Source organism: Cygnus olor, chromosome 1 (assembly GCF_009769625.2).
Source record: "Cygnus olor isolate bCygOlo1 chromosome 1, bCygOlo1.pri.v2, whole genome shotgun sequence".
Taxonomy (NCBI): Eukaryota; Metazoa; Chordata; class Aves; order Anseriformes; family Anatidae; genus Cygnus; species Cygnus olor.
The window spans coordinates 178,508,223-178,652,401 of NC_049169.1; the positions used below are offsets into that span (position 1 = coordinate 178,508,223).

General features: G+C 43.5%; 1 protein-coding gene across 11 annotated transcripts; it reads right to left on the minus strand.

The window, feature by feature from the left end:
* Positions 1-15,048: 15,048 nt before the first annotated feature.
* On the minus strand, positions 15,049-101,915 carry TSC22D1 (TSC22 domain family member 1). 11 transcript variants are annotated; one of them, XR_005815388.1, is made up of 5 exons: positions 98,456-101,313; positions 68,932-69,061; positions 65,624-68,362; positions 64,946-65,097; positions 64,357-64,634 (listed from the first exon to the last, which is right to left on the minus strand). XR_005815388.1 is itself a non-coding variant. In XM_040541663.1 (4 exons), exons 2-4 carry the CDS (start codon positions 101,278-101,280, stop codon positions 16,236-16,238), a joined length of 3,138 nt encoding a protein of 1,045 aa, XP_040397597.1. In that variant the 5' UTR covers positions 101,281-101,313; positions 101,866-101,915; the 3' UTR covers positions 15,049-16,235. The 11 variants fall into 11 exon arrangements, 7 of the variants coding, with proteins under 7 accessions (XP_040397597.1, XP_040397624.1, XP_040397605.1 ...); XM_040541663.1 differs by lacking the exons at positions 64,357-64,634; positions 64,946-65,097; positions 65,624-68,362; positions 68,932-69,061 and adding exons at positions 15,049-16,496; positions 17,267-17,318; positions 101,866-101,915; XM_040541640.1 differs by lacking the exons at positions 64,357-64,634; positions 64,946-65,097 and having other exon boundaries at positions 65,628-65,883; positions 68,270-68,362.
* Positions 101,916-144,179: the final 42,264 nt, after the last annotated feature.

Genomic DNA, 144,179 nt, shown 5'->3' on the forward strand with positions numbered 1-144,179 from the left:
CCCTGTGTTTTGCAGGACAAGACACCACCTAGTTCTCGTAAACTTCTTGACTTCTGTGGGTGACTTCTCACAACCACCTGGCTTGCCAAAAACTTTAAGTCCGAGTCTAACCTGATTGATTTTTCCCCTGCAGTTTCAGGCCATTGCTCCTCATCTGCCCATGGAGCAATTCCCTCCCTTCGTTTCTGTCAGCACCTGTCACTACATCTCCCATCCTCTCCCCCCTCACTTATTCCCATGGAGAGCCCTTTGTGACCCCAGAAGTTACACGTGTCAGCCTTCTGTGTATTTGAGCTAGTTTCTGTATGTCTTTCCTAAATACCAAAGGTCAAAAACACAAGCTGTGTTGCTCTACCACCTCATTAACCTCACAGATTTCACTAGTAAACTGTCTTTGCACGTTTGCAAGCAATCATCTTGTTTCCCTCAGTTTTTCTCTGCAGGGCATCCTGATGTGCAGCATCCCTGCTTAAGCTCCCGGGCACTCTTTTTGGGTCCATGTAATCCAGATCTGGAGAGAGATGTCTCTTCTCTGCTGGACATCAAGGAGATTTCAGGGGGGTGACTGGCTCAGCTGTAGCTAATTGTTAAACATCTGCAGCTAAAGCCCATACACCCCACACAGGCTTAAACTAAGGCTTGCAAGGTGCCTGGGAGGGAAAGCCAGCCTGTGGAAGCACAAGGCCACCACCCTAAAGGCGTCCCCATCTGCCTGGGCTGTGGTGCGCCACTGAAACCCATCTCAATGAGCTGGGGTAGGTTAGGGAATCCAGTTACTTCCCTCCTTCCTTTTTTATTTATTTATTTTTTTTTAATTTGCTAATCCAGCTATCACACGAAGGGAGGGATTGACCGCTCTTACAGCATGTTCTGAGTCACAGGCTGGGGAACATCTTTCTCCCAGATGCTCACAGAGGGCACAGCACACGCGGGGACTGCAGGAGTCAGGCACGGTAGCCAGACCCTCTCCTCTCTCAGCTTGCCTCAGGTTTGTCTGACGCCTGGCTGGAGGCTGGGAGCACCCCTGGATGCATCCTCCTCCCCATGGCCCTTCTCGCCTCCTTCACAGCCCCTTTCTCTGTTTCCTATGATGAATTCTCCTTGCTCTGCCTGCGGAAAGTTGCTGGAACCGTTTCGTTCCTGTGGTGCTTTTCTCCTTCTTCATCCCTCTCAGCAGGCTCGGATCTATTCAAATCCCCTCTATTTTCTTCCTTTCTAGCACAGCTTCCTTCAGTCTCAGCTTTTTGGCTGATGCTGGGCTTGAAATCTGCCTTTCCTCCTCCCAATGCTTCCTCCTGCGGTAACCCTCTGTGAGCCATGGGCTCGCTTTCTGCAAAACCCTTCTTACCCTTCTGGCAAAGCCACGTGTAACAAGTGCCATGACAAAGAGATTTCAGGGCACCCTGCAGACTGTGAGGGCAGGCTCCCAGCATCTTGGCACGCAGCAGGATGGCAGGATCAGGCCCTGAGGGAGCGCAGCAACCCCCTGTGGCACCTACCTCTCCTGATGGAGTGACTGTGGGCTTTGGCACCCTCAATTTTGATGGCATAAATGCCATCTCCTCCTCCTGTCCCAGCCTGACCTGGGAATGGCAGCAGCTCAGGGTTACACATTCATAATTAAAATAAAGGGGGAAAAATTATCAAACAGGGATGGGAACTGTCACCAGGCTTTTACCAACCTGCCCAGCTGCAACAGGAAAGTTCATTTTCCCTCTAGCATCGACTTTAACCACACCAGTTGTCTGGCCTGGCACCGCTGGGCTGATTTCCCTGCACCCTCACGGGGGTGTCTTTGCGATGACAACGTGAGCGTTTGTTTCTGGGCACTGCACGCCGCGTGTGTACTACAACACCGTTCTGTTTGACGCCGGAGCTCTCAAAAATATTATTGTTGTTACAAATGAATGCTCACGCACAACCCTGTGACGTCTGCGCCCTCTTCCCCAGGAGCTGCTGCCTGATGGTTTGAGTCAGTCGCTGGTTCAGGACTTACTGGAACAGATCCCAAGGTACCACGGTTAATGATCTCAAGTTCATGCTCGCAAACATCAGACTGGGCAGCTCTTTTGGTTTTCGTTTTTGCTCAAGAAATGTATTCACCAAATATACATTCTTGCTCGTGTAGATGACTTTTTTTTTTTTTTTGAATGTTGAACAAGCCAGCTGCAAGTGTCACCCTTGTTGGACCTCTCATCTCTCTTTCTAAACAAACCCCAAAGCAAGTGGCTCCCAGCCCCGCTCCAGGAGCAGCCCCATGGAGACCCCATCCACTGCACACCTTCAGAAAAACACCCCGTCCTGCTTCAAAGGTGAGAAGCAACATTTCACAACGCCTACCATTAAGTTCTACCAAATCCCCTTCCAGATGCCCTGTGTGAGGACCTGCTCACTGGGCTTCAACCTAGTCACATCCGGGAAAAGGGCCCTCCAGAAATGCTCTTTCCTACCTTCACTTCACTTTTTACCTGTCTTATACTCATTTTGTGGCATTTCATTAGTACTGTACATTATATAAGAATATTGTGCCATTTTGTTTTTTTATTCTGTTTCATTTTAAAACTATTAAAACCATCTGCCACTTAGTAAACACTAACATATTTTCTTTTCTAGATCAAAGTGTCTCCTGTCTGTGTTGTAGTGGAAGTTTGTCTTTTTTTTTTTTTACAAGATGGGCAGGAGACACTTTGATCGGGTGCCAAACTGTTTCCCTTACACAAACAGGCAACACTCTGAGCTCGAAATGATAAGATGTTATTGTGCACTGTGATGATTTCATGACATGTCAGCAGTAATGTTTTAAAAAAAAAAAACTAAATAATATATAACATTCAGAATATCATTGTGAGATTCCAGATTTTTTTAAATTAACAATTTATGAATTGAAAGCGTGCTTTTTATATTTTCCCTCTACGTGACTGTGACTTTTCATTAGCATTTTGACCATTTTTTTGTAATCCTTTTCAACAAATCGGTATCTTCTGTCAAAAATGCTGCATTGAAAAAATTCTGATGGAGTCGACTTAAAAAGCTTTTCCTGAAAGCCTTTTTACACACAAAAGATTAGCGTCCCTGTCAGAGAACAAAAGGATCACCTGCTGGCTTTTTTGTCATTCCTAAATAAATTAATTGCTCCAGGATTACTTCATCAGTGTTTCCCAAACACGGCGCTTCCCACCGGCCCTCGTACACATGTTTTCCTTTTATGCCACGACGCTTTCCCTCCGCAGAGAGCCCACAGCTTCGCAATAACACAAACACTGAAGCTGCACGCTGAGAAAAGAAACATGCACGTTGTCATTTCTTTCTTAATTTGCGTGCTGACAAGGAAAAGGGCTCTTCCGTAGCCTGGTACATCTCTTCTGGCCCTCTGCAAAGCACCACGCACCTGGGCACAGGACAGAGACTGCGCATGAACGTGGACATGTGGCCCTGAACATGGGAGCTGCACTGGGAGCTGGTGAAGGTAACCATCTCCTCTTCCTCCCCCTGAAAGCAGGTCTTCTCTGTGCCTGCCATTCTAGCTTTCTCTGGGGACAGGCACAGCTGAAGAGTCTGGTTGTCCTCTGTGGGCACAGACTGGTAGCAGAAAACATGGGCAAGGAGAGCCCGTCTTCAAACCTGCAAGCTATCTCACCCTAAAAGAGGTGGTGAGGTACAGATACCCAAAGTTTAGTTCTCAGTTATACAACAATCGTGAGGAAACATGGGTGACTCTGTCAGAGAAATCAGACAAAGGTTGCATCCCACTGCAGCAGTGATGTTTGCTGCAGCAGCGGCCATGCAAACCACCGCATCCCACACCCCAGATGCGTCATTCGAGGAACAGCACTCATCCCTTCCAAGAGAAAGTCCTTGGTTTCCCGGATAACAACATCTCCAAACATGTATTGGAGCCGGGCTCGGGTTGAAGGACCTGTATCCCACAGCCCAAGGTCGCAAAGAGACCACAGGGAGTACTGGTCTTTGGGTGTTTTGTCAGTGGAAGCCTTTGTAGCAATAAAGCCACGTGCTGGTGCAGCATCAGCACATGGGGCACAGCCAGCACGCAGCCCCGGCCACCACACACCGGGGTTTTGTGTCAGGATGTGCAGCACTAACAGCAGCCAAATGCAGGACACTTCACATTCAGGTCTACTTTCCTCCCATGACGGGAGGTCGCTGTCCCCAGAATGACTCTCCAGCATCTGCACAGCACGGGCTGCTCAAGAAACACTGAGCCCGAGCTCATTTTCTCCCTTTTTAAGCAGGCTATTTGGAAACAAAAGCCACAGTATTGTACACTTCGCCGTTTCAACTCAATGGCAGTATTTTAATACGCAATAAATCATTATTGAGAGGAAAAGGACAGAAATCCAGACCGGGAGGCTAGACGTGTGGGTTGGGTGTTGCAAACCAACCGAAATGAATTCACGTCAGATGCCTCATTCCCTGCTCCCCCCCGCCGCCCCGGATTCACCATTTCCATGCTTTTCTTCCCCGAAGACTGCGTTCAGAAGTGCAGCAGCACTAGGCAAAGTTCACTTATCTTGGAAAGCTGAGAATTCAGCATTTTCTTCCCTCTGAAAAGAGGACCTGCTTTCCACAGGTTGTTTATTGTTACTGCTTGTCTTTTAGCACCTCTTCCCCTTCCTCTCCCTCTCCAGGCAAAAATCAGAGCACTTCCTACTGCCCGTGATGCCTCGGTACCCCACAGGGCTACTAATTAGCTCCTGCCTTTCCCCCACACCCCTGCGTGCAGGATGACCCAGGAGACCACACAGCCCGACGTGCCTAAGGGCTTCCCTCTTCACCAAGAGAGGGAAATGACTGGGAAGAGACAACCACAAGTCCCAAAGAGCCCATCTCTTCCCCAATGAAAATATTTTGAAGCTGTGGCCGAAAGAGAACAGCTGCTTGCCAGCAAGTCAGAAGTGCCTACCAACAGGCCTTGCTCTGGTACAGTGAGTGGATCAGATCAGAACAAGACATGGAGCAGTTAGAGCTGATCCAGAAGAAGGCCACGAAGATGATCGAGGGGCTGGAGCTCCTCTCCTGTGGAGAGAGGCTGAGGGAGTTGGGGTTGTTCAGCCTTGAGAAGAGAAGGCTCTGGGGAGACCTTATAGAGGCCTTCCAATATATAAAAGGGGCTTTTGAGAAAGATGGAGAAAGACCTGTTACCAGGACCTTTAATGACAGGGCGAGGGGCAATGGTTTTAAATTGAAAGAGAGTAAATTTAGATCGTATATAAGGGAGAAATTCTTCACTCAGAGGGTGGTGAGGCACCGCCACAGGCTGCCCAGAGAAGCTGTGGATGCCCCATCCCTGGAGGTGTTCAAGGCCAGGCTGGAGGGGGCTTTGGGCAACCTGGTCTGGTGGGAGGTGTCCCTGCCCATGGCAGGGGGTTGGAACTGGGTGGGCTTTAAGGTCCCTTCCAACCCAGGCCATTCTAAGAACAGAGTTCATGTGCCATTTGGAGAAGTACAATTTAGCCTTCAGTAACACCCAGGCCACCCCATGTTCCTCAGCTCCCATCTAGGAGCATCTAATCCTGCCTGGCTTCCAAAACCAGGGAGGATCAGTCATGGTCAAGGTGTTATAGCCATTGCAGAAATAATACCAACAAAATACAGCGCCAGGAGGCCAGCAGATCTCTGCCCTGCACTCGCCTGAGGTGGCCAATTGTGGCTGCTCTGAGACACAGCAGAGATCACCTGAATCCAGCCCCATCCAGGCATCTCACAGGCTTCATAAACCCCCCTGTTGGCTAGATAGCTGTGGTCCTTAATAGCAGCATTTAACAGCATTCCTGTTACCATGCCGAAGTACACCGTGCAGTAATAGCCCAGGTCCCGAATGTGTCATTTGCCATATCTATTCTTAGAACAGCTTTTCATACGATGTTCGTGCCTTTCCAAGAACCAAAGGCATCTCTATGAGGACTGGGCTGTTATTCCACTGCTTCTCTTTGAAGTGCCTTGCCCCCATTAAGCAAACAGTGGAGGAAGCGCTTCGTATTTACCTGCTCCAGCAGAGCCCTTTGTTTTAGCCTGGCCGGGGTGCATCTGTCAGAGCAGCAACGTGCGGTATGTTCTGTCTCTCTATTTGCATGGTTTGAAGAAACAGGCTGCCTACACAGCCATTTTCCAGATGGAGCAGTCCCATGTGAATACAGACCTTTACTAGCAGTTGCCAGACTTACCACGGTACATGAGAAATGCCTACGTGTAATTATAGGGTTGGGTTGTTTTGCTTAATCATCCTGCTGATGGTAGAATACAGCTGTCCGAGGGATTGTCCTCTTGGAAACCTCCCTGAGCACACATTTTGGGACACTCAGGATGAACCAAATCTCCCGGCATGCTCGTGACAGGTAGCAGCTTTATGGGGGAGGAAAAGGTCTATTTCTTCAAATAATAGCTCTTGTCTCATTCGATACACTCCTGCTGCAGTTCTGCAAAGGCCACAGCACACGGAAGGGACTCGGGATGGGATTGTTCCTGCGGCTGGTTATTGCTGTTGGAAACGGCTGCTGCTTTTTTTTTCCATCTCGTTGATTTAGCCGGTGGGTTTCCAGAGAACAAAAAAAAATCGGTGCTTTCTCTTGACCCTTCGCTGCAAAACTCAGCCTGAGATATAAGAAACCTGTGGTCAGAAGGTTCTCCCTCCTCAGATCTGCCCTCACCATTGGTGGCACGGTGGGAAGCCACCAAGGACTGTACGGCCACCAGGCACAGAGGGACACCAGCCTGAGCACGGCCTGCGAGAGCCCCCTCTCTAACGAAGCCATCTAATATAGAGCAGTTGATGCTGTTCAATGCCCACACTGCAGACGCTAGAATAAAAGCACTCCTGAAAGCCTTTGGGGGTGAATGAACAAATGCCATCGCTTCAGAGGCAAAAGCAGAGTCTAACCTTGTGAGGTTGGGTACAGTTGCACTACTGTGACACACCAGGTTGAAGCTGTTCTTCCTCGCCTGTCTACACAGCTAAAAGCAAGAGGACATTTTTCTTTTCCAATTTTCTGGGGGGAAAAAAATAAAAAATAAATAATAATTTTTAAAAAAAAAAAAAGGTAAAAGGTTGCAGCCTTTATTCCTTCCTTAAGGAAGAGATTGAATTTCTCTTTATGATCCTGAGCAATGTGTTAATTTAGTCTACAAAAGCAATTCCTGTTTCAGCTCGATTATTTGCATATAATGAGTCACGGGACAAAACACCGGGGGTACAAAAATGTTCCTTAATAGAGAAATTGATAAAACATACTGAAGATTAAGGACCTGACATAACCTTCTATATCGCAAAACTGTCGCACATCAAGAAAAAAACCTTCAGCCCCATTTTGTGAAGAGGGAAGGCCAATCCTGCATTTCTGTTTAATCTTAATTAATTCACTGCAGGATCAGAGGACACAACAGCAATGGCAGCTTGTGCTACTGTCAGAGCACGGGGGCAGAAACTTTGTTCCAAGTTTCAGTGCTTTCAAAGCATCCAGAAACTGCATAAATCAAGGCCCTGATGTGCCATTTAATCTGAAGAAATAATTTGGGATTTTTTTCTTTTATTTCTTTTTGGGTTTCTGGCTCTGTGCGTTGCAGCTCATTGATATTTTCAGCTCTTTTCCTCGGAAACCAAAGGCTGGAAGCTGACTCATTGTTAATAGAAGGTAAAAGCCTCTTGGAGGCAACACAATTTCAGGAGCTCAGACTTTAACAGGAACATCAAATGCATCTGGCATTATGATAAGGTCATCAAAAATTAGCAACACTGAAGGTGCGTCCTGGGTGTCCTAACATAGATCAAAGCTGATATATATATGTGTGTTGCCACGTTGCCTGTAGCCTCATTGGCAAACTAAGGAATTAATCATAGCTATAAACTGCATTTTGTGAAGGTTCAGACCAAAAGTAAGGGTTATTTTCCTATTCAATCCTTTTAGGAAGAAAACAGAAATCAATGTCTGTGAGGGTCACACACAACATCTCTGAAGGGTGGGCAGCTTTCATTTGAGCCTTGCCTTGGCTGGCTTTGCCTCCCAGCCCTGCCAGGACTGCACTCTCATCAGAGAGAGAGAAAGTAAAACTGCGCACGGAAATGAAAGTGACCCATTTAATGATGTCTCCTCTAATGACTTGCCCACAAAAGCAAATCAAATCAATGCTAATAAGGGATGCCAGTGCCTAAAGCCCTCTCCAGATCAGGAAGAGGGAGATTACTTCTTTTATGTAATGGAATGAGCTGGAGACAGTGGTGCAGCAGGGGAGAGGAGACCTGTGGAGGACACCACGTTAGCCACGAGAGTCTACCCAGAATGTCAAGGGTGGGGAGCAAGGGACAGACAATGCACACCAGAGAGGAAAAGCAACATCTGAAGCAACACACGTGGGCTGTCAGCACTGATCACCACCAGTGCTGGGCTCCAGGGGTACCACTATGCTGGGGAGCAAGTGTGAACGCTGGGGAGCAAGTGTGAACGCTCGGGAGCAAGTGTGAACGCTGGGGAGCAAGTGTGAACGCTGGGGAGCCTGTAGAGGTTCCAAAATGAGGTACCACGAATTCATTAATGAACTGGACTCTCTCTTCCCCCCAAGCTGGACTGGGGTAAGATTTTTGTGACCAGAGCCACCAAAAATCACCATCTACAGAGCTGCCCTCCCCTTCTGCAGGGTGTTCTTTGTTTATTTCGGTTTGGTGGTTTGGGGTTTTTTTTTGTGTGTGTGTTTGTTTTGCATTGCTCGTTCTCCCCAGTTAATTCAAATGCTTGCCTTAAATTTATTTTGAGAAAAAGAGAATGATGCAACCGTCCTGCAGACAACTTCATTTAGCACCCTGATAATTTTCACCTCCATCGTGGAAGTGTCAGTGCTGTTGCCACTGCCCCCGAGGCAGGGCATAGTACCTCAAGTAAGAGGATGGACGAGAGCAGCACCAAGGCCAAGCAAAAATGTGGACAAAGCCACTTTCCCTGGGCTACCCAAAAACTCTCTCAGCTTTTGTGGGGCTTTCCAGCCAGCAGGAGAGGGAAAGGCTTGGTGTAGGTAGGCAGACTGCAGCAGTAAGCTGGGAAATGTGCCCCGTGAATATCCCCAAACTTCCACTGGCAACCCTGTGTAATAAATAGGGCCCCAGGCCAGGCTTCCCTTCCCTGGTGAGATTCCTCTTCACTTATTAAAACTCACAGAACCGCAGCATGGCTGAGGCTGGAAGGGACCTCTGGAGGCCATCTGGTCCAACCTTCTCAAGCAGGGACCCCCCAGAGCAGGTAGCCCAGGACCTTGTACAGATGGCAAAAATGTGTTAAGAACATGAAGATCTCTTCATCCCCCGTGGATTTGGGAACCATCCCAGGGGCAAATGAAGTGGTGTCTGCATCCTCACTTGACCCATGCATTATGAACACCAGGAGCTCCAAGCAGCTCCAGAAACCTGATCTCCCCAAGCCAGGCTGCATTTACAGACCCTGTCCCACCAACCATCCCTCCCCTAGGAAGTCATGGCATTTGGTCGCAGACCTCACAGGCCACCAAGGCCACCAACAGCCAGTAGAAGTCCAGAGCTGGAGTAAACACACCACTCATCTACGGCTTTTCCAACGTGGGTATTGGCATCCAACAGGTCACATGAGAATGTGATCAGTTCCACAGTCTTCCTGAATCCTAAATCTACCTGAGCACCCCCAGCCCTGACTTACGTGTAACCTGTCGTAGGGTGGAGCTGCCGCGGTTCCCTGCATGCCATGGCAATACAGCTACTGCTCTTCCTCAGAAATCCGGAGTGCCTTCGTTTATGGCCCTTAAGGAGTAAATAGGAGTAATTGCCTCCCGAGAAAAGAGGCTGTCCTGGCTCAGATCCTTTACACAAGCCCATTAAAAGGGGAGCTGGTGTTCATTAAGAACATGACTGAACCTGATTCACCACCGTTCCTAACTGGATTTGAAACCTATGGAGATGGGGAGAAGGGCTAGGGGATGTTTTCCTACACCACCTATGAGTATCTACATTTCCATCCTCTCCTCATCTCAGCCTGATAGCCCTGAGGCACTTTTGTTGTCCCAGTGGGGGTGGATCCCTTATAAAGGGCGGATGGAGAAGGGTTTTGGCCATGACTGTGGTGCACTTACCAAGGCATTGCTGAGTATTTTCACCCCCACATGCTCCCCCAGTCCTGTTCCCGAGCGGGACCGTGCATTTTGTGGGAAATCCTGGGTGGAGCAGCGCCTGCTGTAGCTAAGAGGATTAATGCCATGATCCTATTTGAAGGAAATGGTAAATGCACCCCCAAATTCAAAGCAGACACATCTGATCTCCAGGTATACCGTTGTGGTGGGGTACAGCAACCCCCACGCTGCCCCAGACCTGGTGGTACAACAACCCCAACCCATCAGCATTGCGGGCAGATGCAGTGCCCTGATCCCCATTTTGTTTTATTCCCCGGTAAGCATTCAACCCCCTTCCCCATCAACCAAAGCTGCTCCCCAAGGCAGCAAAGCTTGCAGCGAGCTGCAAGCCACACGCGCTCCTGCTGCCCACCTTTGCTTTTCGCTTCTCTTCTGGTTTGGGGTTTTTGTCAACAGCACCTTTTCTAAAAAGGAGCCCACACAAACCTCCCTCCTGACTGCTTTCACTTGTGATGTTGCAAGCCTTAGAAACAGCCCTTAGAAACACTTTGAACGAGACCATTAAAGCGCTCCATAGCCTCCTTTAGAGCATTTTTCAAGGCTGTGATACGTGCCTGGGGACCAGCCTGACACCGCTTGGAGGGCACCTGTATCTCTAGGGCATGACTCCTAACAGCCCCCCATGAGATGCAGGACCTCGTGGCAAGCCTCTGTAGGCCATCACCACAGGGTCAGTGCCCCAGGAGCAGGGACAAGGCCACAGATGAGGGGGACAAGGGGACAAGGCCATGGACGAGGCCTGCGGACGAGGCAGGGAGCAGAGCCCCTGCAGGCCGCGGCGGTGTTCTGGCCACGGCCGGTTTCACGGAGATCACGAGTTTAAGCCCATATCTAATTGAATTGCAGATGTCTTTTCTGATGGCTATCTGGGAGCAAAGCTTTGATTAAAGCGGCAGCAAAGAGGCAGAACAGGCTTGTTGTTCTCAGTAATAAAACTAATGGAAGGAGGAATGACCATTTACTGCAGGCTCCACGGGGAGCATAAAGCAGGCAGATACTTTAAACAAGATTTTATTTTTATTATGACTTTTTTTTTTTTTTTTGAGATTCAACAGCTCAGCACAAACCCCCAGCTTCCAGCTCCTAGAGATGCAGAATACACGTAGGGCTGGAAAGCAGCTGACTGTCATTTAAATGCTCCACAAATAAACTCATCCCCTTCCCTTCCCATACTCCTTGATGAACAACAGATCCGCTTTCTGTTCCGAAGGCCAGATAAGTTTGTTGTTCTTTGTTTTGTTTTTAAAGGCTGGCAGTTTTTCTGCTCCATCCTTTTGTCGCTTCCAAGAATCAGGTGGATTCGCCCTGAGGTTGCACATGCTACATCTCAGCCTCTTGAGATCTTATGGTGCCTTCAGAGCTCCTAAGAGGGAGAATTTCAGAAGAGCTCCCAGCCCACCCAAACTAGAAAACTAAATCGGAGCGTTATGGGTTGTTTTTTTTTTCCCCTCATGACGACTTGAACCACATCCAATGCATATTACCACATACGCATCACTGAAAAACCACCCCCACCCAATGCAGCTGAAGAATCAAAGCTGAACTTCAAGATGACCTAAAAACCTGGCTCAGCTCAGGAACACGGTTTCAGAGGACTGCGCTCCCCTTCCACAGCTGGCTGTACACAAACCGAAGTTATACTACGTTCTGGGGGCCTCTCGGCCACGTCCTACTTGAACTTTCTCTCTCGCCTCTTGGCCTTGCACAACTCTCCCAGGGGCATCTCAATGAACAACAACAACAACAACCTGGGACTGAGTTTCAAGGAAAGTCCTTGGAGGTTTTCTCATTTTCCCTTTTGAACTGCTGCCCTTTTCCAATGTATTTACAATGTAAGGAAGTTAGTTTATTCATGGTTTGGCTTTTAACTTCATTGTTGAGCTTGGCCTTGCTCCTGTTGGAAATTGGACCCTGATTCAGGAGGGCAGTTGCCAGTGTCTGCTGGAAACTCCTTGCCACGGGATTTTCAAACATGTTGTTTGTTGGCCTAGCTCAGCACAAAGTAAATGCAGTAGGAAGAGCCCTGCTTACTCATCGCAGGAAAAGCAGCAAGCGTGTCTCAGAGTATCCTCAAACATGCATTTAAAACTCCTGAGCTTGTTCCAGACTTCCCAGGAGTTCCCTCCAGCAGCCGGCCTCGGCTCAGTTTCGCACATCTGAAGTTACACTGACCAGCTGGGACTGAGTTGGGTGAACTTCCAGCTTCCAGCCTTGGACTTAACAATTTGTTTCAGGTCCACCCCAGCAGAAAACTCTCCAGAAAGTTAAAATGTGTCAACCCAAAGAGAAAGGAGAAAAGCAAGAAATATTTCAACATCTCAGATGCCAACTGCTACTACTCAAGAGGCTACGTTAAGCTAAGCTAAGCGAGCTTGACTCGAGTCAGCAAGCTCGAGTACTGCTATTCTACCCCCACAAAGAATATATATTTTTTTGTATTAAACTCAATACACGCACCGTGGAGCTACAGAATTCAAGGGAGGTAATTCCCAAATAGCTTCGCTGGGTTCCTTCTCCAGTTGAAAGTCGGGAAAGCCGCCTTCCAGGCATTGATTTATTCCATAAGAATTAGGGAGAGGCATCTCTAAGACCCTGTGCTTACTGCGCTGCTGCTAGGAGGTTTCGTCTGGATGCTCTCCGGACAGTTTTCAGACGCATAATAGAAGCCTATTTCTCTTTCCCAGCTATTTAAAAAACCCTCATTTTGGACAAGCTGGACTTGCCTTAGAATTATTTGCCAGTCTCTCTTTTTTTTTTTTTTTAAAGCAATTAGGGAAAAATAGCAAGTTGTGCTCTGCGATAATTCGCTTACATCAGTTCATCATGTTGCTGTTAAAAATAAAGCAAGTGTGCGGCTAAATGTCAAGAAGGTAAATGACAAACAGTTTGAATATAGCCTGAAGAGTTACTGAACGGCAGATAGGCAGAGATTAGAAAGCCTGACAGATTACATTTAATTTGATTCTCACTGTGGATGAAAGCCCGGGCATTTCAGAATTCTTACAAAAAAAAAAAATCTAGTGGGAAAAGAAAAAAAGGGTACTCTTGGCTACTGAAACCATTGGATTTAAAGTGCTCTGAAAAATGATTTGTTATAGAACAAAAGCAAAAATCAAAACAATTCATTCCAGAAGTATTACAGCACAAGAAGCTGAAAAGTCTACCCTTTGTTTTGGTCTCAAGTGAAATTTCGGTCAATTTCAGTCTGTTTCACAGAGGGAGCCTTCGGTTTTGACAGAGCGATTGCTAAAATAACCTCAGCAACAAAGTTTCTCTGCCTAACTTTAGCAATTTAATAAACAGCTCCAAAAGCTGGCTCCATGGTTTTAAAGCGATTAAAACAATACTTCACCAAGGAATAAACGACAGGATTTGCCAACACTGAAGCACAGCGTACTAAAATTATCAACGTATTACCTAACCTAAAGCCTTCAAACTTCCAGACGCTGTCTTAAAGAACAGTTCGAAAAACAACCCTGGATTTAAGAACATGCTCAGGCTGTTCTCTAAACAAAGAAAAAGAAATCAATCCAGAGGTCAATCTCGTTTTTAAACATAAAACAATTCTTTGCAAATTTGGGTGAGCGAAGTGGGTGAAAAAGCTTATCTGCATGTTAACGTTGGCTTTTTATACACTCAACATCACGGCCTGGAAGTGCTAAAGAGACATTCAGAATATAAAGGCAACTGGAGACAATTAAGCCACTTACAAAGCACCAAAATTAGCATTCCTTTTGTCAGGCCCAGATAATTCAAGTGCTGTTCTGCCACAAAGGCTATCATCAATTTCTAATTTTAGCCTAATCCATTAAAAAAAAAAAAAAAAAGCATCTAGCTTTTCTCTCTGTTGTTTCCTCATTAAGGATACTTTTAAATTATATACTGAAACCTTGAGAATGCAAACTACAAATTAAAGTTCACATTCCCACAGGGACACAGGCACTTGCTTTGATATACTAATCCCAGCAAGGGGAACTAACGCAGCTACTTGTGCCTTAACGCAGCCCAGCGGTGCCTGAACTGCTGCATGATCTGAACCCAAAAGCAAGATTCAGTTCTTTCAGTTCTAAATCACAGAAAGACAGTCTCTCCCGCCTTTGAGCCCACAGCCTTCTTGTTTCCTCTGCTACACATTTATTCACAGTAACGTTGTTACCCAGGAACTGTACCTCCTGACACTCACTACGTGCTATCCTGGAAAAGACTCCGTAACAACTTCGTAATTAACCTCTACATTTTAAGTCAAATTCCTGCACTCAGTTTTTAGGATGGTGCTTTCAATGGCAAAGTACTGTCCTACCAGTCTGTAAAAGACTAACCATCTCATACTTCATTTCATCAGTTGGGAATACTGTAGTACCCAGGATCCACAATAAAACTGCAAACCTCTTTGCTACCCCAGTTGCAGGCTACAGTCTTGCTGTTACCTATAAGCCTTTCGCCAGTAGCCTTGTAGGTTTTGGTTCAGTTATATTGTAATCATGATTACTGAAGAGGAAATAAACATTTTTTCCAAACTGAAAGTGCTTTTATCTTCGTGAAGAACTTGGAAATTCTCCTCCACAATCCCACAAGGCACAATTAATACCGAGTTTGCACAATTTCAACTTGCAGAAAAACAATCGAGGTAAGAGCTGTGGGTGTGAAAGCGAGGTATTCTTGGCCATCCAACATTTCAGCCCGGTCTAAGCACCAAAAGCACCAGAGAGCATGTCGCTGCGGCTCACTGCTGGGTCCGTGCTCCTGCTCTTCTGCTCACAAGGTACAGAAAGCACCCGGTGGTGCTCCCGGCAATTCCACCCCACTTCCTCATCTCTCCGCTCACGCAGAGCCCAATTGCAACATGTTGAAGTGACCGCAGCTGACATTATTACAATATGCAAACAGTGATTTATCAACATTGTATGCTTTATTGAAAGTTGACAAGTGCAACAGTTAAATACATTGACGTGTTACAACTGTTTAGAGAACATGCACAAAAACATATGCATACTACTATACAGATCATATGCAAAAATCCATACTGGGAAATCCTTTTTTTTTTTTTTTTTTTTAAATTCTTTGCTAGCAGGGTTTGATAATAATTTTGGAGTGGTTTTTCCTGTCTTAAACCAAACTACAATGAACAAAGATTTACTTCAAGATAATCAGCAGCCAGGGAACTTCAGAAGTTACACAAACAGCATAAATCTGCCAAATTCTGAACAGTTGCGTAGGTGCATTCTTATTTATGTAGCATTTAAAAAAAAAAAAAAAGACTTTCCAAACTTTTTCAGATCAGCCAATGAAACAACTAAACTTCAATCTGTACAACCTAAATAGTTACAGTTTTTCTATTTTACAAAGTAATTACACTAAATACACAAATATACAAGTAGGCAAATAACCTTCATTGTAATTATCCTATGACCCAACTGTGTGTCACCTACCTGCCTTCTATATATAATACAGCTTTATGCACCTGTCCACTGCTGCAGAAAACGGTGCAAGTATTTGCACTTAAGGTTTCAGGTGACAATTAAGTGTTAAACACTGAGTTTACCTTTCTCCCTCTTCCTCTCAGATCCTATGCACCAGTCCTCACTTTGGAACCCCAGTGCTCTATTGGGATTGAGCCATCGCCTTTCTTTTTTTAAACTCCAGTCTATTTCTTCACACGTTCCAAGCTTGAAAAGCACTTGTATCGGTAGCATCACTGGATGAGTGGAAGATTTAAAAACAAACCAAAAAAAAAAAAATTCAGGCATGCAGCTTCGTTCCTCAGCCATTTGCAGAAGCTGCTCCAGTCCCCAGTGTACTTGTGCTAATTCTCTGGAAGAAGTTTATTTTATTAAACCAACCTAAGAACAAAGACTCCTTCAAGCCAAAGGGGGAAGGGAGGGAAGAGAGGGAGAGATGGGCGCGTAACATGGTGGTGTGTGGGCGGGAAGCCTCTCGTAGTGATGCGTGCAGGGCACGGAGTCCTCAGTCCGGGCTGCGACGCGCGCTGAAATGGATGTCGGGCGGATTCCCGCTATAGTCCTCCTCGCTCCGGGCAGTCCAGGGGCCGGCGGTCACGACGGCGACGCCAGGGGCGGCTACGCTGAAGGCCCCGATCCCTGTGACGCCGGCTGGGCGGGCTGCTGCTGCGTCGTCCCTTGGGACTGCGAGGAGGACGGCGGGGACCCCGTCTGCAGCTGCGCCTGGAACTGGGCGAGCTGCTCGGGGCTGGCGAGCGTCTTCAGCAGCGTGTTCTCCTGCTCCAGCTGCGAGTTCTTCTCGATCAGCTCCTTGATCTGCTCCTTCAGCACCTCCACCTCCTCCCGCACGGCGTACATCAGGTGGCTCTTCACCAGGTCCTGCGGGGTGAGACCCAGGGGGCGTCAGGGCACGGCCACACACGTGCGACCGGTGGCGCGCCGCGGGCCGCGCCCCCCTCCATTAGGCCACGCCCCTCCTCCCTCAGGCCACGCCCCCCTCCGCTCAGGCCACGCCCCCCCGCCGCGCCGGCTGCAGCCAGTTCTGGGCGCAGGTTGCCGCATTTCCCTCCCCTGCCGCCGGCCGGCCGCGGCCGCGGGTGACGTCAGGGCGCGGCGCGGCCAATGAGCGGCCGAGTTATTTATAGCCGGTTGTTAAAGGCTCGCACTTTGCCTAGCAACAGCCGGCTGGCGGAGCCCTCCCGGGAGAGCGGCGGCTCCCGGCACCGCTCCAGCAACAAAGGGAGAGGGCGGCCGGCACCGGCACGGCACGGGCCACACCGGGACGGGACGGGACCCCCCCCTCCCGCGGGGAACCGCCGGTTCCGAGCCCCCCCCGGATTGCCCAGGCCGGGCACGGGGGGCTGCGCCCGTTTGTACGGCGCGGGATGCCCCGGGAGAGAAAAAAAAAAAATAAGTTAAAAAGCAGCAAAAAACGAGGAAATCAGGCAAAACGCCGCGTTCTGCCCCAACCCACCGGCACGGAGCCGTCGTGCCCTGCCCGGCCGCGGTGAGAGACAGCCCCGCGGTGAGCCCCGGTGGGCAAAGCCCCCAGCCCCAGCAAACCCTGAACACGAAACCCCAAACACGAAGCCCCAACGCCGGCCCCGCCGCCTCCCGGTGTCGTTCAGGGCTCCCGGCGCGGTACCTACCATCGCCTGCTCGATCTTGTTGTCGATCGCTACCACGCTCGCACCGGAGGAGCTGCGAGAAAAAGGAAAAAAAAAAAAAAAAAAGAGGAGAACATAAAAATCAAAATAAAGATCAGAGGGCGTCGGGGCGGCTGGATCCCTCCCGAGCCCCGGCGGGATGCTGGGGCTGCAGCGCTGCGAGCGGGGCGGCCGCCCCCGGGCTTCCCCCCCCCGGGCACGGCGGGGGGACGGCGCTGGGCTGGGGGGCGGCGGCCCCGCTCCCCGCTCCCTGCCCCTGTCCCGGTCCCGGTCCTGATCCCAATCCCGGTGCCGGTGGGGGCAGGCGGGCAGCGGCGCGGCTGGGCGCGGACAAAGGATGCGGCCCCGGGGGTCGTGCCGCCCCCCTACCCCCCACCCCCAGGCAGAGCCCCCCTCTCTCTCTCTCTCTCTCTCTTTACCTACTGTCGAGCCTCAGGGAGGAGCTGTCGGTGCCCAGCAGGGACGAGAGGAAGGAGATGGAGAAATGCCGCAGCTGATAGACCCCGAGATCCATCGCCACCGCTCTACAACATCGGGCGCTCATGCGAGCGCGGCCGGGAGCGCTCCCCGCGACGACGGCCACACGGGGGGACGGAGGGGGACAGGGGACACACGCGGGGACGGGGGCTACCGGGGGGGGTGTCCGGGGCTGGCCGGCGCCGGGCGAGCCGCGGGGCGAGCTGCGGGGCCGCGCCGCACAAAACCCGGCCATCCCGGCCCCCCCCAGCATTTATGCGCCGCCGCCGCCGCCCATTGGCTGCGCCGCCGGCTGGCCCCGCCCCCTTCCTGCATCTCATTAAGCCCCCCCCTCCTCCTCCGAGCACCCCCCCCCCCGCTCTGAGCACCCCCCCGGACCCCGCCGCCCCCCTCCGACCACCCCCCCGGAGAGGGGGGTGTGGGGATGGGTGGGGGGGGTGCGCAGCCCCTGCCCCCCCCCCGTCACTTTAAAATGAGACTCAGGGAGGTGGGTGGGGGGGGGTCTCAAGACCCCCCCCCCCAGGCAAGGCTGACCCCCTCCCCCTCCCCCTCAATAAAAAAATTCGGTAGGAAATGGTGCAATTCACCAAAACCAACTTAAAAACGCGGGGAAGCGGCGGCGGCGGGCAGGAGCCCGGCCCCGTTGCCTCGCCGACACCGCCACCTGCCGGCCCCCATGCGGTGTGTGTGTGTGTGTACGGGGGGGGGGGGGGGGGGGGCACCCCAAATCCACCCCAAAACGCAGCCCCAGGGAGCCAGCACCGTGCCCCGCAGGGCCCTGCGGCAGGCAGCCCGGAGCACGAAGCCTGCCCAGCCCCACACGTGTCCCCGGGGGGGAGCAGGAAGGCACGGGGTAATCATCTTAGGGCTAAACATAGCGCCCGCGTCCCCGCAGCATCCTTCTTAGCTCGCTTCTCCTGTCCCCGGCCGCCAGCCCTCCGTTCACAAGGCCGGCGGCCTAATCCTATTCACGAGAGGTCACAGCTGACAACACCCCTGGGACGGCGCGGGGTGCTCGTCCCGAAGGGCACCGCTCTCCTCCTGCCCTTCAGGTACCCATTTCCCAAAGAAAAACAAAACAAAACAAAACACCAACACAACCAAAGCAAACCACCTGCAAATTCACCAGCAGGGAAAGTGGAAGCAACGCATTACGACACGCACACCAGGCTCCAGCTTCCCACCTTGCCCCCGACGCCCCGCACACCTCACAAGCGGTCCCAAGCAGCTCATCACCTGCACGGGAATCCCTACCGGCCCCTGGCCCAGGCTTGATCTAAAAAATTAATGTTTTATGGAGGGCTGGGCTTGAGAATCAGGAACGCCTCAAATGGCTCCTCACCAGGGCAGCTACGCGGGGTGCCAGGATGAATAAAAGTGCAGCTGGACACCAGCTCAAGCGGCAACGGCGGTCCCCTGAGGCCCTGACTCCAAAAGATAGGTTGGGTATAAAAAGGGGAGCAGCCCCATTCTCCTGTATTTAGATCCATACGGATCCATATAAAATAACTCACGTGAAGATGGCAAACCTGTGGGCTCGGACAGACATACCCTCGAAACGCCTGCTGTGCTGTTGCAGGACGTGCACCTGTATTTTTACACGTGCAAATGAAAATCAAGTCATGGACGCATTCTAGGACTGTTGTTGCTGTCCTAATGACTGATAATTATGAAATCAGCAGAATGGTGACATTTAATAAGAACAAAAAAAATGCTATCATCCTCTAAATCAACAAATAACACTGCCCTCTTCCAATCTATATTAATAAATGTCCATGAATAAGAGATAGGATCCCAAGCCCAATCCCCACTGAAGTCCTTAACCATATTCCATCAACTTCAGTGTGGGCTTTCAGCAAATTCCTCCGCTTATTTTTAGCTGCCTACGAGCCCGGGTTGTGATTCAACAGAAAGCTGTCAGCTGCGTAAGTAGGACTGCGCATTAACATGCATGCTCTGCTCTGCCCACCCTATAAAAAAAAAAGAAAGCTCGAAGTGTCCCTCTACGGCTGGGAGAGCGGTGAGCTCTCAGATCTGGGAAACAGAAAGCATGCCGTGCACTACTTCCATCCCGAAATCTGGTGGAAGAGGAACGGGCCACCGCTCATCGTGGTGATTGTTGAGGTTCTTGCCTCAGCTCCCCTCCACCTGCCTGCCAAGGGCAGACGTAATGCCATATTTAAAGGCCGTTTTCCCCCCTATTGCTGTCATTTATACATGAAATAAAGCAATCTGTAGAAGAGCCAAGGAAAACACTCCTCCAAACACCCCTTCCTTCTCCTCGCTTGCTCATCGATTTGTCTCCTCCGCTGCACTAGGAGGTGGCTGTTTGGGCTCGCTCAGCTCCCCTCCAGCTCTAGGAGGGGGTCAGGAGGATGACTTTGTTACTCAAAGAGGGGTTACTGAGCAGTGAGCGGGGTAATGCAGGGCTAAGCAAGCAGCTCGCAAGCACTATTCAGAAATAAATCAGATGCTTACATCGAAACACATACCAGAGCCGGCAACTTTTTAGTGAGCTTCAGCTTTTGTGGTGTTTGAGATCTGAAATGCCGTTTCTCCCATTAAATAATTTCCTCTTGTCTCAATTTAATCCCGCTAAGCGCTCCTCTTTGAAGTGCTTTTCATCTTAAGCACATAATGAGGTAAGCTGCAGCACAGAATCGTTTTTGTCTCTACGCGAGTCTGCTTCGGCACATTTCTGTGTGCTTGTTAAAAAAAAAATATCGCTTTATCTATCAAGTACCTCGTCAAGGTGGGCTTCCTTCAGGTGCCAGCACGGGAAGCCCTGGACAAGCATCTCCCGAAGTTGAAATGAATCTTATCTTTGGACCGGGTTGCACCAAGAGACCACACCAGAACTCATACTGGGAGACGGTGACTTCCGTCCCAGCCGCTTTCATCTCACACACTACAGACCCCGCTCCTGTGGATTACAGTTTTCAGCTGTAACAATGGCACAATTCATAAGGTTTTTTTAAAAAAAACCAACTTAATTGCTCAAGAAAAGGACTACAGAAACCGGATTCTAAGACACCCAACTCTGTGCTTCACTTGGAACATGAAAATGGTCAGTAAGTGACAAACTCTGCCTTAACAGTCAACAGCTCAAAGCTAGAGGTATCCTATAGGCATCGACAGCTATTTTCCCAGCATCAAACTTCTGTCAAACTGCTCAAACCTAACAGCCTGAACAAACAACTCTGGCTGCACTTGAAATCAAAGGGCTGAAGGGTTATTTATTTCAATAGGCAGTGATTTTTTTTTCCTCATTTCAATGAAGGCAAAAGGTAGAGAGAAACTGTATGATAATTTCTTTCCCCTCGGTAAGTCAGATTTTTCTATATACAGAAAGGACCAAGAAAAAAAGCAAAAACATAAGTTAGGAACACAGAATCTCGGCCACCTTCCTCCTCCAGCTTCAAACCTGTAGCCCTGATCTTTGTTTAAAGACCAAGCCAACGAGAACCCATTGCTCAGCTCCAAGGACTGACACCTTTTTTTTATTTCTTGTCTGACTTCTGCGGATTTGTCTGCACGCCTCTTCTAAATCAACAGCACAATATCTATTACCAAGCCGTTTCGGGGTTTCGCCAACTGTGTGCTCCATCTCTCACAAAGCAACAAAATTATTTGCATCTATAGTTTTGTTTGTGACGAGGAAGTCGTATTTATGCCTATGAAAAACAATAAAGGGAAAGCCATGCAAGATGCAGTACACTAGCAGTGTTATTTTTTTTGCCGGATGTGAAAACAGAACTAAATGTGCAGAGGACAGAATACAAGCGCCCTACCGGGGCTCTGGCAATAGCCTGGCAGAAGCCGTAATTGCACCACACACACAGGTACCACGCTGTGCATTCGGCACGGGAAGCAGAGCGACGCGTTTAAAAGCAAGGAGATAACCGGGTAAGATCAGAAGACAGCCAAGGAGTGGTTCTCGCTGGCCCCTCTGAGGATATCCTCCCTCTTTTTTTTTTTTTTTTTTTTTACAGCGAACTAATTGCTGAGTCAACTCCAGTTGTTTTAATAAGAGAATTATAGCAAATCTACTCGTTTTAATGCTGGTAAAGTAAAAGATAAGGTCTGTATGGAGTACCTGGATATTAGCAAGCACAGAGAGAATCCCCTCTTACCGGTCAGAGAGCACTCCGCAAGGAAATCCGAGCCATCTTAAAGCAGTTGTGATGTTCGGGACATTTCTTTCCCTTAGCTCATCCTTAGATGACTATCTAGCGATGCGGTTGGGATGAAGGACCCTGCTCTGCGCACATCCGTCGGGTTAAGTTTCAAAGTCCCCTCTCGGAGTCGAGCAAGGTTTATCATAGCTCGAATCCTGAAACTGCATCCAGATGCTGCACCACCTAAATTTAAGGACTTGCACATTTGCAGTAACATCTAGTCGGGGAATCACAGGCTTCCCAGATTTCATAATCCAAGCTTAAAATGACAAAGTGTAAAATATTTGCCTTAATGAAAAAAATCCTCCTCGGTATCCCGTAAACTGCTTTTAACCAAAGACTGCGAGCAGGAAGAGATCCACCAAATGTGTCAGTACCCTAGAAGTTTTAAATGAGACCCAGGAATTGATTTGTATTTCTCACACGCACCAAAAAAGCTGCACACCACCTCACTCTGTGTGCTGTTGCTATCCCCAGGATGGCAGGGGAGAAAAACATTTAGTGCCATAAAACAGCGTATGTGGAAAAGCGACAAAATGTCACAACTTTAGGTCTCACTACCCACCCCAAGCATGGAGCTGAAATTCATTTTTCCTCTCTGTGAAATTGTTTAAATCATTCTAGATTTAACTCATAAAAAGAGCATTCTATTCCCTGGTCTTAAGTGCAGCTTTCATGTGCCGTGCTTTTTTCAAAGCCGAGAACACCTTGGAGTAAAAGCCACTTACGTTAAAATTTAATCCCACTTGTTCTCCTGACTGCGCAAGAGTGTTGTTTTTTTTTTTCAACCATCTACTCCAAAATTAAATGAAGAAGGAAGGAAAGAGAGTCACCGGAGCATTTCGAGTTACACCTAACATAACAAAAGAAACACAGCGAGTATAGGAAGTGGTTTGGCATGGTGACGCAACAAGCATTTGGGAAGCCCGAGTTCTGCACTAACCGGCATCTCTGCCCCAGAGGGCAGACGCCAGGACGGTGGCACACACACACACCCCTCACCTTGCACAGCACGCAGCAGGATTTCATCATCAAATTAAAAAAAAAAAAAAGGTGATTTAACCCAGGACTGAGAGTCACCTTACTGTTTTTTTTTCAACTCTCAATATCTTATGTGTCCCTAAGGCTGCCAAAGTCACCCAGCTACAACCAAGTCACACGAAGAGGAAGCACTGGGTCTTACCTACTGGTGCTGAGCACGTGTGGGGCATGGTAGACCTTAAATCCTCCCCATCTGCCCTGTCCTCAGCCCCCTGTAAAGCCTGTGCCCCTCATGCATTTTTTCACTACTAATCTTTTCCTTCCCGCCCTGCCCTTTTATTTGTCCCCCCAAAACTATACTGGGAAACTGGATGAGTTAATTTAACCACACGAGAAATTATTCAGCACAACAGCAGGCGTATACTTCTCACCACATAGTGCTTTTCCTCTGTTTTTCCTCTTCAACTCAACGCTTGAAAGCAAGCCTGTATTTCAGACAGAAGCATATCACACCAGAAGCCAGAACCAAACTGCTAGGAGCGAAAAGTCCATACACTGCAATTAAAAAGCATCATCCTATGGTCTTCAGGAAGCTTCAAAAGAAGTTCTCTACTCTAGCTCCTACAGAAATGATTAAAAACAGCCAATGACGGTCAAAGGAGAAAAATGTGGGAACACAAGATTAATCTAAGATCACAGTGCCAGGGTGTAGTGCCCAGGACATGGAATCCCATCAGCCACAGACGAGGATGTAGGTAAGCCCCTACCCTACATCTGATGCAACATACCACTACCACTTTCGTGTGCAGAGCCATTTTTAAGGCCATCCTGGTAAGTAATAATAAGCCCAGGACACTGCAACTTGGTTTCGTGTGTACTAGAATCCAGGAGGCCCAACTTGCAGGTGTCTATCTTAGACCTTCTTGAGGCCAGAGGTGGTTTTAGGGGCACTCACAGCTTTTCCTGCAACCTTTTTGCAGACGTCTCTTCTGGATGCATCCCCTGGAGACAGTAAGGTGAGTTCAGTGTCACTTTCCTCCCTCAGCAGGTAACTGGATGCAAGTCTTATCAGCGTGCCTGTTCCTCACCCAGAACTTCAGTGTCTGTGCAGTCACAGGCAAAGGGCTTCAAAGGCGTCAGCAATATCCCTGAACACTGAGGGAGTGTTTCAAATCAAGTCCCCTGTATCTCCTGGCTCTAGCGCACATACGTTAACCAAATCCCTTCATTTCTGAGCATTCAGGGCACTACTTCAGCTGTGCCTGGACTTACAGCTCATCATCTTTAGGTAACTTCCTAAAAAATTTGGAGAAAATTCAAGAGTTGCTATTCCATCCAAGCAGAAGCACAGGCTGTGTTCACTCTGGTGTATGTAAAGCTATGCTTCCACCCGAGTGAAGACTTTCATTTACAGGAACCAAAATCCACCTACCTCCAGTTATTCAGGAAGCAAGGGGGGAATTTCCAGAACCATGCAAGAACGTGACCCGATTTAGCAGGGTTATTGCACACTGCGGGGCATCCTGAAGCCTCCCTCCCTGACCAACCACCAAGTCAGGCGTTTGCTGGACGATGCCTTCATCGTGCCCAGCCTGTGCTTTTGCTTTCCCTTCCCGTGGAAAGGAGGAGGAGAGGGATCTGATCTACGCCCATGCCTCGAGCCAAGTGAGCCTGAGAAGCGGGTGGCACAGCTGACGCCTGGAGCAGAGAAGTTCTCCTGGGCTCCTTGCTCTGGGCAGAGCTTCTGTGACTTAGAAACACACGTCCGCACAGAGCACTTCCATGTGAAATATGTTGAAGTTTGCCTTGCTCAAGGAAGAAATTGTAAATTCATACAGACGTGATGCTTGGTGTAAAGACTATGAATGGAGGTGTGCTTGAAAACTACTTAAAATTACCTAAAGATAGCTGAATAGGTATTTCAATCCGATCCGCCTTTGCCTTAAGGCTCTGAAAGATGTACTACCCACTTTAACACAGCTGCTCTTTCCTGTAGCCCTGCCACACTGCAAACCAGAGAGCAGCCAGCACGCAGATGTGCAAGCTCAGCACATTTTGAACACGTCCCTGGAGCACCTTCCAGGCCAGAGACTGCAAACGGCTGGCAGAGCTCCATGTCATTTACAGGGGAAAAAAAAAGCCAAAGACCTTGTTCTCCTATAAGCGGGGTCCAGCCTTCCCCAGCACCCTGCTACCACTCTAAAGGAGCTTTAGGGCTTTCTTTAGGGCTTTCTGTGAAGCCCTCGTTCTCCACAGGACTGCATCTCACCCTGAGACTGTTGGACCTGCGCTGGCCACGCCGAGCAGACAGCGCTGACATTTAGCCACCCTTGAGCCAGACGCTGCAAACAGCGGAAGATGTTATGTACTCTTCATCTCCTAACGTACAGCCTGCGAGGATTACAGCACGTTATTTCATGGCTGTTCAATACAAGGGTAATCATCTTTATGGGGAGCTGGCTGAGTTTATGAATGGGGCCCTGGTTATGACGCAGTCCAGTCCGTTCCCTCACACTGATGACGATTTCCTGGTGGTTATCTACCTGAAATACATTTCGTAAGCTATTCCAAGGGCCTTTCGTACAAAGCAAGGTCTGAAGTCATTTACAGGCTGCACCAGGAACATAACACTTCTTCAAAACTATTATCTAATCCTCCAGAAACCACTGTCACCAAGATGACGCCTTGAGCCTTCACAGCTGAAAAAACAACCCTGAAAACAAAACAAAAACCCCACAAACCCCAACCCCGAGCAATTCCAGCAGCAGAAGCGTGAGATCAGTAACCTGTTTAGCAACGCATGGGAGTCCCGAACAGCTCCCAGGTACATTTCCTCATTCTCAGGCGAGGTGTTAGCCCAGGTGCCCAGCGGCAGTTGCATTGAGCTGCCGCACCACAACCAATTTGGAAGGAGAGAGGGCCTCCGCAGCCATCCTGGGCTTAAAGTCCCTCCTCCAGGGAAGCACGGTGGCAGTGCCCCACCAAGCAAGGGACGGGCCACCTCTTCCAGAAACACCCCTGGGCAGCCTGCCATGGCAGAGGCATCGTCTGCTCTGACCCGGTACAGAGCAGGGGAATTCCTCTGACTCTTCCCGGCTGCTACCGATTACCGGAGGCCCTGGGCAGGTAAGAGGTAACATCAGTCAGCAGGTCAAGCACAAGCGATGGTGACAAGTTATAAACCAAAACATCGGTAAGTGAACGTTTGGGTCACAGGGTAGCGCTGGCGCGGCCGAGCCAGGCTCCTGCCTTCAGCCAGTTTGCCCGAGCCTGTTCCTCAGCCCCGTTTCTGTAACGCTGAGCGCTGTAAAGCAGGCCGCTGATAAACCAAAGCGGGCAGAAGACAACCACTGAATGGGTTCAGATATCGGAGGAATTTACTTGTAATGATGGACTGAGAGATGTCAGTGTACTCGAAACAGTCCGTGAAAGGACTGAGACCTGTTTAACTGGAGGAACAGTTACCTTTAAAGGAGAAAAGGCTGGGTGCTGTCAATTTTTTATTTCACTTATCAGAGCACATCTATTTAGTATTTTCTTAATGATGAATCAAAGCCTACCTTTTAAAAATAGTAGGAATGACTAGCCCACAAATCTAGTGGGCTTTCCATCCCTTGGTATCATCAGATAGAGCCCATCATCAGAGTGACTGGATGCCCTTTGTTAAGGTACCCTTAAACCAAGCTGAAGGTCTTCGAGTCCAGGACAGGATAACCTAAACATAAGGAAGTTTTTGTCCCTGCCTTCAGTATTGGTCATGTATTTTAAGCAACTACGACACAACTTCAGCAAGCCAAGAATTTGGCACTCGCCCCCAGTACTCCTTTCTTCCAGCTGATGCCATAACCAACAGGCTGAAGCATCTTCTGGCTTTTTTTTTTTTTTATTCCTTCTCCTTTCCCAGACCCAGGTCATCTCCATTTCCAATCACGTCTCAAGAAGAAATACAGAGGACACCACAGCACTGTTCTTTCAGTATCAGGATGAAGAGGCATTGATATGCAACAGATCTCAAGCAGACAACTGCCTGCCTGCAGTTTGACTACAAAGGAAGCAGGAGCTCATGCACACCCATGTTGTCCCTATTTCCAGCTGCCCAGGAGCATGCAGGAATTCGGGGTCACTTTTCCAAAGCACTGTGGAAGAGCTCAAGTGCCTAGAATCTAGATCTTGGACTTCATTCATAGAATCATAGGATGGTTTGGGTTGGAAAGGACCTTAAAGACCACCCAGTTCCCACCCCCTGCCATGGGCAGGGACACCTCCTACTAGATCAGGTTGCTCAAAGTCCCACCCAGCCTTGATGGACATTCTGGCAGCTAAGCTTAAAATGAAAAAGTGTAAAATATTTAACTATTAAAAGTAAAAGCCCTTCTCAGTCCCCTGTAAACTGCCACTGACCGAGGACTGCACGTGGGGGAGTGAGAGGGGATGAACAACTGTGTGTTAGCATCCTGAAAGTCCGAAATGAGGCTTCTGACCTGGGATTCATTTTTCTTTCCTACAGAAAGCTGCACACAGCTTCACTCGCCCTGCAAAGGCACCATCTCTCTAACCTGGAGAAGGCCAAATGCAGTAGGGTCAGTTTGGGAAGGAAAATACAACCATGTGCAATATTAGCCAAGAACAGCTGCAAAAGCAGTTAAGGGTTTCTCCTTCACTTGTAACCCCTGGTGACGTGACAGTCATTCAATCTTAATTTAGAGAACAGCAACTAGAGCAAAACCGGCATCTCTGCAAGAGACACTGAAGGAAAAAAAAAGCAAATAAGAAGCAAACAGGAAGCAGCCTGCTGAAAACGTGCAGCAGAGAGCACCCAAACTCTCAGTATAAAGCTAACATGCAAATTGTGTTTTACGAGCAGAGGTGCTGCATCATACTGCTGCGTATCAGTAAAATTAGTTACAGCCAAACACCGTGACAACGCCAAAAGCTTAAAGAAAAAATTCACACACACCTCTACTCCATCATACATTTTCACTACACTATGTGATACACTAATTCCTGGTAGGAAACTCTTCTCAGTATTATACTTCTTGTCCAGTAAGACATGACGACAGAGGTTATGGCTGTATACACACACTGCTTGAGTATGACATACCTGTTGTCATCATTTTGAATTGCTATTATAGACGATTTCCATTACACTGGGTCCGTAGGTGTTCAGGTGAACTGACGCAGTAGAACTTTCACATGAGTGTTAAGTTAAAGTGTATGTTCAGAAACTCTCAGCCACCGAAGAGAATTTAAGAAGATTAAGTTTCTTTTAAGTTTTCAACGCATGAACTGAAAGTTTTTAAAAAGGCACCATTCACAGAGGAAAGCTATTCTCCACAGGCACTAACAGACATACGACAAGGTAAAATGTATTAATAACTATTTGTCAGAGTTATTTTAGGGCAAGATTTTTGTTTTAAGGGTGTGGTGTAACAAAAGCACCAGTTCAGAGATTCGAAGCTATGAGGAACACGTCCCGTGTTTCCTGCCACTGAAGGCTATTTGTCTTTTGTGCACAGACCGATAACTAAGCAGCATCCAAAGTAGGGCATTTCCCCACCTCTATCACGGATTTTAAATCAGCTCGGTAAAATAACTGTTCCCATTCACCAAATTACACGGTATTTCTTCTAAACACTAGGGGAAACAGATCAAAGTGAAGTGTGCATTGTGTATTTCCCTGTTTATGTGCAAAATTAGGTTAATACATGCAACTTGCAGAAGACCTAGTTGTATTTCATCACCTTTCCAAACATTCAGCAAGGCTGAATAACTACACTTTGAATGCGTGTCAAGGTGGAAGATGCTATATCCTATTTCTGAAAAACACTTGAACACGCAAAGTTGTTTGATAACATGATTCAAATCATGTTCAAATTCTCGTTTTTGGTTCAGCAGTACCTCACCTAAGTTTCAGAATGACTCCAGTAACACGTTTTTGAAAAGAGAAAAGAAAAAGCATGAATGGAAAATGTTTTATAATAGGGATTATTTTAAATATCGCAGTAAAGATTTTTTCAAGACACGTAGACTTTTAGTGAATGAGTAAACCACTCTGCATGACACAGTACTCTCAACCAGTATTACACTCGTAGCTTGAAATAGCCTGAAATGGTTTTAACAAGTGCCAAGTACTTGGGTTTAGGAGAAGCATTTAAGTACTTGCTCAAACAAAATAGTTTAAGAAACCCTTATAATAACAACACAGAGACGAGTAAACCAAGCATCGAAAAATTTAAACTTTCTAAATACCTCTTTAGGTGCTGTTCCAGTTCCAAGAATAACACTTTCATGGTTATTCCGTCAGAGCCCCGTTTCTGGAGAAATGTCACTTTCATTGATGTATCTATTTAGTACCTGCTGATTAGTTCCCCCAGACCGAGAGCCTGAAGAAATACCTTTCAATCCTTGGCAGCCGTGAGATTAGCATTAGCATTCCACTATTAACCGCGAGCCCTGAACTCCGCAGCACTTTCAAGAATCACAAAGCCTTGCCCGTTAAAGATTATCCACTTGCTCCTATTCAAAGTTTGCAGAGTTTAATAGTGGCTGGTCACGATCAACAAAAACAAGAAGGGCAAACGGTGACGACACCCCAGATCTTGGAATCACATGGTTTTCTGTTACATAAAGCATCAAGAGAGATTAAAATCTTCACGATTAGGTTTTCAAATCTCAAACAAGTGCATCTGCTTTCAGCAGCGCCGGTTTCTCTAATTCAGACTGCTCCCGCTTTTTGTGAAGCGGGGGATCATTGCTAACAGGTAGCTAATTCTGCTTAAGGCCAGCTGAGTTGTACTATTCCTCAGATCAGAGTCCCAGCACTTAGTGACAGCTGTAATTAGACACAGAACCAATGGCACTGGGTTAGCCCCCAAAAAAATTTACACAGGCAAATCCTACCCCTGCCTGCTATCACCACAAGCACTGGTGACGAGTTACAGACACGATTGATTCATTTGAGCCTTCTCCTGCAGGCCAGATTAAGGTAACTCGTCTGTCCTCCTGAGCCCTGTCTCAATTCAAAGTCCACCTGAATGCCGTGTATTCCTCCTCCCAAACACGTATCACCATAGGGAATTGTGCACTGTAGTATGTATACAACACATCTGACTAACTACAAGCCTACTCGCACAGGTCCCACCACCCAAGACCAATTCAACATGTTCCTTACTCTGTTAGGGTGAAAGCTTTCAGTGCAAACCCAAGTTTACTACCTACAGTGTGCTGTAGAGAAGCAAACAGGATTCACCTTCCTAGTCCATACGTGATCCGGACAGGCAGAGAAACCCCCTCCCCACGGCAGTGGGATATCAAAGCACCACTGCAAGAACCCCAGCCACACAGCGGGGCACGGGCATTGAGGTTACACACTCCCAACAGGCCAAGATCATAAAAATGCAGAAATAAAACCAGAAATTTAACCTAGCAAATATTCCTTGGGTGTACCTCTGACTGCTAAAGCAGTATCAGATGCATTTTCTCCGGTAGGATTCACCTTACAAGACTAAATAGGAAAAAAAAAAGCAGAAGGGCCAAGCAAGGTGGCTCAGTGAACATCTATCTGTTATTCAGCTGCATTTCTGTTGCACCTTGCTATGACATTGATGAGGTGACTCTGATGGCAGCAGAACCAGGTATCGCAGGATAAAAAGAAAACCTAGTCTGGCTCAGGGGAAGGAAGGCACAGGGCAGCAGAAAACCAGCCCCACCTATTTGAATCGACCAGTCCAACATCACATGAAGGGAGTATTTTGGCTAGGAGTCAGGAAGCAAACGGACAGAAATAATGCAATTTCGGGCAGAGGGGGAGTAGCTGCCCACTCCCAGAGCCAAGGGGGAGTTCAGATAACTTAGGCTGGGTATCAGAGCTGCCGTGTGAAGCACTGCATAGTGAGAGGCTTCGTACAAGAACAATTTCTAACAAATCCTACTGATAGCATCACCTTATCTATCACTTATCCTACAGCCTCCCTTGGCATCCTGTACACTCCACAGCTGACTGTAGGATTGCCATCAGTGGCAGCGAGGCTTGACTGAACCTATATCCCACAGAGCCGCACCAACACACGATGGCTTCAGATTTTAAGCTGCCCTTCCCGCAAACCTCTTTAACGTCCTTTTTGCCATCTGTGCTGCCTGTGTTCCCCTCTCTAAAGCTGCACCATTGACATCAGCGAGGAAGACAGCCTTCCTCCTTAGCTACTATGCATACAGTGGTCACAGATGTCCTGCAGGGTGCTTGAGCCAACAAATACACAAGTATGTTGGCATGGGAAAGGACAAAAGCAGCGATGTTAACCTTTTACTTGGACAGTCTCTGCTTCCTCCTTTCCCATTCCAAGATGAGCCCCGTACAGGAGCTCCATCAGCTAGGGGCTGCGTCGAGGCAGTTAAGAACGAGGCCCAGTAAGTATGCACATCTCACCTACAGCATCGCTCAGCTCCAGCGCTGCTCTGACTCAAATCTGGGATTCCTTTATAGTCAGAAGGATGATTAAATGTTAGATTACACGGGGGGAAAAAAATTTCAGAGACCAATCTTTAAGCACTAAATATAATTTATGAAAGATAAATAACCATATGTACTATCAACTCATGCCCACACACAAATTAAAAGATACTGTAAAAAAAAAGTTATCTTTCCATCCTCCTCCTCACAAGCTTATGCCAAAATCCTTGTAATTTGCTCTGATTATTAAAAGAAGTCATGTCAGAGCCAGTCTGAAAAAGAAAGGTGAGTATGTATATATATATATATATACACATATATGCACATATGATGCAGCACTACTGAATACATTCAGCTGCTCTGTCTGGCAGAGAAGCAAGTATGCTGCTGGACTCACAAAGAGAAGCTCCCATCTCTGATAACACTGCGCCTTTCCTCATGCCTCAGCCCCAGTTCTGGCAACAACTTTGCAGTAAAAGCAGGCTTTAACACTCACGAGCTTTATTTAATGCTAATTCTCCAGTTATTATAAGTAAAGCTGTTTCCATACCACCGATCCAAAAGCGCATATTCGTAACTCCAATGCATCCCCTTTTTATTTGGGGTGTTTGTGCCCCAGAGGAGTTCTATCAATTTAATTTGTCACCTTCAAGAAAAACAGCCAAGGATTTGCTTTGTCAGTTACTAGGCTGAGACCAAATTAAATTTTAAAACACAACCACTTCAGAGGCAGGTATTCCGATAACTGCGTGATTTTGCTTGCAACCATGCCCATAAATGTGCCGGTTCTGGTTACAAAGCGTTCAAGTAATTAAAAATATTGCTCAGTTATGTGTAGGTCAACAACTTAGAGGTAATAGAAACCACAACGAAATTGTAAGTCAACTGGATGAACTAAGTGATGGAACATTTTTATTGCTTTGAAAAATAGCCTCTAGCTGCAACTGAAAAAAAGCCTGAAGTACAAGGATCTTCTTTCTTCTGCTGTCACATTCAAGAACTCAGCACCGAGCTATGCTTTCCTTCCTTTGTCCTGAACCATTCTGGCTGTTATATAAAGTGACAGATTGCGCACAGATGAATTATCACCGTGGGTACACTAGGATGTCAGATATGGATAAGTTTTAACATTTAATGAAACAAAAAAAAAAAACACAAGATTTCATGCATCATCGCATCAGGGTACCTAGCTTAACCCCACCTCAAAAGCTGGGATGCCCAAAGGGGGAGGAGGAGACCACTGCGAGACATTTAACTTGCTGTACCCCCCAACAGCTTTGTTTTTAAAAATAATAAAAAAAACAAACACAGAAATACACCAGCTTAGATTCAATCTGAGTGAATTAACCTGGCACCCAGCCAACAACATTAACTGCTCGTGTCAGTCTGAATGAAGTTCAGCACTCGAGCACCAGCTCCTGAGCACGTCACGCACCACCGAGGGAGCTGCCGCACCTCCACGGAGTAAACACTTGGCAGGTTCATTTTCCGTGTACTAGAGGACTTCAGAGACAGCTTGAATAATCTCAACTTTTAACACAGCAAAAAGGCGAAAAATGAAAGGCAAGCCAATCTTTAGACTACAGACATAAAAAGCCCTTCGGTAAAAATGCCTATTTTGCTATGAAGCAGCAACCTAAGTTAAAATTCTGGTGTGAATACCGGTGCTTGATGGAGCAGAACGTACACCAAACAAAGCACTCAAGCCCTTTGCGAAGTTTCAAATTCCCAAGTTTGCAATCCTTCATATATTTCAGAGTTAAAAAAAATTACTAGAACAGAGATTTAAGACTGATTTAAGACACTGGTACAATAACAGTCTCCAAAGACTACTACTACAGAAGTTAAAAATTTATTTTTAAAATTAATTAATTTTAAATTAATTTTAAATTAATTTTAAAATTTACACCCAATTTTTATGCATTCACAGTGCTTACTGTTAGGGGAGACGCTCCAGACACCCTCTGCATTGTAACTTATGTATTTTTTATGCTTTGTTCCCACCCCCACCAACACACACACACACACCTTGATCAATCTTCACGGTGCACTTGGCAAGGAGGGTTTCACAAGGCTGCTCAGCAGAGACGGCAGCACACGAAAACAAACCTGATCTCAGAAAATATTCATTAGAACTCAGCAGCGAAGCAATGTGTGCTGAAATATCAAAGGAAGCGAAACCGACAAGAAGGGGTGAAAAGAACTACAAGAAGCTGTACACAGACATTTGCACCGTAAGGAAAACCAAAGCACCGAAGTGAAAGACAAGTATGTAGATGCCAAGCCTGGGAGGTGCCTCATCCCAAACGCTATAGCAGCAGAAGACACAGCTGGACATTTGCAGGACCTTTGCGATCTTTGTATTTTGGGCTCATGTTATAAATCTATCTTCTCTAACTGCAATTTCTTTCAGCTCACCATTAAGCAACTCAAAAAAAAGAACATGTCTTTAGCTATGAACATCCCATTTGTGCATCTTTGGAATATTGTTTGAAATCCCTCCCAATCATCACCAAGCAATACAGAAGGTAAGCTTTTCAGTGACAAATGAGCGTTACAATTGCACATCACTAACCTGCTGTTCTACATTTGCTTTATATTTTCATGAGAAATACCCATCTAGCCCAGGAAGTGGGCTCCAGGACAACCTAAAAAAGGCAGGCAGGCAAGTTTAACTTTCCTGCAGCATCCTCCTACCTGCCAATCTGCAGCTCCTGCACAAGAAGAGATACCTTAATGCTTAACTCGAGAGAATTTTCTTCTAAGAACTGGTTTAGTTGGTTTCTTTTAAAGAAATTACTCAGGTCACATAGCTGAGACTTTGTAAAACTCTGGCTAGTTAATTCTGATGAGGCAGTTTTGAAGCATCAACCACCCTGGCTGCTAAAGAGAGATGAATTTGAATCTCTGGAGCAGATCCAGGAGTGATTTCTTATTTCCAGAGATTTGGAAGACACCACAAGCATGACAGGGCAGCTGCAGGGAGCCAGTCTCCTCCAAGAACCACAGCGTGCAACGTGAGTGAACGCTTTACCTGCCGCTAAAGGGAAATCACTGAGCTTCTAGCATTTCATCACAGACAAGAACAAAAGGCCTCCAAGCGTGTTCAGAGTGGAACTGTGTCAGTATGACCGATTTATGGCTTTTTGCACTGTGGACATGAGTAAAACCAGAGGCGTTCAGGAAGAAGAGCCTCATCTCTCTTCAGCTTCTCCAGGTAAGACACCTTTCCCCTGGCCACACTATGCTGTCTTCTTCTAAAAAGCACCATTCCCTTTCTTTGCTATAGCACCTGTGAAATCCAAACGAGAAGAATGTGATTAACGAGGAACCTGATTAACGTGGACTGACACAGCACACTAACAGCGGCTCAGCACTTTTTGCTGCAAGGGGTTGTCAGTTTATTTCGTGTGTTACATCAGCTGAATACAAAACAAGTAACTAAGGATTCCTGGATACCAGCTAGACTGCAGGGGAAGGCATCCTCCCCCAGCACTCACGTACACTTGGTTCTTAAGAAAACTTCAGAGTGTGATGAAATTGCCAGTCATACAACCCATGAAATAGAGCCTCGAGGTCAAGGGTAAATTAATTTCAACAGACAAATACGGCACTAAGCAGGACACAAACCTTTCTATTCAGAAGGGCAGCTCCCTGAGGGAGCAGCGGTTGTACCCTCCATACCCAAAACCTTCACAGAACAACTAAACAAATCAGCGTCCTGCCCAAACTGAGGTGCATCACTAGGCGGACTAGCAGCAACCGGTAACAAGTATTCCTGAACACCAGAAGCTCCTCCTTAATACAGGAACTTTATGAGACTAAATCATATCTGATATTGCTTGGGCATTCAGTGATACCCATAAAAGCTTACAACACCGTAGTTCTAACTGAAGTTGGAGAAATAAGAGACAGTAAGAGCTTTTAAACTTTTCAAGAAAAAGGATTGATAATTAAAAGCTTTTTTTTGCTCAACATTTTCACAGGGCGGGAACCATCAGCAGCCTCCCCACAGCACTTTGCCATCCCGACCCCCTTCTTCATTTAGGGCAGAGGCTCTGCAAGGTGAGATGCAGCTGAAACGACTCCCTGAGGTCTAAACCAGAGTCAGTCTGGCTTCTCACCGGTGCCTCCAGGAACTGAAGGCTGCTGGTGCTGAGGCTGCTCAGCTCCTGGACGAGTAGCGGCGCAGGGACTGCAGCAGGGACTTGCCCCACGCACGCAGAAGGAAGAAGGGCGTAACTCACTGCTGAAACGGGAACTACAGCATCTGACACGTGTTTTGCACAGAAACCCTTCTCACATAAATAACTTCCGTGGTGGCTATGAAACTCACTAAAACATGCTGATTTCCACGAAGGTACGTACAAGTTCCTAGATAAAGGGATTTCACAGGACAACAGCAGCAACAAAAGAACACCCCAGGCAGCAAAGTCAACACCTTGCCATTTGGAGCCACTGACATACAGCAAGTTTTTTCCCCCCCCATGATGAATGATTAAGCCCCAGTAGTTCATGTGTCACCAATACCCTACCCCTAAGCGTTTGTTACTTCAGCAGGCATCAGGAGACAGCACTAATCCCGTACCTTCTTATTTTTACCGTGAACATTTAATTCTTACGCAGTTCTTACCCTGTATTTATTTCGGTATTTTTGGAAATTGAATGCATTCAGCACTGTTTATTTCACAAGGACTAAAAAGTCACAACCTTCAATTTTCTGATCTGGCTACGTAACAAAAGCAAGCCGTTCTGAAATTAGCTTCTTCTGACAAACCATCTTCTTCAAACACCTTCTGACTGTATATTTATTTCTTCCCTTATCAGTAAGGAGCACAGAACTGAAGAAAGTCCAGACGTACCAAAATGGCCCTCTTTTAAACCTGAAATTGTGACTTCGGCTCCACAGCCAGCAATTATCAACCCTTTTTCTTGAAAAGAATTGCTCAAATCAGGTAAATAAGAGCTACGGAGGTTATTCTGGGAAGCTAAACACGTAAAGGTTTGAAAGGGTATTACTGTATCTCAGAGGATGAGAGATTATTTTTATATACACTTATTAATGAGACTGAGAAATAAAAGGATGTATTTATAATGAAATCAAGTATTAAGTAACAGAATCATAAGAAAACCACCTAACTACAGACCTGGAGACTAGAAAAAACGTGTCAGTGAACTAAAGACAGACATAACAATGGAATAGAAAGAAGAAAACAGAAATGAAACGGCAAGTGGATGCAGGGAAAGAACAGGGAGAAAAAGTAGCCAGAGAAAATAGCAAGGAGAACAAGGCATTGAAGACAGAAGGGTCAGGAACTGCATGTGGGAGTGAAGAGGATAAAGGAATTATGAGCTAAAAATATCCAAAAGAAAGATAATAGCAGATTTTTTTTTGGTACATTTAATACAACATCTGAAAAATAGAAAGAACATTTCTGGAAACTCCGGATTTTTCGGGGAAAAGCAAAACATAGGAAGGGAAGGATTAAGAAACTAAATCTATGGTAAGTGGTTGCTAAAGCCCTGCAATTTCCCTTGGCAGACCGGCACTTCCAATTCATTACCCAGTGCCATGACACCGCTGTCTTAGGATGACAGCTTTTGGAAAAGGTGAAAATAATGAAAATAGAAGTGTCCAACTCTTTTCCTCTATATAAGTATGCAGAAATATCCAGCCTATTATGACTCTTTCCTTAGTTCATGCTCTAAATGCAGTAGATTAGAGAAACGCTTAAGGTACCCACAGTATAACAGCTGTGTTAGCCAGGATCTTTGAATTGCTCGGCCTACCCCACTGGAAAGGGTGAATGTGGCAGTGCTAGGGTAGCTCATCCCGAAACAGCTCACGCAGCTCTAACCACGCTGCCCGCATTTCATCACCACGCACAAAACCCTCTCTCCCCACGCTATTCCTGCTACCAGGAGCACTGCAGTAGCAGCCCTGGGTTCCACTGCTACAGCCGCTGTCCTTCGGTGGAGGTGAGTTAAACAGCGCGGCAATTAGAAGTAAAAAGCCTGCCTACACCTGCCTTTCCATGATCACAACTGAGTCAGTCACAGCAAGCACGGGGATTTTCAAGAGAACGGCTCTGTGTGAGCTCCAAATAATACAGCATCATTTTCGTTCCACAGGGAGGGAGGGAGGGAGCGAGCAGGCGTTAGAGTGGGGAGGACAGGCAGGCAGGCAAAGCTCGCTTACTGACACATTCACATTTCATTCTTAGTTAATAATAGCCAACACTTGATAATGCTCAACAAAAAGAACACCAGAAGAGGTAAGGACTATAGGTTCCAAATGCGCTCCAGAAGTCTGTACTTTTGGCTTCTGAATATCAATTTATCAAGTTATAAGAACCGAGAGTTCTTGTTTCCAAGATGCCTGAAAAAAATCGAAGTTTATTACTTTCTCCTTCAGTGAGCAGTTCAATATCCCATTAAACATTTGTGGTGAGCCCTGTTGGTACATACGTACGGACCTAAGTCCAAGGATGTAATCTGCTCAGGCATTCATGTCAACAGGCTTTCCACTGACAGAAGCTGAACTCCATGTTTTAATAAGAGCCACGAACACAGCTAACAAGACAAGTTAAATTACATTCTTTTCCTCTCACCCCGTTAATGTATTCCACTATTGTATTTCACAACGGGCTCCAATTAATGGCTGCGAAAAGTTCTCCTACTTCATCCTGCCCACATGTTCCTGCCTTCCCCTTCGCATCGGATCTGATGGAAAAACTAATCTACCGAAGATTACCTGCTATATACCATGCAGACAATACAAAAGTGAAGGCAGAAATGAGGGGCTGACAGAGGGGAAAGAGGGAATATATTAACATTATTAATTCTAGGCTAATTTCCCCTTCCTTACACGTACGCACACCAACCACGCTATCAGGGTAAAGTCCTCCAGAACACACTAGACATGAAGCACTAGCACCAGAAAGCAAGCATGGATGATTTTTTGTCTATTTATGTGTAAGGAGGATTCGGGGGTGGGTCAGGAAGAATAAGAAAAGCAGATAAGGAAGGAAATATTTAGGACATTCTCCCGGCTAATCTTCTCTTCTAACGATACCTGCCATTGCAGGGGGATTGCCCTGTCCCAGTCTGCAGCTGAGTGTGTGCAACATCTGATTAAAGATTCATTGCGTGCTGCCAAGCAAAGGGTATGCTCAGTAAATATTGATATAAACAGACTGATATTTACCTGTGTCAGAAGATTATCAGAACAGTTGAAGAACCACATTCCAAAGAAGATAAGCAGGCAAACAGGCAGAAAAAAACAGCAGAAAAGAGAAAAAAAAACAAAGTTATAGTCAAAGCTATAATATTGAAGAGAAACATAACAGCAAGCACAATTAACATGAAGCCTGTTGAATACTTCAGGGTTATTTGACAAGTGACTGAATCATCTGCACCTAGGAACAAAGAGGTATTGGCACTGACATTATCCAAATATTTTTACTTGAAAAATATAGTTAAGTCAGATTTGTCAGCTATGATACTGTTCAGTCCATTCAAAGGAACCCTTCAAGATAAGCCCATTGTTAACAGGGAACAAAAAAGTCTGCTTGCAATATTACTGAAATAAGTCTGTGTACTGTGTGTCAAGGTGTTTCCTCGAGGTGTTTCCCAAAGCTTCCTTTAGCATAGGCAAGGTTCGGTGTCTAGAGGGCAGAACCCAGCCTAAGGCACTTTGTCCCTACCTCTCTCCCCACTAGAGAGAGAAGCAGCCCAACAAAATAAATCTCCCTGCACCAAAGCTGGCTTTTAGGAATATCTTTCCCTCCTATAAAGCAGTTTTTTCAGTGTCCAGCATAATCTAAACTCTGAAAGGGAAGACCTTAACAGACAAAAAAAACACCAAAAAAATCAGTTCAATGGACTGAGTGAAAACTTTGGAAGGCAAAAGCCATTAGGCACAGCACCTAATGGCACTCCAGCAGGTAACTACAGATTGTGCCACAGAAGTCACAGGCTTTCTCCTCCTATGCTTTGTTCTCCTGGTTTCTAGTCCATCCACTTCTTCCCCACAGCATTTCTGTCCTTTCCCCCTTGATTTAGTAGACTGTGGCATACTAAATTTTCTAGGTCTTCTTCACATCCCAGAAGACACATTTGGTAATCACCTTACAAGCTTAAAGGAAACAAAAGACAAAGAGCTGAGGGTGAGGGCAATGGATACCAAGTGTACGTAGTTCATCTGAGCTACTGATGTCACTAAAGAATGGAGAAAGTGTTTTTTTTTCCTTTTTTTTTTTTTTTTTTACTAGCACACTGTATGAAAAGTTGGGACAGCCCACAAGAACAGATCTATCTGGTACCTTTAAGAAAAGCCACAGGTAACAGGTAAAAAGAAATATCACTACTTGTTATCCTACACTGCAGACTAACCCTAAAACCATTTTAGGTTCAGATCTTTTACACTCAGCTCAGCAGCTGTCTCAGCAGTTCCAAAAAGCGCTCACAATTTTTTTTTTTTTTTTTAAGGGCAACAGGAATTAGTGGAATAGAAGGATTCTGATTTTTAAAGATCTGGACCTTTGTTACATTGCAGAACAAAAGCTATTTGAAGAATCTGGAACCTTACAGTCTTCATTCTGTTTCATCACTTGTCTCAATTATTTCCCTGACAACCTGAATTAAGAGGAAATTAGAGAGCTTTCAGTCTCAAATTGCTGCTCATGTGGTAAAGAAAGCTTTTACTAGAATTAAATGCTATTCCACAAAACACATCCTCACTTTTTTTTTTTTAAGTGAGGCTGCTCATGCTGACTTGAGCCTCCCTGCATTCACCGGTCAGGTTGCTGCTTTTCTCCTTCAAGGCCCGTATTATGTAATAGCTCAGCTGCCTACAAAATTATATATCGCCATACAAAAAGCATGAAAAAAATCTTTTTTTGCTACGCGCTCCTCTAAGTGTATAAAAACCAACTTTATTTTTATTCTTTACTTCTGCATCAGCTTGATCGCGTAGCAAGACGAAATTGTCACTGATACCAGCGGACACAAAATAACTCAGCTTTTAAAATAAACTACCCTTTGACCACATGCACAACCTTTGAGGCAAACCGAGGAGGTAACACGCATATTTTTATGCTTCCTCACAGCACACTGCGCACAAAAATGGGAATCAGCAGTGCACAAGGCTTATGCAACCAGAAACTCCCCAGCCTTGCTGCAGCACGGCTGAATGCTGTCCACTGAGCTTGCCCCTGAAGGCCTCCTTACAGTGCGCAATTAACTTCTACAGTCATGCTAGGGCAGCAAAGTCTTCTTGTTTCCAGCTGGGAACTCGAACGAGATAAAGAGGTGTAAGTATAGATAACACAATTCACCTATTTTTTTCCCCCCAAGCATCACATAATTTGGGAGTGTTATTCAACTGCAACAATAATTAAGACTGCCCAATTGAGAGCAGCATACCTAAGAGAGTTCTGTTGAAATATGCTATGCTACTGATAGCACAGCCTTGGCTAAAAATAACCTGGTCCTGACTTTACTGAAGCCCTTTCTACCTTTCCTACCTCTTCTGCTTCCCTCCTGGGCTTGGAGAGACATCCGCTCCTCTCAGTGGTGACTTCTCACTGGGGGCTTAGCTCTGAATGACTTCAAAGTTAAAAGCTAAGTATAAATGAAATTTAAAATTGAAAGTCCTGAAGCTGGACTCTGAGGAATCATTCCACAGAAAGGCGAAACAATCACCATCATACATACAAGCAAAATAGCCAGATTTGCTGCAGAGAAAAAGCAACGTTAATGCCATTAGCTACCTCCTCCAGGTCCCTGAATAGAAGCCCAGGTATAAGGTCACCTGAAAGCTCCAGCATCCTGAGCAGCACGTCACCAGATTGCCACATGCTGGACTATGTATCCCTGAAGGTGACATGGGCGCATTGCTCCCCACCAAACCCCGCTGCTGTCTTCAGTGCACGCAGGCACGGGTGACTGCTGACCGAAGCCGGCACGGCTCCTCCCGGCTGTCAGATGCTCTTAATCCTGTTTCTACCAAAATACATCATTTAAGCGTAAAACCCGAATCAATGGCTCAGAAAGCTAATAAAGCTGCTCTGAGGGACGAGGCCGCAGGGTTTTGGTTTATTTTCCGCCGCAGCTCCGAGGCCGGGGGAGCAGGGCCCAGGCGCGGCCCAACCCCGCCACCTGGCGGCCGCGGCCGGGGGAGCCGGGGCCGCCAGGGAGCGCTCGGGGACCGGCCTCGCCTGGTGCCTGGCGCCCCTCCGCGGCCGGCCCCCGCCAGGTGGGAGGCATACAAATATTTTTATATATATATATAAAAAATATAAAAATCCGCCTTAGCAGGAGGTAAGGAGAAGGGAGAGGCGAGGCTCGAGCCCCTCGGGTATCCTGGTCACCTCAGAGCTCGCCGCGCCCGGCCCCTGACACTGCTGCCAGCCCCTCTCTGCCACCTCACACAGCCCGCTGAAGCTGGCTCGGTAGCAGAGGGAAAACACACAGAGAATATCCCAGTGGAAAACTGGCAGGAAAAAACCTGAGGAAGCGTTTAGGTGCCCGTGGGGGTGCCCCTGTGACTGAGCCCCTCTCGGTAAGGCACCGAGAAATAGGATGTGGGTGGCTGCAGGGCTCAGGTACGCTTTCCTACACTTTCAGGACTGTAACACAGCTCAGGGACCAGAAATGCGGTGGCTTTCAGAGTAAATGTTTAAGGAGGAGCCCCCACAAACGTCCCCCTGGCTCTAAGGTTAGGAAGCCATGGCAGCTTCGAGTCCTAGGGGCTGACTTGCAGAGGCGCAAGGAGAGTGATCTGAAACAGGCTGGGAGCTCACAAGGTTTTTCTTGGGTGAGTTGAACAAAGGTAACAAAACGCTTCCTTCCCTCAATCCTCTGATCCGTGACAGGCAAGGGGAGCAAGATACTGGTGCTGATGAAAGGAAAAAAGAGCATTACATTTTATGGAGGCATAACCGAGTAAGAGACACCTTGTTCTCTTCCCCTTTCAAAATACTGGCGACAACATTTAAAACTGATTTTTTTCCCCCACTGCAAAGCCAATGTCCCTTCTAGACTAAATTAACACTTAGACTAACTAAACTCCTCCAAACATATTACTTTCTATTGCTAGGAGGTCATTAGCTTACCCACAACAAAGCACATGCCCACGGTGTTGCAGCTTTATTGAGAAATGACCCTTATCCTTTGAGCCAGATTCACAAGATACAACAAAAATAACTCGTTGTTTTAACAGAGGATGCCAAAGGGTCACTGTGCTCCCCGTCAGCACACCTGAACTTGTTCTCTGGCAGTTACCTCTGAGCAAATATTAAGGCTGCAAGATGTCATGCACTGGGACCCTGAATTCCTGCCACTATTCCCAGGGACGGAATAACTCTGAGCTGAACCCAGCTTGTGAAAATACACACAGGTACGTACACACACAGGGCTGGTATGTCAGAACAGCCAGATTTTAGGGAATCTTAATTTGAGAGTGTCTACTGCTAAAATACCAGAATGCACTTTTACAATCAGATTTCGTGTTTCTTAAAAAAAAACACTTCCTTACAAAAAACAGCAATCTTAAAAGAAGTACTCCAACACACAATCATTTCCACCATGCTGGTATCTATTCAGTGTTTCTCCCTTTACAAAGACCGAAACAGTTGCGGGTATTGGTCTCCCCTCCCCTTGTTTTTTTTTTTTCCCCCCGTTTGTTTGTTTTAATAGAGCATCAGCCAACATGGCAAAGACTTGTTCTTCAACTGCCAAAAGCATCACTCGTGCAAAAGTGATGTCAGCACTGCTTTGTTAGGAAGCTGGCCTCCTCTCTGAAGAGGCAGAACACACACATTGCCAGGTCAAGCATTAATGGCAACTATTGTTAGTTTACTCAGCCCAGCAGCGTGACAGCTCGTAAGACAAGGCAGCATCATTAAAGATGATCTGGGATCACCTCGAACTGAATCACCCCACTCACTTCTGGAGCTCCATATGCCCAGGAATCCAATTCACAAAATGCAAGTGACTGAGGACATCACAGAGGTAACAATACACAACAAGACCAAACCATGACCTGTTGGGGCTCCTGTACCCCCTTCTAAGCTGACTCACCTCTACACGCACAGAACACGGTATTCTGCAGAAAGCACTGCCCGCAAGATTGTGAACTCGATGGAAAACAGGCATTTTATAAAATCTACACTTCCAGATTTAGTAATCAACTGTCATAACAGAATTTTGACACAAGTCTGAATCTTTTGTTATTGTGCCAAGCTACAGTTTTGTCTACTATTGTATTTCCAATACTGCATGTAGATTCCATGCGTTTTCTGGTCAAGACTGTATTTATCATTTTAATTATTAAATCAATATTTTATTCAATTATTTCAATGAATTGCCTTAGCTTCCCTAAGTACTCAAGTAGCTGAGTGCTCTGCTACCATCTACTTTGGATGAAGTTACAAGAACACTCTGAAAAAAGACCTCAGCTGGGATACACTGGAAAACATGGGGCACAGGAAACAGGAATACTGAAGTACAAATATTCTTAATTGACCAAATAAATGCCTTTTGCTGGAGGCTTGACAAGTCAGAGAACTGAAGTTTATACCTTCAATGTACGGGAACAAGTAATGACATGGCAGACCAATTTAAAAAAACAATCATGGAAATTAGCTGAAATGCAGGCTTCGGAAACCACTAAGTGAAGTGCAATGTAGCACAAAGTAGTCTGGTACCACCAACCAAAGAATAACAAAAAAATTAGCTTGGAAAGGTTCTCTATCTAGACCAACCTCCTGCTCAGATGAGGGTTAACTTCAAAATTACATCAGGCTGCTCATGGCCTTCCGAAGCAATTCAACAAGACAAGACAGAACTCAGAATTCACAAGCACTACTGCCCCGGCAAGACCACCACAACGCTCAAGAGCACTCAACAGAAGAATGGTGCAGACCTTACAAAGGCCTTGCAATTTAGATCAGCAAAGGCCGCATGCTTGCGATCGCCCTCCAGGAACTAAAACAGAGTAAGTGATTTTCTGAAGCAGCAGAAAGAAAAATAAAACATTAGATGAACTTGCAACTGGTTCCCGAAATATTTTAACTCCAGGATATGAGAAGCGGGAGAGACTGTATGGCCCACGAAAAACAGTTCCAGGAGTACAGCAGACAACTCCTCAGAACATACCTTATATTAAGTTATATTTTAAAAATTACGTCACCTATTTGGCTTCTACACTCCGGGTTGGAAGCCAAGCCACAATCGCAGCTCTCCAACAGCAGTAGCCTTCAGTATGTGGCACACAGTTCCTTATACCAGCTGAAGCTCAGGCTAGCCTGAAAAATGAAAGCACAACCAACCCTTCTCCCTTCCTGGTTGTTTTTAAGGAAGAAAGCCACATTCCCTCGTTCTTCCACTGGTGAGGGCAAATAAGGCAACAGCTGAAGAGAACAAGAAGCTCAGCCCATGAAACCTTTTCAGACGGGTACAAATTGAATCTGAACTGCAGACAAAAATCAAAGTGAAAGATGACAGTGAAAGGAGTACCAAATACATCCATCATACAGAAGGTACTTGGTTGTACTGTACTGTCCCAGGTGACACCTTGCTTGTGTGCCTTACAAATGTAAATCCAACCACGTTCCAGCTCCAAACCACCCAGAAACCCCAAGAACTGAAGACAATATCACCATCATGCTAATAAGGTCCGATTACATACGTAGGAACAACCGTCACAAACAGTTTTCTGGGGTGCAGACAGCATTAAAAGAAGGCTATGTTCAAACTGGCAAGAGATCCTATCAAAAAAGCAACCCCAAGAAACTGAACCAAAACATTAATGCTCTAAAGACTGCTGCAGACTTAAGACTAAGTAGAATCCAATAAAAAAAAGTCTGATTAGCAGGTAACTATAGGTAAGATTAAGAAAAACAAGGCAGGCACAGATAAGATCGCTTTGGTCTTCGCTTTACATTCAAAGACTGCCAATGAATCTGCATGAATTTCATACACTTTGTGAAAGCAGCCATTTTACCATCACAAGACTTGCACGAAGTCCAACAACTGCATAACTTGGGACTACTTTGCTCATATTCTGCAACTAGGTGAACCACTGATTCAGTCCAAATGCGTAGATTAAGGCTGCCTGAATTAAACCACCGTTAACAGTTTGTTCAAGTGTGAAGATACATATTTAATGAAGGTACTCAGAATATTTACTACATATTTAACTCAGAAGGTACTGCTTTCTACAGTCACTTCTGGAACCTGAAAAGAAAATAAAGCAGAAAAAAAGAACAGAAACATTGAAAATTAAGATGTATGGATGAATGATTACTAATACCTATAGAGAAAAAGCACAGAAGAAGGCAGGGTAAATGCTACATTAAGAGTACAAGACAAATCCCCAGCTAATTTATAACCTTGTATCACCCCATTTATCATTATTCTCAAACTGCCTATGTTAAGCAACAACAATTGAGTATTTTTGAAGTCCATTAAGATCCAGTTACGGTTTGAATGCCAAATGCTCTTGCCTGCACTGACAGACAATAGTAACCACATGCTTAACTGAAGTATTTTTCTATAGTTTGAGAGTTAGAGAAGATTGATGTTTCCACAGTTTCAGTAACCTGATGGTCAGAAAAGTTATGATGGAAGGATATTTTTAATGCCAGAAACTGTACTCCACACTGAACTCTAACAGCAAGGTTAAAGACATGCTAGAAATGTTTGCAATACATGTTTGCAGAGGTTAAGAATAGCCCAAAGATAAGCAGTTGCCTAAACTTGGCAGTTATGAACTGGGACTCTACACAGGCACAAAACATTCTTGTGATGCTCAGACTCATTTGTTCTCAAACACTAACTGTCCTGGCTCCAAAGCCACACAAAAGTTTAATGAGGTGACAATCCCCTGTTGTAACAAAGTTTTGAGAGATTCAGGTCACAGAGGGAAAATAAAAAAAGTCTTTTGACACAAGAGGAACTCACTGAAGAGACTGAGATAACAGGTGCTGGGAGCTGGGTTTTTCCCCCCCAACAAGATCAAAATCCCCCCCGAACATTAAAACAGAAGGCACATACACAATTTTTCTGATACCAAGTGTATTTGACCCTTGAGTCTTGGGAAGGACTTAACCTCTGATTAACCCCTTCTTTTCAGGGCAGACACCCCTCTCAATTTCTTTTCCCAAAGCTCTCTGGAGCTAAAATCATCACGAAGCAGCCTTACCTTTATGTGTAAACTGAATTAAAACCACATTTCGAGGTGATGGCTTGGTAGAGAGTAACAGTGCACGTAACATTGGCCACAGTGATGCCTGCCTTTCATCAACGTGACTGGCACACTGACTCTGTCATCATTAAAAGCACAGAACTTCCCAGAGCATTTGTGGAAAATATCAACTTCTACAAGCTTAGCTTTTTGTTTGTTTGTTTTTTAAAAATCTCTAATGCTATCTATACCATTTCTCCTGAAGCTATTGTAATCCTACAGCTACTGGAAAAAAAAACATTAAGTCATAGAACCAATTAAAGAATTACCTCTGCCCAAAACGACATCCACTTTATTTACAGTGAAACGTGCAGTTTTATTTGACATTCCCCTTTCAAAAGTAAAGTATACTTAAATCTGGGCTGTACTAGTACAAGCAAGCCTTATTTCAACTTAAAATTTGATCTAAAAACATCCATAAACACCCTGAATACAGACACACTAGCAATAATTTAAGTAATTGTACCTGCCTGTTCTTTATTCATTTTATCACCATGTAGCTTAACATCTAAAGGGCCACTTAGTTCAAATGTTCCCATATTAGAAAGCTGTACTGAATCACTTTTCAATCAACTCTAATTCGACAGGGACTCCTCCCTAGAATTGGTGACCACTCTCTGAAAGCACACCATGCACAAGTAACTGGACAGTCTGCACCTAGGTTAGTCAGATGCAATAAAATGCTTTTATTTTTCCTTTTTTCTTTATACATTCTTTGGAGGAAGTAACCAGGTTTCCATTAGTTTTAAAAGGAAACCCAGGAACAACAACAGGCTTTTTTGAAAACCAAAAGTGATCTCTGAAAACAAAGAGGATTCTATATTCAGTAGAACAGTCCTGCTTTGCATCAAAATACGAGTCCATTAGATCATCATTACATTGCACAATCATCAAGAAAATGGAACTTCCAGATAATAAGTGGCATATGCAGACAACAATCTGGGTATTTCCTCACCGTGTGCAAGAGACAAAAGTTAAATGATCAAAAATTTCAGAGGCTGTACCTCAAAAACTGTCTCACATACGGCACCCAGAAGAAACCGAAGACTTCATTCTCCTCTAAAAGAGCTCCATCTCAGAGTTAAGGTGGCTGTGGGTACCACCATAGATAGTGGTTTAGTTACTGGAAATAAAACATTGCATCTAGTTTAAACTAGATGGAAGACTTGTTTTATTCCTCACTATCTGTCCAAATCTGACTCTCAAACAATAACTAGCTATAATCCTTACAGATTAGCTAATAAACATGCCTACAGAAAACACCAGAATTAGGAAAATAGACAGCAAAGTTGGAAAGGCAGAGCTGTAAAAACATTCAAAAGACACCAAGAAGAAGAAACCATCATTGACACAAGATATTTAAAATTATGTCTCCAGAAAAAAAATCTCAAACTTTTGTTCTTTTCTTACCCTAAAGAACATAAAAAGAGAGCATCTCATTTAGCTTCCCCCCCCACACCCTGTATCATGGGATACAAGTTTCATGTTTTCATCTAGATAATTACTACTTTAATCTTTCTGAATAGTCTCATCCATTTCCAGCTGAAATTGATTCATTTATTAACTTAAGATGGAAGGATTTGGGCTTCGAGTCATTAAGTATTTCAGAAATATAGGTTAGCCTATCTATAATTAGCATTCCTGATGATTTAAGCATGGTCTGATGATTACTAAATTCATCATCTTTAAATAAACACTTCTGACTCAGCAACAGTAGAATAGAGACATTTTCATCAACTAATTTAGCTTAAGATTTTTTGGCAAGCAAGAATAGGAAAGAACTGATAGCTTTTTATATAAGATCAGCGAAGGCAGGAATAGGCACGCAAGTATGTTAGCAAGGAACAGGGAAAATATTATCATGGAAAGGAATCCAGAATCATCGCAGACAATTGTTCCCATACTCCGATGTTTTGCATTTTAAAGTGAGTAATCAGTAAGCAGACACTACATAGACAAAAAAAAGTCCTTATCTAAATATTCAGGTAAGGGATCTACCCTTTTTTTTTTATTATGATTAAATGCTAACATGCCTTAGAAGTCAAGTTCTATCTTGTAGAAGCTATAACACAATATACAATGGAAAATACTTATTTTGGTACTTAGTGGTCAAAGAGGATGAGGCTAATGACTTCTGAATTAAAGATTTAATCCTATAATGGAACCACAGTGCTCAGTTGCTGAGGATGAGCAGGATTCATCTCAGCAAGTCACCTGCTAAGCAAGTCAGGAAACAATATAAAATTTAAAAGTGCCATGTATCCATATGGGAAGAACGGATAGAACAAAGACTCAAAGGACATGTACCCAGGAAGATCCTCAGCAAATAGCCAAAAAAATCTGTTCCCAGAATTAGTTCAGTAGTTCAGAACTGGGACGTTCCCACACCTCTCAGAGATCCACCCCATATAAAGGCCAGATAGAGAACTCCACAAGACAGCTGAAGCACAAGATCATCTTATTTACAACACACTGTGCCACACAAGGCCAAATACCACGCTTTCTAAACACCCACAGAAAGGTTTTTCCAAGATGCGTGTGAACCTTCCCATCAGTGTATTGATAACACACATACACCCCGATAATTACAGAAGACGAGCCACTCAGCGTATCAAGCTCTGAAGTCTGTTTTGTCTACAGACTCCTTGGAAACTCGGTTTGCATAACACATTCTTTCCAAAAGTCTCCTCTGCTGAAATAACTATATTTTTTTCTTTTCTTGAAGATAAGGCAGTTCACTTTTAGTTTCTAACTTTCAATTATTTTTTTCCATCTAAAACGGAGCAGATGGCCCTTCCATTTCTACATGGCATGCAAACACACGCAGCCACCCTACAGATTCTACCTGAAGGCAATTCTTCCCAGATTCAGGATCCCTCTCTGCTTTTGTGTCCTATTGATTTCTTTATTCCACACTAAGATATCGGAGACCTTTAACTCTCTTTTCTGGTGTTACATCAGTCTTCAGCTACTAGGCTGAATACCATTCCTCAAATAGTACGAGCCATTCAGTTTTTGCTTGTTTGTTTGTTTTTTTACCAGTACATACACACAAAGCAAACACCATTCCCCCTTTTTCTACATCAGTTTGCACAAAATAGCTGGGACTCTAAAATGGTGCTTTAGTGTCTATCTTGAGTTTCTCCAGAGGACTCTGCTTTAAAAATAAAAAAAGGACTTCCTGAAGGTGACAAGTGCATCTGTACCAGGTACGAGGATATGGCTGCCTACAATAGCAACCTATTTACACAGTCCCTGTGACACTTTCAAACAGCCTTGCAGCAAAACATGTGAGGCTCCACGCAGCACAACAGCATCAAACATTTATTCACGGTACCTTTCCACTTTTCCCGGTTTTTGTCTGACGTTTCTACTTCCTCCAGCCAAATAGGTGGCTGAGAGAATTCACCAAAGCAAAACGTTTGAAAAGCTGTCAACTTGTGTAAGATTAAACAATATCGCTAAGAATAGTTTAAGTATTTAGGCCTTATGAATAGTGGCTTTTGTTCAGATTAAGTTTTTGATGCCGTTAGGGTGATGCTTATTGCAGGTTAAATATGATTTGCAACCTGCACTAAGTCAGAATAGAAGACTAGCCCAGAAACTGCAGACACTTGATTGCAAGCTGCTCCCACCTGGATTTCTGTATTTTTCCATGGGGAAAGCACACAGGGAAAAGTCTTCAAGGCCAAATTTGGGACCCTGAATTTTGCCTAAGCAGTTTAAAAAATGAGTTTAAAAATAACAAGCTTTAATAATAACAACCAAGTGACAATATGGTACCAAACAGACCCCATTACCAGTTTGAAAAGCCACACAGAGGTCTAGCAGGGGAATGATGCTGCTGAACACAGCATGCCCATTTGAAGTGTTATTCTAAAGCAGGTTTTGAACATAAATAATTTATAACTAACTTTGTTTTCCAAATGGTGACACCTCTGACTTTCTAAAAGCCACAGTGTCCGCAAATCCTTGCATTAAAATCATTTTCCATTTTTCTACTTGCGTAGTATTTAAAACACTACCACATTCCTTACTCTCTATGCTTTTTACCAGCACAGTCTATCTGAAAAGCATAGTCAGTACCTTCTGAAGTGGTCTCAGACATTCAGTCTGAGATTTAAAAGGCGAGAGACACCGAGCATCTCCTCTCAGACTCGCGTCCCTCCGCGAGGAGCTGCTGACTCCAGCAGCTTGACACTAGCTGCTGGCACTCAGAGCCCCATACACACACAGGAGGCGGCCCTGTACCCAAGGAAGCAATTAAAAATGTTTTAACGAGAAGACAGGCCAGACTGCACTGACCAGGGCACTGCGTGGCCAAACATACAGTCCAGCCACCCGCTTACACACAACCAGCCCACTTTCTCCCTTTAAATTCCCCAGCTGTCCCCAAAATCACCCTGATCCCTCCCTTTCCCCACCTTTGGTCCTTCCCCTCAGCACCCTATGCCGAGTTGTGTGCACCCCAAAACTTCTCCCCATGTCCCACAGGGACTCCCTCCCGCGGTGACCCCACCTGCCCTTCCCAGCCCCATTTACTCATCGTGTGGCTGCCACCCAGGTCCCCGGGGCTGACGTCTCCGGTGGCAGCCCTGGCAGGACCCAGGTCAGGGGGCTCCTGCCTCCCACGAGGTTCCTGGGGTTCCCCTGCCTGCTGCTATGCCCTTGGGTTTCTCTGCGTGTGTGGACACAAGCCCTTCAGTGACATAACTCACCACCCATACATTTCCAGCCTGCACATCCAAAGCCATTCCCCGAGTATTTATCAAAGTCCTGAAAATAACATTTCGAAGTTCACAGCTGAGGCGTTCGGAAAATCATCATGTTCGCCACTTGCCTCGAGCTGGTGGCGGCGACAGATTAAAAAACACAAGCACATCATTTATCAGATTCACCTACTCGAGTTGTTGCTCTTAAGTGTCAGGTGCTTGCCCATGTGTAATCCCAATAAGCGTTTTCCAACAGTTATCAGGACACTTAGGTAATACAAAAAGCACCGCATACCTTGTTGACCATATCACATTATATTTGCTCTATAAACACTCAGGACTGTTAATGTTATTGCTAAGCAACTGGGCTATCTACCAGGCACTATTTGCATAGCGCTGTCTATCAGCGAACAAATGATTTTGAACTGTTTTAATTCACAACAGAATTACACGTGTAGCTAACGCCAGGCAGATGTTTGGTTTTTAAGCTTTTGAGAAATTACCTAAATCTGACGACAAAAAAAAACTCATTCACCACTAGTATTTAAAAGATTGGAACCATAAAAAGATGGAAAAATATGGGAGGTTTGGGTTGTATGGGAGATGACAGTTGAAGTTTTAATTATACAGCAGCCCTGCAAGGTAGGTAAAACAAAACTAAGAAGACGTTACCTGGAATTTGCAAAGTACCATTTTATGCCTAGAATGCAAGACATCTCTCGCTTTCCCTACTAGCTTTCCTCATGGTTATAACAGCTGCAAAGATGCAAATCTGTTCATGCACAAAAGGAAGAAAAAAGATACTTAGAAAATGGAAGAGGAACAGAAAGAGGAAGCAGGGCAGTGCTGCTCATGTTACAGCTGAGAAGCTGTTCCCTTCCATCACCTCCCACTTACTACTTTCTCCAGTAACCCTAATTCTGTCCTTCCCCACCCCAACACCTGAGGCGATGGCTGTTCCAAATCCCTCTTCATTTCCATGTTTTGTTCTGAAAAGCAGAGATAACCTATATAAAAAAATGCAAATCAATAACCTCAGTGTTCCCAAATTATTCAGTCCCAACGACATACTTAACACCTGGCGATACAGCTACTATTACTGAATTACACACACTAATGCTCCTTCCCCAAGTTTCACTGATGTGCAAGAAATTCTACCAAAATCCATATTCTGGGAGCAATGAGCTTGGCCAGACAAGCTGAACGAGGCAGCACCCTCAACATCTGTAGGGGCAAAGAAGCCAAGCTCTTACAGTGCTTACACAGCGAGCAAAGTCTTCATGGTCGAATTTTAGCCCTGAAGATCAGACGTAGCAAACAAGCTGTGCTCTTGTCACCACGATGATAAATTGAAACCCTGTCGGTCACAGCGAGGGAAAGGTCAAAGAGACACTAAGAGTCAGTGTAGCATTTTAAATGCCCCATTTTTCTGCGCCGAAGTATCGCCGCTGATGAATGGTGCAAGCAGCCGCACACTGGCTGAGCAGCACCGGGAGGAGCTCACATGTTCCTCTTATTGTCAGGTCAAAACAGTGGGTAATTTTAGAACTACTCCCTCAAAGAGGCCTTTAAAATAGACAGCTGAATGATAGGGATCTGGAGCAGTGGGTGAGACTGCAGAAATTCTGATTACCAAGCGTCTGGAATTGAATGCTCTACTAGCGAGAGATTAACCCAAATATTAGTTAGGCAGGTTTTCTAAGCACGGAGCTTCGGAAAGTCTATGGCCGCCCACACAGCCATATGCTGCGATCCTATCAGACGTTCCCGATGCAAGCTGCCTGATTTTTCAGTTTGATCTTCCCCTCATCATGACGAATTTGTCACCTGTCGTGGTACCGGGGAAGCTGTGGCACCACTGTTGGCAACCTAGAGCTCAACACGGAAACAAGTGCAAAGACTCCCGCACAAGAGGATATAGAACAGAGACCGTGCAAGAAGATATACAGCAGATTTAGGATATACAGCAGATTTAAGCCGCTTTTGCGCAAACGCTGACCTGTCAGCATTGTTTCTGGGACGGTTTTAGGGCTGAGAACATCTTTTTTGGGTTAAACAGGGGAGAGGGAGCTCTAGTTCACTTGTAAAGTCAGCATTGTAACAGCTGAGGTGGGGGGGGAGGAAAGTGGTGAGGAAAAGATGTCATACCCACCAAGTCGAAGTGGGTAGCCAAACAGTATTACTACCCTTTTAAAAAAGGGAAAAAAAAAGGGTTTTAAAGTTCTAAAACATATGGCTAACAGCAAGAATCACAGCTAGGCAGAGTAAGGCTGAGAAAAAAGGACAACTCCCTACTTCTCCAGCCTTAAAATGTCCTCTAAAACATTGCATGTTGAGTTTTAAAAAGCTCCCAGTAGAATTAATCCCCTACTTTCAAAAGTTTTATGAAATACACACATTTTGTATTAATATTATGACAGTACCTGGAGCCATACAGGGCTGAAGCCTGCTACCAATGTGCTACAAATCAAGTCTGTATTTTCACAGGTGAAAGTGTCAAACATTACAAAAACTACTTTTACTTACTCTGAACTTTTCCAGGGAGAGTGGGGGGAATACAGGAAGAAATAATACAAGGCAGACAAGACCCTTTTAAACGCATTAAGCATGCTCACTGAGATCAGCAGCCACAGGTCTTGGAATCATCATTAAAAAAACAGATTTTTCAATAATAGCAGTAAGAAGGGAAACAACGCACATGCCATCAGTGTCAGTTGAGAATTACTCACACGCTGATGAGGTTCAGGGATAATTTCGGTATTAGAAAGCAATCATGTCAAATTTGTACCGGTTTAATTCCATTACCAAAGCAGTATTAAATTTGGTCCAACTTGTCGAGAGCTGGCACATCCACTTATGACAGAACTCAGATATGACAGTAATAGCATGAATGCACGAAAAGAAGCCGTTCAAGAAGGTACCTGGATATTTACAGAGCAGTTACGCACAGCCTGAAATTCTCAGAATTAAATAGTACAGGAAGAGTTATGAGAAATTCATCAGTTTCACTGCTGCTGATCAGAGAAACATGAACTTAAAAACCCCTAGCAAACCATCATCGTTTCACCACTCGGGTCACAGAAGAGATGACTAACGCAACATGGCCAAGCATCCCATACACTTGTCAACTTTTTTTTTTTTTAAATTATTCTGTGTGCAGCTTCTCCTTTCGCATGAAATCAGAAGCACAATGCTTAGTCCAAAGTGCACGTATAACACAAAAACAAAAGTCTTTAGGGCTCAAAGACCATTTCCTAGTCTCACTTATACTTTCAGTCTTGTTTTAAAAGACGATGAAAAAGATGACTTCAGTAAATTGCGGTTCCTTTATTGCAGCAACTAATTTGCTAAGAAGTTTTCTTCGGTCTACATCACATCAAAGTAAGCTCTAGAAAAAGGACTGGTGAAGAACAAAAAACTCCAGCCTCAGCTGTGTTCGTGCAATTAAAAAGTTACAGCCAAGCCGTGTAAGATGTTCTCCGAGTAATGTCTCTGCAGAGGCAGAAAGCATGTATTTTTGCATGCTAAGCACCATCTGCAAGCAATAAGCTTCCCTATCTTCCCCTGGCCTCCAGGAACGTGAATAATAACCTTTCACACAGAAGATACACAGCTAGGGAGGGGAAGATAAGCCTGGCGTACTTGTGTTTACTCTACCAAATCCTGCACAATCCTTGCAGAGTTCTTAGGAAAAGCCTCCCTGGGAAACCTGTCTCGCTTCTCCTTGCGCACGTCCCGGCTTCATCTCTCTTTTCTGACACACTGAAACAAATAAGGGTTTCGGTATGAAACAAAAGCTGTTACAAGCCACAGGAAGAGAGGAGAGCCCCAGGATCTCCAGCCGTGATGTCAGCACAACCCTTCCAAGCAGCACGGGCAGGAGGACCGCTCACCCCATCATCAGGGGAAAAGAGCCAGCGATGCCAGAGAAGCACGTGCTTAGAGTCAGTAGGTACCCCGTAATTTGGGTGGCCAACACAAGTCAGCTCTGCCTACCAGAAGTACCAACGTGCCCTCCAAGAGCACATCAGCTGGGAGTATAAAGTGAGATGGGTTCCTAAAGAAGGCAAGACACCACGAGTTGGTGGCAGCGGTAGACAGAACCCATTAATCCCCAAGGAGCACGATGCCCGTGAGAAGATTCAGCAGATACGATGCACTGACGGGTCCTGTGCTAAAGCCGCACGGAGAAGGAGAGGTTTAGCTGCTCTTATGCCCTCCCCACCAACAGGAAATTAAAGTGGTATTAACGAATCCTCTTGAGCTCTTAGATGAAGGAGAGATCCTTTTATGAAAATCTTTTTATAGATGGCTTCAGGACTCAAAAGCATCTCCTCAAAATAGAGGTCTGGAATTGAGGCTGTTGTAAATACAATAAAAAATAGGAGAGCCGCTTCAGCATTCAAATCCACTTCTAAAGCAAAAGTATCTCAGTATTTTCACTTTTTTCCCCTCCAGTGGGACCTTGGGTCTTATATACTACTATGGCTGTGACTGAGAAATACTCAGGCCGATATATTTGAACTTTAGAAACTGCTAAAAACAATTAAGTTGCAGGTCAGATAATTCATTTCATTGCCATTGTTAGCAGGCACGATTCAACCTTCCTCAAGTCCTAGCCCACTTTATTCCAAGTTTTGCTGAGCCACCCTTCAGGTACTAGGTACTCAAGTACTAAGCCACTAAGATAATGAAACCTCATATATAAAAAGAAATGTACGAATACTTGTTCTGAACCGAGCTTGCACACTTTTCAATATTCCTTAGCAAGTGTTTCATCTCTAGTGAGGTATCTGCTTTTCATCGCTGCAACAGTTACCATGAGCAAGCTGATCCAGCACTGCTATTTAAGCTTCACCGTTTTAGATAGATGCAGAACTGCAAAATACCAGCCACCAGAAAGGGGTTAAAAATCCACACTGCTGACATATGCCATGTCTTTCACTTAAAATGCAAACCAGTGGCCACCAAAACCATGTTAAGACTATTTTAAAATGAAAGAATTAAGTGACTTAATGCCTTGTTAATCAGTCTGCGCTCGACATTTAAACCTTGTCAGGGCAAGAGCATTGAGGTCAAGTCAAAAAAGCAGCACGCAGGACTGACAGATGGCAAAAAAAGGCTTCCTACAGCCGTGTCTAATGACAAAGGAGTACCGCTGCTGCAGGAACAGATCATCGCTCCTTGCAGGGACAAGACCACTAGATTAAACATCAGTGCAGAGTCTTTAAGGACTATGGACACGAAGCATAGTTACAGTGTGAAATGATGGTTATTTTAAAGGCCTTATCTATTTAATGATTAGGTGCTGGTTTTGACGGAATTTCAAGTCAGAAGGAAGAAATTTAAAGAAATTTAAGTTGAATCCTCAAAGCTGCTTACCGAAGTGATATTCTGCACCAGCACTACATGTGTAGCTTGGACACAAAATATACCTGATGCTCCAATATGCTCTCACAGGAGCCTGAAGTCGATATAAATTCACGCTTTGCTTCCTACAGCTTCAAAACCTTTCCTCTGTGTACACTTTTTAAGTGTTCAATAAGCTGTCATCTCTCCCACAATGTCCTCACTTTAAAAATAGTCACCCACAGCCTTCCCCACAAACTGAGGTGTAAGTCCAAGAGGAGTCCTCCTAGAATTTATCTCAGCCTGCTTTCTGCAAGCAATCACGTGAGTTGATTTAGTGTGAGTTTAGTGTGAGCTTTTGTTGGATCTAGCTTTCATTTTAAAGGCCAGCATGAGCATCTAGTGCTATGAAGCAGCTCTTTAAGACATCAACTCTTTAAGACATCTTAAGGTGAAGACTTCATCACTTTTCTTTCACCCTTCAATGTGTCTCCCACAACACACAGTATCATCTCCAAAACTCTTCAGTGTAAAAACAAAATACACAATAGTATTACTCAACAACAGATCCCTTTGTAACCCACTATATACATATCAGTGTACATTTCCACACACATCCCTGCGTAATATTCATGGATTAAAAATGGACTGTTTTGTTCTGTAGACAAGAGCATAAAATTTTACATAAAACACTACAGGTATATATTTAGTTCCTTTGCCTGTACGAATATTTTAATTTGGCAAAAGTGAACTCATCACTAAAGCTGTCACAAACAGCGCAGTAGGGAAAAATATGTATTAACTTGTAAATATTTAGCTAAAAATCTATCTTTAAAGGAGTAAGAAGGTACTACTAGCAGTCAAAAATAAGGTCAGCAGGATGAACAGTCAAACTAGGTAACAAGGGGACAGGGCTTATAAGCAGAAGATCTTCACTAACAAAGCTCCAGAATATTCACTAACTATTCCTTTTACAGAAGCTCAGCTATGGGGAAAAATGAAAAATCCCCAATCTTTGAAGATACTTACTCTTAGTCACATTAAAAAGAAATGTTCTATCTTATTTTACTTTATATTATACCTCTCTAACACCACCTTAATGGGATTTTTTCTTAATGAAACCCCTGCATGACAGCCTGCCATACCATCTGACCCAAGCCAGAACTGTGAGGGAACAATTTTCAACTCTAGGTACAAGGAAAGGCAAGCTTAGGTGGTGAGCAGATAAAAACCCTTGCATTATAAACCACGTAATTAAATATTTGTGATGAAATAACATCCATAGGACTCATTTATTAAGCAAGGCCTCCTCCTTTTTGGCATCAAGTAAAAAAGGGAAAAATGACATCCTACAGTACTTCATGCAGACTAAGTATAACTGTAGATTTGAGGGGGAGAGGTGGGAACAGCATCCACAATACATCATAGTCACTAATTCTGAGGAAAAAGGTAAATTCCTGAATTTTGAGATATGTTGAGGGTTGTTTTTTTTTTTAGTATCACAATTACTGTATAAGTTAAATCATTGATCATACTGAAAACAATTAACTTTCTAGAGTTATCCAGTCACTGAGGATTCACTGAGAAGTGTGGGGAGTTTAGCAGGTAGAGAAAAACCTCTTCATTAGGAATGAGGAATGGCAAAAGAAATTGGGGACTGAGGCAGTTTTATTTTAATTCCTTTTAGCTAGAGCTGAAGGAAGTTCCTTCAGGCCAGAAGACAACTCGCAGACAGCCAGTCACTACACCATCTACTCCAGTGCAGTCACCTAAAGAGTTTTTCCAAGGAGTGTCCTGAGGATAACCGAGCATCACATGTCAGTCAAACTGGGGAGACTACTCACTGAACCAAGGCCTGGCACATGTGTGGCTCTCAAGCATCTTCAATTTAAAATTCTGTACTCTATGCAAAGAAACGTGCAAACTGAACAAATACAAACAGCTTGTCAAGTCACAACGTCTTGCATCTATTTCAGCATTTATAAAGAAGTTCTGCTCTCTACCTTAAAGTGCACCACACTGCAGAGTAAGGCTGATTTTGAAACAGCAGGCACTCCGCGAGGGGAAAAATCAGATGGCAGTTCAGGGGAACGAAATGTGGCAATACAAACCATTCACTGCTTAAGTGTACAAGCAAGTGGAGATCCTAGATTTATCTCACTGATCTACATATGGTGTTCAAGCTCTTAAGAAAATGTTTAACTTTAAGCAAAGTCATAAGGAATGGGCAGGAGCACAGCCCTTCTATCATTATTATGTCGCCACCAGGTTTAGAATGAAAAGAGTCTCTTAAGGAGACAAAGTTAATCTGAAGCGGTAACTTGAGTCCAACTACAGGCAGGAATCTGGGTGTTACGATTACCTGGAAAGACAAACAACAGGCCCTGCAGCTGCAGAACTGCCACGCTGGAAGCACAAGGGGATACTCGAGTCCTCCAAGCAGTTTTCTCCAAAAACACAACAGGGGGATTGATACAGGGAGGAAGTTTGTTTCCTTGATTTTTTTTTTGAGCATTTATTCTCCGGACAAGTGTAGTACTACTGTTCATCATTCCTATTTGCAGAATTGATTTAATAAGAATAGAAACAACAATTCTCAACTAGTTAAAGGAAGTAATTCAACACTTGTTTAGAGTACCCTTAATGAGGGGGATAGATGGAAAAGGTCTGCCAAGTGCAAGTATAGAAGAAGACAGCTAAAAATAATTACATTAAATTTAGCATTAACATAGAACATACTTAAAAGGTATCATTAATATAAACATAAAATGAATAGAAGTGTCAGGACAGAACACAACTTGTGGAACACTCCTCAGTACACTACAAAAAAGCATTATTCCCCAAAATACTCAAAAACTAGTACAAGTTTGTTCTATGAAAGTCTTCATTCTTATGTCCCTATTAAATTTTTTAACCTATTTCTAATCCCAACCAGATCCAACAGAGGGCTACAGCTTCCAAAGTTAACGTAAATTCTTAAAAAGTTGCATAAAAATAAATGGGTGAGTCCAGAAGCCCTCTCAACTTGTGCCTACTTTCTCCTTAAAAAAAACGCAGCATTGACTCTATAGTTTTAGACACCATTAGGTCACAAACAATCAGTGACAAAGGCGTAATGAAGCTGCAAATCAGAGCTCACACTTTAGATACCACAAAACCTAACCACAGAAGCAAGAGTCACAGGAACCCAGGCTTTGCTAGTTTCAAGCTTTTTTCCCCCCCCCTGCCCTCCTGTAAGCAACAACTGCTGCAAGTTATTTTCTGCCTGACAAGGGAGAGCTCCTACAGTAGTTGATTGCATATTTAAATTCCTGTGCTATTCCACTACCCAGCTTAGCCAAAACGTCTCTGAAATGACCCAGAAGCATCCCGTCCTTACACAGAAGCTTATGCTGAAGTTACCTGTTCATTTGTTCTGATGCACTTCAACCTGGTTTCATCTCTTTTACACATTCAAAAAAGATTTTGCAAATTAATTTCTCCTGCTTTCTCATCTAATGCAAAGTACTACCACAAATCAGAAAGACATTTTAAAAGGTGTTTCAAGTTTCACTGTTCTGTGAAGTTCTACCCAAAAGAGCAGCAGCAGGTGTATAAAAACCCCCATTAATCACTTCAGGGGATGTTTTCAACTCAGGGCTCACATGAGTTCAATGTAACTTCCAGTTTCTTAGAGATTTGTATTTTTGTATTTCACATTCAAATGCCACTTCACTTTTTTCTTCCCCACACTCAACTGTGCTTCCTAACCTTTCACAATACCCTCCCCTCCCTGGTCAATGCCAGGGTAGATAACTGCGTGACAGCACAAGCAACGAGAACAGAATTCGACTGCTACCTCAAGGAGCTGAGATTTCCTGACTGTATGCCTTAAGCCTTCCTCTGTCCATAGGCTTCGGAAAAATAGGCACTCTCTAATTTGTCAGTAATTTCTGTAAAATTACACCTCCAAAGAGCCTTTCCATTCTTTCTGTAGCCCATGCAACAAGTCCATAACAGTGTATTTTACTTTGCACTTTTAAAAAAATTCCTACCCACAAGAAGCTAAATGTTTGCAAACTTCTACCGCCTAGACAGTCAAATCAATTTTAATCAGGGTAACATCCTGAAAAAGTTCAAAAAAATACTAAGTAATCTTCTGTAGTTTATATCAGCATTGAAGCCATAAGAAAAAAAGCCACCCTGAGTCACATACCTCTCTAGCCATTTGTACAAACTTTTACAATCAACTGGAATAAATAAAATTATTTCTCCCCATAAAGGTAATACCCATTTGAACATGATAGATTTCTTCATTTACTATTCTGTAACAGAAGGCCCAAACCCACGTACTTTCCTGATATCTGCTTGGTACTCAGGAAGAGCAGAAACATCAGTTTCCTTCTCTCGTGAGAGAGGAACAGCCACCCACTTATTAGAGTGAAACACAGAAATGAAACAATACAGGACAGTTTGACAGAACACTAATTTCCTATTTCACTCAAAAAAAGCGTTGGTAGTGATGAGGAAAGTATCACTGCCAGTAGTGAAAGAAACCAACTTAATATTGTCTTCAAAACTTTTTTTTTTTTAAATAGTTGATGTTTAATGCCTTCAATGCCATTTAGACAATCCAGCTTCTTAAGCAGCCAAACCCAGTAATCCCTGAAACAACCCGTCAACTCACCTCACTTTGCTGATAACAACCTGAATCATTTATGGGCCTGGCTGAGGAGCTGTGCAGCTGCCAATTCTTCATAAAGTCCATGCAAGAAACAAAACTGGAACAGTTCACCTGTTTGTTAGCACTGCTGTTCAGAGAATGCCCTTCTCCAATTTTAAAAAAGCACTTTTTTCAGTTAACCCCCAAATCACACACATTCTTTCAGGAATCAGTAACATGTTTGGCAAACCAAGGTATCTATCTCCTTTCCTCAAGAAGAAAAAAAGCTAAAAAAATATTTTTGTCATTTCTACTCAAATCCCAGTGCCCTGCAGACAGGGATAGAGAAGTGATATAGAGAACCTAACCCAACTTACAGTACACTACTGCTGATGGAGCCAGTCTTTGACTTTCAGAAGTTCACCATAAACTGCTGATGGTTTTGTAACCCCCCTGCCTTCACTGTAAAAGTGAGGACGAACACCCCTGAATCTATACTGCTTATTCTCATTTTGTTTATAGAAGGACCACACTTGTAGTGCATCCTTTAAAAAAAATACTCTGAACTGACAAAGCATCTCATCTCACAAAAAAATAGGTTTAAAAAACAGTTAGTTCTGGCAGAAGAAGTATTTAGCACTGTTTTCCCTGGAATTTCTCAAACTTTACAGAAGGCTAAATCACCTTCAAAACATCTCGTAACAGAGAAAGTTGCAACATAAGCCACAAAGGGTGGAGAGAAGGTGTGAAGAAAGCAAATCTTTCAGGTTAAACAAGATAGCTTTTCTTGGACAGGAGAAAAGATGTCAGCAGCCAGGATTTTATTGACTGGGTATGAAACAGGAGGGGCTGGCATCTGGTAAAGGAGATGTAAAGAACTACATCCAGTGAGTTACGTAGCTCTAACGCTCAAGGAATCTTAAAGAGAGCAGAAAGGAAAAACAGGAGCAAGTTTATCTTGTGAAATTGTTAGTATTTGGGATTCAAAACCTAAAATCATACCGTGCTTTTCCATGTTTCCTGACATTCTGGAGACAATCAGAAGAGAGTCACTCAATACTCATACAATTACGTTAAGTACAATATAAACAGGAAGAAAATGGTTTTAGACATCTTTATTATTTAACAACACAAAGGTAGGAGTTATTGCTCTAAAGGCGTATCAAGAATCCAGGATCCCAGCTGCAAAACCCAGAGCACGATAATGATACGCTAACAATGCTGATACACAAGTATCAAAACACTGACTTTATAAAAGCAGTCTTTTGTCTTTTTTTTTTTTAATTGTTACTACGGAGAGGAGGGGGACAAGTGAAGTCATTTTAGGTCTCCCAAGAGACAGGAACTGAGACAATAACATTAGAAAGTTCTCAGTGCCCCTGTTATTTCACCGTAAGCATTTCGTGTTCACAAGTATTTCATGGTCTTAAATTTACCTTACTCTACAGAACACAATGACCAAGAACTGTGGCTGAGGTAAGTGTACCTATTAGGGGAGGCACAAAACATCGTCAGACCTTAAACAGACCACAAGTTAGAAAAGCACAGGTATTTTCAACTAAAAGCACCGCTGGCAGAGATCTCAAGCCACAGATGTTAGTATTTATTTCTAAGACTCACAGATCTTCCGCTTCTAACTTCCAGATTACTCCTGTTATGCACACAATTCATGTCCAAAGGTCTGTACCTGTAACAACTACTCAGAGTCACCATACACATATGCACACGTTTCCACATTTTTTTTAAATTAAAAACCATTGAATTTGATACATTAAACTGATTTCTTTAAACTTTAAAGTGCAGAAGTGTGACTGTGGTTGCATAGTTTAACACATGCATCAGTTTTCTAAAAATACCACATCATAAATTTAGCATTTTACTTGATAACCACAGAAGAAGCAAGACAAAGTGGTCTGATATTCATGGCAAAAAAGTTGTAAAGCCATCCACCAGAGCCAAATTTCAAGAAGTCCAATGAAAATGGCTCACTACATAAGTATGCACTTAAACAGCACCATCTGAACAATTATTTTTAGAATGTACCAAGACTGCAATGCATTCCAGCATAATAAGAAGTCACAACTGCCATGAAGCAGTAGCCTCGGGGCTACATTAAGACAGTTCAACAATTTAAATATGCTGGTGAATTTAATGAAAGTTCTAGGCATTAGTTAAAAACAATGTTTTCATGGTGACTGATTTCAGAAATTAACTGGATTCAAGCACGAGCGTCTACTTTCCTCCAAGTGCCAGAAGCAGAAAACAGGAAAATCAGAGTGCTCTTTACCTACTGCCAGAGGGTCCGGTCCACCCTCCTGCCACCCCTTCTCACCACACTCAGCTTCAGAGCAAAGCTTCCCCCTCTCCTAATCTGAACGTTAAAAGTCACTCTTATTGTTCAAAAGTCATTTCCTATAGTGAAAAGAACAAAAGTACATGGGCATGCGTGTGTTTGTCGCTCCTGCCAAACATAAGGTTTTTATTTGAGATCCTGCAAGACATTTAATTTAAGTTCGACTGCAGAATCCCCTTAGGGGAAGACAATTAGAGCTTTCTGCTTTCTAACAAATAACTTTTCAATCTTCAAATAATTTTTAAAGAAATATGTTTTTCTACTTCCACAGCTCTCAGCACTTCCAATATACCTTTTATCTACCAGAAAACCACAGGAAACCTCAAAAGATGAAGTACTTTTCACAATGCCATTGACATTTTTGGCTTTTTTTTTTAAATAAAATTGAAGAGGTGGAAAGCCTAATTAAATGTCATTTCCATAAGAATCTTCATTATGCGCTTTATCATCATTTAAATGGGCTATAAGTAGAAGAGGCTTTACAAATGTATCAGTCCGAACCACAGCAGAACCGTTTCACAGATTTCACGTGGCATCTCCTACACAGGGGTCAGCAAGATCTGATCACATTGTTAGACCTGTTAACTCTTAAACTTGGATTTATTGATTTCATCTTCATTAGATAGCAAGGTGCCAGGTTTAGTTGTTTTTTTTGTGGTTTGTTTTTTTTTTTTTTTTTTTATAAAACAGCTTTATGACATTGTAACAACAGGACCATGGGAGGCCAAACAAGTTTCCTAAGGAATCCCCTGTTAGAAGTAATTCTCTGCCTACACTTCCATATCTAGGGTGGCTCTGTGTGATGGAAAAGGAGTCATTTCTTTCCCAATCCCATTTTTGCCAGCAGATCCTGCTTAAGGAAGGCCAAGATCCAAACCCAGTCATCTTCCAGCAACATAAATGGTTCTCAAGATCTTCTGCTGAAGGCTTGTGACGCAGTATAAAGGTTAGAAGGTGTCCTGAAGCGATTTGGAGGGAATGAAGAGGGAGAGAAGAGTCACAAGATGCACCAAAGTAATAATGCACGTAACATAGTTCCAAATGACTTCACTCAGCATCAAAGAGGAACTGGTAAAATCTCCTTAGAATTATATTGCCACTTTTCAGGTGACACCTTTTGCTAAAAAAATCTAAAGGAAATTGGGAATAAATTTCCCGTGTCAGCAGTGACATACCTGGAGAAAAAGAAAGGTCTGACTTTGGGCTACTGATGTTTGCACGGAAGAGGCTGTTGCTCTGCACAGCGTGAAGCGAGGAAGGCAGAATTTACCTGAACTGACTGGACTGATAGCCCATATCTGGGCCTTAGGAACTGCTGATTGAGTGGCTTAGCAGCACATCCCCTTCCTTTCTCAGAGCATTCCAGTCAGTTTCCTTCACATGGAGAAAGAAACAGGACAAACCCAGCAGCCACAGACTCCTCTGAAGGAAGAACATATTTACACGTTTAGAACTGGGGAACACTGTCACTGCTGGGAACCAAGGAGGATTTCAAACCCACCTGGTCGCCTCTACCTTTACTGCACATCCAAAGCTAACTAACATTGGTGTAAAGAGACAGGGAGGAGATGAAAATGATGTGGCTATGGGCCTTGTACAATCAATCACTGGCTTTACCTAGGCCCTAGCCACCAAATTCTACTTGACTTAACTTCCTGTATAGAAGAGGGTCAGACGAAGAGTGCCATTAGAGCCTCAAAGAGCTCCAGTGCAAATGTGACCCCATGAACAGGAAGCTTATGCAGAGGTATAAAAACATTCTTTCCGAGTACCCAGGATATTTTTTCTCCTCTCTCTCTCCCCCACGTTTTTCGTTAAGCTGCTCACACTTTCTCTCTCTCAGCCTAGAGAAGTAGAAGACAACATCAACAAAAAAAAGCATAGAGAAACAGCATAAAGTCCATCCTTCACACCTGAGTGGATGGCGGTTCAAAGGGGCCCTACCTACCTGCAACCCTGTTGTTTGCTTCAAGAACTCTGTTTGCCCAAGGAAAAAGAGACGAGCAAATCCTGGAAGCAGATCCTTCCCCAAAGGAAGTTTCTTTCTGAGTCTGCAACCTGGAGCTTTTGCTTGAGACTCAGTCCTCTGAGCGGATTCTTTCTTCAAACTTTCACACTGGTTCTTTACTTTTGTGGGCAGCTGGAAAAAGAATGAAGCCGTAGGCTGAGGCAGGGACTCCATACTTCCAGGGTAGGGAGGCAGAAAGACTGGAGGGGAAGGAAAAGTGCTAGTTGGTAACTTCTTGGAAAATGATCAGCATTCCCTCATTTTCGGCCACACAGAGACATACACATAGTCACTGTAATAGGGGAGGATGACAAGAGATGAGTACTAGACATGCAGTTTTTTCATGCTCTGATGCAAAAAAAAAAACCCAAGGTGTTGAACTGTGAACTTTCGAGACTGTTAAGACATCTACCAATAGATGAGATCAATAAGATGCTTTGTCCAGAAAGTTCTCTCAGTTTGTTACAAGGAGATGTAGGTGGGGAAAAAAATGTGATTTTATTTCTGGGGGGGGGAAAAAAAAAAAATCCAAATTTCTCCTCTGTTCACTCAAGAGAATTAAAAATGGCATCTATTGCAATGCAGTGAACAACTCCCCATGATCACAGACAGGAAGTCTCTTTAAGAAGAAATTATACTTACCTGAATGTTTCCCTTACCAATGACTCCCTAACTCTTTACTTCCAGCTCCTCTGTAAAAGGCCTTATTCCAATCTCAAGTTCTCTATCCTTTTGCAAAATCAGATCGATCAAACACTGACAGCAGTTTAACTCTCCTGTCTCAACGTAGACACATTAGGATATAGCTGTGGAAAGCTGAGAAACTATTCAAGTTACTGACTGGGCTTCTGGATTTGTAGAATATTTCCTCTTATTTTTTTTCTCCTGAGAATCTAGGAGTTGTTTTTTAACTTATTTTAATACAAACTATCAATGCACAAGAGCAGAAATTTTCCTCTTCAAGAATTCTGAAGACTGACAGACTCCAGTGAAGTTTTTATCAGTAGCAAGGAGCCAGCATCCAACAGAACAGTACAGAATGGGACTTAAAGCACAATTATACATATAGTCGTGTACATGTTTACTGGCTATTACCCACTGCAGTAACTTCTGCACAACAGCAGCAGTCTGGTATTTGCATATGGGTAGCTGTTGATCCGTATACCTCAGATGAGATGTTACCATTTTCTCAGCAGCGCTCTCAGGGCAGCAGGTAAAGCAGTCCAATAGTTAACCAAGAAGATGCATTTGATGCAATTTCTCCTATAATTAATTTGGGGGCAGTTTTGGTGGCTTTCTCCCTCCATTCTCTCCTTTAGACCCTACACCTAACAAAAACACTTTGTATAGTTCGGTATCTTGAGTGTCCTTCAGTTATAAGCTTTCCCATCCTCACTTGATGCTGCTCCAGGTAACAGAGAGAAGCTGGAATGAAACCTAAGTTTCATCATTCAAACCACTGCAATAATACATTGTTAAAAAGGCACCTTTAACTTTTGCTGTTAGGGTAAAACAGGAACGCTTCGTATGTTTTTTACACAGATGACTGAAAGCCATCAGTAACAGGACCTGACATCCTGCACTAATTGAAACAAAAAAAAAAAATCAGCAAATCAGTTCCAAAGACACAAAAAGATGTTCAGCCTCTTGATTCCTGAGGACAAACAAACTTCAATTTAAGGTATAAGGTTTTGCTCTAAACAGACTATTTTATAGAAAAAAATGAAGATTAGCCATCCTTTAGTGGAATTTCATGACATTTGCTTAGATATTTTCCTCTGAACATCATGAGACCAAGATGTGTTTCTATACTTTTCAATTTGACAAAATACTGACTTTTTGATTATTTAATATCAACTCAAAAGGTTAGGGATTCAGGTCGAGTCTTTTCATCCCGCATGCCTGTTTCTATGAAAAAGGGTCTTTCTGTATGCAAAGAACTGACCAAAACATACATAAATGTAATTGGCCATTAGATGTCTCTGGGATGATGTTTATGTTCTCCACTTCCAGTAAGGCAGATGATACAAGATAAAAGAAAAAAAATATAAGAAACAGGATGTGTTCAAGGAAAGAATTTCTGCTGATATCTACTAGCTGGCTAAAAAATGATCACAAAAGGACAATACAACTAGAAGCATGTATCTTCTCAGGTACCCTTGTGATTATAAAGTTCTTTCTTATTAGATAATTTGCAAATACTCTCGACTCTGCAACTTTTCAGCTACCAGTACCTGCTACCTGATAATACCTGCTTACTTGACAATACCTATCACACAACCACAATGCCATACACAGCATTCCATGCTTAGTTTCAGGTGATAGGTGTCGATGCCTAAAATGCTATTAAACACTTCCTCAGCTGATATTCCTTCTCAGCTCAAAGCAATAGAACGTATCAGAGCAAATCAACCCAGATGAAGCAGTGAGACCCAGCTTAGTATAGATTGCTTTCAAACAGCAATTTGTCTAGTGTCTCTGTAATATTAAGAAAAGGCTGCCTTTGAGATGTCCTCTATAACGAGGGAAAGATCCTATTCACTGGAAAAAAAAGACTCCAGACCATACTGCCCGTTATGAAATCACCTATTCAGGCTTCAGTGGGTGTGGAGAAGATTACTTGGTCATATTCTATTCATGTAGCAGTTCTGTAGAGGAGACAAAGATCCAACACAAAACCTGAGGAAAAAAAGCATCCATGAGAACTTGGTACACTGGTATTTTCCTCATGAAAACAGAAATAGATAAGCAGCAAAACAGTTTGTGAGATCATTCTGAAACACACTGTTAGGAATAACTTGTTTTTAAGTTCCTTTCTTTGCATCAAGGTCTTACTATTTCTCCTTTTTTAAAAGGGGGGAGAACCCTTTATTTCCACTTTTTATCCTTTGATACATCTTTCTTCCCTTGTAGACTTGTTTTGAAACCTAAAGAATTAGAAAATCGGTCATGTTTGTGTTCTAGCTATGAAAAATACTAGCCTGATTTCTATATGCAGATACGTATTTCAGGCTGAAACAACTAAACACTCCTTTGTTCTAAGATTTAGAAGAGCAGAAAGACCTGAAACAGGTCATCCAAAAGTACCTGAATTCCTCTTAGGGGAATTTTGGGAAAGGATTTTTTTTTTTTTTTTTTGCCTCTTCAGAAGTGATTCCTGCTACAGAGACTGGGTGTTCGGCCAGCTTAAGGAATTGAACAGACAACAGCTCTTCTCTCAGTCACTGTACTGTAGTTTGCTGATTTACCTCAAGTGCAGGCTGTGATGGGATCCATCTAGTTGGAGCAGGGAAAAAGTCTGGCTCTGATGACAAGAACAGCATATGTAGATGATCTTCAGATAAAGATGAGGTCAGGAAGGCCCTGGTATGTCTGCTTCTGAGCATACAGAAGACATTAAGGAATCTTACAATAGACGCTTTCATCTCCTTTGTGGGAAGAAAGGGATCAACGCAGTGTCTTTGTCTTTCCATAGTGACCTGACAGTCGATAGAAATGCTGGGAGCAAAGCTCCCTTTAGTGTTTTTTTTCCTACGTTCTCTACACAGCAGGTTTTACTGCCACTAAGTAGATCAAGAGACAGTGAAGACTGATCCCCATTTTTCTGCAGTGTGGTTCTGCTCCATAGCCAGTAAAGAAAAGTCTAAACGACTGTGAGTAAATTCTGTGGAAGACCATCTGCAAAATAAGCAAAAAACTGAATCTGTGCATTTGGTAAGTGGTACAGAGTACAAGCAGCAACACTTATTTTTTCTTTTCTGTAATACTGCAGCTCCAACTAGTACAGGATCCAAGTGAAAGAACATGGAAACAAAAAGCAAACTGCTGCAACTGATTCACAATTCCTGCAGCTAGCTTAACTTTCTCAGCCCCTCAAACTGAAGTCTTGTAGCACCATGCAATTATGCAATTATTTCAGATTTGGAGTGCTGATCTGCAGCTGCAAAACCAAAACTTTCTAGGTTGAGAAGCATCTGTTACCCTGATGCCATTCACTGGTTTAGTCATACCTCTAGAAATGTGCAGGCTGAAAACCCACTGCAGGATTTATGCACCAGCAGCTGGCTGAACTGTTATTTAAAATAAACATTACAAGAACAACAAATTTTAGTAAAGCACCTTTCTCCTGGAAGTTAGCACCAACATGACATGGATATTGAAGTATCAACAACAGTGATGTAAAGCTAACTGCTTATATTTCAAGCCACTGACACAAAATGTTTCCCAAAACTCGATCTATTTTGGTTTCAGGGAGTGGAAGAGGAGCAGGGAACTGAGGGGACAGAAAGGAAGAAGTCATTGAACATTACAATAGCCACATCAGGAAACATTATCAAATCTCAGGAAAGAGAAAAGACAGCAAAACTACAGATCGAAGTATTGATTTAAAAAATTAAGTGTCATGCAAGCCATCATTAAAAGCTAAACTTGCAGGCAACTGGGATGGCAGGAATCTTGACTTGCTGAATTTCAAAATGTCTTTGAAAGCATCTGGCCTCTTTCCAGAAATGTTTTGTGCTGAGCTTCTTGAACAGCCTACTATACACCTTCACAGGCCACAGAGCTGTCTAGATTATCAAACAAGGAGTTAGGACCTACTTGAGATCCATGTGGGTACTGCTCACTGAAAGACCTTTCCTATTTCCCGTTTAGGAGTGTTAAAAAAACTACGGCTTCTCCAAATTCAGCAGGACAGAATTCCAAAGTTGTATAAAGCTGCCACAGAACGATACATTTGAGAAATACAGACAGTACTTCTTCAAGCTTATGTAACAGCAGGAAAATACTAGGGGCATAAAACTCAACAATTGGTTGATTATAGAAAAATACTGCCTTGTAAGAATAAATTCCATTAATAGATGCATCCATTTTATGAAATTAAATAAATGGGTACTTGTTAAACAATGTTATTTCCATTTTAAGAACACTTAAATATTCTTTCAATGTAAACAGTTTATCAGCATGCTTTGTTTCTTGTCAACTTTGTATGCCAAGTACTGTTGATAGCAAACCTTTTATGGCCTAATTAAAACACATTTTAAATCAGATTAACAGACTTTACTGGCACTAACAAATTTCTGCCAGAAAGACAGACCTTCATTCAGCCTTTGGGAAATCTTATGCTCTGAACAACGAGGCGGAGTACATGAGCTGATACGCAGTGTTTTTAAGAAATAACATCGTTTATGATGTCAGGTTGTTTAGCTTTTTCTCCCTTAAAAAAAGCCAACCATAGTGACAAAGGTTACAGTACTCCCAGTACTTACACGCACCTTGAACTTCAAGAAATTACACAAAACCAGCAGTTTCTTAATATTGAGAGGTTTTGTGCTCTTTTTCAGCTCTAAATAGGTGTTTACTTGATTTAATTTGATTCCATGTACATGCAGTTAGCTTCTATACATTTCTTACAGACTTTTTTAAAGCTTTTTTTTTTTTTTTTAAAAAGATTTTTCTCAGAGTTCTCAATCTTCACGTAATTCCTACAGTTCTCTGCTGAGGGTCTATCTGTAGAAACTAGAAGTTGAAATACTACACGAGCAATGTTAGGAATGACCCCAATACAGCTCCAGAGCCACACCAGACTGGATGCCAGTGCTGTGTTTTGGCAGATTGTTTGGTGTTTTTTTTGGTTGTTGTCTTTCTTTCACAAACTGAATTTTCAGGTGAAAACAGCTCAAAGCTTTTCTCTGTAGGTTCTAACCCTTGCTCATCTCCACAAACTCTCCTCTGATGCCTATGGTCTCTGGAAAACTCAAATACAGCAAAAATATCCCTTTCACAGAAGTATTTACTCAAATATATAGAGATTTAATGGGCTTATGTTAGTAAATGACAACATGGATGAACTGGAAAAAATGAAACCTAGACAATTAATTTGCCTTTTTTTTTTTTTGAAGTCCTCAGTTTTAACAAGTGCTACTCTGAAAAGTACTCAAAACATACATTTCAGAATTCAACCCTTGCTATGTTTCTTTCCATATCAAATATTAATTTCAACATCTTTTATATTAAAATAAGTTACGAATTCTTGTCCTTCCTAATTTAGCACGTAATCTGACCAACAGGCTTGATTATCTCCTCAGCTATAGGAACTCTATGGCCAAAACTGGACTGTCTCCTCCAAACTTACTCTTCCTGCTGAGGCACAAACTGATGTCAAATGCTATTGTAGGCTGCGTTAGTTCTCCACCACTATGAAGTGGCATGATGCAACTAAGGCTTATTTTTGTCTAACATGAGCTGGTGAAAGTGGAGACAGAAACCAATTTAGAGTCATGACTTGCAAATGATGCGCAAGCTCACCACGATACTTGTGCAACAGGAAGTCTGGCCATTGGGTTCAAAACTCAACTAAAGAATTCCCGTGGCAGTTCTGTTTTACATTTTTATTATTTTTGCCTACTAAGTAGTAACAGTACATGAAAAATGCATTCTAGATTATCTTGTACTGCTACCACCACACAAAAAACACTTTGACTTCTTAAGTTTGCTGACTTAATAGTTTTCCTTACTGAACCACTGCCCCAAGTTCACCCATATTTTAGTATCAAATTAAAATTGCATGACTCTTCCCAAACATGAGTTGAAGTAAGACCGTCGCGAGTTTTATAGGCGAATACTCTGAAGTCAGCTGAGGTAAAGGACACCTGAAATGTTATTTGGCTCTGCTTAAGTAGAGCTGAGATTGCACTGAGCTCCCCTGTATCTCTATTCCATGCAAGCACCTTCACACCTACCTGCTTTGATCAGCCAGAACTCCCAGCTTTTGCACTAGACACAATTAACTTTGGCAGTGCCTCTTCACAGGCATACCAGTGTGCAATGTTTGACTGTCATTCTGTATCTGTTGAAATATTAGCACTTGGTTTAGGTTGTGTTAAAGGAAAAAACAGCAGCAAGTCATACATAATGATAAAATAGATAAGAGCACAAAGATCTATTTCTAGCCCAGACTTAGTGGCTTGCACAGAATTATTCAGAACAGGGAAAAGAAACACCATACATCCAAACCACATAGAAACTTACCCCACTAACTGATCTGGGGTGTTTAACCATACCCTGAATCTCACAGGACCCTCTCTTTCCTTCATTTAAATAAAGACTTCACTGACAAAAGTAAGTGCAATCCAGGACAGATAAAAAGAGCTTCCCACACAAATATGCAATAGACTAAGAACCCTTTTGATAGAAAACACCATTTGAATCATTACTGAACACCTCTACGTATGATCAATACATACAACATGCAAAGCTTATTTTGAAAGCAAACCTGAACAACTATATACAGCAGAAATTATTGACATGACGGGTTTTTTAGCATGGCATTAGTTGCCTGATCTGTGCAAAAATGTAAAAATCACCATTTCCTCAAAATAGCTGTTATATTTAATAAAATGCTTCTGCCTGTAAGTTCCTAAGATCAGCTCTCCTATAAAAGACCAGCGAGGCTCCTTTCCTTCCCTTCCATCACATTTTCTTTTTAAGGCAAGATTCTAAAATTAGTTTGCAGCAGGACCAGAGAGAGGTCTGCCTTACAGTTATCAGATCTTAGCCTCATGGTATATGTGAACAAACTAGTATATTTTCATCTGAGGGGCTTCCTAGCTACCAAAGAAAAATAAAAGCCAAAAATCTCACAAGCATTATTTCTACATGCAGGAAAGGTTGTAACAAAAGTATCTTACACATTCTCAAATTATTATTTAACTAGAACTCCCTTTTCTAGTCAACCAAAAATACAAAAAGGAAAGCACAGAAAACAGGACAAAGCCTGACATAGCCAGCTTAAGGAAAACTGCAACACTGATGCCTAATGAAGTAAAAGTCACTGTTTGCATGTGCTCAAAATCCCTTCTCTAGAGGCTGTAAAGTTAAGCATTACATAGAATTCAACTGAGAATGAGTTTGCATTAAGTGTAGTTACTCTTCCAAATAGCTGTTTCCCCAAGTTTTAAGTAATTCTTTGTCATAGTTTAATAGCTGCACAACTGAAATCCCTATAAGCATTTTGCAAACTGGACTAGAGTTTTATACAGCATAACTGTTTTTTTCCTCTCCTCCCTTTTTGGCTGGGCAACCATTACGCTGAGTATCTTTTACACGAACAATTCTATATATTAGCATCAAGTAACTCTCTATTCCTTTATTTCTTAAGTATTTTTATTGTAGACTTCAGTCCAAAGGAAAAATTCTTCAGAGAGAACTGCCAAGTTCATATTTCAAGATGCAGCTTACTGCAACACTCTGCTTTTCCTAGCTCTGGCAATCTTTCAATGTCCTGTGTGGTGTTTTTTTTTTCAAGTCATCAGGGAATTGCCTTTTACCAGTCAAGTTCTTGCACTCTAGCTTATAAAACACAACATGCATATATATTTAAGCAGCCTGGATGACAGAAGAATCATTGATGGTACCCAATAAAATACATTCTAATCATACTTGCATAGGCAACTGCACAACTTTGTTGGAGAGAAGCTGTACGAACTATTTTGGTGAGCACTAAGTGGCATGTTGCAATGCACCATTAAAACATTCTTTATGACACGAACTGAACACAACTTTAAGAAATATGGAATATTCAAGCCTGTGCTAAGCAGAAGTCTTTTTTCCATCAGTGTAGCTTATGACTCAACATTCTGCTTCACCAATTCTTCTCTTGTACATTTAAAATATGTAGACAGAAAAAAGGGCATTAGGAAAAACAAAAGCAGTAACAAAGTATTGATAGCCTGTCACTACCACAAGCAAATAAGAATGTCTTCATACTTACTGCATTTTTTTTTTTTTTTTTTAACAAAAAACACGCAGTGAAACACATTCTGAATTCAACAAAACAACAAGAGGGATGATTCCGATCTCCAAAGTGGGGAAGAGAGAACTGGGAGATAGAGAGGAGAGGTGGGGAGGGTGGTACTCCACAACTGCAACAGAACCACTTAAACACCCTTTAGCAGCTTGTACATTGGCAGATAATTGTCAAAGAGCAAGTAATTTAAACATGACAACCCCAGTCTTTAAGGAAAGGAATCATTAAAAGGATCTCTCAGATTTTTGAGCTCTACAAAACCTGAAGCTGCTTAACTTCAGCAAAGTAACATTGATTATACACTAAAAGAGCACACCAACATATGATGACTCTTACCCCTGCTTATTAAGTTGCAGTTAAAGAAACTATGAACTGTAAGCATTCTAAAAGGAAAGTCAAGAGAGAAAGAATAAACGTCTTAAAATTCTTTTCACTACAGAAAACTGGTCTTCTTTCCCCGTGCACTCCCCAGCATGCATTAACACAACACAAATTCCTTCCCTCTTCTTTGTCACTTAAGACCTACCATAACAAAAGGCTGCCTATCTCAGTAGCGTCCTAAATACTAATGTAAAACAAAATTTGTAAAATAATATAATAATGTAAAATGCAATAATAATGTAAAACAAGTCTATTTAGCAGCCAGCAATCAGAAAAGTTAATATCATCTGACTCCCCTGCTTTCAATCTACCGTAAACTAAATTATACTACTGTCTGTTAATTTGGAGCATAAATATATAGTGTAATATATAGTGTAAATCGTCTGAGGTAACAAGCAGGACATCACAGAAAAGGATGTCAATTTTGAGTAACCCATATGGACTAGCCATAAAGCACACCATTAAAGGGAAGGAACCTAACTCACTGTGAGGAAGACAAATTCAAGCAAGCTTGTCAATCCACGTCAGAACTGCAGCTAACTTTAAATACAAAAAAACACTTTTTTCTTTAGGAAAAGTAGGCTCATAGCTGTTTGAACTATAAGCCCTTCTACATATTTTATTAGAATTACTCGTTTTATTTAGCCAATGACTAAACATTACTAGAAGGTGATTTAGTTCACACACACAGTTTAAAACCCCATGAACTTGCAAATTACTAGTTACCACACTTAAATGGTTTGAAGGGATAAACCATTCCAGATTCCGCAAGATTACTGCCCATGTTGTTCTACCACAATTTTTACAGGGCCTTAAAAAAAAGAGGACAAAGTGTTTCTGCTGCATCTTCCCTATAAGACAACTTTTGAATCGATGGTTCAATGTAAATCCAGTTTGACACCTCCCCTGTTGGAGCAGCGAGGCAGCACATCCTGAGCTCAGAGAGCAGCAGCACCATGCCTTCTTCAGGCAGCCACTAAAAGGGAAATTACAGGGGGAGAGGAAGAGGAAAGAGATACAAGAACTTAATGTATCAGGGGCAAAGGGAAGGGAAGAGCAGCATGGCAATAGGAAAGGGATAACTGCAGTGCCAGAGTAAAAGGGATTTCCGATGGGAAGTCCTAGAAGGGCTACCTATTTGTGTTTTAACTCTAATACTCATGGAATATATTGTTTGTTTCTCAAATAACAAACAAAAACGCCTGGGGAGGGGGGAAAACAGATACACGGAAGTCAAATCTTTTAGCTTTGGTTCCTACATCCTACACTCCCCCTGAAGCAGAGCCACTGGCTGAACTTCCCTGACTTGCATGCTGCAAGAGCAGCACTAACTTTCTGCGTTTATTAAGCCATTTGCAGGACCAGAGCCCACATTATGGGTATAACACTTAGGCTTGAACATTAACCTGAATATTGCATCAGCTATGCTATTTTTAAGTACAATTCAGCTTTTCTTTCGTGACCTGATGCAAGCCTCAATGTTTTTGTTTCCAAAAAAAACTGTTCAAGTGTAGTTTGTTCAACATTTGTCTTACTTGCCAAATATTTAAGAGCCATTCTAATTTCACACAGCAACATCAACTAGCAGAAACATTTATTAAAAGCAGTGACTGCTGTGCTTGACAAGAGAGCAGCTAATATTAAATTTATCCTTCTAAATAAACTAAAAAGTTTTGTCAGCTTTAACTTCCATTTTACTACGTTAGGCTGCATGAATGATAATATCAATGAAAAGAAGAATTCATCATGAAAAGAAGAATTTGGGAGTCTCAGGACTTCAGCTGAAATGCAATAAAAAAAATGCATGGTTTTGTTGAGTTTTCTCCAATTTCTAAGCTGCACATCTAAAAAAGGGCATTCATTTCTTCCTTCACTGTTCAGATACAGTCTGGTTTGTTGGGTGATTTAACTCAACTGAGGCCACAATCACTGGTTTGTTTTTCAAGCTGACTTTATTCTTAGACTTGCTTTCATTTTTATGTTACGTTCAGGACAACATCTGAAGTCTAAGAGATTCCTCATCCATAACACTGGTATCTTAAAAAGGCATCACAGAAAACCAGGGTTATCATTTGTGAAACTCCTGCTGCCACAGTGCTATAATGAGACCCCAAAATACAGGGCCTGGCTCAGTTATCTGCTCTCTCCTATTTTAATATTTAGCATTCTAGCATTTTCTAAAAGCTTCACAGAAGCTCATGAAAAAGTAGTCAGGCTCTAGACAGGGTGTATGAAGAGGCATGCAGTTGCCAATTCCTCCACCTTTGTTTTGCCTTGAGTTATCTGCCAAAGGCATTTAGCAATTTAACAAACAGGCAAAGAAATAGTTTGAACAAGGATTCAACAGCATATTCCGTTTTCTTGGCTCCATTACACCCACTCTGGTCTGCTCACTGGCCAAAGTGAAACCACAAAAAACCTAACAAGTTCTCAATTACTGGTGTAACTAAAGTCTGAGCATGTCATTTTCACCCAGTTATGCCACATTCTCTACAAGTTCGGGAGACACAAAAGGAGAAAAGTGATGAACAGAGGCTTCTGATGCTGGAATACTGAAATCAATAGGTCAAAAATACCCTATGTTAGGTCTAGTGATCACCCTAGGACTTACCTAGATGAATTCAGCAAGCCCAAAGGATCTGCCTCTCTGCTCCTACAGCTGACTTACACATCCCTAGCTGCAGCTTCCTCTGGGAGGAATTTCAGTGTCTGCACAGGCTGACAGCTGTCCAGAAACTTGCAGGCTGCTGCCTGAAGCAGCAGGGTAACAGCATACCGCAAAGGAAAAAACAGAATTGGCACACAGAGAGAGGCAGGTCAACAGGTTCCCCTTCAATACTGTCAAACTTTACAGAGCTTTACTTCAGGCTTCTGTTCTCTCCTCTGTAAGCATCAGTGAAAAGGAATTTGGAATGTAAAAAAATAAAACCAAGGCTCTTCTTCCCCACCCCACCCCCAGATGCCTCCCCCAAAAAGTCAGCATAAAAACACGTTAGAAATCCCAAGGCGTTGAGCTCAAGACAGCTTTGCTGACTGTGCTGTGGATTCCAAGACCAAAGGAGCCAGGAAGGGGGGCAAGACATGGCTCTAAGGATACAAAGGGTCAAACAGGCAAACACCAGCTATAGATAGCAGAATAAACTTATTTTCCATATGGTCCTTCAAGAAAGCTTAGTTTACAGAAAGCTAGATGCTTTCTCTCTCTAACTGAGAGTAGTCAACTAAATTACCAATAACAACCAATGCCAGAATCATGCACTTGTCAGATAAAACACTACAGTACATTTACCATACCTCCTTTCCCTTCCCAAAACATCCCATTTGAAACCTTCAAATAAAGCAAACCAACAGGTCAGAAAGGCAAAAATACAGGTAACAGAGAAAGGTAAGGAATGACCTTAGGAAGGAAGCAAGCAGTCTGACACAAGCCAACCACTGGAATTTACAGCAGTACCTAATTCAAGTTCCTTAAAAAGGTTTCAGTGCAGGTGTGTGTCAGGAATAAGTTATAGGTGCTCTAGAGAAAACAAGAATTAACTGCAAACTGAAGGGGAATACTACAAGTCAGACTTGCAGTCTACACATAGAACTAAGGTATTTGAGACTTCCAGTTTCAGCCTGACGAAGAAAGAATGCCATCTCTGTTTCAGGGAAGCACAGCCTTCACCAGTTCCTGTTTTAACATCACAGGTCCCATTTTTGTTCATTTCTTTTCATAAGACAAAAAACGTCACACCATGCATTCTTGTCCCATATGCAATGTATTTTAAAGGATGTTTTATAAAGAATAAGAAGTCTGAATTTATCACAGAATCACCAAATAGTTGTGATTGGAAGGGAGGTCAAAGCAGGGTCAGCTAGCAGAAAGAAATAATAAGCTACAACGGGAACAATAAGCTACAAGATATTCCAGGGTACTGCCTCCTGAGATGGAAACAAGCAGGGCTGGGAGCTAGCCACCTCTCCTCACCTTCCCCTCCTCCTGCTCATTAAGGATGGGTAACAGTGGCATTTGTACTTTATCACTGAAAACAGAAGCTGTCCGTAAGGGACCTGTATACAAACCTTTGGAAAAGCAGGCTTTTTCTTTACAGGAACAACCCCACTCACAGTGGAGCACCGCGTGCCACAAGGCCATTTGTATAAGTAACTATATTTAACGTATCATTCGGACACCTCATTATCAAATCAGTAAACTTTCTTGTTTATATACGTGTCACAACTTGGTATTTCCCAATTTAGGGGAAGCCTTTTTCTATTTGTTGAGAACCTCTTCCAGGCAATACGCTGTACCTTAACTGATGGGAAGAGTCTATTATTGATTCTTAATTAAAATTCCACATACAGCAAAACCAGGGCATCACACAAAAAGCCTTCATCTTACAACTTTAGTTTCAAGGGTGTAAAAGGTATAGTGAAAACTAACTCCTTCTCCAGCTAATACAAACCTGAAGCTTATCAGTAACTTTTTTTAATTGATAACTACTTGTTTTGAAACTAGAGAGCCAAGAGACAGCTACAGACAACGTCTGAACCTTTTTATCTATCAGTGTGACTTAACCCAGGAAGCACCAAAAGACGTGAGAAGCGTGAGCTGCAGCTTCAAAAGACCCAGTTCCAAAAAGAGCAAAGATAGTAATATTCAAGGACACTATTTTTATTGACTTCAGGTGAATTTCACCAGGATGGCTTGGGATACCCTGGTTTTAATGAGTACATACCATGACTACTAAATAAACTAAAAGAACCGGAAGCAAGTAACGTAACCCCTCTTGAAGCACGACTATTAATAATAATGCATCATGCTGAAGTGTTGTGTTTTTAATTACTATCAACTCAAACCCATAAGCAGAATTAAATGAGTTATATAAATATTACTAAATCACTCCTCCCTAGTTGTTAAGTAAACATTTATAGTCACTTGGGACCCTTTAAAGACAGTGATTTATTTAAACCGGGCCAAAGACTGAAATTAGCATGAGCATTTTATGTTCTGTTTTTATATTATATATCATCATGCTTTAACTATACATCAAAGATTTGGAGTCAATGCCATGAAGTCTGTTTTAGCTTTTATAAACTAATAGCCACATCAATGACAGAAAACATGATACTGTAAACATGGAAGAAGAACTGTAATATGACTCATGAACAGTCCCACTGACTTCAATGAAAGCTCTTTACATGTACGATTTAAGCTAAAGCTACATTACTAAAATCTTCATTTTTAAGACAAGCTTTTTATATCCTTAAGTGTTAACTAAATGTAGAGTGAATAGTAATGAGAAACTACTCAAAAAAAGTCAAAATTGTGAAAAAATGAGGAGCCTCAAGGGAAAGACATCCAAATTCTTACTTCTGTGGTTCGCTGGTGCAAAAGGTAAGCAAGAGGCTCAAAGAACAAATATAATCAACTCAGTGTTAAATTACAGCAATTCACATTTTCTCCCTTTCTGTTAATGTTCACTTAGTCAAAAGCAAAACCATAAATAAGCAGTTGCAGTACAAAATCTCAATGAATTAGCTACAAGCAAATTCCAGTAGAAAATTCTTCCCTGGCTACATCATTCTTCCTTTTCCTCTGTAGAAAAACGGGTTCTACATAACTAGAAATAATAAGCATTTGTCAGAGTCCTTGAAATTCCTCCTGCCTAGACACAGCACAGAAATAACCGTCTTATCATAAACCCTAAATATGCGAACAATCCTTTTCCCGAATTTATGCAGGATTGCAAGAACGATCTAGTATCAATTAAAAAGTTAAGCAACGGATTTGTTTGTTGATCTCCTTTTCCAACCCAAGCTTTCGTGCATTAAACCTCAGGTGCTGGGATTTTAATTAAGTAGGGTTTTTACATAGCTAATTATTTGAATCAATTATATTAAACTTAAAAGGACAAAAACTGTTAGTACAAACAAAGAATTTAACAGCTTGTTTTGATGCTGGAACATGATGTAAGGCTCTTTTGTGCAGCAACTAAAAAGCTTAAATAATCTGGGAGATCAGATGGTCCAAACCAAAATAGAAAATGCTGTACACAATAACCTGAATCAGGTTCAACAGTCCTTAGAACAGCTCATGTTTTCCATATAAGTTTCAAACAATCCCCCAAAAATTTGCATTTCAGCCTCACTCCACTGAATAATACACGTACTAATACGATCACTGAAATTCTACTTGTACACTTTTCCATCCGATCACTCCTAAAGCTTCTGAATTTTACCAGTCTATTCTTTAAATTAAGTCACATACCAGCAAGAGTAACAGGTTTTCCAGCAGAGCCATATAATATACAAGTGCTTCTATTTCCCTTTACATTCTTTGAGGGCACTGACATCAGCAGTCGCTGTTTTCAAAGGTCTTTAGACAGTACAAGAATTATGCTCTGAGCTGGTCTGGCTTCCTTATTTTTTCCCCTCTTAGCTATGTCTTCATCCTCATTCTACTGACAGTCATTTTTTTTTTCCTCCTTAAAAAAGCTTCCATGTCATTGTGATATATAGTTTTAAAAAAGCATCTAAGCCATACCATTTCACCAAACCAAAACATTTAAAGACCCAGATTCTAGAAACTGTGATCCTTCATTGTTTTCTTTGCTTAGTCTCAAGCCTACAACAGCACAATCATTTCCCAAATGCAAACAGTTGTGACAATTCTTCTCAAAGGAAAACAAAGCCAACACTTTTCAACTTACAACTGAGAAGTGTTATCAGGAGCACCTTAAGTGCTCATCCAGCAGGAGTAATATTCCATCCGTCTCCACAGCCAGCACTGCGTTCTTCCAGCAATGCTATCTGATGAAACTGTAACTGACTGTGCAAAAGGACCTTCTGCAAAAGCCACCTATTGAAGTTACTGGCACTAGGTTATTAGCCTAATGAGGTGTATAAACTTATCCAACCCAGCAGACAGCGTCCTACAGAATCACTTGGCTCCAGGTGGCAGCAACTGATCCTGTGCTACAAAAAGTACTTTGAATAATTTAGCCCATTATTACTCTTGGACATCTTCAGACTTCCCCCAGGATGTTTTACAGAGATAAGCAAACTCATACTAGACAAAAAGGGGTCACATACAGTTTCTCGAGAGTAAAGCCATATGCAAGTTTATAAATTTATTGCATCCTTCTCCCCAGTCCTCTGCACCTAGTTTATCTTGCAGGAATGTATCGTGTTCACATCTGTCACTCTTCGTGTAGATACAAGCAAGTCATAAGCACTCGCCTAAGAATTATGGTTATTTATTTCTGAATATTTAAATTCATAGAGCGGAATCACAGAATCATTTAGGTTGGAAAAGACCTCCATGGTCTTCACATCCAACCGTTAACCTAGCACTGCCAAGTCTACCACTAAACCATGTCCCTAAGCACCACACCTCCACATCTTTTGAATACCTCCAGGGATGGTGACTCAACCACTTCTCTGGGCAGCCTGTACCAATGCTTCACATCCCCTTCAGTGAAGTTTTTCCTAATATCCAACCTAAACCTCGCCTGAAGCGAACTGAGGCCATTTCCTCTTGTCCTGTTGTTTGTTGCCTGGGAGAAGAGACCCATCCGTACCTCACTATATCCTCCTTTGAGGCAGTTGTAGAGAGCAATGAGGTCTCCTCAAGCCTCCTCTTCTTCAGGCTAAACAAATCCAGCTCCCTCAGCTGCTCCTCATGGGACTTGTTCTCTTGACCCTTCACCAGCTTCACTTCCATTTCCTGAGAAAACTGTACAATTACTTTTAACACATTATCCTTCCCATAACAGCATTTTACATCACCTACATAAAATGATGTAAATTTCAAGACTATCCAGAAGGAGGAAGAAATAAATTTCCTGAACAGTAAGGTGTAAATAGAACACTTGGTTAACAGAGTTCTAGTTAGCTTTGTATACTAACTTTCTAATCATATACTCAAGAATTTATGAGTGCTTTAAGTTAAGAATGCTTTTTAATTTTAAGACAAGCATTAACTCCCTTCAGTACTACCCAATGTTGCAGCTAGCAGGGGACATTTGAAATGTTTTGATTTTGATACTTAGAAAACGTTACAACAACTTACTGGCTTTAGTAACTGGGATTAATTTTTTAAAAAGTCTTTAAAAAAGTTTTGAACTTTTTATATTTAAAACAAGATCATTAGGCTTCCAGTATTTCTAAATTTATTACTCATTTTACTGCTAACTTGCAAAGTAACTGCATTGTTTTTGTATAACCCACATCCCACCCCATTAAAATTGAATCAAACACCTCCAAACACCAAATACAACTCCTGAGAAGTCTGCAAACTCCTCCAGTTTATGAAGTAGGATTCCTGGGAGAGGTATAATCCAATACAATACTAATATGCAGCCGAGAGCCACAATACAAAGAGGGAATGGCAGACATGGTAGCTGGGGCTCATCTTAACCCAAGTTCTGACTCAAGACCACACCACAATAGTACTCCCTTTGGGAGCACATTCAGGTCTCATTCAAGCACAAATGCATTAAGCAGAACATTATTTGCCCAGAATGACTGCTGAATGGATTAAAAATAAATACAACACAATGGAAAGAAAGCTATTCTCAATAGAGCTAGGTGTTCTAAATAAAGTCATAAAAAGCTTAAGTAGATTACTTGTCTCCTCTAGGGTTTAGTGACCTCTGACATCTTGCTGATCTGCAGAGCATCTGATAACACCAGCAATTCTAGAAATTTGCAAGTCCTGAAAAACGTGTTTCAGAAGTTATTAGTAAAGTCCAATTCCTCCTCAGTGTTACTTGCTAGAATAAAGCATAACAAGGACATATGTATCTTTCCGCATGGAACAGCGTAACTGCTTGAGAGAAGCAGCACCGTGATGAGGAAGTGCTTTGACAAATGTGTATCAGATCTCTCAGATTCTCAAAATGACCACTAGTGCTCTTGTTGCAACAGCAACCATGCAGTCGTGAATGGAGTGGAGCTGTCCTGTCCTTTTCCACTGTGAAGACAGTTCTCAGCAGCTTTGGTACCAGCACTCACCTGACAGAATTGGGAGGGGAAGCGCAAGAAGCATTTCACATCTCTTATTCAGAGACCTTCGCAGGCAGCAGTAAAATTAAGAACCTGGTAATTTTTAATGCTTGCTACTTGCTTATTTATTCATTAGCAACAGCTAATGGAGTTGTTCACAGAAGCTTTGAGAGAGAGTATCATAAGAGAAGGCATCTTTCCTCCTGTGGGGGAATGTAGAACTACTAAGGATGACTTCAGTAGGAGCAAGAAAGGCGGCTGCTAAAGGATTTCCCTCCTCCTGCTGTGTAGCAGGGGACAAATGGCATGGCTCAGTTCTATCACATAACCACTAAACACATTTATGTAAAGATGAATTTGCCTAGAAAGGCCTACAGTGTATGCTGATAAGGCAACCAAGCATTTGCAAAACATGCAAGTAGGAAAAACAGAAGCATGCAACTGTTGAAGCTTATTTCTTTTGATCCTACTGATACAGCTACTGCTTCACTTCAGCGCAGTTAGCCACCCTACATGCACTCCTATAACAGTTATTTTTGTGTTGCCAATAAGAACTGTTTCTATGAAGAGACTCTTCACAGGGTTTTAAACTTTGCAGTAGTTTTAAGTAGGCATGAAATTTCAAAATTTCAGCGAAACTAAACATCAGAAGCTGCCTTCTGAAACCAAGTTTAACACGTAAAGCATTTTTCTTCTTCGTTTACAGGGCTCTTGGATATTTGCCAGTGGGGCTCTAATGTCAGTGCTGTAGCATCCAAAGGGCTATTTTAAGCCATTGCTGTGCTGACCATTACATTTTTCAAGCACGAGAACAGCTTCCTGAAAAATAACGATTGTGAATGAATGTTTTTGTTGTTAATGACACTGTAAATATCTTGCTTCATGCTTACGTGACATCTTTCAAAATGCAGCTCAAATTAAGAACATGGTAGTAATTACACCTTTCCCTACCTCTCAACTTTTGTTATTCCACAAAGAAACACATCCTCGCTTTCCAGCTTTTAGCAGCCCATGTGATCAATTGTGATCACTCACGCTTCTATAAACAGTTTGGGGTATGGCCTTCTTCTGTACCTCTTTTTCCATTTGACTCCATCAGTTCCTTCTCCTGCCCTCATACTTCCAAACTATTTTCAACAAAAGTTTTTTAAAAAGGTATGAAGAAGCATCCTGTCTTCAATAAGTGCCAGCACCAGATAACTCAGAAGCTGCTGCAGAAGGAAACTATGGGTAACCTGTCTCAGAAAAAATACGTTTACCTGCACATTTACTGGTACCAGGTCTTGATCTAAACTAGTTTTCATTTATAACCTAAAATACAAAACAAGTATGTGTTATAGCTTTAGGCTCCTTCTGAGTCACGGTCTCAACCAGTAGTGAGATGGAAGTTTACCATTCAGCTTTAGAGATTTGTGTTTCTTGTTTTAGGTACTACTTTGCCATTTTATTTTGAATTCTTTCTAATCGCAGTAGATCATACTTAGTCATTAATTAAAATACAACACTAACTGAATTCTACAATGTCCTAGTAAAGGCTACAGCAACACACCAGGCCTTAACTCACTAGTTTTTTATTTTCAAAGGCTTGAGTTCGGAGCAAGCAAGCCTACTCTAAGAGGAGAGGACAAAGGACTTCTGGTTAAATAAGTGTGACTCTCTAGGAAAACAAAGGGAAAATACAAAAGCAGGTCTTCCCACAGTGTGACATGGCGAACTAGCAGCACACAAACATGATATGGTTAATCACAAACACTATCCTTTATCTTACCCCTTCCACCACTTCTAGTCACCAGAGAGACTAGTTTTTCTGAACCCAAGTCATTATTCTTCCAGCGTTCTGAAGCAAAAACAGGAGATGCTGAACCAAACTCCAACAGAAAAAGCACAACACAGCGTCAGAAAATAAGAACTGCGAGAAACTATTCCAGGCTTAAAAACAGGATGATGAGGAATGAGGACTTCATTTTTCTTAATGAGTTGCCTCAAGCAGCATAACCTAGCTCTGCAAGTGTTAAACTTTGCCATCGTTATCAGGGAAAGAGCAGAATAAAGTTTCCAAGCCAGTATTTAGGTAAGTATTCACAGCGACACAGAGAAGCTTCAATACAACAGTTCACATCAATCATTACCTACAACTCTTGAAGGCGATGGCTACAGCAATTAAAACAGCCACTTCCAAGAACATGGCATCCCCGAAACACTAGGACATACTTAGACTGTACAAAACCTACAGTAGGTGGCCAAAAGCTTGTCATCTTCTTCCACTTCTTCCTATTGCAGAGAGCCTGTGTCCATAAAGTACTGAGAGGGACTCATCCTTCCAGAGAAATGATACTGAAGATAAGAAAAGCATGGCTGTTTCTAGATGCCTTCCTTGTACAAAGCTGAAGGTTCAGAAATCTCCATTGCACAAACCTCTCCAGAACATGAACTGAGAGTTTCCAAGCTCTCCACCTCACGTGCCATATGCAGCTCCCCTCTTCAGTGGATGCCTCCTCTATTAGTGTTGTTATCGATTACTCAATTAGATGAAATAACACAAGTCTGCCTTCAAGACAACCAAGACACCACGCCAACAGCAGCCATCCTGCCATTATGCCTTAGTTTCAGACAATTTTTGTATTTAGTTTTCAGAAAAGCCAAGATGCAAGAGACTGCCTTAATTTTCATGTTTCATGGTCCGTGTCTGTGCAATCTTAATGCAACCCACTAACATACTTACAGACAAATACTGCCTATCTTTTGAGACACTGCACTTCAAACCATTACTTAGCCATCTGAGATTAAAAACAACCTTTGTTAGTACCCAAGGACAGTCTCACAGGAACTGGTCACATTCACTGACAGACACTATAATTAAATAGTATTTAGCCATGGCTAGATTTTCTTTCATTAAGAAAAAAAGGCTACTTACTTTTACCCGCAATTATGTTTGGTACATTTCTTTCGTGGTCACTTTAGGCAGACTAGACTACCTATGGTAATTACTTCTTCTAACTCTTATTTCTGAAGCGAAACGTTTCCAGCACTTTTTTTTAAAATATAATCATCCCTCTTCATTAGAGGCAGACAACATATGCCAGTGGCTGAACACAAACAACTGATAAGCACAAGTTGAAATATCCAGCGTTTGCCAGTCACATCAGAAGTATTTTGCACGGGGACAAATAATTTCATTAACTTCTTTATACACTTTATCCTAAGATATTAAATTTATATTTGGCATAAGAAGTGTTACAGAAAAATACTATTAAGCTATAAAATAATTTCAGTGCAAGTATATCCTGACGTACAGACTGGTAAGTCACTGAATTGAATATGTTAATTGAAAACGTTGATGTTTTGGAGAAAAATGAATTGGAAGTTACTTTATTTCTTTTCCTATCTTGACATTCCTATAAAAATAGAGGTTCATACAGTGTGATTTTCCATTACACTTACATTCTACGATGGGTGTTCGGGAAAGCAAAAGTTCTTAGTAGACTGGATAGGATTTAAGAAGTTCTAGCAACTAAAGATCTACATACACATACTACGATTCACTACAGAAGATTAAAACTTATATTTGAACATTTCTGAACACAGACCTCGGTGTCAAGCTGTCCATGCCAAATTGTGCAAAGCTACATGGCAATATTATCAGACAAACGCAGCCTGCGTGACTGTTCCATTTTGAGAAGGCAATTTTAAAGAGTACCTATAATTTCAGTGAATTGCAGGTATTTTTAAAAGCCGAAGTGGAATAAGAAAGAAAAGATGTTTGGGATTTTGAATAACTGCCTGTGTCTTACATTGATCTTCAGTCTATATTTGAATATAATATACACAGGCCATTTAACAGAGATATCCCAATATCCAATGTATTTGTTGCTGTACATTTTAAGAATGAATATAAATATAGATAAATAATACACTATATATAGATATATAGTAGTAGTACACTAGATACTTATATTTTTTTATGTTCCTGAAATATCAAGGGTAGTTTAGACTACCTTGCTTGGAGGCTGGACTAAGAAGGATCTCCTCCTAAAAATAATTTTAAAAAAGCTTCCTTATACATTTCTTCAACTAAGAGGTACTAAGATGGAAGGTTGCATGGCTTTCTTAAACATTGTTTAGTTTCAACACATTGTTTAGTCTCAACACAGTCTTCTACGTGAAAATATATATGAACAATTACAGCAGAATTTCAATGTCCCTTAAAAAATTCTTTGGAGAGCTGTTTGTGACACCTTCAGAGAAAACACTTTCATCCAATAGCTTCACAGGCACTAAAATTCCATGTTTAAAGTATTTTAAGCATTTTGACAGCAAATATGCACATTAAAGATTCTCAGCGAGCAGATTCTCACAGTCAGACAAATGCAAAAAAAGATAACTACTGCTAGCCACAACTGTCTGCTATAACAACGTTAATATTTATTTTTCCACTTCCACAGATCTCAGTATTCTTCAGAAGCCAAAAATATCCTCATGCAAGTCATCAACTGCCATTTACATGTTAATTTCCAGTGAAATGAAAAGACTGCTCAATTACACTGCTGTGCTCCAGCACAAGCAAGCAGCACTAAGAATACACACATCCCAAGAGCTAAGTCAGTGAAACCTCAGAGAAGAGGCTAACCTATGCTTTCATGACAAAATGGTGACTCAGGTTTCGGTGCAGCAGTGTTGTAGAGCCTCCTTCGTTCCTAACAGGATGCACCTCTACAGGAATACACAGATTACTATCCTGCCTTGCTGCTCTGTTTTCATAAACCACTGAAAACTTGTTAAATTTTGCACGTTTTAAAGGACTGCTATCTTAAAATCATTTCAAAAATAGCACAGAAATCAGACAGCAAGTCTTTCAGGATCATCATATCCCTGCTCTTGGTTATAAAGCAGGGAAAGCAGAACCCCAACTCCTGACTAGGCCCTTTGGCTACTATCCCTCTCTCCTCTAAGAGGCTGAGTTGCCAACAACTGCGTATACTTGGCTCAAACACATACAGGCCTGACACCATTTCACGCCGACTGAAATCCCTTTCCCCTCTAAGAAAAGAAAGAAGGAAACCAAAAAACCACCATCATAAACATTTCACACCTCTCTCTCCAATCAAATCCACGCTTGGGAACTCCTCTTTTACAAGCCGTTAGAGTTGGAAAAAGCCCTAAAAACTTGGAAAGAAAGAAAAGAACATGGAAGCACATGCACATCCTGCCCCATTCCCTGGGCACTTATGAGTAACTTGCCATTTCACCTAATTTAGGATATTAGGCCTACTAAAGAAACACTTGGCAGCACAATGCACCGATCCATTCTTAACATAATAACCTCATTCAATAGATTAAAGAGGTGCATTTATACCTTAAATTCATTTGAGTAGTACAGTAAATTATTTAACAAGTACTTAAAATATTAACTCATGGCTCATTTTATTTTCACTTGGTCTTATTTTTGTGTGAATGCAAGAAGTGAAACACCAACAGCAGCAATTGCTTCTCTTCTCACCAGCAGTTTTTGTGGATTTTTTTTCTTTAAAAAGAAGTGAGATGTATGTATTCTCATGTACATATACATACACACACACACGTACACAGATAAGCAACATTCAGAATTTTCGGTCCAAAAAAAGTGAATCAAAAAGTTCTAACATTTCAAGTTAAGGTCAGGTCAAGATTTTCACTGAACAGCTTGCAACATAAGCCATAATGCCGAATAGAAACTAATTACTACTCCAGAATCCTTCCTTGCCAGATTTCAGAGATGCTCAGAGTTCGTGAGGATCCAGCACTGCAAGTGACATCAAGGGACAACGACAATTAATACCTCCTTAAATTCATGGTACCAACAACCGACTTCCTCAGAGAAATAAAGAATCTCTTCACATGATACACCAGCACACTATTGGATGTGTGTATACACAACAGTCTCATAAAGCTACCAAGCTGAAAATAATCTCTCAGGAAATCGACAGAAGCTAATTTTTTGACGAAACTTATCCCAATTCAGTTGCGATACATGCCAAACAAGTCATGTATAATTTAAATCCTGCCTAGGAAGTTTTTGTTTCATCTTCTTTGAAAGAGAGATTTCTAAACTGCAGTCACAAGAGCAGTCCAAACAACCACACATGAGTTATTGGGCTTTATCACGCTCTTGATTAGCTGTAAGAGCACTAAATATTTAGAAACACAAGCTTAGCATGGTTAAGTTTTGAACTGATTTCTTGCATGTAAGTTATGACCGCCAGCAATCATCTCTCTTTCATCCATACACAATTGTGACAGAGTTGGGTGAAGGGCAGGTCAGGGGAAGCTTAAAAGCGTAAAAGTTCTCTCTCATCTTGACAGGGATTTCATCCCTCTCCAGTGCATAGGGAGTTCAAAGTCGCTGGAAGAACATTAAAAGGTATTTCTATACCATGCATTTGTTTACAGCTATGTAATGGAAAAAGCCATTCCTAAACCAAGCACAAAACTCATCACAGGTACCAAGCACCAAGCTCCACAACGTAGCAGCATATGGAATGACAAGGGTGCTGACTAGGTACATCAGCACTGAAGATTGATGCTTGGTACCAATAACGAGCACTGCTACTGACCAAAGACAATCGATTACAGATTAAAAAATAAAATAAATCAATGCTTGCAAAAAAAACGGCCTAAGCTACATGTAGTTTGAACCTTCAGATCTTCCAGGAATGAAGCAAGTGTAAGGCTCAGGATACAGAAATAAGCATATACTAACAGCACTCTCAGAACTACATTACCATATACATTTTTACTAAAGAGCTATTATTTAAGGCACAAAGACACTAAGACTGTTGTTGAACGCCTATCTGCATTTTCAGCTGCTTTAAGTTCTGTCCCTAATACTTAGTGCAGCACTTTCACACTGTTGCTTAAGCAACTGACGCAGAAGTCCAAATCTGCATTACACATGAAGAAATCAGAGTTGCTGCTGGATATCCATGCTAATTTAAACACCAACAACAGAAAGAAGGCTGGACAACGCGCACACAAGCTCCAACAGTTTGCCTGGCCAAGTGGTTTAGCACATTTAAACAGCACGTTAGAAAACTCCCTACAAACAACTTCCAGTTCATATCAGATTTCTAGTTCCTTACTAGAAATAGCATCTACATCTTTTTAACAGGTCCATTTCTAACTTTCAGTTAAACCTAAACCTACAGGGGATCTTCCTGTGTCTGTTTTTGCAAATTATAAGTGTAATTCTCCAATATAGATGAGAATATAACGAATATAGAACAGATAACCAAGACATCCCTCATTTTATTAAAATATGATGCAGTTTTCTGAGAATTTCCCTCAGAAAAAACAATCATACCCACATCTGTTGTGCTTCGTGGATTACAGGCAGCTTCTCAGAAAGTGTTAAATTCCTAATCCCCGGTGATAATAAAAACCTCAAAGTGCTCTACTTCCTACGCTATTCTTCTACTGCACTTTCAGAATTCTGCACCATTGCAGCATCTACAATACCTGTAACCCCCAGCAAGGAAGGTTAAAATAAAGAGCAGTTTGTTTAGGTAACAGTTCTACGTTGGACAAAGAAAAATTGCTTTGACTCTTCTGGACTATTGCTGGCCCTGCACTGCAAGGAAAAAAAAATACAAACTGGGGTGAGAACTTCAAGCTTGAATGCCTGCAATACTTAGCTATACATCCTGACTGTCAAAGGTACTCAATATATGAAGTCTCATCAATACCATGCACCTCATAACAGTATAATAAAAGCTTACTTAAAAAAAAGAAAAAACATTTTAAAATCCCATAGAAGCACACACCAGGCTAAGTTAATTACTAACTCAACAATAAAAGGTTAAATTGCCGATAGCATTAAAACAGCTTAGATGAAGTCAAAACCACTAAGTTAAAGACTGTGGAGTAGGAAAAAAATCATGAGTCATACCTGAAATACAAAAATCGAAAGTGTTTGCTCAGAGAAAAATGGTAAGCAAGCCTAAAGAGTCACAGCACACTACCTAATCAAGTGTTTGTGAATTAGGATGCAAGTATAAATATTTTCATAAAATGGAAGGGGTTCAGCTATTAAAGCACAATGCTGTATTTCAGCTGTGATGAGTCATTCTTAATCTCTGCAGCACCAAAGTGAGAAACCCTCATTTAGTAGGTACCAACAAGTCGTTTAGTCCACAAGGTAGCTAACAATGATAAAACAGCCAGAATATCACGGCGAGAGTCACACATTTGCATGTATAGGATCATTAGGGTTGACAGGCAATCTCTGCCCGTCAAACACTAGGAACTACTCGATCTCTCGGTGAAGTCTGGCTTCAATAGAAGATGGAGACTTTTGCATAGGACTGCACCACAAAGCAAATCCTGCTTCAAACGCTGCTAATTCACACCAGGTGTTTGGAAGCTTGCACGAAATGGGCTGATAAGGGTTTCTACCCCACAACTGACTACAGCATAAATAGTATCTTTGTTAGTTAATTCCCCAGTACAGACCAAGAGTTAAATTTCTGTAAGACAGTAAAGCCATAAGGACAAGATGCCCCGGTTTGATGCCATATATTAATTACACTGTGTTTCCATCATTCAATTCGTAACTCTGTACATGTTTTAGAAAAAGCTAAAATAAACCGAAGGATATCTCCAGTCACTCAAGAGGTCTTTCCGTCTTACCTTTAGGTTCCGGTTTCTTGTACAATCACACTGAGAATAAACTAGTTCCTTATTTACAGTGATTGTTACCATGAAATAATTTACTTAATAATCTTGCCCATAATCTATGCTCTGTAAAGCATGCTTTTGCTTAATATCATTGCCTTTGGTGGCCCAAGTGCAGTAAATGACAGGTATAGGCCCATTTTTTAAGCAGCTATCAATATTTGTTCAAGTAAATACATATTACACACACAGCACATTTCATTCTCATAAATTAATCAAGAAGAGAAGAGAACGAGGGCATAAAAATCAATGAGGACAAATACACAGCATTCTTTTCGATTCTTATGGTTTACCTACACTGAACTGCAGACCCAGATCACAAACTATTCCAAAAAAGTCATACCAAGAACACACCTGCTATTACTATACTGATATTTGGGCGTCCATAATTTCTTCTTCTAGTACTGTATACAAGCAGCACTATTTACAGCTGATCTACTTCCTAAGCCTTTTGAGATCTAATACCATATATTCACTATTATCCTTTGCGAAGTGAAGAGCATTATTAAAGCTCTCTTCATAGCATAGGTGTGCTATCCACGTGTCTTTTTACTTGTGTTTAAACAAGGTACATTTTAATGGCTCCCTCCCACCCACAGAACTCTGCTTACCAGGAAGCATTACAGGCATTGCTCTGTTGTGGCATTGCCTAGGCCACGGTGACTTGTGGAGGCTGAACCACTTCACTACCAATGCAGACTGACTGGCAGATTCCAATTTCCAATTTAACCTGTAGTTCAAGGAATGCAAATCCTGAGAAAGCAAAGAGTGCTTTTCAGCATTGAACACTTAACCTTTTGTTTGTCCGTTTTCACACACGCAGATATTTAGCCTACTTACACACTGACGATTCCAAAGAGCAGCCAAAACTATAGTGCTAATGAACATTTTCTGGAAATCCCATTAAAACCCGTCTGCTCTTCCTGTCTTTAATGAACACAATACCATGCATGCAGAAAACGCATCCACAAGACACCGGGAAGAGGTCCATCCAAACAGATATCAACACTTTTTGCCTGCATTGAGTTCACCCTTACTGCAACTACACAGTGCTGGCAAAGCAGCTGCTGTCATTACACAGGGAGAAATGTGCTAACTATCCCAAGCTGTGGTTTGGGATAACCACAGCCCCAGTGTCACAAAACTCGGCTGATGAGTTACGGTGAACCAAGGCTGCTGCAGACACGGGACAGCAGCACTCTTGTGCCTACAGCTGGCCAGCAGACACACAAGGTGCAGACCCTGAATTCCTCCTTCTTCACTTAGAGCAGAGAACTAACCAAGTCAATTCTGCCAGCGGTAGGCATTTTCTTGCCTCAGATGGAAAAAAAAAAAAGCTGAACTTGTCAGCACCACACAGCAGTAACTGCATTTTCTTCACCGAAGGACTCTTCACTCGCGCAATCTGTCATTAACAAGGACGGTAACTATTTTCCCAAGTTCCATAAATAGCCAAACTGAAAATACGAACAGACTTTTTAAAAAGTCAATATTCAGGAATTCAAGTTGTGTCATTTTCAAATGACAACTCTAAAGCAAGCTTAACCTCTGAATAATGGAAGACGGTGACGTTGCCACTAGGCTGCACCTAAAAAAAATAACGACCATAAATCCATGCTGAGCCACCACAAATGCTTTGTTGTGAAGCATCTTCTAAAGGTTATCTTCCTCCTTTTGCTCAAATTTACAGAAGCAAACTTCACAGCAAATGAAGAAGTCCATATAAACTCTGAACAGCATGCAAAAAAGCAGTTATTGCATTAAAAATAACATTTAATTTAAACTTCCAGTTGTGCTTCAGTACGTTCGTTCATGCTGCCTACTAACAGCTTCAGCAAGAACCCAACTGCATCTGTAAAAACCTGACCAACCTTCCTACTTGTGCGTATGAAACCTCATCCAGTTTCCAGTGTACTCTCGCTTTACAAGCCACTACTAGTTACTACTAGCAGAGATTCTACTACTAGAGATTCTTAAAATTCTGTTCACAGGTCTTTCAATTCTCATGCTCAGCTTTAAAATTCCAGTTGCTCCACGGATTTAGCAGGCCAGAACACATGGTATACAGAAAACATTTCCTCCAAAAATTTCTGTTGCTGTCTCTTCTGCTGTAAAGATGTCTTTTACTAAAAAAATTCTCTCAAAGAGAATTACAGGAGAGATTGTCAGATAATAAAGAATACTTCAAATACCTATGCCAATTTTATGTGTTTATCATCTCTTCCTCCTTCCTCTTTTGCTTCACTGCTAGATGAAATGCACAAACAGGTGAAAACAACTTGCATCAGGTGAAAGAATGAAAGCAACTCTACAGGAAATATCAAGGACAGGGAGACAGTTATTAGTTCTCACATCTTTCATTCATAAAATCTGCTTTTGAGTAATGGTACTCAAATTCAGTTTTTTGAATTAATTTACAACAGCCCTTAGAAATGGTATAAATATGTTGATTTTTAGTTTTTGTTTAAGTTACCTCTGAATTGGAATATTTATATCTATCTGTACAAATTCTTACTGCAAGTGCCTATAACATAAAGCATTGTCTATAAAGATGTAAAATTGATATATTTTGCAACACTAAGTATAAATACTCAAAAGAACTTGCTGCGATATAAGTATGTTTTCATACTTAAAGGTTTCAGAAGCATCGAAATAAAAAATCCCCTTCTACAGTTCTAGAGATTAAATACTGAGCTGAAAAGACCAATGTCTAAAATGGATAGAATTCAGTAACAGAACTGAATAAATTGAGGTAACCACTGCAAATTTAAGGGTGTAACTCTATAAGAATCATATATTAAAACGAGTTCATACTACGGTTCAAACTAATAAAAACAAGATATAACATCCAAAAAACTGGCTGGCATTTTTGTAGATTGAAATATCAGAAGAGAAGTCTACCAATATGTAAACATCTATGGCATACCTGACAGGCTGAAGAGATACTAGTCGGAAGAAATTATTATTATAAATACAGAACCTGACTGTATTATTTGTATCCTCCTTATTAAAGTTTGTAAATTAATTTTCCATAGGACGTCCTGCCAAGCAGATCATTTTTAATATCTCTTCGAGTCATAACGGTGATTAAAAAACCTGATCCATACTGGGGAAATAAAGGTTGCTGTTTTCAAAGCAGATACGCCCCACGCTGCCTATATTTAAAAGGCCATGCCCTGATAACAGGATGCTGTTTACAGTTCTTTTGATGCCTAAAAATGAGAGCTGAAGACTTAAAGATACTGGTATGTCTTTAAGTGCAATTATATTCGGGTTTAACGAAAGCTGGGAGTTAATCTAAACAAGGTATTACATAGGTCAGATGTTTCTTCAAAGGCACACTAAATGGAATTTTACAGCTTCTTCACTGGCCCAATTATGTCAGTGCTTGCTTGCTTTCCTCCCCTACCTTTTCCCTCGCCAGGTTTAGAACCACTTGGGATGTATTGATATAATTTTAAATGAGATATATGGGTGCACGAGGGAGAAGGAGCAATCAGGATTTTACATGCACGCACTTACATGTATTTATTTATAGTATAGCTCCTCCTTTAATGTTTACGTACTCTTACAACATACTACAACCTTACCTCTTGTAAAATAGGGAATAATCTAACGAAGAGGCAAAAAAACCTCTCAAGAGTACTCTAGTTACAAACATTCAATGGCCAGGGAAGTAAATGAGGAGCCAGAGAGAGTAACAGCACGCCCCGCACTACCTGTAGGGAGTGACAAGATCTGAGGTCCAGACCAAAAGAAATTCCACGGTCAAGACAATACGATGCCTTGCCCTGAGACTCCCTGGGAGCAGAAACAGAAGCAATCTCACCAAGTTTTCAGTTTTACAGGCAAATATACAGGGAGAAGCTCCACCATAAATTATCCAAGCAAACTGATCACCCCTGCTATGCAAAACACACAATTATTTTTGGTCTCCATTTAATAGAGTCATATCCTGCTCTGTGTAAAGCATCTAAATGATTTTCCAACTGCAGCTAAACAAAAGTATAGCCTACCTGGAGATGACAGATAGAACAAAGACACAACGTGCATGGGAGAAGAAAGGATATGATCTTTAGCTGGCCAAATAACAGAGGAAGAAGGTATTTCTGGCTATTGTTACCCTGAGGGATTTAAACATGCTGGGAAAAGCTACCAATCATGACAAACAGCTAACATATGCTCTTAAAATCAGGGTACAATCACGTGCTAGATGTGATTTTCCAAAACACTGAGTATCAATGAGCTTAAAATTCTCTTACTTAGCTAGGATCTCCTGAAAGCTTAGGGATTTTTTTTTTCCCCCATTGGTTGGTTAAAAAAAAAAAAACAGGATCAGTGTCCGAGTTTAGAAGATCGAAGGAAGGAAAAGCAAATAAAAAGTTTGAGAAAATTGACTGCTAGTAGCACAATAGTGACACTGGGAGCTTTAACACCTCCATCTGTCTTCTACCACCTTCACGTATTTATTGACTAAAAAACATGATCAAAATCAAACAGTGTTGGAACTTGTCTTCCAGCACTCCTCGAAGACAAGCTGCTACTCATTATAGCTCTCTGGCATCTTAGAAAGATGTGATGAAAGCCACTAAGACAGTCAACACCTCATGATCAACATAATCAGAGACTGCTGATAGAGTTAGTATTTTCAATATTAAGAAGCCAGCCTCTCCCAGCAACCTTTTTTTTTTTTTTAAATAGAGTTTGGCCACTGATATTTCTCTTATTTCCTGCCTCCCATCCCCACCTTGTAAATATTCGGTGTTTTATTTTGTCTTCCTCCCCAAGTCTCAGCTTTTTTTTTTTCTAGTGCTCTTTTCTGTCCTCCCCCCATTTTCAAGGTATGTTACTTATTTTAAAGTTATCTACTTCCCCCATTAGCGTAGTTTCTTCTTAGACAAGAAGTTCCCTGGGAAACCACCACAGCCTTCCTGTCCATTTCTAAATGCATATCACCAGAGGTCCTCAATAGCTAGGAATTTCCAGATATAATGAACATTAGACAATTGCACTGTAAAACTGCTGTGAAGATGGCTTTATCCTGCGCACCCAAGGGCCTTCTGCAACTGACACAGCTTCTTTGCACACATCATCAACGAAATGAGAATATTCACTAGCACACACCATTAAGATCAAGCAGTCTTCATTTCTTTGAAAAAGTGGAGGTGGGAGAACATGTGTAGCTTATTACTCTGACTGCACAAAATAGGTGCACCAGATTCAAAGGCTCGCTGCCCCTCCACAGGCCTGAGCGGCTCTCACAAAGGATTAATGCTTTGAAGCAAAACCACCAAGACCAAAAGTGCCCCAAGTTCAATTTGAAGAGCCACAACAGTGCTGCTGAATCTCCCTTTTCCCACCATACTCATTTGCCTAAAGCATCTCTTGGCTGTCAAAGAGAAGGCTTCTATATATACACCACAGACTCACAACTGGTTCAACCTGAGCGAAGTCAATACTTGAAAAGAAAAGCTGAGGCAGGATGAAGTCTAGGCTTGTGGAGAAAAAGTCATCCACCAAAGAATAAATATTAATTATTTCAGTATAATAAATAATCTAAACTACAATCACCACTAGCGTACCCACATTCCACAGTATTCTTTTGTCTTCCTCTATACAATGGGAATATACACACTGTCACAGATTGTTAAACACAATTTACCCACGCAGTAGTTTCGGAGCATAATCAATACAACCCACCCCCTCAAGAGAAAAACAAGCGTTTTAATGTAATACCTACACGCGCTGGGACCTGAGAAACGGTATTTCTAATTAGACAAAGACACCGCGCCGCTTCACCTCACAGAACAGCTGGGAAAAGAGCTGCAAGTCAGTGCGTATCAAACTATTGGACGTTATCTTTTAAATGAAGTTCCAGGCAGCCTTACCTCTCATCCTCACCATCTACGAGGGGCGTCGTCAGCGGCAGCACCTTCAGCGGGAAGAGGGAAGCAGAGGATGGCGCGCTGCTGCTAGTGCCGTCGGAGACGGCTGGCGCTCCGACGCCGCTCTCGCCACTGGCAGCTTGAGGTAAACCAACGAGGGAAGGTTCTGTGGGGCGTCTGCCATCTTCGATTTGGCTTCCGACTGACTGAGCTAGTGATTGTGCGGGGAACTGGGCAGAGCTTAGCGGTATCTGCTGCGGCACACTCTGTGCCACCGGCATACCTATACTTGTTGATATCAACGGAGGCTGACTAACACTCGGAGCCAAATTCCCGTTCTGCACAGCCGAAGCCTGCGCTATGTTCTGTGGCTGTCCCAAACCTATAGAGGCAGAAGGTATGCCAGGAGGCACAGCTGAACCAGCTTGACTCGGTGCAGGAACAGTACTAGCAGAAGGTATAGGGCTAACTGCAGGCAGCTGCTGGCCGGTCATTCCTTGGACCACCGACTCCACCGCTTGCGCCTGCGGCTGCACAGGTAACAAAGCGTTTTGTTGAGCAATGACCATTTGCTGGGGAAGGCCCGAAGCGCCGGCCTGTAACCCCTGCTGCATTATTCCTGTCTGCACAGGCTGCACCACTTGTGAAGATGGAGGAGCAGCTGTCGACGGCATGACCGGAGGTGGGATTTGGTTTGCAGCAGGCGGTGGTTGCACCACAGCGGCTACGCTTCCTTGCTGCCCGACGCTCAGCATTTGGCCGCCGGTACCTACGCCTGGTAGGGCTGCTGGAGCGTGCGCGACAGGCTGAGCTGGGGCAGCAGCGGGGTGTGCTTGTACCGCAGGCTGCATGCTCTGGGCCTGGGCGACAGGAACCGGCGGCCCCGCTCCTACTGCGGCAGAACTGGGCTGCATAGCAGGCGCCGGGGGCTGGAGGATCTGCTGATGCTGGATGTACTCCGGCATGGCCCCTGTAACAGAGTTTTGGTTCACCGGCTTAACGTGACCTGCGGCCATCTGCGTAGGAACCGTTTGTTGCTGCTGCTGCTGTCCGTACTGCAACTGCTGCTGTTGTACAACCGGCAACGTCTGCACGGGCTGCGCCGGCTGAGGGTACGGCAGCTGCTGCTGAGCCATGCTCTGAATGGCAGGCTGCTGGTGGCCCAGAGACGGGGTTACTCCTAGGATATTAACCGGGGCTGGCTGAACCCCAGGAACAGTGGTTAGACTGGCCTGTGCAGGAGGCTGGACCCCTGGCTTCTGCTGCGGATAGTTTACCTCTTGAGAATGCAGCTGGACTTGTGCAAGCTGTGATTGAGAAACACTCTGTGGTATACTAGATGCTGGAATTGCCGGAGGAGCAGCGCTGCTAAAATCCATCTGCTGTGGACCCACACCTTGAAACGCTTGCTGCTGTACCACAGTAGGTGCTCCCATTTCTCCACTTCCCACACTTTCTGTATAGTGACTCAGTGTGCTTACATTGCTGCTAACAGAACTCCCACTGGTGCTCTCCCTTTCAGAAGTCACTTCAAGCGGGTTTTGTTTTATCGTCTCTACTGCTTTGTTTACTGCTACTCCTTCTGAAACTGCAGCAGTGCTTTCTTTATCATAGAATTCAGTGCATGTCCATCTACCTTTTTTGAAAGGTTCGGAACTAGAATCTAATTTTACAACTCTAAACCTTGATGTGCCAGATGCAGGCTGCTGCTGGCTTGATCCCACTGCCATTCCTGCAGTTGGATTAGTAACGTTGTTAATGACACTAGAGGAAGCACTCGTACCATTGCCAACACCACTCAAGATATTCACATTAACATTGCTGCTAGTTCCAGGCAAAGCATTTACATTACCAGTACTTGTGATGTTGCTTAAATTTATAGTACCAAGCATGCTGCTTGCCACACTAGAGCTACCACCGCCCATATTATTTAAGGTACTAGTTCCAGAAGCAGGACTTACACCTAAATTGCCAGGAGTGCTCGTAGTGCGGATATTAGACGCGACAGATGCGGGGGAACCAGTGGATGATGCAGCAGAACCCGGTGCAGTTGATATAACATTGTCAGAGCTTCCAGTTGTTGATAGTTTTCTAAACGATGGACTGGGTGGTGGTCCTCCAGAAATCGGGGTACTGCCCACCCCAGGATGCGATGGATGATGGTGTCCGTGGTGGTGGTGGTGAAGATGATGGTGGTGGTGAACATGATGGGGGTGAACACTTCCATTGATCACAACGCCCTGCTGTGGATGATGAGGCAGAGAAGGGTGCTGCTGAGGAAGGTGAGGCTGGTTTGGAGAAACAGCCCCAGGAGTCTCTGCCTCTTGGAAGTTATTTAAAGTCTCTTCAGAGGAGCTCCTCTCAGGTTCTCCTAAGTCAGTAGCCCTGGATAAAGAAACATCCAAGATTTCTGAAGAGGACAGGTCTTCAGTGTGGGACTCATCCAGGTCATCGTAGCTTTCGGTATCTTCGGCTATGCTGTTATTAGAGCTCATGCTAGCCGATATTTGAGCAGGGGTCACGCTGGTAATCTGGAAGCCACTTTTCTTTTTCATTTGAGCTCCAGTCTGCGTGAGAGGCTGTGGCTGGAGCTGAGACTGCGAGAGGAGGTTCAGGCTTTGTGGAGGAGGGGGTGTCGGCTGTGGACCCGCCGACGAAGATGCTGCAGGAGATGGAGGCGGCGGCTGGACCAGCAAGGGCGGCTGATAATCCTCGGCAGAGAGGGCAGCGCTCCCGACGCCGGTACCTGGTGCAGTGGGAGCAGTAACGCAGCTGCTGCCGCTGCTACTGCTGCTGCCCCTTCTAGGAAACATCGCCGGGTGCGCCATCTTCCTAGCACTAATGTCTGCGGCTGAGTCAGGCTGGTGCATTGTATCGGGCGGATTTTAAGAGTGCAGTCCCCCGGTATGGAGAGAGACAGACACACAGACACACACACACACAGTTAGCTCGGCAGCAGGGCACAGACACCGCGCACAACCCCCCACACACCCCATACCCCCCCCCCCCCCCGCCCCAGCTCCCGCAGCGCAGGGGCTGAGCCGCCTCGGCACCGCCGCTCGCCTCCCCCTCTCCTCCTCCTCCTCCACAGGGAGGGGGCGAGCACCGGCCCTCCGCCGCCCCTGAATGTGACACTTCCACCCCTCCGCCGTCCGCTTTCCCCCTCATACCCCCCCCCCCCCTCACACACACCCCCTTTTCCTCAGCCACCCCCAAACTCCCCTGGCCCCTCCAGCCGCGCCTCCCCCGGGGCAGGAGGCAATGCCCGCCTCAGCCCGGCCGGCGGCGGGGCCGAGCCCCTTCCCTTCCCCTCATGGAAGCCGGCAACCGGCAGAACCGCCCTCCGCCGGCAGGCCCGGCGCCCCTCGCCATCGGGGGAGGAGGAGGAGGAGGAGGAAGGCGCGGATACGTACGGGACTGGCGCACGGCAGGGAGGCAGCGGCAGGCTGAGCCGGGCAGGGACATCCCCGTCAGTGGCAGCCATGGAGCTGAATCATTTTGGGGAGCCGAGAGACGGAAGGAGGAGGGAAGAAAAGCGGCAGCCCGGCGAGGGAGTCCATGAAAAGGAGGGAGGGAGGCCGGGGGAGCCAGGCAGGCAGGCAGCCGCTCTCTCCTCCCTCCGTGTCTGGCTGTCTCTGGAGGAGGCTCCGCTCCACACGCTCTTCCTTCCCCCTCCGCCTCCTCCCCCTTTATAACAGGCGGCACCCGCTCTTCCTCCGCAGAGCCGCGTCCTCCTCCCGCTGCGTTCTGCCTTCCTTTTCCCTTCTTCCCTTCCTCCTTTCCCTTCCCTCCCGGCTCTCCCCCGGCCCCTCGCGGAGCCCGGCGGGGAGGAGGGCGCAGCGCGGGGCCGCAGGGGGGAGGGCAGAGCTGGCCCGAGGGGAGGGCAGCCCGCAGACAACGTAAGATGGCGGCGGCTGCCGCGCATGCGCGCCCAGCCCGGCAGACATAAAGCCCGGCTGGCCCGGGACGACGGAAATCGGCTCGGCTCGCCCGGCGGAAATTGCCGAGCGCCGCCGAGCCCTCGCCGGGGGGGGGGCGCGGCCTTCCCGAGCGGGGAGCGGGGAGGGGGCTTCGGGGGGGACGCGAAATGGCGGCTCCCCCCCCGCCAGCCCCCCCCGCGCCCCAGGTGCCGCGGTCCCGCAGCATGACTGTGCCTCACATGACCCGCCGCCTCCCTCCCCCTCCTCGGCTCCGCCGCGGATTTATTCACGTTATTCACCACCTTCGTCTTCATCCCCTCCCTCGGTCTAGAATATTCCTGTCGCCCTCCTCCTCCTGCCGTGCGCGGGGAAGCCGGCGGCGCCTCGCCCGTCCCTTTGTGCCGCCGGGGGTCCCCTCACACCCCGAAATGGCCGCCGCCCCCCGGCCCTCACCCCCCTCAGGGGTCTCCATGTCCCCTAGGGTGGCAGGAGGTCCCAGGGCTGCCACCACTCGCTGAGGTGGTGTGGGCGCATCGAGGAGCTTGACAAGGAATGTGCTGAAGCACTCTTTCAAAAAATTGTTAACCTTCACAAGTATTTTTTCTATCATTAAGTGAAATTGAGGTCATGTCCACTGCTCTTCTCTTGCTGTTTCAGTACTGGCGTTTTGTCAGGGAGGAAGGACCTCGTGGCCCTCCTCAGACGTAGTGAAGCTCGATACAGCCCTCAGCCATCTCCATCCCCTCGTGGCTTCAGCTGTCCCGTGGCCAAATCTTGGCTTCTCAACCTGGCGTGGCTGCTCTCTGATCCCTGAAGGCTCTCGGTGCTCATGCGTTGGCCAGGAGATCTTCAAACTTCATCTACAAACCTGTTAGCATGCCTTGGTGAGCATCCAGCAGGTAGGTAGGTATCTCACTACAACACAAACCCAACAAATTCACACCACAGTCATTGCTCCACCTCTCCTGTCCTAAGGACTCCCACCAGGAGCACTTTCAGAGCTTGCTAAATTGGCTGTCCTGCTTTCCTACAGAGGGGGAAAGGTTCACACCTTCTCCTCCATTTCTCCAGGTGGATGAAGTGTGCACCTATACCAGGAGGGGTGCTTGTGTATCCCATTTTCTGGCAGCACATCCTCATCTCCTAACGTAGTCTTTCATGAGCTGGTGGAGATGTCTCAGTCACCTCTTTGAAATTATTGTGGTTTGTGTGGAACAATAAAACGTTTGCAGGGCTTGACTGACTCGGACTAATTCTATAGCTTATTTACAAAAGCCACTGCTTAGGACAATCAACAGGACACGTGGGGGAAGCAAAAAAAAAAAAAAAAGATTTTGGTGTTTACTGCAGTGAATATGTAAATATGGTGTGAAGAGTAGTAGAGCTTTAACAGGAGAATTTGGGAGAGTCCAAGCTACTATATCATAGCTGAGTCATTAGAGTTCTTGTGGGAGATGTAAATGTGAGTTCCTTCAGGCAGAGAGGAGACTTCAGTCTCCCATGTTCAGTGTGTGGTGTTTAATCACTGAGGTACTAAAAATGCTGTTTTTCTAGCTCCGTTTTGTGAAAAGGGTGAGGTTTCAAGGTCACGCACAGTGGGAGTTTTTGCTGCCTGTGCCTGAATCTCAGCCTTCCATCTTGTCTCACCCTGTTAACTAGATTATCCATCTCTCAGTCAGTGTGAGGGACAGGGGTAGCTTTGAGAAAATCCTGATTTTTACATCCTAATTGCTTTTATGTGTGGAATGCAGACATTCAGCTCAGGTCTCTAGGTACCTGAAATGTAGACTTGAAACCATTGCTCCTTCCATGGCTCTAGCCCACTGCCTGTATACAGACAGTGCTGAGCACTGTGAAGCGATTGGCATGTAATTAAATAAGATTCTGCCTGTTACGAGAACTAGGCAATATTATGTTTTAAAGCTGATAATCAGAACATATTGAAGACCATGCTACCTGAACGTGTTGTGAGCCCCATACCAGAAGGCATCTTCATGTGACCCTCACAGATTTCAGGAAAGTGTCACAAAGATGCCCATGATTTGTCTACATGGAAATTGATGCAACGCTGAGGCCTTATATGTGTCTTTGATGAGATACTCATATGCTGAATGCTAAATGTGTGTAAACATTTTTGGGATGAGAGCCTGAGGTTGCAAGCCAACTTCCATTATAAATTCCTGTTCTGTCTGCTTATAACTTTCCCAGAACAATTTCCTTGAGGAATTAAGCCTTCTATGATTAGTCCCAGCACAAAGATGATTTTTTGAATGTTTGAACAAAGGCCAACTACTTTTAAAGCACATAGTCTAGGAAGAGGGATGAATCTGTTTTTAACCTTAAAAATCTCTATATAAGTAACTCAGGAAGAATTTTGTATGCACCTAATAGGCATCAATCAGCTTGAAAAAGAATTTAAAAAGTAGTATGGTAATTGGTTAAATGTCTGGTTTAGCACACTCCCAACTAAATAAATTACATTCATTTCAAGTAGTTGGTAAGATACCTGTCATCCTCTTGGGCTATACACTTCTTAGTAGAGTATGTGAAACATCTTTAGATTAGCTCCACACAGTTCTTCCCCAAGGGAAACTGGAGAAAAAATATGTAATTTAGATAAGTCGTAACTTACTCGCATAATGTGGTCACTAGTCAGTTAACAATCCAAACGATGGTCTAGGCTCCACAAAGTACATCTGAAGTAGCCTGATTGAAATATATTTTAAATACTGTTAATAAATATTAATGTCATCATAGATTTTTTTTTTCTTTGCTTACACCTTTTTACTGGCCATATGCTTACACTTTTTTTTTCTTTTCTTTTTTTTTTTGGAAGCCTCAGTCTAAGAATGGAATTCTTGAATTAAAGATTTTAATTCCTTTTCATATCCATCAAGATTGATGAAATTAAAATTAAACTGTTGAAATTGATAATTTGTTTGGTATAAATGTTGTTATTTAGTTGTTCGAAGTGGGAAAAGAACCTTCAACATATACCTAGTTTAAAACACACCAAATATTTCAAAATTGGGCAATGACAAAATTAACCACCTTCATGTAGGGTGTGTTGGACTGTAAGGGAAATTGCTCCATAGTTATTCCAAACAAGTTCACCTCCAGTTTTTTAATGAACTGTATCAATCTACTGGCTGGATACAGAGGTGCTTCTGTCATCACTGTCTGGATCCAGCACCTTATCCACTGTGGTCACTGCTCATGGCTACAGGGCAGTCCTACAACGGCTTCATGAACTCTTGGGGTCTCGGTTCGAGACGGAAGGGTTGCCAGTATAGAGGAATCCCCTTGGATTACATCTCGTACATGCATGCTTTCTGAACAGGCAAGTACAGATGGGATTGATGGAGCCCTTGCTGCCAGGTAGGGAGAGCGTGTGTCTGGAAGAACTCTGTTTCAACCTTAAAATCTTGTACTTCAGGTTAGTGCAAGAGAACAAGATCTTCACAGTATAGATATTTAGAGATCTGCCTTCCAAATCTGTAGTACTTCTTCAGACAGGAAACAAGTCTTATTGCCATCACAGATTCGCCAGGGATTCCAGAAGAAGTAGTATTTTAGTATTTTCTTTCTCTGGCTCCTTTACTATGAGACACAGTTGTATACATTCAGCCTACTATATGCAGTAGTTTGTATTTTTGTATACAGTAATTATAAAGCCAACAAACGGGAGTACTGTTGGTTTTTCACTCAAGACAAAGTCAGAATCAAGGGGGATCAATCTGACAGGTGTTTTAAATCCTGCGTGACTGCTCATAAATATTTTTTGATTTTTTGACTTTAATGAAAAGAAATTTTTATGATACGAAGCTGCCATTGTTACTTTAGACAGAAGGCTTTCCTGTGTTCATTAATATTGCTGACTGTAGTCTCTGTTGATTTGCAAAGGTGTATGCAATTATTTTCTGCCTTCTTAGAGAAGTATTCATAAGAAAACTCACCTTCCAGCTCTGAAAAAGTGGTAATTCTGCCTCTGTGTTTTCTTAGAAAGTTCAAGTCAAGTCTTGATCTTCCTTTCTTGTTTTGTTTTTAGTTGGCTGGTTAGTTGGTTGATTGGGTTTACTGACTGATTCCAAAACGCCTACTGAGACATTTTTCAGTCCTTATTTTAATTCTTATGAAATACTGTCAAACCTTATGGAAGGGGAAATTTTCTCACAAGTTTCTATTAAATGCTCGCAGAAATTGATAATCTTAGCAATCTTAAAAAAAAATGTTTTTCTTTACATTAGTCAGTTCTACTTCAATGCCAATTTTCTCAAAATCGTATATTTCTAGATCGTCTGGAGAAGTCATTTTAAAATATTCCTATACCTGCACTTGGGGAATGTGGCCAAGTAGGTAGTCTTTCTCTCTCTGTTTTTTCTTGGTAAGGATTGCATTCAAATTCAGAGTTTATGAAAGACTTGTAGAAACTTTTACCATCACTTTAAACTGTATAGACTATATTTATATAGACTACGTGCATAGCAATGTAGTACAGAAGCCATGGTTAAAAGTAAACCCTCCACCATTCCTTGACAGATGCGTTATCAACCAAACCAACACCACAGTTTTATCAATATCATCTTTTTCTCCTTTATTTTCCATTTTCAACTGCATTTTGTAGACAATTGATGAAATTGCATCTCATAGCAGAGCCAAGTTCTGGAAAGGCTTTCTCAGGTACCTCAACCTCTCATTGTAATAGATGCAGTTCCATTGTAGTCTGAGATCATGTATTTAATTGTTTGTAGAGTACAGGTCTTAGATTGTTAACTATTAGATCTTTGATTAGTCAGCCAAGTGGTATATATAATTAAGCTGAAGATCAAACAAAATGATGATCAAATCATTGAAAAATGGTCCAGTTGTTAAATAGACCTTCCCTTTTTTTACCTCTGGAAAATATGAGCAAAGTGAGAAGTCAAACAGTTTTTTTTAGATTAGCTTTGGTTTTTACGAATTAATCAGAAAGATTTTTCACGGGACTCTTTAATAGTATTGGAAACCTGAGCTCTTTTGGGTTGTAGTTCTCAGTCACAGGGACTGCGTGGAATTGTTTTCTTTCTGCAGATCCTAACCCTGATAGAGGAAAGCACTCAAGAAAACGCTTTGTTTAAGAACGAACTTCTCTCCATTGATTACACTAGGAATTCTGTGGTGTATAAAAGTTCTGCAATTTATGTGTCTTCTTCAGTGATCAGGGTGAGTGGGTCCATTCTGATGAGGCAGAAATCTTTAAAATTTTAGACTAGGAGTAAATAAATAGATTTCTGGATTTATTTTTTTTTTCCTGAACCACCAGCCTTGTCTGAATACAGAATTCTTTGCAAAAGCAGACTGTGCAGCTAGTTAGTTTTTAACACATCCACATAATTTTTGTCACTATATAATAATACAGGAACTGGAGGCGAATAGTCTGTCCTAGCTGTAAAGGGTACAGAGAAGTTTTCTTGAACCCATTCGATTTTCTGAATCTCGTGTATCTTAATTTTCATCTCCCTTTCTACTGTGTCAACAGAATTTCTTCCCATCTAAAACATATTCTGTGGAAGCAAATATTTGTTTGCGCAAATCTAAAATTTTCTATTGGACAGTGCCTGAGCAAACTTAAACTTTGCTTTGTATATGCCTTAGTCGTAGTATAACTGGATTGCTTACTGAAAGCAAGCACAGACTGGTCATGAGCACAGCAGAAGTAAACATAACTTTTATGAGTAGTCACTTGGTAATTTTCCCATAATTCTAATAATAAAAATCACCTATTTCTCTAGAGTTATTTCACTACTAAAGGACATACAAGCCTGTTCACAGTAATAGTAAACAGTGTATATAATTCCTCCACTTACCTGAGGTCTTCAGTTTGTTTACCTGTTTTATAATTGTTTGGGCATCTTCTCTTTGACTACCTCTGCATTTTAAATTGCTCTCTGTGACACTTTTGCTCCTGCACACACTCACTGACAGGCACTGAAAAGCTGAATTAAAAGGTCTTGTAACAAAATTCAGTAAGAAACAGGTTTGGAAATTCTGATTCAAGCACCAGGAAAAATTGCCTCTTCCCATTTCAGTAGAACAAAAGATATGAAAAAAAAAATGTCCTGACAATTTAAACATTGTAGTCAGAGGCTTAACTTAAGTCATGTGGATAGTCCCTTTGACTGGTAACTTTTAGTCACTAAACCCCTAAAAACTTAACATAAAATATGTAAATATTTGTAGACTCAGAAGACAAGAAGATGAGGTATGTGCTAAGGTGTGGTCTTTTGTAGCTTTAGGATTATGTTGATCTTTAGTCGGTAACAGTGTTGAGTCCTTTTCAAGTTACTCCATACACTGCTAGACCACAGATTCTCCAATATTTTTTTTGAAAGATGCTGGCTTTTTTGTCTTATATAAACTTTATGCATGAGCTTAACAACCAGCCCTGCAATATTTCACTGCTTTAGGATCAAGTCACACTACCTCATTGCCAGTTTTACCACTCATAAGGGCATTTTAACTGCTGTTAGTAAGAGGCTCAAAAAATTATCCATTTTAAATTGTATTACACAAAAAAAAATGCTTTTGTTTCTTCGAATGTGCTTTATTTCTGCTCAGACTTAATGCCTCTGTTAGTAGTTCAGCATGGAAGCACTGATGAGAATTTGAAACCCATCAGCATTATTTGCCATGTCTCTCTGCAAAGTGAATTCTTAGATAATAAATGAGCAAAGGCTCAAATAGTGTCAAAACACGCCTCTAACTGTGCTGATCGAGTAGCCCATCCTACTTAAATAAGGGGCAGTATGTCAGTGTGCCTGTCCTGTGGGACAAAATATAGCCATACCTTAGCTGAGGGAAACAATTCTTTTTTAGGTCATGAATAGGAGAAGTTAATAGGATACAAATGAATTTACAGACATAAAGATGGGAGGTAGTATGGAAACCAGACAGGAAATAACACAGGGACTTAATATTTCCAGAAGAAAAAAAAAAAAAGTGCAATTGCTTAGTTCACGCATTTAGTAAATATGAAATTAAATGTGATTTTGTAATATAAAATGGATGCAAAGAAACATTTTTAAGGACGTTTTGATGACATTTGCAAAGATGCTCTTGCTGGTATACCTAGGAATTGTAATAATTTAAAGATATTATGGTACCAGAAGCGTACTGAAAAAACAGTAATGGTCCAGAGAAATGCAAAAAAAAATGATGTTTAAGTCAAATGAGTTTCAGTCTGGGGATAATGTGTGTTTGTTTTGCAAGTGTCTGCAGGTCGAGGCATTAAACCACAAGATAATAATCTCTGGCTGTTGAAAGGAGAGGGGAGATACGTTGAAGCAATAAGGTATTTCAGACCCAGATTCAGTTCCCTCCACCCCCTGCCAGTGAAGTACCCAATTTAGAAGTGTTGCTGTAAAATTTCTGGTAGGGAACATGAACCTTCACCTGCAACTTCTACATCTTCTGGAGCTGCTCATTTTTATCCATTGACTGGTAGAAGAGCCCGGGGTTATTAGGTGTTTCATGTGTATGTCTCAGTAGGGACTAGATTAAGGTGGGAGGTATGTGAGCCAATGGCATGAGAAAAAGAATATTTTATTTGAACATTGGGACAAACAGTTTTGAACATACATGGGACACTAACAGTGAAATATAGCCTGTGAGAATGTGATAGAAAATCAATTACACGGACACTCAAAATCAGGCAGAATGAAATACTTTAATAAGTGCCTGTAAAGAGTAATCCTACACTGACCAAGAGAGGTCTCATATCATCTGTAAGATTAGTCGTACCATTAAAATATACAATACTCTTATCTGGGAAAGAACAATAATCTATAATTTAAGGCTCTTACCTGATCCTAGGATTACAGTGACAGGTAAGTATCCAGTGCAGGAAATAATGCATAATATAATTTCCTAGCATAATAATACTGGGGAATAAAATCACATTCTTTGTACACACGCACACACATACAAATATATAAATATGTACACATTATAAATATATTAAAATGTGTTTTCATATTGCATATATCGATATATCTACTTTTTATTTCCTAACTGCTATTTTTATTTCCTAACTTAGTGGTGCTTTCAGCGTTCGCTAATTGTCGCTTCTGCAGCTTCCCTGCAGTCAGATACCATAAGCTGAGGCTGCTCTGAGTCAGAATCAGACTCTCCTGGACATCTGAGAGCTCCTTCGCATGTTTTTTGTCTTCATTCATCCAAAACTGGACAGCTCACTACCATCCACATAAACAAGACCTCCCAAAGCAAACTCTACCAAGTAGATGAAAACAGATTTGTAGGCTGAGCCCTGGCTTCAGTGAGCTTCTCTGCTTTTCTTTGCTGTGCGTCTGCTGCGTTTCCATGCGGTGATGCTTCATGTTGATTTAAAAACTGTTTAAGACCAAAGCTGCGTTCTACAAACTTCTTTGTTGTTCAGCTTTTATTTACTGTCCTTACATACCTTTAACCTGTCATTTGTGTCATTTGCCATGTTCCTGAACATACTGAAATGTTACTTGCTTTGCTGTTTGGTTTTTTTTTTTCTCATTTGTCTTCAATCCTATTTTTCAGTTCTCTTTTCCTTTAACTCTTTCTCATTTTTAATGCTTAGATTATTTTCTTTCTCTGTAAAACCTCCCCTTAGTTTAATTCACCTCTAGCACATGTACTCATAGCTGCCCCTGCTTTCAAAATACTGCTTTCAGACTTCCAGTTAGACCAGCTTCTTCTCAGATAGGGTCACAGAGAGGTTATGCTGCCTCTCGGCTTCTCAGCTAATCCTCTGAGGCCTAGAAACAGGTTTTTCTAGCAGAATAAATAACTCTGCTGAGCCATTACACTCGTTACAAAGTGTTAAATAGCTGATTTCAGTGTTTTTGTAGACAATGATGAGTGAATACTGCATTTTGTTTCTTTTTTTAGCCTGCTTTCCTAAGGAAACAAAGCTTACACAACTGTTCTGCCTGGCTGTCCATCTGCTTGTCTGTCAGCCTCTCTTTAATAACTTTGAACCTGTTGGCTGATTTCAGGCTGGGATACAGAGAGATCACAAAGGTATGCTCGCCCTAAAGTTCGTGCAGTTGTACAGTTTGGCAGAGGGCAAAGTCCTAACACCCCGCTCTCATGGGAGAACAGGCATCCCCGCAGCTATTCGGGGCAGCAGCAGCCACCGTGTCGCAGTCCAGACTGTTGGCTCTGGCCAGCCACTGCACATCTCTCTCCTGGGGACAAGAGTTTCAAGAGGGGGGATAAACCTTCCCCTGACAAAGCGGGAAGGAAGGAGACCTGCTTTGTATGGGGGACAAGTCTGTAGGCCATCGAGCTTCATTGCTGCTGCTGCTGGAATATGTGTTTATGACAAAGAAGAAAGTGCGCAAAAAGTTTTCTTTATAGGAGTCTCTTTTCTTGGAGAGAGTGTGTGTGTGTAATAGACTCGCTCTGTGTGTTTGTGTATTCATTTTTCAGCTGGATGGCTCAGTCTTGGATCTGGGTCACTAGGTGCCACTGAAATATGAACACGAGATGTTAATAATACTGCAACAGGAGTGTTAGACTCTGTTCTTTAGTACCCAAGAGAAGTTGCCTACTGCTCGCAATTTTCAGAGTCCTTCCGGGCATTCAAGTTTCCAGCTCCTCTGTCTGTTAATCTTCTGCTCAGCATTGAAACAATTTTCAGCTGTTTATTCTTACAGCAGGCTAGTCTCCAGATATCCAGTATCCAGATATTCAGTATTTGTCCTCTGTCTCCTTTTGTGCTGTGGAAGATGAGACTTTGCAGCTGCTGGTTAACAGATTTCGTAGTCTAAGATTTTAACATCTTCGTGCTTTAGCTCTGGAGGTCATGGTCTGAATTCTCAGTCCTGACCACAAATAGCAAATATGATAAATCATCCGATTCACGTGTTAAGTGATAAAGATTCATTTAATTACAGTGTCTGAAACACCAATCACGGTGGCAACTAATATAAACAAACTAGAGAACAAAATATGAACAGCTAAATGAATGCTAAAAAAAAACAACTCATGCATCTGGCATCCAGGGCTGAGAGTTGCTATATTATATCTGAAATGGGTTGCTAGTGGGAGTGAATTCTAAATAAGGTGCCATCAGCTAAACAAGTCATTTTGTCAGCAACAGATCTAACGAGGCCCATTTCCTGTGGATTTGCACGTCATACTTGGCTTCTCCATCGTCTAATATAGAACCAACCTTGATCCAAGCTTTTCTTGTGGATGGGCTACACCTAACCCATTTCCTGCAGAGTTTCTCTGCCAGTTTACTAAATTACAAAGTCCCAGGGAACATTTCTGGCCACTAGAGTTTGGTTGTCCATCCTGTTGAATTGCCCACATGGTGCTTGGCATGCTGCTGGCCTGTGTCTACCAGCAGTCTCCCAAATGATTCCTGAACACAATTTGGGAGCAAGCTTAGGCCATTTCCAGTGAGCAGTTCACATTTGGCCCACCCTCTTTTGGAGAGCAAGAGCATTTAGGAGTACATGGCACAGGCTGTTCACTGCCAGCTACCCTTAGTGCCAGAGGGTGGTGCTGGGAATATTTAAGGTTGGGGTATAGATGTAGTCTCTGGTACCTAATAGGAGATACTCCTTTTCCTCAGGACTACTGATACGCTAATTGGGCTTTTATTCATTAATTAACTGCCTGTTTATACAGACCTGTTGGAAATAAGTGTGTTAGAAATCTCTGCTCTGCTGCCAGATTTGGCTGGAATTGATTGAAAGCTTCACAGTTATTAGTAGGTGATGGACAGTGATGGGAAGGGAAATTCACAGACACCCAAATGTGCACAGCCATTTGTGTATGTACATGTTCTTGCATACAGGATGCAATCACAAACCTCTCATATGGAAATCGGGCTAGAAATACGGTGGACAATCATAACATGGTCAAACCTGGCAGAGTACGCTCCGTAACCAATCTATTTTGATGGGGCTTAAGGTGAGCTTCAGTTTCTCAGGGCATCTTGCCCTTTGAAGCTCTGTGTTTGGTCAGGCCCCTTGAATTATATCAGTTGAACTGAATTATAAGCAGAAAGAAGGCCACAGAGAACTAACACGTGCCTTTGAACACATACAACGTTTAACTATGTTGTGTAGCAAGCAATCTTTATGACTGTGAGTATGTGTAGATGTGCGTGAGCGACTATTAAACCAGCCTGGGGACTCTTACAAGCGTAGTAATCTGAAGCTCAGCATTGAAGAGTAGAAGACACTTGAATGGTGGGATCATTTCTTGTTTGGTGAGCCTGTCCTGGGCTATGTTAGCATATGCAGGGTGGTGAACACAAAGTTCGGTGAAGGATGTCGCAATATGCCTGAACAACCTGCACTGAAACATTGCCATCCGTCCGCACAGTCTAAAGCTTGTGCTGTTGTTGCTGTCCATTTCCAGCCCAAAGGACCCTCCTGCCTTCTGAAGGTGCAAAGGAAATCTTGAAAATATGACCCACTGCAAACTTGCACGGCAAATCTTCCCAAGTCTGCAGGCTGCTGAACCAAAAGTTTCAAGCAGCAAGAAAATAGCTTGTATTTTCTGTAACATGAAAACCAGAATCCTCAAAAGGAGGGTTTAAGAGGTCAACAACATTAGCTGGTTCACATCTGGTCTTTTCAGTAGGTATAGTTTATTCTCACAGTCTGAACCTGCTTCTCACACTGCCCCTGGTACACCCTCCCTCCTTTCATCTGGCTCCCCCAGTGCCTGTTGATATGTCACCAGCTGGGACTGGTTTATTTGCCATGCCCAAGGAAAAGAAAAAACATGTCAACATGGTGATTTTTCACCTGCCTTCTGAGCAATTTCTAAACAATTTGCTCTTGAAAAAGGAAATATTCATCATGAATTTCCATAAGCAACCATGAAAATCCAGATTTCTCGTGACTGAGATGGTGATTTTTATTTTTATTTTTATTTAAAAAACAACCTCTGTCAATAAACAACATCAGATCAAAGTGACAGTCTTAAAGATTGGATGGTGCAGCTAGCATGGGTACAAGACATTACAGGCTGTCAAGATTAAAGACAATTTTTCCATTACAAGGGCAGGCTAAAACCAAGACCTTGCAACTACAGAAGAACCTAAACATTATAGTAGGCTAGCTGCTAGAAATATCTCATTGACTGAATGTTAATGCATCTGTGGGATTTTCAGGAGTGAGCTTTGAGGGCAGCAGAAAATGGAATGGAGTTTAATCTGGAAGGAGACATGAAAATGATGTCTTTCTCTGTTAGAATCAAAGCCAAGGAGAATTTGGACGCATTCCATTACTTAGGACTGACTCAGCCTCTTTTTTGAATTTAGTGTAGTGTCAATTGCAGAGATGCCAACAAAGCTATCCATCAAAATGCTTGGAGGAAAAAGCACAGGTGCTCTCCTGCTCCAGCTATTTATAGGAAAGGCTCGCAATCACATGTGATACAAATGCCCTGATTGAGTTTTTACATTCCAGAGCCCTAAATCCATCTCTCTGGCTGAAAACACAGCTCAAAAATTATAATTGGCTATCAGTTGTTGCTGTTTAGCAAAACTGAAAAAAGAATCGGGTAAGGCATTAAATTTAGCTACAGGGGACTAAGAAAGTAGCAGTAAATTTGGGAAACTTTGTAGGAAGCATACTGGTTTGGGAGAAAGTTACTAAGGCACAGGAGAATTTGCAAAGTATGTTAGCATATAATAATATTTTATTTCAAAAATTACATCCAGTCTTCAGCATATTTAGGATGCAGAAAATGCTCTGGCTCCTAGATACAGGCTAGGACCTGGATCAGCACATCTTTTACTAAACATCCTAGAAATTTTCCATTTCTTCTGCTGTTTGAGGAAATTTCAGGTAACCCAATATTTTTTCTAGGATGATTGGTGTTGCTGTGGGCTTTTGAAATTACTCATAATTTGTTAGGTTTTCAAGCCAAAAATTTGTAGTAAGTATGAGAAATGTCTGTGATTAAATCAGAAGCATTTTCAGTCTATCAAAGGAATTATTTAGACCTTTGCATATTTATGTGAACATGTTTCTTCTCTTCTCAACATGACTGCTGTTGTCTCAGTTGCCATAATAATTGTTTCAGTATATTTTTAACCAGTTCTTTAAATAAGCCAAAGCAGATTGCAAAGGCGGCAACAAATAAAATAATTTCAGATTCTTACCTCTTTCAGGAGTCTACCCGGAGTTCTGCTAAAACTGATGTGAAACACGTTGACCTACTTTGGCAAAGATCACCACAAAGTCCCAGAGGACTCAAAGTCTGTCTGTTCTGTTCTTTGTATATTCTTTGAGCCAGTAATTTGTTAGAAAGCCACATAATCAGTTGCTACATTTCCAGAGGACAAAAAGTGCATATTTAGAGAAAAAAAAAAGAAAAGAAAAAAAAATAGGCTCCACTCTTTCTCTGTGAGGGCTTTTGTTTGTTCACATGTACCAGACTCTATGCAGACTACCTGCTCATGTTAGTAGAAAAGACAGCAAAAACAAATGGTGTGGGCAACGAATCTCAGGATATTAATAATTTTGTGGGAATCCCAGACATCTTAGAGCCTCTGCCTCAGCTGAGCCAAAGAAATCATGTCCTAGTAGTACTCTATCCTGTCTTGTACAAAGCCCCATCTTTCAGAAAGACACTTGAATAGCTTCAGGGAGCTAACAAGGTGGCTATGCCTATACTCAAGTTTTGGTGGCAATACACCTCAGACTTAGTCAGACACCTCAGTGCTTAGTCCTGTACCTCTTGTTTCCAGTGTGCTCAGTAACTAGAATCGTTACTGTTGGGAAATTAAGATCAGCCTCCCACCAATGAAGGGGGCTCTTTTCTGTGGAGCACAAGTGCCTTTGCCAGTGGGGTGCCCAGCTGCATTGTCCTAGTGTTGTGACCATTTTAAGAAAGTGCTGTGACCACTTTACTCCTTTTGTTCAGCGGTATGGTAGAAAGCCCTACATCTAACATATTACTTCTTAAACCTACTTTCCAAAAGCCTTGAAATTTGGATAGTTATCTTTCATGAATGCCTGTTTTCCCATTATCTTCTCCAAACCCCAGCAATTATTTCTGAGCTATGTGTGATTTCTGCCATATTTGACAAAAAGGTAGAGGTCCCAAATATCTTTGGTTTGAACAAGCTTTATGCAAGTAGAAGAGAAATGGCAGAGTGCAGCATTCAGTCCTGATTTAACATGGGGATGGAGAGAAGAGTGTAAAGGAAAGAGAGGGATGCTGTGGATCACAGAATCACAAAAACTCTACAGCCATATAAACTCCCAAATTTCACAGATGCAGCAGGAAGACACACAACCACAAGGAACTGGGCTTTCCTAGCCCTGTTGCAGACCGATTTGCAACCCTTCACTGCAGCAGCTGTGGAGGGTGGCCGTACAGCCATAACTAACACAATAGCATGTGTTGTGGTGGCTTTATAGTGCTGACGTAAGGTAGGTGGGGAGGTGACACGCCAAGCCCCACACCTACCATAACGTCATATGCGGTGTCTATGGAAGGCCAGCACTAGTCTCCCACAAATCCAGGGGCTGTCAAAACGCTCCGTGTGTAATTCTGTTTAAGATAAGCAGTGTGTACATTGCGGCGATGATATCAGAAGTCCTCGGGGCAAGTCGTGCCATCTGGGAAGGGCAATCTCGGGTGAGTTTAACTTCTGGAACAGGAAAGTAAGCCCGGCACTGCCATCCCACATCCAGACCATTTTTAAAACTTATGTTCCTGCAAAGATAGCACAGGTTTCCTTAGGTTGTTTAGTAGAAGAAAGGATCCTGTGAACTTCATTGGCACACGGTGAAACCCTGATACAGTCAGGTGCAATGGCAATTGTGGAAGGTTGGGGTACCAAACAAAAGAGCACCCCAGAAACCAGCTGCTCACAAGTCTGGGCTTATTCTCTTGCCATCAACCTGACGCTTCAGAGAAAGTTTAAGCAACAGCCTGGGCAGAAGTGGCTATCAAACATGCTTTAAGTTTCTGTATGTTTTTTGTTGTTGTTTGCTTGCTTGCTTCATTTGCTTTTATGCATTGCTTCCATAGCAATGATTCCAACACACAACGAAAGGTGCAAACCTTTGCTTTGCTGTGGTGAAACTTGCTGCTTTCATTTGGAGAGCGTCCAACGTGTCCAGAACGGATCCGAGTGAATCTGACGGGGTGTGACACACGTTGTTTTCCCTGGTGGAAGCGAGCCAAGCAAGGAGGCATTCGCAGACAGAGCCTGTGGGTACCTTCAACCCTCGAGGAGTTTGGCAATCCCAAGAGCCTGGGCACGTCTCTTCTTGGAAAGGTCAGTTTGAGAGCTGGCCTTCATTTCTGCTGGGAGAGCTGTGCCGAAGTCTGCCTGGCTGAGCTAGCGTGAGGGGCAAGCAGTAAAATGTCCCACGGCTCTAAGAAATAAATATTGGCACACCATATGTATCTCGAAATATACAGACCAAGAAACACATGGTTCTGAAAAAAGTACTAATACTTTGGTTTCTGGAAGTGCTGAAATAGCACAACTTCTCGAATAAAAGCCTGGCACAACTGAAATCAGTGGGAGTTTTGTCTGTGACTTTAAAAAAAAAAAGTGATTTCACCATAAACTGGTTTATAGCTTTCACTAGGTAGGGACTACAAAGCGAAACCACATCCCCGTGCGCAAGATAGGTATTTGCCAACTGGGTTTGGGTCGGCTTAGAAAGGAATAAGATTTGCTCTGTTCTTTCCTTTCAGTCCTCTAATTAATTTGTGCTTAGCTCCACACTGCCTTCTTTTGCTGCGAAGAGCAGACATTAAATTGGGATTGTATGTGTTGACAGTCCTGGCTCGAGCCTTCACACGGGTTGGCTGAGATTTAACAATACATTTTTTCCCATGGTATTTTCTGTCACATATTTTTTAAACAAGCGCTATTCTGTCAGCTACAGAGGGCAGGAAGAAAAGATGTACTGTAAAGCAGCAAACAAAAGGCAATTTCAGGTTTAGCGTTTGCAAGATTGTATGATTATATTGGCAACTCTCCTTCTCTGTAATGTCTTTATGAAATGTATAGTCTGTTTGCTGTGCTATCCAGAGGAATAAAGGAAATTAAGGAACACTTCATTAAAAAGAATGACTCAATTTACCTTTGGCCACAGAAGCATAAGCTCTGCTGACATTTTACAGAGTCACTGCCAACAGATCTGGACTTTGGCTTCCATCTGGAGGAAATGGGCACCTGAAAACGAGCCCAACTGGGCACCTACCCTGTGCCACACTGGCTGCGAAACCCCCAGCTCCAGCTGGAAGTGTGCAGCACCGCGTGGTGTGTCACAGGGCAAATACTTGAACGGTACCATCACCGTGGTACTACATGGTCAGGAGCAATCTGATACAATAGCCCCTTTTTCCACGAGGAGACCAGCCTTATAGAGCAATTGCTGTTGACTCCGTCGGTTTGGGATCATTCCCTTTGGAATCAGTGATAGAATTCCTCGTCTTGAGCAGGAGCAGCATAGGGCCATGAAGCCACTGGGCTAAAACCCTACACGCTGCTTTGAAAGTTAAGGAAGCGTTAAGGTCGGAATAATAACTTCCATGAAGTGTGACAAAAACCAATGCAATTTGCACCGTCCAGCTATTCGGCTTGTACATGCAGATTATCAGAATCTGGTTATCACATTTAGTAATCCCAGCTTGGCACTGGCTGAAAAAGTGCTTTACAAAACATACAGCCCAGGGCAGGAGACTCCATAAAGTCAATGTTTTTATTGCTTTTTTTTAATTGATATAACAACTCTCTTGTCATGTAGCCTTTCTTTTCTTTCTTCTCATTTAAAGACAGGGGAAAGAGAAGTAGATAATACGAGATGATAACTTAATGCAACGATTGCTGGTTGTCCGCGGAGAAGCATAAACGTGACCCAGGGTCTGGAGTAAAGCCAAGAAAACTGCTGAGAAGACAGATCCTTGTTATCACGTGCTGCGGGTCATCGGGGACCCACTGCAGAGCCCAGCTGTGCTGTGGGCTCTGTATCTGCAGGAACCAGTGTCTCCCTGTGTAGACACCACGTTATGAGACACCAGGAGTCAGTACTTGGCAGCTCCTCAGTTGGGAGAAAGATTCTTGCAATCAAAAACTGTAGGCATGAGGTGAGTTTGTTTGTTAGTTTGTTTGTTCTTAAAAAAAAAAAAAAAAAAGAACAGAATGGGGGAGAGGATAGAAGAATCATCCTAAAAGAAGAACCTGGACTCCTCCTACCGCAAAGGCTTACCAGAAACAAAACAAAAACAGAAAGAGCGGGAATAGAAAGTGCTGACCTTTCCTAGACCAAAAGGTCTCTCTGTTGGGGTGGTGGGGCTGCAGCTCTTGCTGCTGGTCCATTAGCTCACATGCTGCTCTGATTGCTGGTGCCATCAGCACTTGGCTTGAGATGAAGGGAGGAGAGAGAAGGAAGGGGGGGTTTTCCTTGCTGAAGCTTGCCAGAGTGCCCCCTGTATTCCTGTTCTGCAATCCCAGTAAAGACCATTTCTTCCAGAAGAACTTGCAGAAGAAATATTCCCAGAAGAAATTATTTCCAGAAGAAAGTCTGGGCTTATCCACAGGCAGTGGCTTTTAGCGTTGGACTCCTTCCTGGACAGGGAGGTGAGAGCTTTCAGGTTTTACAAGCTAATGCAGCAGAAGACCTGGTTAAACACAAATGATGAGGAAAGCTTGGTGGGGTGGGTCAGAAGGAAGAACAAACTTCTAAAACACATGGGGCAAGGCCTCACTGGCACCTTGGCCGGCTGCAAGGTGCAGCACACGCAGCTGGACTCCCCTTACAGAGGTGACATACCAAAATAGTTTTTTTGAGAGGATTTGCACAAGCTGGACAGACGTATTTTATTTATCTAATAATGCTGGTATTTGTACCCAACCGCCATAGGCCGCGGAGTACGAAATGCTGAGGCACTTTACTCAGGGCTCATCGCAGCAGTGAGGCCATGCAGGCCGGTTACGTTTTTACGTGCTAGGAGCCTGCTGACTGTAGGATGTATTGAGTTTCAGTGAACATAATGAAATGTTATAAGGTACGAGCCTGGACCGACAGAGCCTTTTGAAGCAGACATCCCTTCAGCAGGAGGATTCGGGCTGCCAACAGGCGTGGTGGCACAGGGCCTTTTTATGCTCACCTAAACCCTGAGATAAATTACCTCGTTATTGCTTTTTCCCCAGGCACAGCAGACAGTTCTTATTGGGTATGTCTCTGAGCTGAATTAGGTTGGTACTTTGCCAGCCCTGGTCACAGACCTTTAGCGAAGACATCTCATGCTCTTGCCTGTATGGAAACGTGCTTCATAAGTGGGTGATCATTACTGAAATACATTTGATAATAGAGGAGTTATCACTCAAACACCAGGCTCAATAAAGATAACTGAACAAGAATGGTTATGGCATTGGTGTAAATAGGAAAACGTATCTGTGGCAGGTTTCTCTCTTTCTATTTAAGGTTATAAAATATGAGAAGTAATCAACATTTATTTTCCATACCAGAAGTAAAATAGCTTAAATAGTAGTATTCATTATTTTAAATGAGCAATCAAACAAGCAAAAAAACACCTTTTTCATGCTTTATTAAAAAACAAATAAACAACTATCTGTTATTTATGGTCCCACCAGCATTATGTATTATCTGACCATGCAGCACAGCTTGGCTCTAAAAGCTAAATTTTAAGAGGAATACTTCTACTTAAGAGGAATAGTCTAGAAGGGTTCATACCCATAGTGTCCACATCCCAGCAGACTACAGTCTCTGGCCTTGCTGTATATGAGCCGTGCTGCCACATAGGGTCAGGGAAACAAGATGATAACACACCTGGAGGATGGCTCTGAAGGTGCAGCGTTTAGGAGCAAAGGATCTCAGGTTTTGTGTTTTACCCAACATTAAATGCAGGTGCTGCCCTGGGACTGAGGACTTGAACCTCACTCTCTCCTTTTCTGTGCTTTCCCTGCTCACCAGTGTTGGTAAGAGTGTACCTCCATGAGTTACACCATTTCACATATATCAGCAACAAAAAGACTTTCTCGAGGTCATTAATTACAATAGAGCCCAAACAGTCAATATTTTGGGGGGCAACTTCCTTTAAACTAGAAGGTGGACTTATTGAATTATACTTCTCCTAATTCCAGCTCCCAAGAAATGCACATTCAGTTCTCGATTTGGGGAAGCAAACAGCTTTGTTGTACCCTAAGCACCAGCCAGAGGTTAATCCATGATGTGGACCAGAGTATTTTCCATTTGCATTGGCATACTCCTGGAATTACTCTGTTAAGATGCAGCAACTTACAGTAGAGCTCTATGCTCACAGTTTTTAAGCAATATCTGCCTCCATCCCAGCATTTCTCTTTTCCCAGCAAACGTAATAGAAGCACCGTTCTGCAGGAGCCTGTCTATCCTCCCTGCCAGCTCGGGGTCCAGCCCGCCGCTCGCTGCAGCCGCTGGGAAGTTTTCCATGACTTGAGGACGGGCTGGAGCTGGCTCGCACTCTGCTCCTTTAAAGCTGCAAACTGGTTGAGCTAGCACAACCAGCGCTTTGCAGACAACTCAGCAATTACGGGATCATATAACTACAGTAAGAGGCTGAGCTGCAAATTACTGTAATTATGAATATTTCTGTTGCAAGGCAAATTTACAGCCAGATATGTCATGTCAAAATTATTTCATTTTGTGGGTAATTCTAATTTTGCAATACATTTCTAGAACTTCATTTTCCTGTTAAACAGCATATTAATTTGAAGAGTCTATTACAGCGGTTATAGTGGATTATTGTTAGAATTCAGAGGCAGATTATGAAATGCAAACATGCTCCATGGCAGGCTAAATCCTGATCCCAGACAGAATAGCTGAGATGGGAACGGCGATTAATATCATCATAAGGGTGTTGGGCAGTGTCTCAGGAGAGGCTCGGTTCCCTGCCAGGGGACTATTTTTTAAGTACATCTTCCCATATCCCAAACCTTGCATTCAGACTCCTTCTGGAGTTCACCCAGGCATTGCTAACGATGATGTCTTGCAGGGGACGTGGTGTGAAGGAGCTCTTGGCCTCTCCCGGCCCCATCCGTGACTGACACGGGGCAAATGCAGCGATTTAACCCGGCTCTCCCTCCCGCACCGGCTGCCAGTGGAAAGAGCCGTGACTCGGGGCTGACCGGGTCACCGCCAAAAGAAGGAACGACCTTGTCAACTTTATCGTCGTATCTAGTTACGTGGTGCGGGAAGAGGCCAAAATCACCCCCTCCCCTCGCCGGTTTGCTCATTAGTGGTTCACAGGACGGGCTTGACCCTTGTTTCCCCTGCAGACGCCTCTGCCACGGACCGAAGCGGGTCTGAGGCTCGCGTGGCATGCGGGGCCAAGCCCTGGGGCATGCTCCTGGCTGGGCCCAGGTGGAGCTGGTGACCAGGGTGGTTTTCTTGGGGAAGAGCTGCAGGCGAGATGCCTCAGCCAGGTCACCAAGCTGCTGAGATGAAAGCGAGAGGGGCCGCAGCCGTTCTGCCCCCCGAGATGGTGGTTTGGGGTGCTTCTGCCCTGTGTTATTCCCTGCCAGTTCACAGCTGTTCCCTGCAGTGTGTGTGGTATTCGCAGATTATTGTCACATAAATATTTCCCTCTCCAGGCGAACACAGATAAAGCCTCTGTGATCCAGGCTTTCATCTGCCACTGCTAGGCAACCGGGCTCTCCATTCCCAAACACTGAAAAGTCCAAGGCACTTCACAGCGGAGCTGGAAGTGGCCTCTACAGGGTCCTTCTTACCCGCACAGACACTTTCCAAGAGCTGTTTTGTTCCAGCAGCAAAATCAGGAGATCCTCTCCAAGAACGAGCCTCGCAAGCAGGTGCCTGGGAGAGAGAGCTCTGCCAAGTGCAGTGGCGACTGGGTAGACATGATTTTTTGGACCCTATAAGGGTTTAATGAAGAGCAGAGAGTAAAATGGTATATTAAAATATTGACATATGGGTAACTCCCGCGTTACACCCTAGTCAAAGCACTTAGCAGCAGAACTGCATAGAGTCTGGCATTGCAAAGGACCATCCCCTCCAAAGAGGACAATTCCCATCAGACCTTACAGTCCCCTTCGTGAGGTATCAGTTATTTATCCTGTGCACTCCAAAAGTCAGCGGGTCCTTCTGATACGCGAGAAGACTGCTAAACAAGCTGCTGATCAGGCCGGTGAGATGTCAGTCTTCCCCCATGGGATGCTGTCCGTGATTTCATCCAGGAGCTGGGCAAGGAGAAAAGGTGCTGGTCCTCACAGATTTTCCTTCTGATGCTCACCTGCACGGCCAGCTTCTCCAGGGCATCCTTCCCCTGCCGTGCAGCTCCACTCAAACGTAACTGCTGTCCTTCTTCCTCACGTACGGCAAACTAGATTAAAGTCCTCATGAAATTAACTAGCGATCTCTCACAATTAAACTCATAATTAATGTAAATAGTCAATTTAATATATACCCAAGAGGAGATGTTTATTTAAATGCACTCTTACTGGTCATTTATATTCTATTGCATTACATTAGGCTGGAAGATCCATCTGTTATTAAGCTTGCCCGAGACTCCTCATTAAATAAAATTGTAACAGGAGGTACAATGCAGATTTTTTTTCATGCCAATTATCTGCCCCAAGAAAGATATCCAACTATTTTAGTTACCTGTAACAGTGAAAATAGAAAAAATACAGGTGATTTCTTGTGAAATAAATGTTCCCTATATTACCTTTGAACACATGAGGGGAAAACCTACGCATTTGTCAAGTTTCAGATGTGTAAATGAGATTGATTTTCTTGCTCTTGTCTCAGACCCCACATTTGCACTGGACTACTCCAAGTAAGGGGCAAATATCATGGTAACTATTTTAGTTGTACAAAAATTACTCGTGTCAGGATATGTCCACAACACAGTAAGTGTTTACACTGGGGGAGTGCTTCTGCATTTCAAAAGCTTCTGCATTTTCAGTGCTTCTGAAATGCATCCCCCTGTCATCCCCACTGACCATGCTAGGGTCCACACAACGGAGTTGTCTCAGGGGCACCAGCTGGATCCCCTGATGATGAAGCTAAACCAAAAGATGGGCCCTGGAGACACACCTGTGTGCAAATGGGATGAGACTAGAGCAAGACCGAAGTGACCCCTGCCAGTAAATGTCAAATTTTCAGCACCTCTTCTGCCTTTCACAATCTGCTCCTCATGCACTGCACCACTTGCTGAAGTGTCCATGGCATAAATCAGTGCTCATTGTCCAAGCTCACCTGCTCTCCATGGAGATGTCTGAATACCTCCTGGATAACTCACTTAGAAAAATCACTTCTTTGCAGCTCGGGTCAGAAGAAATCACTCCACCCCTGGGCATGCATCTGTCTGTCTTTCTATCTATCTGTTTACCAATGAACCTATCATCCAGGACCATACCAACCTACCATCTAAGACCATGCCTATGGAGGCAGCTTAACCCGCTTTCAGACTCCAAAAAAAGCACTTTTGCACATTATTTATCTGCAAGTAAACTCTCTGTTCTGAAAAGTGGAGTCACAGCTCCCAAGTCCAGGCCCTCTTGCATCCCGAGAGTGCACAGAAACCTGCTCCTGGCATGGCACAGCATGTTGTGTAGGCATAAAAGTAGCCAGAACTCGGGACTTGAGCAGAAACACTTCCTAATGATGCTGTGTGCACTGGAAAGTAATTTCTGGAACCCAAACTATGTAAATAAAGTCTTCGTGTGACCTCTTTCTCCCCTCTCAGTTCCCAACCTTATAAATAACTCTTACTTCCACCTTCAGATTTTTTCCAGAGCTCTGCTGAGGCTTTTGGTCTGCCTATTTTTAGCTTTGCATTTATTGACAGTGGTTTCCTCCTTGTCTGCCTATTCAGGCTGCAGCCTAGAGAATGCAGAGGTTATTCTCTTTCCCCAAATTGGCTTTCCATGGACAGATCTGTAAAGTTTCTGAAGACAAAAAGAGAGGTCACCGTTTCTTTCCTTCACACCTGGCATACACATCCTCTGTGAGCCACCACGGGACTCACACACTGGCTGCCTCCAAAAACTTCCTGAGACATGAGAACATGCTCCTTGATACCCAGGTACAACCAGTCCTCTCTGGGGAAGGCAGCAAGGAAGACGTTAATGCGCATAACGAGGAGTAGGAGGGCAGGATGTATTTTAGATAACTCCAGTCAAAAAAAAAAAAAAAAGATATTATCACTAATGGCTGAAAATGTGTAGGAAAACTGCTAGAATAATAGCAGGTATTTTTTCTTGTTTCTCAGCAGACAGAATCAAATAACTAACCTCATACTATGCATGTTAACTAGGTATAAATTGCTGTTAGTTGGGCAAATTTCTTGCTGTGTGGTTGGAGGTAGTGCGTGATAGCCCGCGTGGGATCATGCAGGTTTAGCGTGCTTCTGAAGTGCAAAGGGTATATTCACACAGCTAACAGAGCCTGAGAAAAGACACAGACAGAACCCATAAAATGTGTCTTTTTCTGAATCCCATTAATCAAAAGGAGGTTAAAAACCCCAAGGAGTCTTAGCAGCAGATATTTTTTTTATGGTGGTAGTTCTTCCGTGTGGGGTAATAATGCAGAAAAAATGGAAAATGATGATAGCATCAATTTAAGCCAAAAAAAAAAAAAAAAAAAAAAAAAAAAAAAGATAATTGTTTGATGAACCTACTCATTTATATGAACTGTTCTGTTTGCTCGGTGCTTTGCTTCAGGCACAAAAGTTTAGACAAATCCAACACAAGGGCTAAAACGACAGAAGTTGTAAATTGTTGTAAAAATTGATTTTACAGAGATACGTGCTGTAAGGCCCGATTTTCAGAGACATGCTTAAAGTAGGACACATGATTAAAGAACTTGCTGAATCAGAGATTTTGTGCACAAAAGACCAGTTATGCAGCTAACTGGCTGTGCAAATAGGCAGCGCGGTTTCCTTATGCAGTTGTAACTGCATACAGAAAAGCTACTTGTTCACCGCTGCTACAACTTGCATGAGCACTAATTGGGAAAATATGGTGTTTAGTATGGCCGTAGATGCACGGATTTTCCACTGTGAGTTGGATTTTGGCTTCCACCTTGTCTCTACCAGTAAGATCTGCTTTGAAAAGCCAGCAGGACAGCTGCAGTCTGTGGTAGATTGATCCTCCAAGACTTGAAGTGACTCAGACACTTGATCTGAGGAGTAAGTGATAGCAGCAGAAGGTAGCTATCCAGTCCTTGGACCTGGATATGGTGAGGACGGTGGTGATAGCACAGCTCGTGGGTGTGCTCCATGGCTGTGTCTTACCAACAGCGGAGCGCCAGGATGGGTTTTGTCCCAGGGCCTGGTGGAGAACGTGCTCCAGCCTCTCTCAGCTCCCTGTTTTGTTTCTTTTCTAATCCTCAGTTTCTTGTTCCAGTCTCTCAACCTTTCCAGCATTTGCTATATGCCAGCTTGTGAGCTCTTTACCCTTCGCCTGGCCTCTCCTCCCAGTCCTTGGTGCGGTCTCTGCACCACCCCAGCCTGCAGGGCCGCTGGCCTTGCTCCAGTCACAGCCTCTGTTCTTCTGGAAGGTCTCTGCCTTCCTCCCCTTGAGAAGCTCCTTGGTGGCTCCTTAGCCACCTTCTCACGCACAGATGGGACTCTGACAGTAAATGGATTAATACGATGAGTGACACAGAAGGGACACGAGGAAAGGAACAGGCCTACCTCTGAAAACAACTTGGATGGTGTATGGTCGATGGGGTGTTGGGCTATGCATTGAGCAGAATGAAAAACCACACACTGGGCAGCTGTTCACTTGGTGGGCACCATCCTTTCTGTGCTAGCAAAGAGGCAAGGCTGGGTGACTGGTGTGGGGATGGGTATTGACAGTGGCTGGAGGATGTCACAGCGATCTGACTTTGGGGCCATTTAAAGGATGAAGTTAGAAATCAAGTCAGCAGGGAGAGGTCGTGCCCATGTAACCTAAGACGGGAGGTGTGAATACTCCTTCGTAAGTGATCACACAGTCAATGAAGAGATTTCAGAGTCCACTTTCCTACGGGCTCTTCCTGGGTGTACCCCACTTTGCAACTCCATGTTCCTGTAGCATGGTTTTGTGTGTGCATGCACAGCATTGTATAGATTCAAAGCAACAGCTCCTACCACACCCTCGAATGAATAGCTTGGACAGACGATAAGGCAGATGTGTAAGACATTTGCGGTATGAAATGCTACTGAATAAGCAAGCAGCTGTATACTGATCTGGCTTCATTTTCCAGATGGTCACAGCAAGCAGCATCCTGCAGAGAGCATTATAATGGTCAAGTCCTGAGCTGACAAAGGCTGAGTAAGTGTAATAATATCTGCGACTTGAAAGAAAGGATTGTACAATTCCTGCCAAGAACAGATGGCAAGATAGTGTTCTTAGCCACAACTGATACCGACCTACTAGCAGGAACCACAGATCTTTATTGCAAACATATCTTATGACAATTGATGCAATCCCTTAATCAAAGAGCCTTGACTGTTCCTCTGGTTAATTCCCTCATCCAATTGACATTACCAGGCAGTGTCTGGTATAAGGCTTAGCCACATGAGCAGCTCCTAGATTCCTATCTCTTGAGGATGCTGGCTCGTATCGTGCATTACATCAGCCCGGTCAGATTAGATAGAGAAAGGTGCTTTATTCAGACTCCCTATCAGAACTGCCTCACGTAGAAGCTGTGATCGTAAAGGATAAAAGGACTGATGAGTGATCCAGATCCCAGACCTCATGGCATCAAGAGACGTTCTTGGGGCACATAAATCAGGCAGATCCTCTTCTGAAAGTCCCTAACAGGGCCACAGCGCCTACTTGTCTCATACTTCTCAACACAATCCGTGGCTAAGACTTTCCATGAGGGTCCCCCTGGGAAAACCACGTGAGTCCAATGTCTTGATGAGCTCAGAGTAGGCACTCAACCAGTGTTGCAGGTCAGGTGGTGAAGGGCAACTTGATCAGCTCTTACAAACTGCTTCCTTCCATGGACTCGTGCCCTTCATCCAGGCAAGGGAAACTATTTCAGCAGCCATTAGCCAGCTAGAGCAAAGTTGCCTCCTAATTAGCCTTCACTTCAGTCTGAGCTGTACCTTTAAATACATGATAATATATAACAATTAAAAATATTCTTTAATATGAATGTTAAAAGGTACTGGTTAGAACACGCTAACTAATGCATTTTAGAATAATACCTTTTGTCTTAAACTAAACAAGTACTCCGTAGCCGTAAGGAAACCACCCCCAGTGCTTCATTCTCCATTCATTCTAGCTTTCCGTTTGGCTATATGTGCACTCTCCTTTCTTTTCCCACGAGATCTTCCATATTTATACTTGCTTTGGGAAGCTGTTGCCCTCCAGCCTACCATACGTAATACCCAGCCTGTGAAATCGTGTTTGCCCTTGACCATTCACCCTGAAGCCAGCAAAGAAAGATGTGAAAGGTGAGGAGGGAAGGGAAGAAGGAATGTATTTTAAAGAGATGCACCAGTGCAGCTTTAAAAGCCAACCTCTACCTGCTGCTTCCAAGTCCACGAGATAGTCAGGACATGCACTTTGAAATGGGGATGGGAAAAACAGTCCTCCCCAAAGGGAAAGAAGGATCCCCATTCAGAGGGAATGCCAGGCTGTCCCAGTCTGAACCTACCCCTAAAAATATGCTTCAGCCAACCTCCGAGCATCCTCCCAGAACCCAGAACATGCTGGAGAGATGCTGGTGGCCCCAGGGAGAGCCCAGGGCTGCTGTCTGCTCTGGGGTCCAGCTCTCCATGCCCAGAGCAATGCCAGGCTGGGGGTGTAACTCCTTCATGCTGTGCCTGTCTGAAGGACACCATCAAACTGACCCACTCAGCAAAGCAATCTTTTATGGCATCAAGGAACACGCATTCATTTCCAAACCCCACAAATTTAAAAGCAAAAGCCGCATCCGAAATGCCAATTGCACTTTTAAGAGGGATGGCTGCTCCTCTTCCATCTGTGTTGCTTTTTGTCTTTTCTGCCATGCATTTATACAAACAGTCAGGGCCGGGGGGGATGGGGGGGAGGGGGTCATCATTGCTATTGTTTTCTTTTCAGATTAAAACCTTATCCTTGCAGATCAGGCAAAACATCAGCTCAAACACTCTCGGCGCCATCGGACTCCAAATCCGCCTCTGAGGCTGCGGACAGGGCGTTCGCCTTCCCGTTTCTGTGGCTCAGCGGAGGCTTGGGTTCCCAAAAACCCCAGCGCCTCTCTTTGATCGCCTGCTCTCTGCTTTATTAAGATGCACAGACAATACTGCTGCAAACACCAGTGGGGATAGAAAGAGCCTGCACATACCAGCTGAAAAATAACAAAGTGACATTCACTCAGAAAATGAAACATAATACAACTGGGGAAAAAGCAGCTGAAACGCAGATGTTCAAGGGGACGAGAAACCTAGAAAGTCAGAGCTCTGGAGGAGAGCTGGGGGTGACAGGAAGCGAAGGATGCACCGAAAGGAAACGCTGCAGATGGTTTTGGCCCGGTGTTACGTGTCCCCCTGCAGAGACAGGGTGGTGGTGGCGGTACACGCTGGAGCTTCTTGCTCCTGCACGATGCCAAGACCATAAAGTTGGGTGAGGTTTCTCCATGCTGGAGCCAAGCTGCAGTCTGCTTCCCCTGGGGCTCTTCTGGATTACACACCTTCACTCCAGCAATCCAAGCACATCTCTTTTATCCTTCTCAAAGGGTGCAAAGAGAGCTTAACTGGTCAAAAATGGTCAGGGAAAGACGTCTTCCTCTGTCACCTGCTTCTCTCTCCTACCCACGAAACCCAGACCGTGTGCGTAGGGCCTGCAGAGCTCTTACACGCTCCCTGGGGATAATTTATCACACCCAAATCTTCTGGTGAAATAAGGCTGCTGCTGAACCCTTATGACAGCTGCAGGAGTTAGAAAACATCAATGAATCCTAGCCTCAAGAAACTGCTTTGCTTTCTTCTGTGCAGCTGAGGCGCACGCAGAGGGTAAGGAGCCTCATTTCCCAGGCCTACTTTAGCTCATTGCACAAGAGTATGCTTGAGACATAATAGGAAAAAAATGAAAAGCAGTACTAAAAGGTAAGTGAAATGCACACTCCGTCTCTCTCTTGCGCCTGGAATGCAATATAAAACGAAGAAGAGATTTTACACAGATCTTCTTTTAATTTCTCTTTGCTGGAAGCTCAGCCTCCTTTTCCTTGGACTGTCCTTGCAGGTTCCCTCTGTTCATAGCTAAGGATCTCATGTGACACAAGGCACTCCCTGTGCCCACATGTCTGGATGTCTTCCCTAACATCTTTAACTTGCAAGGGCTTTACAACAGCTCCGCTTACAGCCCTTCGTCTACATCTTTTGGAGCATTTCCCCATCCTGCTGCTGGTGTCCCTACAGCTGTGTGCCCATGCAGAGGGCTCTTGCTCATTTCAGAGAAGTTTTTGAACTGTTTCCCATCCTCATCTACTTCTAAAAGCAGAATGAGAAGTGTTATGTATAAATATGGTTTAAGGATGTTGGTGTAACTACCTTTGATCTCATCTTTTTTCATACTTTTCCAGAGGAGCCCGGATAATGTTTTCTGGTGGGTGTTTGCTGAAACTGTCAATTTTTTCGTTGCGTGGTTCTGTTTTCTGGATAAAGGCGAGAGAGATACGTGATTTTCCCAAACTATTTTGATTTGCAGACATCTATCCAGGAGAGGTAGCAGCGCTGAAATAAAGAATTCAAGCCTACTAAGGGCTTGCTAGCCTTTGCTGCTTTCTATGAACTCTTTCAAAGCCATTCCCATGTCCAGGAAAGCACTGGGCTTGACTCTGTTTTGAAAAAAAAAATATCTATATATATATCTGAAGACAGCTCCATGTTAATAAATGTCCAGGCCCAAGACGTTTGAAGGAACAATGTCTTCTTTCAGATTCCCACCATGGTGATCTCGCGTCCGGCTGTGCGGGGGTCTGAGCATCGCATGGCCCAGATTCCTTCCCTGACTTGCAATTGTTCTGCTGTGTGACCTATCTCCGTCATCGCTCCCCATAGCCCTGATTGCTGTCGCCCTCAAGTCCTGGGAAAGGCACTTAACCTCCCTGAGGTTCAGTTGTGACCTCTTTAAAAGAAATTGCTCCAGAGCCTCATGCGAGGAGCACTCTGAAAGCTGGGAATGAGCTGCTTTTGCTCGTTAGCGGGAGCTGGAAGGAGTTAAAAGGGGAGCAAGGAACAGCAGATGACCCTGATAATGCTTTCTGAAGTCTGAATTGGGCCAGGCTGCGGCGTCCCGCTACCTGACCTGCCTGTTTCCTGAGCCCATGGCAGCTGCACATCTCCCCGCCGCGGTGGCTGGCAGGGTCCCAAGCGCGCACGAGGCATTTCGGCTCCTTGCCCTGTGTTCTCACACCCAGATGTTCGCGGGGAACATACCGAACATTTTCATAGCTTTTTTTTTTCGTACGTCCTGAGGCTTCGCTGGACAAGCCAAGTTCTTCCCAGCCCTCCTGGTGCTGAATAAGCCCACCTTCTGGTGCACTATTTCATCGTGTGAATTCGGCCCCAATTGTCCGCCCTGAAAATTTCAGAATTGCTGAATGAATTCCTTCCTCAACATGAAGGAAGTTCTCTCCTTTGTTTAAGGACCGTGGCACATTACAGCAAGTTTCCTGTTAAAATGCCTCTCTCATCCCAGTAACCCTTTGTGTTCTCCAAAACTCGTCTCACGAGCCGTGGAAGGAATGCAGTCTTACGTGTAATGCTTTTGAGCATTTCGTTAGTAACAACTCATTCCTCTCCAAGGAACAGGCTAAATGCAAACAGCAATTACCCTAAAATCATTTTCTACCAATAGTCTCAATTTCTGCATTTTATTGTGTCACATACAGATGTGCTTCTGCTTTGCTCTTGAAGAATGAGATGAATCGGCTCAGGGAGAGGAAGCATGGGTTTAATTTTAGCTCTTTGGTACATTTTGAAACTAAATGCAATTGCTTTTATCGTGATTCCTCATGCTCAGACTATTATTGTTTATTCACCATGTAGGAAGCCTTCCATAATGTGAATATACAGTGGTACATAACATAGACAGAATATTTCCTGAGAAGCGATCAATAACAATTTGTTAACACTATCGCACTCTTTAAATGTCCTCATTTTTAAGAAGTCATCAATTATGTGATCAAGAAGTTCTCATTTATTTCCTAAATACCATTTACAGTAACAAGATGGTGATTTACATGTTTCTGTATGACAAAATAAATATAGAAAATAATTCAGCTTTGCTTGCATCCCTTCTATGTGTGCTATTTGACTCACTGCACAGTATCATCAAAATGTTTTCCGATAATTCCATTTCTGGAACTATAAGTGAATGAGACCCCTGAATTTCTGAGAGTGTCAGCAAATTTTTGCTGTACAAGCAAAGGAAAAAATAACAATAATTACATTAAGTGTCACTGAAACACAAAATTGTCAAAACAAGAGCGAAATCTCGAACAGAGATACAGTTTGGAGGGGGGACATAATGGTGCTGCTGAAAGACAAGTAGCCAACATATATATGCAAGACTTTTCTATTTCGATTGTCTTTCTCTTACTCTTTCCCACTTTGTTATCCAGCTTCAGTGAATGTCAAGGAAGCAGCCAGTCCCATCATATATGCTGATATAGTATTAGGTGAAAGGTACCCGCAATATCACTGGGAAAAAAAATAATAAAATAAAATAAAATAAAATAAAATAACAAATAAATTTGCTTCCCACTTGAAATACAATGAAAATGTTGCATTAGTGAATAAGCTGGTGGCTTATAAATATGTGCTTCTTAGCATTAAGAGGTAGAAGAAACATGCAGCATAAAACAACTTGAGGTCAATAAGGTATTATATTGCAGCTTATGGATGAAATTAAGTCTCAGGCTCACAGTTTTTAAATGGTGGTGCACTTAATAAAATATGCTTATTTTTTTAAGTTATATTGCCTATTATGTTTCAAAGGCAGAAAGACTCAAGTTTTAGAGCATCTCATTTCAGCTTGCAATCTGCGTATTCTCTGCTTTTCCACTTTCATCCTGATTTTTGATAGCACTTTTGAGAAGACAATTAAAAGATCTGAATTAGCTGAAGGTGAGCATTATGACCAGAAAGCTCGCTGAAGGAAGGTCTTTAAAACCACAAGATGGATGAGAAGCGATACGGATGCATGCTAGCATTATTATTCTTTCCATTAGGCCATTTACTGCTCTTGATCTGTGACAGAACTCCCACTGATGTCGAATGAGGATGTACGCATTGATCCAGGGGGAAGAAAAGGCTCTTGCAGGAGGAGTATATTTTTTTTTCTTTCTCCCTCTGTGACAGAGAATTGATCAAAGTATCAGCTCTTGGGCTGCAGCGTTTGTCACGGCAAACTTGAGGCCCGATCCAGCTTGAGGCCTGATCCAACTTGAGGCCTCCACCAGCCTTCACTCATTCTGATGAGAAAAAACATGGCCACCACGGTGGTGGATGGCTGAAGCTGCCAGGATGGAAGCGCTCAGGGTCTGGATGTGGCCCTCGGGAGGCTGTGGTGATGGGCACTGCAGGGCCTGGCGAGGAGGTGGCACGGCAGCCGGCAGCCACCACCAGGAAGGGCAGGCTCCTCGTGCCACACTCTGGGACGCAGCAGCAAGGAGCATCGTGGCCTGTTGCACAGACCAGACGACCCAAAACATATCAGATATCCCGAGATCTTTAACCACCAGTCCAGAAGGCTTGCATGGACTGGAAATCTGGCAGTATTCAGCATTGGGCATGGCCAAAAGGGCAAGGTGGGAGCTCAACCACACTCCATGCAGCCCTCAAGTTCCGGAGGTTTCCAGGCCCAGCAAACTCTGGCCATTTTGCCCTCCAAGTAAAGTCTGATTTATACTCGTCCCCCACATGTATAGCATTTGTTTATTTCTGTAATATATTAAAATACAGCAACATTCCATACTTGGGGGGAGCTTAGAGGGAGAGTAATGACTTACACATGTACTGTGCTACGTTGGATGTCTTCCAGTATCATAAATAAGAAGGAAAGCAAGATTTTACAGCTCAGCCATTAATGAGAACAGTCCGCTATCACATATGGAAAAATACTTTAGTCAGTAAAAGCTGAGACAACACTGATGGCATTTAGCTGTCCGGCATGAATCATCTTCATAGAATAAATTCCAAGATAAAATAGTATATCTTTAGTTGATTTGTAACCTCTTTGCAGTCAGATGCAAATAAAATGTTGGCATTGGTATGTTCTGAAACTGGCTAGCACAGCTCTAGAAATAAAATAATTAAACTGTTATTAATTATTAAAAATAATTTACTGGACAAGCACACTGTTTCAAGTCTTAAACCTTCCAGGTATTCTTTTGTGTTACCTGCAGGTGCTTTTTTCCCCCCTCCCCATGCTAGGTGGTTTGCAGAACGGAAAACTGAATGAACTCTGCAGGTGAGTCCTAAGGAAGGCATTTAAGCACTGAAGTGAAAATAGTCTGTATGGCAGAAATGGAGATTCGAGAGCCATTCACCTCCCAGATGTGGGTTACACCGATGCCTCTATCCGCCACCCCCAGGGAGTGAAGCACCGTACTTTTTCACATTTTTTGCTGCTAACAGAAGCGTTTTCCAACCTCTCCCATGAAATTCCTCTCCAGGCTTGTTTATGGCCCTCACTCTCCAGGACACCGATTATCTTTGTCTGCCGTCTCACACAGCACTGAACCTGCTCTGAAAGCCTGCAGGCACCCACAGCTGCTGAGCTGGGAGCTTTATATATGAAGCAGGCTCCCTCCATGGAGATGTGTGCCTCTGAGGGGTGTTTTGGGTCTGAACCATGCCTGAAAGTGCCTCTTTCTCCCGTGCGTCTCCATGATATGCTCACTGCTAGCTGGGGAGAGCCTGGCCAGCAGTGCCTACGTGGGCTATAAGTGCCTGAGCACCTGTGTGGGTCCGAGCCCTTTGACCTTCCCAAATGAGCTGGTTGGGCTTCATGCCTGCCTACACATGCAACGCTGTTAGTAAAATAAGAGCTCACAGTCATCAATACTTTCTGCAGCTAGTCATTAACGTTGCTTGCATGTGTTTGCCCATGCCTCGGGAGAATCAAAGGACAAGTTTTGCATAAAAATATTAGCACAGCCATTGTCAGTAAACTGCCAATTTTTCTTAGCATTCAGTGCATGCCTTTAAATATTCTCCAGGCTGTGCCCAAGCTGTGGCCAATGTGTGAGCAGGTGCCAGCACACTCCTCTGAGTGCAGTAACTTGCACCACAATAAATGTAAGCAAAGTCTGAGATCAGGTTGCACCTGTGGCTCAGCCTTTTGTCACTAATTTAATCTGACAAAGATATTTGATTTCCTTTTTTTTAAATATTAAAGAGAAAAAAAAAAGTAGGTAGTGGTGTGCTGTGAAGTGCTTGTACTAGGAAATAACATGTAGCTTTTAGAACCTGAAAAATCTGAATTCTTCCCTGGGCTTCCACGAGGAGCTGGTTTCATACCCTGCAAGAACTGATCTTCAGTCTGCAGCGAACAGCAGAGCTGGCCTTGTGCTCCTTACCCACTAAGTGTGTTTTGATGATACCTCAGGGACTTTGAGCAACCTGGTCTGGTGGGAGGTGTCCCTGCCCATGGCAGGGGGGTTGGAATTAGATGGTCTTTAAGGTCCCTTCCAACCCAAACCATTCTGTGATTCTGCGATTCTATGGCTCCAGGCCTGGGGCCTTTTTTCATTAAGCTTGAAGAATGTGTGAGGTCAACTGTTCATTTGCTGGGGTATCTAGGCTCTTGGGTTCCCTAAATGGTGGAAAAATCCAGAGAACATGGGCAGAATGGAACAGTTTGCTTGGAGATTTGAGCTTTGTATAGCACAAAAGCAGTTCTCAGACATGAGCTGACCTTAATAGCCCATTTTCATCCTTTTTCACATGATCTATTTAGCCCAGCTGGGTCCTACATGTAGGAATGAACTTGTGGCTGTGAATGAACTGTGAACCTGCGCCTTGGACGAAGCACCCCAAATCAGAGGGTGGCGCATGTAACAGGACATTCCCTCTGTGCAAAGACCTAGATGTGTGGGGAGTAACAGCAGATGGTGGAAGCAAAGAAAGGGAAGAGACACAGCAACAAATCAAAGATACTCCTGCACAGCAAGTACCAACCCTCCATTTGTTCTGAGTCCATCAGATCAGGAGAAGGGCTGTTCTGCCATGGACGGAAACCGTGGGCTCTCAGTAGAGATTCTGTGAGCAGTCACTATACCCAGGGCAGAAGCTCTCAGCAAAGCCACACTGAGTATTGCTAAGTAAGCACGATAAATATGGGAGAAGGACTGATTCTGGAGAGCTATATGGGTGAGAAAAAGCAGGAACAGAAACAGAAAGTTTAAACATATAGACAAAAATAAATGGGTCAGTGTATTGGGCCAAACCATCTAATTCAATACAAACTTGTCTGAACCCACGCCAGGAGACTGCAGCGTAGTGAACCTGATATATCAGTGAGGACAGGCATGCGCTCAGCCACAACCCAAAAAAGATCATTCTTTTTCCCAAATAGAACCATAGAACCATAGAATCATTAAGGTTGGAAAAGACCTTCAAGATCATCTGGTCCAACCATCCCCCTACCACCAATGTCACCCATTAAACGATGTCCCTAATAGCTGCTTATGCTAAACAGAAGATTTGCAACAGCATTCTAGCCCTGCCGTACTCACTGAGATTTTCATCTGCACAGGGACTGTAGCATATTTTGGGTATCTGAAGCCTCTCAGTTCCTTTTCGGTTCACAGCTTTGCTCAGCAATGGTCTTAGTAAGAAGCATGCAACAACCCATTTGCTTGGATACATAATTACATTCTGACAAGATTTCCTTATAAAGCCATATTATTGATTAAATTAAAAGTATTTTTCTATAGAGTCATTGCTATATGTTATGCCAGACCTCAGATTTATTTTGGATACTGCCAGCAGGAAACTTTGTTAATGGAATAGAAAAGGGAATTGCACAAATTCTTACTTTATACTATAGAAAAAGATTTGCATCCAAACCATATTGGATTTCAGAGAGATTCAAGCACTTCACCTCTTTTTGTTCTTTATGAACAAATACCAGGAAGGAGCAAATTACCTTCTTGACATGATGGAGCAGAAATTGCTGGATCATTTTTATACCGTCAACGCCACGAGGAAATGTCAAGTAAATCAGTCAAAATACTCCAAAGGAATTGCTGCCCGTGAATCAGGCTGCTGGATACTCAGCCCTCCCGCATTCCACTTGGTGAGGATGTAGGGGCTTGGGATTGACAGGGAAGTATGTTTTTCACCCAGCCATTTTTCTCACAAATGTTGCCTAGCTAATTCCTCGCGTAATTTCTACCCCCTCTAGCCTCTGCAATTTGTTAGGTGCCTGAATGCTTTCCTTCTTTGATTAAGAGCACAAACTTTGGGAGACAAATACAATATTCCCTTTGTTTTTGTGCAGCACCACACACAAGAATAGGACTCAATAGGTAATTAGAATAATGATGTTAATGGTCTAGCAAACAGAATGAGCTCTTGACTGTCATCTCAACGTGTCACTTGCATTAGCTATCAAGGGGGTACTGCAGAGTAGAGGTCATTGTCTCTGCAGGTGATCAGCAATTTAACAATAGTACGTTACACTTGCTTTCCATCTCCACCATAGCTAGGCATGTGGTATATTTTTCATGAATCTCATTGGGGTGACTACAAATCTGTCTTTCAGATCATTCAGATAAGCAGAGATGTCTTGGTCTACCAGGAATATATTCTTTTCTCCAGCCAAGTAATAGGTGAGGTGATAGCAAGGATTCTTTTAGGGTCTTTGATCTGTAATCCATTCAATATAATTTAGACCTCTTCCTTAGTGAGAATCATGGCTATAATACCAAAAGGGATGGCTTCTGTCACATCTCTGATGGCATTTGCTGTTTCTCATGTGATTGGCAGTTTGAATCATTTTACATTTTACATAGTGGAGGAGAAGAGGGAAAACTTCACACAGGGATAAACGCACCCAAAAGGAATGATTATTTTGAATTCCTGACCACAGTGGCTTCATCTGTAAAGTTAATGCTTGATAGGACCTGCCCCGGTTATCGTGATCTGAATGTAAGGTGGGTGAAAAATTAGCTGGATTGCCAGAGTCAAAGGACGGTGGTCAGTGGTGCAGAGTCCAGCTAGAGGAGTTTGTCAGGTTTTGATTCAGGACCCAACGACAGGGCGGATTGCCTCATCAGTGGGGTCACCAGTGAAACCAAACGGGGAGAGCAGTCACTAAGCTGAAGAGCAGGGCCGTCATGCACAAGGGCCTCCACAGGCTGGAGAAATGGTCCAACACTGATGAAGTCCAGCACAGAGGAAAGCAGACCTGGGGTCCTGGTGGCCAGCGAGGTGACCGTGAGCCAGCAGCACCTGGTGGTAGCAGCAGAGCTCACCATCCCCTTGGGCTGGCATGCAGCCAGCCCTCTCCCCTGCTTGTGCCCCACGTTGGGTGACCGGCCGCATTGCCCGTCGGCTGGGTTGCCACTTCCAAGTGTGATAAATATTTGCCCCGTCCACCGTGTGCTGCTCTGTGCGTGGCAATCCCCTTCCAGCTTGTCTAGGTGCGGTCTCCAGGCGGGCTGGGGTACGTGACTCGTCCCGGGACAGAAGGAGGAAAGGGAGCTGCAGCAAACTGCGCTCGCTCGGCCCGCAGATTCCTTCTGCACGAGCTAAGTTTGGGCACGGAGCTCTTAAATAAGCTCTTGAACTTTTCCATTCCCTTTTTGGGCTAGATTATCCGAGAGGCTGAGGCACATAACTACCTGGCTGCTCTCATCAGCAGGGGATGTTCAGCATCTTGCAGGCTCTTCGGGTACACATCTCGCACGTGGAGGGCAGGCCAGTTTTCAGCAGACGTGGGAATTTGTGCCTATTGCTCATGTGTGAAACGGGGGGGGAAGAAAAACACAAAACACTTCTATTCATATCTACTACCAATGGGATGTCACAAAAAACATCAGACTAATGAGGCACTTTATAGCAAAACTCAGCCGAGACTTTTGTTGCAGACAAATCAGTCTCCGTTTTAACAATTCCCCGTGGCCTGTACATGCTCACGATTATGTGGGTATGAGTGCGGTCACTGACTCCAAACACTGCCGTCCATCTGAATACCCCAACTTGGAGGCATTCAGTCATAAACCCCGGGTCTGCTGAGAACCTGCAACTGTGAGTTGGTCACTTCTCACATGCAAATGCAGGGAAGTGGAAAGCATTCAAAGCCACTTGGGTATGCTTGCATAAACCTTTTATGGCATACACTAACAGTCTGCAATTAAGTGCAAGGAGGAAAAAATAGACTGACCCCATGATTCAACAGCGATGGTGTTTTATAGAGTATAAGGGCAGTTTCAAAACTGACCTTGAGATGTGGGTAAAGAAGTCACTCACTTTCTGCATACACTGAAGCAGGAGGTAAGACCCTGTCAGTCCGACTTAAGCACTTAGCCTGTGCCTAGGCACCAGGTGTATGGTTTTGTTTGATCAAATGGGCATTGTGGATGCCTACGTCTGGTTGTCTGGATTCACAGAGGAGAGAAATGAGCTTTCTTTAAGGCACGGTTGCCTTTGTACTAAGAGAGATGTGTGAAAGAGCTGAGGTGAATGGCTTTCTGAATGTGCCCAGTCTTGGCCATCAACTACAAAGGGTGGCTAGGTCAGGCACAGATGTCCTGGCAATAGATTTTATTAGGATAGAGTTAAGAAAGATGAATCAGACCCGGGTCCTACAGTGTCAGCTCTTGAAGGATTCCAGCACAGTGGTCTACACTTAGATGAGATGTCCCTCTTGCTCTCAGTGGGAACATTCAGAGCAAATTCCTCCCTGTTAACTTTGGAGGACAGCTTCAATGGGTGCCTGTGATGCTGACACAAGCTAAGGGCCAGAAGGAGGCAGCCGGCTTCCCAGGCACTGCAAATCCAGAATGACACAGGCAGGAGATCTCCATCAGCTGTTCCCTTGTATGAGGGGTTTAACTGAGCAAGGGAAGTTAGGAACCAGAAAAGGTCAGAATTGTAGCAGGAGTTATTGGAAAAGCGCTCTGTCAGCTGAGGACCCAGTCCCCTAAAGCATTTGCCACACATGTAGCCTTTATTTGTGGGGCTAAGCAGTTTCTTTGACTGTGTGCAAAGGACAGTGTTTGCTGGATTGGATCCGTGTTCATAGAAAGATTTACTGTACTCAGCAGTTTGTTACAGCATCCTCTTGAGTGCAATCATACAGTAAAAGTTGCAAAAATGGCTTCTCCTCTAAAGCCTTGCCTTCACGGCATGCCAGAAATGTTGCCTTTTCAGATGGGACGTTCCAAGGTTGATTGCGATCCAAAGGTCACTGCTGAAAAGTCAGGGCAAAATGCTTTCAGCTGGTGATGAACAGCGATTGTCCCTGCATGTGCATGAAATTCACTCCTTTGCAACTTCCTCCACCATCCTCTGGAGTATGTGCCACAGGACAATGTGGCAAAGCTACGGGATGGGGTAACATGAACCACCAGGATGAGCTGGTGGATCGAGCACCATGCTCTCAAAACCCTGTTGCATTTATAAGCATTGCTGTGAACCCAGGACCAAAGCTGAAGTGACAGGGAAATTAAAGTTCTAGACATTTTTCATTTTTTCCTGGTAAGGTTGAATATGAGGCATTGGCTTGTCTGACGGCGTGAACTTTAAGAGGACATCAGGTACAAAGTGTCTATCAGCCTTACACCCTTCCCATGGAAATCAGAAGTCATTCTAAAAAAGACTTAAAAATGGCTTAAATCCTTTAAGCACCTAGAAGACTTAATAAGGATTTAAGTTGGCTTTAATGCTTACATTGTGCTACCTTAAAGATTTAAGAAAGCTTAAATGCTTATGTACCTTAAGAAGTTAGGGTAACAATCGTTTTGTCTGCACAAAGCCCAAATAATCAGGATTTATTGGGTGAAACCCTTCAGGGAGGTCTTCAAACCATCTCTTTCATTATTAAAATCACAGAAAAAAAAATAATGGCTGATTCTGGCAGGGAGCTCTGGAGGCCCTCGTCCCCAAGCCTCACTCTAGCAGGGCCCCCCAGCGCAGGGTGCCCAGGACCCTGTCCAGGCGCCTTGTGCCGCCCTCCCAGGAGGAGACCCCACAGCCTCTCTGGGCAGCCCGTGGTAGCACCTGCTAGAGGTGTGCTCTGTAAGGGTGACCTGAAAGTGCCAGCTCTTGGTTTTGCCCCTCTACCTAAATATCCACTACTTTTGCCTTGCACCCACTGTCTCAGTATTCAAGGTTTATCCCATCCAAGTGTGCGCGTTGCTGAGAGGTCAGGAAAAGCTTTTATCTCCATGTGGTGTTTTGCAGGACTGAAGAACCATTTGGCTGAAAGGCTTGCCCAAGAAGATATAGGAATGGACACTTGAACCAAGGTCTCCAGGCCACCAGGCCCTTGGATGTTGGATCAGTCCAGCCACAGCACCTGAACTGGCTTTCCCGCATTAGTTTCTTCTCTATTTCAAGGGCAGCCCAAACTGCTGGCACACCTGGTGAACCCATCTATTTCCTTGCAGCCAAACCTATTTCCACTTCAGCACCAGTCCTCTCTCCTCCCCCTCTCTATTTTTCTATAGAAAAGCCATGAAGGCAGTTTTTGCCATGTGGCTAGGGTAACCTCCAGCATCTTCTGAGAAGTCTCCTCCCATTCCCTCCAAGGAATCCCTCCTCGGGACCCATTCCTGCTGCCCAAGTTTGGGGTTGTAGTCTGGGTAAGTCCCACGTGCCTTCAAACTCTGAGGAATTTGCAGCAATTACAGAGGAAGCTCATTTCCAGAGTGAAATTCCACGAAATCTGCTAGCTAATGGTTGCGATCAGCCCAGAGAGCAGATCTTACAGCACAAGATAGAAATACAGTGGGGTCCAGAAGGTACTGCTCTGGGAGTAATCACTGGCAATCGTCAGCGTGTCAGGTAATCACTGGCTTGCTCTTCTTGGAAATATCTTTTATATAAAACAATAAGCCTAGCCCCAAAGAGTGGGACAAGCTCTAGGCACTGGCAAAGCAGGCAGCTCCCCATGGGGAGGGAAGGGTCCAGGTCTGTGAACCTGCTCTTTCCAGAGCCCTGGGAAGCCAGAGACCACTCTGGAGTCTATGGAAGGAGAGGCTGGGGTATCACTCTTTGTGGGGGCACAACCTCCCCCAGCAGGAGTTGTTCTGACCAGCTCTGGTGTCCTACAGGCAGCTGCAGCAACCTCAGCTCTCCATCAGCCCTGATATTTTTCCCCTTGACATGGCAGGAGCCTCTGAGCTCAGCCTGGCCTTTGTCCCTGATCCTTGGGATGATATAACACTGCATAGTTTAACCTCAAATTAAAATTACAGGGCCAGATTCAGCTCTATCACCTGAGCACTTTGATCCCTACCTTGCTCCTCCGCAGCATTTCTGCTTGAGGCCAGCAGAGCCACACCAGCTCAGCCCCAGGTGCACCCAGCACCCAGAAGTTCATCCATCAGCATTTTATTCCTCATCCTTGCCAGGCCAAGTGGGGGGACAGAGAAGCCCTTGGCCTTGTGCAGCCACTTTGCTGTTGTTGGGCTGGCTGCTGACAGCAGACACCCCAAACCAGGGGCTGCCAGCATCGCTAGGGGCAGGCTGAGCCAACCCATTTAATTTGCACAGGGTTTGCTTTGCAAATGCTCTTTTGAATATGCTACTGAGAAATGCCCCGTTTCTCTGGCTTTTCTTCCAGGGCCCGGGACACGTCCTGTTTCCCAAACAGGCCCTGAACGGCGTTACCCAGCAAGCGTCAGCACCGTGAATAGTCGCAGCACAAATTCCTCGTGTCAGCTCTTCTGTAACTGATGTCCCCCCCGCGCCAAGCAGCGCCAGGACCTGCTGCTGCTCCCAGCCGAGCTTTCCAAGGTAGGACAATCGCCCTGGTATGTAAACGTGGTATTTACCAGCTTTCCATATTTAATGTTACAGCTAATATCTAAGAATGGTCATTAGCTATAATTGTTACGAAGATGTCTTTGTCTTTTCTATTAGTACCTCTGATATAACTAACTTTTCATGTCTCTCTTTTTTTTTTTTTAATAGGCAGCTTCAAAGAAGCAACAAAGCGATGAGCACTTCTGTTCGTACCAATGGCCTTATTTTGTGTGTTTTAACCTGGGAGATAGCCATCCACTGTGTGGGCTGGGTAACAGGTGATATACACTCAAGTAAATATATACACACTGAAGAGGAATGTGGAAACCCTTCTAGGGTTTATTTAACGTGGTATGGAGATACAAGGTTATTACTCTTCCAGAAAAGCTAGAGAAACTAGCTCTGAACCTTCAGAAAAGAAAAAGGGGCTTTGAGTAGTTTACAAAAAATAAAGGCAAGAAGTGAGGCCTCTAAATATCTTTTGTCACCTTCAAATACTGTGGCTAAGCTGCACGGGTTGGGATCCAGTTACACCCTGAACATTGCCTTTCATGCAAAACCCATCTCCCTATGCTTCAGGGCTCTAATTAGGGTGTTATGACCAAGAGAAAAAGAAAAAAAATCAGAGATGTGAGCAAGCATGGGTTCAGATAAGCTTTGAGTAAGATGGGAGAGGCAGTGAAGCGGAGAGCTAATGTCATCTCCCGGTAGGGGTCAAGAATTTAAGCCCAGAGTATGCAGGATGGGTGGGCCCAGAAGGAATGCCAGATGACTTTAAATAGCAGAAGGAGCTAATGTACAGACGAGCCGCCATGGGGGAGAACACAAGCAGCTCGTAGAGCAAG

Coding starts and splice junctions, on each gene's coding strand:
- TSC22D1 (XM_040541663.1), bottom strand. CDS start 101,280: ATGGCGCACCCGGCGATGTTTCCTAGAAGGGGCAGCAGCAGTAGCAGC. Junction 17,319..98,455: donor GTAGATGGTGAGGATGAGAG/GTAAGGCTGCCT, acceptor TTTTTCTCGCAG/CTCCTCCGGTGCGAGCGTGG. Junction 16,497..17,266: donor ACAAGATCGAGCAGGCGATG/GTAGGTACCGCG, acceptor CTCACCCCGCAG/GACCTGGTGAAGAGCCACCT.